The 144,179-nt window shown below is 39.6% G+C and overlaps 7 protein-coding genes across 18 annotated transcripts in view; all 7 read right to left on the bottom strand.

The window, feature by feature from the left end:
- Positions 1–2,779, bottom strand: part of LOC108279589 (interferon-induced GTP-binding protein Mx1-like) — a 9,197-nt gene extending 6,418 nt beyond the window's left edge. For 2 of the 4 annotated variants that reach the window (XM_053688526.1, XM_053688524.1), the window contains exons 1-2: positions 2,472–2,779; positions 408–545 (exon numbers count right to left, since the gene is read on the bottom strand). In XM_053688526.1, the coding sequence (XP_053544501.1) occupies positions 408–545; positions 2,472–2,661 (328 nt within the window). In that variant the 5' untranslated portion in view covers positions 2,662–2,779. Of the gene's footprint in view, positions 1–407; positions 549–2,471 lie in introns of all 4 variants that reach the window. The other 2 variants (XM_053688525.1, XM_017493907.3) reach the window with 1 other exon arrangement.
- Positions 2,780–4,416: 1,637 nt separating this feature from the next.
- On the bottom strand, positions 4,417–12,987 carry LOC108280071 (interferon-induced GTP-binding protein Mx1-like). Of its 2 annotated transcripts, none has more exons than XM_017494835.3 (12): positions 12,685–12,987; positions 10,751–10,888; positions 9,884–10,035; positions 9,609–9,747; positions 9,054–9,252; positions 8,780–8,858; positions 8,579–8,701; positions 7,258–7,399; positions 6,629–6,787; positions 6,319–6,395; positions 5,877–6,134; positions 4,417–5,004 (listed from the first exon to the last, which is right to left on the bottom strand). In XM_017494835.3, the coding sequence occupies exons 1-12, from the start codon at positions 12,872–12,874 to the stop codon at positions 4,783–4,785; spliced, it is 1,878 nt and encodes a 625-aa protein (XP_017350324.1). In that variant the 5' UTR covers positions 12,875–12,987; the 3' UTR covers positions 4,417–4,782. The 2 variants fall into 2 exon arrangements, with proteins under 2 accessions (XP_017350324.1, XP_017350323.1); XM_017494834.3 differs by having other exon boundaries at positions 10,751–10,891.
- A 16,281-nt stretch (positions 12,988–29,268) lies between these two features.
- On the bottom strand, positions 29,269–39,977 carry LOC108280092 (zinc finger protein 239). The gene is given in 3 exon segments (XM_053688527.1): positions 29,269–30,392; positions 30,394–31,299; positions 39,883–39,977. Coding segments are annotated over 3 exon segments (1,164 nt in total). The 5' UTR covers positions 39,952–39,977; the 3' UTR covers positions 29,269–30,203.
- A 17,337-nt stretch (positions 39,978–57,314) lies between these two features.
- On the bottom strand, positions 57,315–78,833 carry agbl5 (AGBL carboxypeptidase 5). Of its 2 annotated transcripts, none has more exons than XM_017494417.3 (19): positions 78,673–78,833; positions 78,079–78,154; positions 77,096–77,354; positions 76,038–76,209; positions 75,321–75,490; positions 74,862–75,039; positions 74,413–74,591; positions 73,670–74,162; positions 71,933–72,102; positions 71,349–71,484; positions 71,068–71,258; positions 70,738–70,934; positions 67,918–68,112; positions 62,410–62,537; positions 62,285–62,337; positions 61,984–62,129; positions 61,641–61,744; positions 58,354–58,392; positions 57,315–57,740 (listed from the first exon to the last, which is right to left on the bottom strand). In XM_017494417.3, the coding sequence occupies exons 3-19, from the start codon at positions 77,278–77,280 to the stop codon at positions 57,690–57,692; spliced, it is 2,787 nt and encodes a 928-aa protein (XP_017349906.1). In that variant the 5' UTR covers positions 77,281–77,354; positions 78,079–78,154; positions 78,673–78,833; the 3' UTR covers positions 57,315–57,689. The 2 variants fall into 2 exon arrangements, with proteins under 2 accessions (XP_017349906.1, XP_017349905.1); XM_017494416.3 differs by having other exon boundaries at positions 78,056–78,154.
- A 5,391-nt stretch (positions 78,834–84,224) lies between these two features.
- tmem214 (transmembrane protein 214) lies at positions 84,225–102,724 on the bottom strand. 2 transcript variants are annotated; one of them, XM_017494419.3, is made up of 16 exons: positions 102,398–102,724; positions 98,323–98,516; positions 96,293–96,443; positions 95,964–96,098; positions 94,665–94,747; positions 93,328–93,433; positions 93,104–93,185; positions 92,885–92,986; positions 92,614–92,755; positions 89,953–90,044; positions 89,685–89,733; positions 89,475–89,582; positions 88,424–88,638; positions 88,113–88,281; positions 87,614–87,765; positions 84,225–86,002 (listed from the first exon to the last, which is right to left on the bottom strand). In XM_017494419.3, exons 1-16 carry the CDS (start codon positions 102,546–102,548, stop codon positions 85,876–85,878), a joined length of 2,058 nt encoding a protein of 685 aa, XP_017349908.1. In that variant the 5' UTR covers positions 102,549–102,724; the 3' UTR covers positions 84,225–85,875. The 2 variants fall into 2 exon arrangements, with proteins under 2 accessions (XP_017349908.1, XP_053544198.1); XM_053688223.1 differs by lacking the exon at positions 102,398–102,724 and adding an exon at positions 100,710–100,888.
- A 2,645-nt stretch (positions 102,725–105,369) lies between these two features.
- Positions 105,370–117,580, bottom strand: mapre3b (microtubule-associated protein, RP/EB family, member 3b). 4 transcript variants are annotated; one of them, XM_053688034.1, is made up of 8 exons: positions 117,490–117,574; positions 114,134–114,261; positions 112,446–112,591; positions 110,942–111,120; positions 110,358–110,359; positions 108,390–108,553; positions 107,485–107,637; positions 105,370–107,233 (listed from the first exon to the last, which is right to left on the bottom strand). In XM_053688034.1, exons 2-8 carry the CDS (start codon positions 114,252–114,254, stop codon positions 107,168–107,170), a joined length of 831 nt encoding a protein of 276 aa, XP_053544009.1. In that variant the 5' UTR covers positions 114,255–114,261; positions 117,490–117,574; the 3' UTR covers positions 105,370–107,167.
- A 10,204-nt stretch (positions 117,581–127,784) lies between these two features.
- On the bottom strand, positions 127,785–142,480 carry sobpb (sine oculis binding protein homolog (Drosophila) b). Of its 3 annotated transcripts, XM_017493693.3 has the most exons (8): positions 142,159–142,480; positions 139,829–139,964; positions 138,004–138,189; positions 137,749–137,900; positions 135,435–135,536; positions 132,150–133,989; positions 131,211–131,249; positions 127,785–128,575 (listed from the first exon to the last, which is right to left on the bottom strand). In XM_017493693.3, exons 1-6 carry the CDS (start codon positions 142,249–142,251, stop codon positions 132,157–132,159), a joined length of 2,502 nt encoding a protein of 833 aa, XP_017349182.1. In that variant the 5' UTR covers positions 142,252–142,480; the 3' UTR covers positions 127,785–128,575; positions 131,211–131,249; positions 132,150–132,156. The 3 variants fall into 3 exon arrangements, with proteins under 3 accessions (XP_017349182.1, XP_017349181.1, XP_017349183.1); XM_017493692.3 differs by lacking the exon at positions 131,211–131,249 and having other exon boundaries at positions 142,159–142,478; XM_017493694.3 differs by lacking the exons at positions 131,211–131,249; positions 142,159–142,480 and adding an exon at positions 140,321–141,788.
- Positions 142,481–144,179: the final 1,699 nt, after the last annotated feature.

The raw sequence follows: 144,179 nt of genomic DNA on the forward strand, positions 1-144,179 counted from the left end.
TTTGTAAAAGAATTTTACAGACTATAGCTTTTACCTCCTCCTCTTCAGCATTAGAGAGGACTTTGTGTAGCTTCATTACAAGTCAAAAAAGTAACAAAGCTTGCTTGTATTCAACATTCGTCCACTTAGGACTTAGGTAAGTACTCATTGAAATTTGCTTGATTTTGTTGTAAGCTTAATAATAATAATAATAATAATAATAATAATAATAATAATAATAATAAATAAACAGTTAGTTCCTGTCCACTAATTTTACTGTATAAGTGTCATCCCAAGATTTGACAGCATGACATTCACTGATAGAGTGAAAACAAACCAAATATTTGGCCATACTGTGTCTAAAATGTCAGAGACTTGATAATCCTTTCTTTATAGAGCTGTATGACTATGATTCACAACATTGTTACCTTTTCTAATCGATCTCTCCACATCTGCTGGATCTGTAATGTCTCTCTCAATGTCCTTGTACTTGATTTTTCCATGCCAGAAGTCCTTCTGTCTGCTCTTCTTCATCTTGAGCTCAAGTGGACATCGTGTCACGATATCTTCTTGATTAACGGCAGAGAATATAACCGTAAAAAAGTTGAATACACCTCTCTGACATTTATTCATCTTTTTTAAACATTTGAAGCCATTCTGATACAAATGTCGTACGTAGCGATTTGCTGTATGTTCAGAAAGTTTCAGTGTAAATAATGTTAAATATAAAGACTTTACAATCATTACATATCTCTCTATGTTACTATTGACTATTAAGTTTCTATTGGTAATGAACATTACATTAGGCTAACATAACTGTGCACATAATACTTGATAGTGATATTTGCTATGAGAGTGAAAATAAAATGAAGATGAATAAATGCGTTTGAAATAGATTAAACCTGAAATTCAAATTTCACGTACGTGAACGTAACTTTATCCGTATTAAAGTTTCGGCTCCGTTAAGACTCTGTTGATGTCCCTGAAGTGGTCCGATCGGTCCTGTGAGCATGTGCACTACTGTATGTAAATTAGGTTTGATCGGGTTTGTAAATTCTTTTGAAATGGAAGTATCTTGTGGACAATTTTCAAAATTAAACGCAAATTGGATTTGCAGTTGTGTTTCCTACTTGTGGACACGTAAATTGCGACAGAATTCAAGCAAAAACGAAAATGCAAATCGCATATTACCGCGTTTTCGTATACATGAATGTACAATGTCCGGCAAATTTCAAATGCCACACAAAATCCACTTGCAGTTGCATTTCACTTGCAGTTGTGTATTACGAGTTATGAAGCTGTCAGAAATACTGTAGCAACAGCAATTACCCCGCTGGCTACGTCACTTCCTCGGCATCGTACGTAGTGTGCCAGTATTCAAACAGATTCGCAAATCCCTTTGCGTTTGTATCACGCTTCACAGAGACACCGGTCAGTTAGTGTCGGGGGTGGGAGTATAGGCCTACAATGGGGCGTGTTTGTATTTGTAAGTGACATCGATCACTACAGTCGCAGAGAACGCAGTCACCGTAGTAAAGTTGGTTTTGGATTTGACATTCACTACAATTCTTCTGAATTCTGTCACAATTTACATGTACACTAACGCAAATGTCCTTTTCCTGCAAAAAAAAAAAAAAAGATCTGCAAAGTATTTCCATCCTCTGATAACACGAGTCTACTTCCTGAATTCATTCACAGATATGTCATACATATTTCACATTCTATTAAATAATAACAATACAATTATATTAAATTAGAGTTTAAAGTCATTACAGATAAAAGTTGGATGTAATTATAATGTTATTTGACTTACAAAAAAAAAAAAAAGTTAGACGAAAAGGGAAATATCACTGTTTTTTTTTTTGTTTGTTTGTTTGTTTGTTTGTGTCATATATCAAGGAGGTAACTCTGGACTTAATTTCCCAGCAGCCACTGCACCATACTACATCATTGTCACAGGACCACCTGCACCTGTCTCACGTTTCTGTTTAACAAGCACTCATATATATAGCCAATGTTTGTACTGCTTCCTCGTCTTACCTATTGTCTATCTTGACCTTTGTCCCTGTACAATGTTTTCTTTCATAGTTTATGTTTAGCTTTAGCCACAGTATTTTGCCTAGTTGTCTCAGTGTCTTTGTTTTGTTGTTTGTTTGTTTGTTTATTAAACTGTTTGAACATCTGCGCTTGCTTCCGTATCTTCCTTTGTAACGTGACAGTTTGTTTGCTTGTTTGTTTGTTTTTGAGTTATTTTTTTTATCTTGAGATACAGTATAATGAGTGCACTCAAATGCACTTCGGATATTTCATGAAATAAATAAAACGAATAATTATAATCATAGCAAAAAATTTAAATAACAGCAACAACAATAACAATAATAACAATAATAATAATAATAATAATAATAATAATAATAATAATAATAATAATAATAAATCACTTCTTTTTTTATAAACCCATATGATTAATAAGTTGACCCATGGTGTCTCACCTCCCCCGCGGGGCAGAGGGACTCCGGACAGCGCCTCCAGCACCGAGCTCTTCCCCGAGCTCTGGTCTCCGATCACGGCGATGGCTGGAAGCGCGAGGTCCTTCTCCACACCGAGCGGGCGCAGAGACTCGATCAGGTCGATGTACGGGCGCACCTTCTCCTCATACTGCTCACTCAGGCTCGCGCTCATCTCTAACAGCTGAGAAACTCGGCAAAGTAAGTCGATCAATAACTAATTAAGTTCGTTTTTAGTCTGCGCTTTTATGCAGCTCTGTTTCCTCTGAGTTACGTGGAAAAGTGAAACTGATGCCCCAGGTCACTTCACCTGTCATGCAAAGCGCCAACGGATCACCTGAGATCCAGACCATATTTAGAGAGACTGATGCAAATACAAGTACAAATGCAAATACGGCCAGGACGAGTCGAAGCCAATACTTCGAGTACATACCGAAGACACTGCAGGGTATTTAAGTCTTTGTATTGTTGCTACTTAGTGGCTGTGTGTGTGCATATATATATATATATATATATATATATATATATATATATATATATATATATATATATATATATATATATATATATATATATATATATATATATATATATATATGGTGGGATAGGAAGGGGTAAGATATGTCTTAAAGAGATAATATGTCAGGAAATAATCATTACATTTTAAAGGGTAATTTTCCATCAATATATAATTTATCCATATAAATACCTCCCTGTTTCAGGTTTTGCTTTTAGTGGGTAGCTGTAAAGTCAGCATGGTAGCATTTAAATTTTTTATACCAGATTTCCTTTACATTAATAAACTGCTTTTGGAGCATTACCTGGATAGCCAGACTTATGATTTCAACATGATTCCGATTGAACAACAGGTCTAACGCTAAAGCTTAACGTCCTAATTTGCGATCGCAATTTACAGGGTTGATAAATAATAATTCAGCATTTTATTGGCACTAATTGTTGCTAATGGAATATTCAATTATTACATTCTTTAGCTAGAAAAATCTGCCAAAAATCAAAGTATGTACTTAGGCACAAAATTAAAACAGATATAAAATAAAGCAGAATTGTTCCCTGCTCTATGGCATTTTTCATTAAGAATGTTAGAAAAATTAAGTAGTGCCAGAGGAGGAACAAAGACGGCCTGAAGCTAGGCAATGGTTTTTGCACACTTACAGATTATATTTGGGTAATATTTGGTTAAAAGTGGTGAGAGTGTACAAAATTACTTTGTAAAGCAACAAAGTACTCACTGATAAAACATGCTACATAATGCTGGGAAAATGCCACACATGAGAAGTTTTATAGCATACAATGTGTAGGTTTTTGTTTATTTATTTATTTTTACATTGTCATTCGTATGTTAAAGGTGCAATGGACAATTTTTCCCATTAATAATATTGTGAATAAGATGGAAAATATGTAGAATGTGATGACACACACACACACACACACACACACACACACACACACACACACACACACACACAGACAATGGTTTATGCTGTGACTTTTTCATTTTCAGGCAACATTTACTTTACTGTAATGTTTGATCTCTCATCATGCTTCATTGTCACTTCTGTAGAGTTTTATTGTGACATAATATGACACCAAGTAGACCAAAGATGGGGTTGCAGGGAGCCTGGAGTATATCCCAGGGGACTTTGGGCACAAGGCAGGACACACCTTGGATGGGGTTCCAACACACATTCACATACTATGGACACATATTTTAGAGATGGCAATCAGCCTACAGTGCATGTCTTTGGACTGGAGGAGGACGTTGTAGTACTCGGAGGAAACTCTCGAAGCACGGGGAGAACATTCAAACTCCACGTACATAATCCTGACATGGTATGTTTAATATATCACCAGCATAATGTGTGTGGGATTAAGACAGAAAAACAAGTAAAACTTCCAATGACGTCCAAACTAGATTTTATGAAAGTTTATTCCTAATTAATCATTATCAATCCAAGTGAAAAAGAAATAATAAAATCATTCTCCCAGCAAGTATAAGAAGCATGAAACAGTCACAAAACAAAAAAAAAGTACATCTAGGATAATTTTGTCACAGACTCAACACAGCAAAGTAAGAAATCGCATTAGCAGATATTTCAATTACATTTCTTTAAATATTGTGCAACAAACAAAAAATGCAAAGCTTTTATGTAGCTATATGAACTAATAATCTAAAAGTAAATATATCAATTATTATTATCATTACTACCTGCACTTCCTAAAGTTTTCAAAAGTTATGCATTTTCCCGTAAACCATAATTGACTACAAATTTGAAATTTAAAACAAGACCAGTTTGACGAGGGCCTCCGCCAGACGTTTCTGGCGGCTTTTTAGGTTGTTGCGTTTGATGTTGATGTAATGATCTTCTTCCAACAGATCATTAATGTTATAATTCTGCATGAGCTGTAGCATTTCTCTCTGCAGCTGCTCTGCTGACTCCTGAAGCACCTTGTACTTGATCACCAGAGGCACCTGGTCAGCCAGATGGTTACTCGCAATCTAAACACATATTCAATTAAGAAAAATTTACCCCAAACAGAGTCAATCAAGATAAGGCGTGCATGTTGTGTTTGACATTTCATTTTTTGAACTGGAGCGATAAGGCTATGTAAGCAACAAGTAATAGAAGTCTGTCTCAAATAATATTGTAGTCAAGACCGTCCAATTCCAAGACCAGGGCCAGCCGAGGTCGAGTCATGACAGAGTTTTTTGGGGGGAGGGGATCCAGGCCAAGCCAACATCGAGTTCAAAAGAAAGGAAAGCCACACCAATTCGAGACCGAAAACAATCAAATCCTTTTCGAGGCCACGTCTTAACTTCAACTAGTGGGCATCATTTGTACATTGCGCCAGTGATTAGGCTGTTTTCTAAAATAAGGTATTACTTGGCTCAATGATTAAGGCTCTGGGGTACTGATCAGAAAGCCAAGGGTTCAAGCCCCAGCACTGCCAAGCTGCCATTGTTGGGCCCTTGAGCAAGGCCCTTAAGCCCCTATTTGCTCATATCTGGTCCTAGCTTCCTAACAACCTGGCATATGCAAAGAAAAGAATTTCATTTTGCTGCAGTGTATGTGAGAAAACCCATCTTTTAAGTCCAAGTGCAAATGCCAAGAGAACTCCAACTCCTCTCAAAAAAGTCAGTACGCAGGTATAAGTGGTGTGTTATGGCTAAAGGAATGTTCACGTTATATGTTTGTGAACTACAATAATCTGTCAAAAATCAAAGCAGGTACTACGCCTTGAAATGAGGATTTCAGAGTAGTATCCATCATGGTTATGCCCTCTTACTGTGGTTGAACATGATAACATTGCAAATAATCAGAAATATCATCAGTAACACCAGGAAATGAACGATTGACAATAACCACTTACGCTGTAGTAAGACTTGAGGTAGTGCGTCAGATCCTCCAGGGTGGCTTCAGTGTCTGAGCGATTGTACAAACTATTGCAAGGAGGGCGAGCCATGCCATGAGATTGTCTCTCATCTTCTTCCTCCATGTGCTTCAGCATGTTCAGGATGTTAGTGTAGACACTATCCTGAGTATAGATCATCAGCTCCATGTTAAACTGAGTATTCAGCATCGATTCAGCCTCGGACTCCTTCAGCTGCTTTATGTTCTCAATCTTGGTCTGGAGGAACAAAGGACCATCTCACCATGACATGCTTGAACATGATATTCCCTGACAGCATGCTTCTTGTACTAGACCTTTTGGTTCATGTTTATCATATATTGTCATTTGGTGTTCATGGTCCAGCAAATGTAGGCAGAGTTTCAAACGTGTCTGTAAAGTTCGTGTAAATATGAGGACCTACTTTTGTCAATTTGAGGAGATTCGGGAAGTCCGGAAAGTTGGATTGAGCCAGTTGGATGAACTCATTCCTAATGAAATCTAAAAGGAAAAAGAAAAAAAGAAAAACATTAATTTCTGTAATAAATCTCGATGCACACAAAAGGCAAAGCAGAATGTGGAAGAGAAATTGATGTGGAATCTGTGGAAATATGATGTAGTAGTAAATCGTGATATTTTCCCATTATTTATTACCTTACATTTAAGACAGAATACAAAGCCTGCGAAATGGCTCCGTACATTTATCTTCTAATGAGTTCATATATGCCATTTACCTGAGATGTCCTTCATTCTCCTGATGGCAGGTTTCTCCAGCTGTTTGATCTGGTCCTTCAGTATAATCTCGAAGGTCTTGTAGTTGATGAATCCTGGGAGTTCTCTGCCTCTGTATTTTTCTTCATACTCCTTCACTTCCTTCTCAATGCCCTTGTTAACTAAAAATCCCCTCCGCCACCAAAGTAAAGGTTCAGGGTAAAGGTAAACGCCATAACCTTCAGTGTTGTCCATCCTACATCCCATCCCCACTCATGTGTTTGTAAAATAAAAGTGGACACTCCTACTGTACAAGAACACTTTTAACAGATTTATAACAGAAGATATGGCTTCATTATTCTTCATCTATGACTTATAAATATGTAAATATACAATTTCCTACAACTCTGACTAGCTTCTCAGTTTAGATAAGATTTTTTCCCCCAGAAAATCCCTATTTAAAGTAAACAAAGATTATGTTGAAATATAGATGCTTGGTGAAAGGTTTTCAAATGTGCAAAGTCAAACCGTAGGTAGTACCTGCGGGAAATAAATTAGTAATTTTTTTATTGCAATATTTCAGGTACCCAACATCTGTAACGCCCTTGATATACAGACACAGAGATATATCATCACACCACATGTCACTCACATGTCTTTCCTCTTTTGTCTAGATCCGTCTTCCAGTCATTAAACTCTCTCCTCAGAGTGGAGAAGATGTTGACATGTGGCACGCTCTTCGTCTCCTCTCCAATTGTTATTTTGATGGCGTCCTGAGTGAATGCTGTTATTTTCTAATAAACAAACAAATGCCTGTAGTCAGACTGATTTTTTTTTAAAGAATAAAAACTCAGATGCACTCAGTGTAATACGGTAGTATTTTAGTGAAGTGTGGCCCCTGCTTGTTGGAATGAGAACCTGCACCCACACCGGCCATTTTCAGATAAGATTGGAGACCTGTGCTCTATACCATTCATTTGCTGTTTGGGCAGAGTTAAATATGGGATTATTTTGTAGATCGTTTATGAACGTCTCCTGATTTCAGCTCACCGTCAACATTAGCCAGAAGGTTCGTAAAACCATAATGAACTTTTTATTACTTTCACACTATCCGCTGTTACCCAGATGAAGACGGGTTGCCTTCTGAGTCTGGTTCCTCTCAAGGTTTCTTCCTCATATCATCTTAGGGAGTTTTTCCTCACCACTGTCGCTACCGACTCACTCAATAGGGATAAATTCACACTTAGAATCTCTGTCGTGTGTTTATATATTTCTGTAAAGCTGCTTTGAGCCAATGTTCAGTGTTAAAAGCGCTATACAAATAAAATTGAATTGAATTTACCGAACCCAAATATGGCATTTTTCATCTTTGTCGGTGTGTGAGCAGGAAATCAATTGGGTTTCTTTCCAGGGATGAAAGGAATAAACAGTATGTCAGAAGATCCTAAGTCAGATAATGTAAAGATAAGTTTTGTATATATATATATATATATATATATATATATATATATATATATATATATGTATGTGTGTGTGTGTGTGTGTGTGTGTGTGTGTGTGTGTGTGTGTAATCATTTATTCATGAGCCACAGAAGGGATGAAAGTAAGAACGTGAGAGAAATGAAGTGATGCCAAGTGATGAAGTCATGAGTTGATCTACAATAGCTAGGCCCTTCATGTTTTCCTTTCATTCCGGTCTCCAAACTGCTTCAACAACAACCTGCTGCCGCTCGCTCTCTTAGACTCTCACCTTTTAAGGTGCGATACATTTCAGAGCTGCTCAAATTAAACTCTGGGTATATTAGACAATATTTGCAGCAGTACATCGAGTGCATGGTGAAAAACTCTGGATATACTAGTTACCAAGGAAACAATAACCAGGAAATGACTTTCCAAGGACATGTTAAATGACATTATTCCAAATTTCAGGATCTTCGCTGTTAGTCTTTATTTCGTTTTTGTGTACAACTCACATCAGTCAGGAAGTCCATCCATTGTTCTGGATCTGTAGGAGGCCCAGAGTTGTAGCGATCCAGTTCAGTCTGAGTTTCAGCCAACATCAGCTGGATTTGCTCCTTCAGCTGCGGCAGAGATTTCTAAAACACACACACAACCACATTTTACTACCAGCAAGTATTTTACTATGAGCAGGGACATTTATGTACTAGCTTTACCTCGATATGAAGGACAAGTTCGAGTGTGAGATTCTCAGCCAGCTTGGGAATGGTGGCTTTTCCTGCTTTATACGGCATCCTGTGAAAACCGCATTTTTACATTCATCTCAGTGAGTTTTTTTTCAACAATATGATTAGGACCACTTGTACTATCTAACATGGTTAATATTCTTATATTAAAATTGAAATTCTACATACTGCGCATTTAAAGATTCCCGATGGCAAATTACGGAAAATTCTCAAGACATATCTTCCCTGAGATTAAAATGTCTACCTGAAATGTGGGTGTTCTATAAAGAAGTGCTTCTCCTTCTCGATGGCTTCGTACAGAGAGATGCGGTCCACGACCTCCTGCTGTCCTTGGCACCTGACGACCGTATAGCCTTTAGTGAGGAAAATGATGTCGTTATTGATGACGGACACCACCTCATCCTCCTTGCCTTTTTCCACCAGGTCGGGCTTTGTTAGGATGCCTGTTATGAACACACATGCAAAATGTTTATGGAAGATATCTTGTGTACGTGTTAAAACATCACTGTGGAAGCGCTGGGCGTGGTCGAGAGGAATGGAGAGCAGAGCTGCGGAAGGTGAGCGGTAAGGATGCCAGACCTGTGTGAAATTTGGCTAATGAGTGTCCTGTTCAGTAAGTAGTGGCAAGGATAAAGAGGGTCGAGACTAGAGCTACGCGAGAGCGATAGCTGAGCTGCACAGAGCTTCGTGTAAGCATGTGCATTGACCTATGCACAGGGAAATAAAACTGCTATACTTTTCCCTCCAAACCGAAGCGAAGTGTTACAGTCACAATTCACTATATATTAAAAATACAGACCAATCGTTCTTTCACCGAGTAGATCGATTTTCTGAGCCATCTTCAGCGCTTCAGTAGTGGTGATGTCCACGTTACACGGCACCACCACCAAGATGATGGTGTCTTGTTTTGTGATGAACTTTTTCATCAGGCTCTTAATCTGAAAAGGTCAGGCATGCACTGATACATTTCAAAATGCTTCATTTGATATTTTATCAGAGTTTACAATGTCATATTTAATCAGTATACCACATAACAAATACGATCCATTTAAATAATCCTTAAATGCAATTAACCTGTTCCTCAATGTCCTCCGGTTGGCCTTTGACTGGCACTCGGACAATACCAGGCAGATCGATGAACGTGAGGTCGGGAGCATTGGTCGATGTCACCTCCAGCCTGATGAGCTCGTCGCTCATGCCCAAGGCTCCAGCTATTTCATTCTGAGCTAAAAGAAGAACATGCACATGAGACAGTAATAATTAAAACAAAAATAAGTCAGCTAGGTAAAATATATAATTAAGCAAAGCTAGCTAGCTAACAAAACAGCAACCTAATTAGATAGCGAATGTTTAGGAATAAGTCCAAACAATGTTGGCTTGACAAAATTTGAGAAAAAGACGCTAATCAAATTAGACTGCTAATGTTAAAGTATGTGCCCAAACAAAGCTAGCTGGCAAACACAACATAACACGGCAATTGGACAGAATACTCATAATACAATCACATTTTCATTTCATTTTATTCAAGTTTTTATTTGTATAAGAATTTTACAGACTATAGCTTTTACCTCCTCCTCTTCAGCATTAGAGAGGACTTTGTGTAGCTTCATTACAAGTCAAAAAAGTAACAAAGCTTGCTTGTATTCAACATTCGTCCACTTAGGACTTAGGTAAGTACTCATTGAAATTTGCTTGATTTTGTTGTAAGCTTAATAATAATAATAATAATAATAATAATAATAATAATAATAATAATAAATAAACAGTTAGTTCCTGTCCACTAATTTTACTGTATAAGTGTCATCCCAAGATTTGACAGCGTGACATTCACTGATAGAGTGAAAACAAACCAAATATTTGGCCATACTGTGTCTAAAATGTCAGAGACTTGATAATCCTTTCTTTATAGAGCTGTATGACTATGATTCACAACATTGTTACCTTTTCTAATCGATCTCTCCACATCTGCTGGATCTGCAATGTTTCTCTCAATGTCCTTGTACTTGATCTTTCCATGCCAGAAGTCCTTCTGTCTGCTCTTCTTCATCTTGAGCTCAAGTGGACATCGTGTCACGATACCTTCTTGTTTAACGGCAAAGAATATAACCGTAAAAAAGTCGAATACTCCTCTCTGACATTTATTCATTTTTTTTAGTACATTTGAAGCCATTCTGATACAAATGTCGTACGTAGCGATTTGCTGTATGTTCAGAAAGTTTCAGTGTAAATAATGTTAAATATAAAGACTTTACAATCAGTACATATCTCTCTATGTTACTATTGACTATTAAGTTTCTATTGGTAATGAACATTATATTAGGCTAACATAACTGTGGACATAATACTTGATAGTGATACTTGCTATGAGAGTGAAAATAAAATGAAGATGAAGAAATGCGTTTGAAATAGATTAAACCTGAAATTAAAATTTCACGTACATGAACTGAACTTTATCCGTATTAAAGTTTCGGCTCCGTTAAGACTCTGTTGATGTCCCTGAAGTGGTCCGATCGGTCCTGTGAGCATGTGCACTACTGTATGTAAATTAGGTTTGATCGGGTTTGTAAATTCTTTTGAAATGGAAGTATCTTGTGGACAATTTTCAAAATTAAACGCAAATTGGATTTGCAGTTGTGTTTCCTACTTGTGGACACGTAAATTGCGACAGAATTCAAGCAAAAACGAAAATGCAAATCGCATATTACCGCGTTTTCGTATACGTGAATGTACAATGTCCAGAAAATTTCAAATGCCACGCAAAATCCACTTGCAGTTGCATTTCACTTGCAGTTGTGTATTACGAGTTACGACCCTGTCAGAAATACTGTAGCAACAGCAATTACCCCGCTGGCTACGTCACTTCCTCGGCATCGTACGTAGTGTGCCAGTATTCAAACAGATTCGCAAATCCCTTTGCGTTTGTATGACGCTTCACAGAGACACCGGTCAGTTAGTGTCGGGGGTGGGAGTATAGGCCTACAATGGGGCGTGTTTGTATTTGTAAGTGACATCGATCACTACAGTCGCAGAGAACGCAGTCACCATAGTAAAGTTGGTTTTGGATTTGACATTCACTACAATTCTTCTGAATTCTTTCACAATTTACACGTACGCTAATGCAAATGTCCTTTTCCTGCAAAAAAAAAAAAAAGATCTGCAAAGTATTTCCATCCTCTGATAACACGAGTCTACTTCCTGAATTCATTCACAGATATGTCATACATATTTCACATTCTATTAAATAATAACAATACAATTATATTAAATTAGAGTTTAAAGACATTACAGATAAAAGTTGGATGTAATTATAATGTTATTTGACTTTAAAAAAAAAAAAAGGACCACCTGTCACCATTGTCACAGGACCACCTGCATCTGTCTCACGTTTCTGTTTAACAAGCACTCATATATATAGCCACTGTTTGTACTGCTTCCTCGTCTTACCTATTGTCTATCTTGACCTTTGTCCCTGTACCATGTTTTCTTTCATAGTTTATGTTTAACCTTAGCCACAGTATTTTGCCTAGTTGTCTCAGTGTCTCTGTTTTGTTGTTTGTTTGTTTATTAAACTGTTTGAACATCTGCGCTTGCTTCCGTATCTTCCTTTGTAACGTGACAGTTTGTTTGCTTGTTTGTTTGTTTTTGAGTTATTTTTTATCTTGAGCTACAGTATAATGAGTGCGCTCAAATGCACTTCGGGTATTTCATGAAATAAATAAAACGAATAATTATAATCATAGCAAAAAATTTTAATAACAACAACAACAACAACAACAACAACAATAATAATAATAATAATAATAATAATAATAATAATAAATCATTTCTTTTTTTATAAACCCGTATGATTAATAAGTTGACCCATGGTGTCTCACCTCCCCCGCGGGGCAGAGGGACTCCGGACAGCGCCTCCAGCACCGAGCTCTTCCCCGAGCTCTGGTCTCCGATCACGGCGATGGCTGGAAGCGCGAGGTCCTTCTCCACACCGAGCGGGCGCAGAGAGTCGATCAGGTCGATGTACGGGCGCACCTTCTCCTCGTACTTCTCACTCAAGCTCGCGCTCATCTCTAACAGCTGAGAAACTCGGCAAAGTAAGTCGATCAATAACTAATTAAGTTCGTTTGTAGTCTGCGCTTTTACACAGCTCTGTTTCCTCTGAGTTACGTGGAAAAGTGAAACTGATGCCCCAGGTCACTTCACCTGTCATGCAAAGCGCCAACGGATCACCTGAGATCCAGACCACATTTAGTGAGACTGATGCAAATACAAGTACAAATGCAACTACGGCCAGGACGAGTCGAAGCCAATACAGAAAAACCTCATGAGATATCCCTAGTTCAAAGGTGGGTCAATAACTGTGCTGAATTTACCTCAAAATTGTGGATTCAAGAAAAAGGCATAGAACATTTTTAACCAAAGAGTACATACCGAAGACACTGCAGGGTATATGTATATATATATATATATATATATATATGTATATATATATATGTATATATATGTATATATATATATATATATATATATATATATATATATATATATATATATATATATATATATATATATATATATATATATATATATATATATATATATATATATATATATGTACATATATATATATATATATATATATATATATATATATATATATATATATATATATATATATATGGTGGGATAGGAAGGGGTAAGATATGTTTTAAAGAGCTAATATGTCAGGAAAAAATCATTACATTTTAAAGGGTAATTTTCCATCAATATATAATTTATCCATATAAATACCTCCTTGTTTCAGGTGCTGCTTTTGGAGCATTACCTGGATAGCCAGACATATGATCTCAACATTATTACAATTGAACAACAGGCCTAACGCTAAAGCTTAACGTCCTAATTTGCGATCGCAATTTACAGGTTTGCGAAATAATAATTCAGCATTTTATTGGCACTAATTGTTGCTAATGGAATGTTCAATTGATACATTCTTTATCTAGAATAATCTGCCACAAATCAAAGTATGTACTTACCCCGTTAAATTAGGGTTTCATAGCAGCGTCTGATTTAGAACGCAGTATCCATCATGCATGATTATTGTGCTAGAGCTTTGCTTCATGTTTATTATACACTAGCTATATTTTCATTTGGTGTTCGTCGTCCAGCAAACGTGGGCATATTTTTAAACATGTCTGTAAAGTGCGTGTAAATATGAGGAGGTACCTTTTGGCATTTTAGGAGATTTTGGAAGTCCAGAAAGAAATGCATTGAGCCAATTGAATGAACTTTCTCTCCAGTCATTAGGTTGATCGCGTACTGAGTGAATGCCGTGATTTTCTGATAAACAAACAAAGATCTGTTCAGATTAAAAAAAAATAAAAACCTCACACTGTATGCTTTTTAGTGTTATCATGGTTACTTTACAAATCATAGAGCCTGATTAAAATGGTAGCATTCAAATTTACCGAACAGAATTATTTAATGTTTTCCTCAGTATGATATTTTATTTAATTGTGGATGAAAATGCAAATATTTGTTGTTCTCTTAGTGTAATACATGTAGTGTTTGTGTTTTAGTGAAAGAAAACTATTAAACTATTAAACTTTCCTTCATCACTGAATGAGAGCAAATTTCGGTATTACCGATAGTAGCACTGGAACAGGTAGCAGATGTATGACTAATCATAAAGAATGACGTAAAGCAATTGGAGAAATCTTCTTGCTTTTGAAATGATACTGATCGAAACACCAAAGCAGTCACTACATACACAAGACCGAGAAGTCCTCTGTCTGCATGCACAAGAAACGATTCTGATTGGTCGTGTGTGGATGCAGCGGCCAATCGCATCAAAGAGTTAGCTTGGAGGAGACAATCACATTGTGATCTGTATAAATAGTGTGATGTACTCATGTGTCACACGAAGCGTCAATAATATAAGCATGTTATTTAATCATTCAATGTATGATCGGTCAGTTAAAATGACATTTTAATAATAGGGTAAAAATTATGTAAAAAATAATATAATGCTTATTTTTCACCATGGATAACTGAATGTGCTCTGTGTCACTCATTTGCTGTCAGGGAAGTTAAATATGGGATTACACAGATAACTCTGTTGGCCTTTTATGAATGTCTTTACGCCATAGCTCAACGTCAACATTAGTCAGAAGGCTTCAATGTTCATGTAATAACACACAGTTAAAACAGATGTAAAATAAAACAGAATTGTTCCCTGCTCTGTGGAATTTTCAATTAAGAAATTGAGAAAAATTAAGTGGTGCCAGAGGAGGAACAAAGATGGCTGAAAGCTAGGAAAAGGATGAGAGCAGGAAGAGTTATTGAGAAAAATTAAGTGGTGCCAGAGGAGGAACAAAGATGGCTGAAAGCCATGAAGAATTTTCATGTAAGAACAATTTAGCTAGACCATTTTTTGTTTCCCTTTCATCCGTGCTTCTTCAAAAACATTTCATTTTTCTCACTGCAAACTGTATTCTAGTTTAAGAAATGTTAACGGGAAATGCCAATCATTTTGGCTGTGCTGTTTAAAGGGACAGTAGGTAATATTTGCAGCAATACATCGAGTGTATGGTATAGAAACACATATTATATGGATATAAAGGTTACCAGTAAACACTAGGCTAGGTGTGCCTGTTAAATAAAGATAAATGACATTCTAAGGCCATGTTAAATAAAATTTTAAGGAACCTCACTGTTGGGATTTGCTTCATTTTTGTGTACAGCTTGTGTCAATCAGGAAGTAGAACCTTTGTTCTGGTTCTGCAGGAGGCCCGGAGCCATAGCAATCCAGTTCAGCCTGAATTTCAGCCAATATCATCTGGATGATGTCAACATTAGTCAGATGGCTTCAAATGTTATAACACACAATTAAAACAGATGTAAAATAAAACAGAATTGTTCCCTGAAGAAATTGAGAAAAATTAAGTGGTGCCAGAGGAGGAACAGAGACGGCCGAAAGCAAGGAAAGGGATGAGAGCAGGAAGAGCATTTGAATTATAAGAACAAATTAGCTAGACTGTCTTTTGTTTCCCTTTCATCCGTGTTTTGGGTGTGCTATTTAAAGGGACAGAAGGTAATATTTGCAGCAAAACATAGAGTGTACGGTATAGGTACTGCTGCAGACAAATTTTGACCCAGGAAAAACTCTGGAAATAAAGGTTACCAGGAAACACTAGGTGTCCCTGTTAAATAAAGATAAATGACATTCTATGGCCATGTTAAACCTCACTGTTGGGATTTGCTTGGTTTGGTGTAGACCTTGTGATAATCAAGAAGTAGATCCTTTGTTCTGGTTCAACGGGAGGCCCGGAGCCATAGCAATACAGTTCTGCCTGAATTTCAGCAAACTTCATCTGGATTTGCTCCTTCCATCCAGCCACGGGTAGTCATTCCTTTTCTATGGTCCTGGAGGGTCCATAGAGTCAGCCTCCGACTCTAAAGGTAGCTCTTCTGCTGGCCCTGACATCTCTCAAGTGAGTAGGAGATCTACAAGCTCTCTCTGTTGCCCCTTCCTGCCTTGACTTAACTTCTTATATCCTAGGACGGATTATATTCCTAAAATTGATATGAGTATGAATAGATTTAATCTATATATGGAATTGCAGTGTTCAGTTGGGTGTTTTACTAAGCTGTAATTAATTGTGCTTTTTATCACAGGAGAAACAACGACAAAGCTCTGTTTATGAAAATGTTTACTTGTAAAACACCCAACTGAACACTGCAATTCCATATTTGGATAAAATCTAGTTCTAAGTCTAAGGAACAAGAACGTGCAAAATATTTATGTACCTCGTATTGCGCTCTAAGGCACGGATTACAATTCTGAAATCGGTAGTAAGAAATTCCCTTACAAGAAATTGTATATGATTCTCATGTGATTATGAGTAATATATGATCACATGTGGAAAAAAGGTGCATTTGAACATGTGAACAATCATTTTACTTCAAAATATAAAGAAATAGATTAGATTAACCAACTCTTTGGAAGAAAATTTAAAGTTTTTATGAGCATGTGTTCTAGATTACAGATGTGTGTAGCAAATACTAAATGATCCTGAGTGCGATATCTATTCTTTTTCTTCTCATATGGTTATATCTTATGATATGGGACAATATCTTGGACAGTGTTAGGAAAATGATTTAAAATGTAAGTAGCTAAAAAAAACAAAGAAAATACAGTTTAACTACACTGAAGGTACCGCCATGTTTGATAACACCTTATATGATAATTGCAAATAGTAATAATAAACATAAGCTACACAATTTTTTTGTTTGTTTTAAAGAAGACCATCAAGTATATATATATATATATATATATATATATATATATATATATATATATATATATATATATATATATATATATATATAGTAGGGAAATAGCCCGTGAGGGGCGGAGCACAGACACACAGGAGGCCATTTGTCAGGTGGTCAGGGAGGTTTGCTTTTATTTTCTTTGCGGCTGGCATTACAGAGTTCTTCTGGGGGCGTGTCGGAGCTTCCCGGAAGCGTGAGGGCTTTCTCTGCCGTCAGGCAACGCCGCGTTTGTTTTCAGTGAGCAGCGGCCTCGTCTGGATCCGAGTCATCTGGAACAGAGAACAAACACACACATGCACAGAGAGAGAAAGAGAGAGAGAGAGAGAGGGCAGTTAGTAAGTGCCAAAGCCAAACAAATGACGGGTATTGGGGAGAAGCGACACTCACATGTCACAAGAGATACTTCTCTTGTGGAAGAGCCTTCACTTATAGAGCCCCACAGTTATGGAACAGTCTTCCTATTAGTGTTCGGGACTCAGACACAGTCTCAGTGTTTAAGTCTAGGCTTAAAACGTATTTGTTTACTCAAGCCTACCCTGACTAGATTCTGTTCTACTACTTCGCAGTCATAATAATCTTTTTTCTCCCTCTCTCCTTTCGCCGAGCCCCACACGAATTTATGGAGATACTAGAGATCCAGATCCTTTCTGCCTCTGGATGGAGCTCAAATCTTCTCTAATTCCAGACTGCTGAGACTACGGCTGCTCCTAAGGCCATACAAACTTCATATAAATCCATAATGAACTTTTTCACACTATCTGTTGTTACCCAGATGAGGATGGGTTCCCTTCTTAGTCGGGTTCCTCTCAAGGTTTCTTCCTCTTAAAACATCTTAGGGAGTTTTTCTTTGCCACTCTCGCCACTCAGTGGCTTGCTCAGTTGGGATAAATACACACCTTCAATATCTGTATATCATGTTGATATTTCTGTAAAGCTGCTTTGAGACAATGTCTATTGTAAAAAGCGCTATACAAATAAAACTGAATTGAATTTAATTGAATTCTCTCTGGATGAGCAGAAGCGTGGCCTCTTATTCTCTTCCCCCATCTGCTGGATGGTGAATTTTTTTTGATCGACACACCAATCACCGGCTGGAGGTGTGTCGGCGGCTCCGCCCCACCATCACGTGCTTTCTGGTCACCGTCGGTTTTGACACGGGTCTGTCCCTTCCGTGCCTGTGCGGTAATCGGGGAAGGAGCGATTTTAATACCTTGCATGCTGGCTTTCGGACCGTTTCAACTATATATATATATATATATATATATATATATATATATATATATATATATATATATATATATATATATATATATATATATATATATATATATATGTTGTTGAATTTCATCAGAGTTAATATCCCAGATATTTATCCTCAACTTGCTACTCTGTCAGACAGCTTGATAGAGCATGTAAGAAACACTTCCTCTTAAATCCTCAGAAGGCGGAGTCTTCATGCCACTGGGCTAGAGAACCAATGAAATCCTTTCCCTTTCGCTGAAGGGGTGTGTACCAAAGGAATTTTACTCACGGAGTAAAATATACGAATCGTCCTTTATATGGACTTCGGTTTATTATAGAACAAAAAATAAGATTACAATTGCCTTAACTCAGAATATAAAGAAAAATAAAATAAAGAAAAACAAGCAACTACGCAGAGTCTAAAAATAGTTTTCTTTTAAGGAGAGACATAAAATAAAGCAATCATTTAGATCACGCAGGATCAGATAGTTTTTCTTCCTTCACATGAAACTAAAATGAATTCTGTTCTTTTTATATCCAGCATGTCGAGCAGTAGCTCTCTCAGGTCTTGCTGGATGGGCATAATGTCCGGAACAGATTTTTCAGCGGCCCCTGAACCAGAAGACTTTCCAGTCCATCTTTCTCCATGTTGCTGTCTTGCCACCCCCTTCTCCTTCTTCTTTTTCTTCTCACGTGGTTCTGTTTCACCAGACCGTCATGGTTGAGGCTCTTTATATAGTTTAACCATAATACAGTTTTAATCATTTTCACATAACATCACATAATATAATACATCAGCTTGTATTTTATATTAAGCTGGAAATAACGGTAGGACTGGGGCTACATATATCTGAGATCTAAATCTCCTATAACGAGATATATATATATATATATATATATATATATATATATATATATATATATATATATATATATATATATATATATATATATAAATTATATATATATATATATATATATATCAGTGAAGTGCGGTCAGGGGAGTCATCATGAAATGTAATAAACAAATAATGATTTCTCCACTGATCTGTGATAAAAATGTAATTTGTACGATTCCAATCATTCCAATGATTTTTATAGTCAATATAGCAGAATTTGAGTATTTTCCTGTTCAAATACGGGGGGAAAGATGCGAAGGGAGGCAGTGACTAGCTGAGCCTCCTCTTGGATTGTGCAATCCCTCACAAACTGGGTTGAGCTGTTCATTTTTTATTTTGCTCAACTTGAGCGCGTGCAATTGATCTCTCTGTATGTCACCAATGTAATGTTTGTGCACACTTTTATTATATGTCCTCACATTCCATAGTCTATGTCATGTATTTCACGTATGTGTATAACTTATTATTCTTGCTGATCTGACATAATGCCGCAGTGAAAAAGCAGGAGGTGAGGCAGCCAGTACCTCTGCCTCACTGAAGGGGGCGTGTGTGAGCATACGGGCTTGTTCTGCTATTGTTCTTCTTCACGTATTACAGACAAATGGTATTGTGGGTAATATGCTAGCTAAAAAAGTCAAGTGCATCGCATCAGTCCATTTATTTTTAATTCTTTGCCCTGACTGCAAAAATGGAACATTTCTCAAAACTGGACTTTCAATCAAAACTGAAAGTGATAAATAATGGAACACCGATGACAGAGCTAAAACTATTTGCTTCAAACGACAGGAGAAAACACTGTCGGACAGAAAGACGGACAGAAGAAAACACTGTCTGTTTGGTTGTGCTTCGAGAAACCACATTTTCTACTTTCCCTGCCTTTTGTTCTCAGCGAGTGACAATGTCTGGACTACAGCGGGATTTTGTGACTTGAAAATTATACCAAGAAGCCTCAGCAGACATAAAAGTTCAACTTCTCACCTTCAAAGCCAAATTTCTTAAAAAACTTGGAGGGACGTATCAGGGGACATGAGGTTGTTAGGGCAGTTATCCCCCAGTGCTACTGTAGGGCCTCCCCTAGCCAAGGCTGTCCCAAGTTTTCAGTGTTCTCTGGTCACCGAGCTGTCACAGGGCATCGGAAATCTGATGCTATCCCTCCAATAGAATGTGGAATAGTTCATTTCACTAAAAGACCATCTGGCAGCATGGAAACTACTGCCAAATGTGTCTTCATGGGTTCTGTCTACCGTAGAAAAGGGTTGTCTGGTCCAGTTTAGAGCGCAACCCCCACGGTTCAGAGGTGTGCTCACCTCAGTAGTCAGCACAGACCAGAGCCTGATGTTAGCACAAGAAGTAAGATCCCTCTTGGACAAAGGGGCCATAGAACATGTACCCGTACTCTGAGGGAGGATTTTACAGCCATTATTTCCTGGTCCGCAAAAAAAAGAGGAGTATGCAGTCAACTTTAGATCTGCATCATCTGAACTGTACTCTTCGGAAATACAGGTTCAAAATGCTGACACCCAAACTTATTTTTCCACACATTCTGACTGGTTAAGTGGACAATAGATCTAAAAGGTGCCTATTTCCACATAGAAATATCACTAGCTTTATCCCCTCGCACCTTCACGAAGTGCATGGATGTCATTCTGGCTCCATTGTGACTCCAGGACATCCGTGTACTAAACTACCTGGATGACTGGTTAATTCTAGCACGATCCAGTGAACTGACGGTTCAACACTGAGATGTTGTTCTCACCCACATGAAGAGCTTTGGCCTCAGGTTGAACCTCAGAAAAGTATCACGATTGTGCAAGATATAAAGCTTGGCATCCCCTCCAGTCTCTATGGGAGATTATTGGAGTTTATGGGTAGCCAACATCATACTATTGAGCCTATTGCACAGGAGACCATTTCAGTGGTGGCTGAGAAGTTGGGGGTTTCATCCAAAGATGAAACCTGTGAGAGTAATCAGTGTCATGTGGTGATGCCTACGTTCTCTGAGAATTTGAGTGTCCCTGGTTTCTAGACTTGAATCACACTCTAGGTATGTCTCCTTAGCACAAGGCGGTAATGACAGACACCTCCCTCACAGGCTGGAGCGCGGTCTTAGACAGCTGTCCAGCTCATGGTCTCTGGAGTGGCCCTCATCTGGAGCAACATATAAATTGCCTAGAAATGTGGGCCATATTTCTAGCACTGAAATTCCTTCTTCCTCAATTGAGAGGTCACCATGTGTTTACAGACAACACAGCGGTGGTCTCATATATTGACCACCAGGGAGGATTATGTCCACGCCCCTGTTCAGGCAGGCACAACTAATTCTTCTCTGGGCAGAGGGAAAGTTTTGTCAGTGAGTGCAATGTACATTCTGGGCAACTGGAATGTGGGGGCAGACATCCTGTTGAGGCAGGGGCTGAGGCCCAGGGATTGGTGGCTCCATCCACAAGTGGTGGAGTCCATATGGCGGAGGTTTGGCCAAGCAGGACTGCATGTGTTCGCCTCCGAGGAGACAACACACTGTGGTTCGCCCTCACTCCTCCCGCACAATTAGGGCTGGACACCATACAGATGTGGCCGAGGTCACATCTGTACGCTTTTCCCCCGATCGCTCTGCTCCCACAAGTTCTAGTGAGAGTTCGCCAAGACAGTCTATGACTCTTGCTAGTAGCACCTTATTGGGCAGCTCGAATATGGCTCTCAGAGATAATATCCCTGCTAGATGGCACTCTTTGGGAGATTCCCATCTGCAGGGATACACTGTAGACCCAGTGAACTGCGCAGTAGCTACAGTCTTGGAGTTCTTACAAGAACGTTTCTCAGCGGGGTGGGCTCCTTCTACAATCACGGTTTACGTGGACACCATTTCGGCCAGCCACGCCCCTGTTGATGGAGCCTCTGTGGGGCAACATCCTCTAACTTCGAGGTTCATGTGTGGTGTCAGTTGGCTGAGGCCCATCTGCAGGCTGCGTATACTTTCCTGGGACCTTTCTGTGGTCCTGGAAGGTCTGTCAGGTGCCCCATTTGAGCCCTTAGAGTGGATCTACTGTCTCAAGCTGGATGGCTGATTTATCACCCTTGGCCAGAACTATGGAAACTGTGGGTCTGGCCCATGGGGGCACCAACTCATAGATTCTGGTCTAACAACTGAGATTGTAGCGACCATGTTAAATGCTAGAGCACCATTCACAAGGAAATTGTATGCACTCAAGTGGCAGCTTTTTGTCTTGTGGTGTGAGGAATGTCAGCTAGACCCACTGAACTGCGCAATAGCTACAGTCCTGGAGTTCTTACAAGAACGTTTCTCAGCGGGGTGGGCTCCTTCTACAATCACGGTTTATGTGGATGCCATTTCGGCTAGCCACGCCCCTGTTGATGGAGCCTCTGTGGGGCAACATCCTCTAACTTTGAGGTTCATGTGTGGTGTCAGGCAGCTGAGGCCCATCTGCAGGCTGCACACACTTTCCTGGGACCTTTCTATGGTCCTGGAAGGTCTGTCAGGGACCCCATTTGAACCCATAGAGTCAGTCTCTGAGAAGCTTCTGACTCTAAAGGTAGCTCTTCTGCTGGCCCTGACATCTCTCAAGTGAGTAGGAGAACTACAAACTCCCTCTGTTGTTCCCTTGACTTTGCCCCTGGATTAGCCAAGGCCTTCCTGTATCCTATGCCGGATTATATTCCTAAAGTGCCTATATCGGCTGCCCACCCTGTGGTGTTGCAGGCTTTCTGCCCTCCTCCATTCGTCATACTGGAACAAGAGAAATTGCACAGACTATGTCCAGTAAGGGCCCTCTGTACTTACGTCCACCGCTCCGGCCAGTGGCGTAAGTTGGAGCAGCTGCTGGTCTGCTTTGGTGGCGACAGTAGAGGTGATGCTGTGTCAAAGCAGCGCATCTCTAATTGGATAGTGGAAGCAATCTGTACTGCTTATGAGGCGCGCGGTCTCGCTACGCCTCTGGGCATAAGAGCTCATTCCACTAGGGCGGTTGCCTCCGCGAAGGCTTTGTGGAAAGGGGTACTCTTACAGGATGTGTGTGCTGCTGCAGGGTGGTCTACGCCACACACTAGTGTTACTTGTCTATTCATTACTACTTGTCTATTCATTATTACAGCCTGGATATTCATTCCACCCCGGGCTTGAGTGTCTTGCAGTGACCCTCAGGCTTGAGTATTTTTTAACAGGCCGTACCCTCGGTATGACAGAGTGGGTATTCTTGTTCCCATAGTGTTATGCTAAACCCAACGTCGAAGTCCCCTTTGAAAGGAAACGTCTGGGTTATGCATATAACCCTGTTCCCTGAGAAGGGAACGAGAACGTAGCTTTGTCTTACCAGGGCAGGCTTGTGAATTACATCTTCGCTTCAGATAATAGAGGCTAATGGCACGGTTCACAGGTGCTATATTTATATCACGCGACGTGCTTAATTGCCACGTCACCTGATCGTGGCAGGCCTATAAGTAGGCATGATTTTACACAAGCTTCAGATGCCGGTCACGCGTGAGAGGCACTCCCATAGTGTTATGCTAAACGCAATGTCTCATTCCCTTCTCAGGGAACAGGATTACATGCATAACCCAGACGTTTTCTGATCTGTTAATGTGTTTTCTGATCTGTTATTGTGTTTTCTGATTTCTTATTGTGATTTCTGATCTGGTAATGTGTTTTCTGATCTGTTATTGTGTTTTCTGGAAAATCCAGGCTGTAATATCTAATGAATGTGCATGGTGTAGACCACCCTGCAGCACCAAACATATCCTGTAAGGATACCCCGTTAGACAAAGCCTTCAAGGAGGCTCAAAGTGAAATGAGCCCTTATGCCCAGAGGCGTAGCGAGATCGCACGCCTCATAAGCGATAGAGATTGCTTCTACTATCCAATTAGATATGTGTTGCTTTGCCACAGCATCACCTCTATTATCGCCACCAAAGCAGACCAGCAGCTCCTCCGACTTATGACACTGGCCGGAGCAGTAGACATAAGTACAGAGAGCCCTTACTGGACACAGAGGGTGCATTCTCTCTTGTTCTGGTGTGAGGAACAGAGGAGGGCAGAAAGCCTGCAACACCACAGGCTGGGCAGCAGATGTAGGCACTTTAGGAATATAATCCGGCCTAGGATACAGGAAGGCCTTGGCTAATCCAGGGGTAAAGTTAAGGCAGGAAGGGGCAGCTGAGAGAGCTTGTAGACCTCCTACTCGCTTGAGAGATGTCAGAGCCAGCAGAAGAGCTACCTTTACAGTCAGAGGCTTCTCAGAGGCTGACTCTAAGGGCTCAAATGGGGCACTTGACAGACCTTCCAGGACCATAGAAGGTCACAGGAAGGTATGCGAGGCCTGCAGATGGGCCTCAGCTGCCTGACACCACTCATAATCCTCGAAGTTATAGAATGTTGCCCCACACAGGCTCCATCAACAGGGGGTGGCTGGCCAAAATTGCGGCCACGTAAACCCTGATTGTAGAAGGAGCCCATGCAGCTGAGAAACATCCTTGTAAGAACTCCAAGACTGTAGACATTGAGCAGTTCACTGGGTCTAGCTGGCATTCCTCACACCACAAGTCAAAAAGCCACCACTTGAGCGCATACAATTTCCTCGTGGATGGTGCTCTAGCGTTCAACATAGCCAGGGTGATAAATAAGCCCTCCGGCTTGAGACAATAGATCCCTGTGGATGGGAATCTCCCAAGGAGTGCCGTCGAGCAGGGATATTATCTCTGACAACCATATTCGAGCTGGCCAATAAGATGTTACTAGAAATTGTGGGAGCAGAGCGATCGTAGAAAAAGCGTACAGATGTGACCTCGGCCACATGTGCACCATGGCGTCCAGCCCTAAATGTGCAGAAGGAGTGAGGGCGTACCACAGCGGGCAGTGTGTTGTCTCCTCGGAGGCTAACACATCCACTCCCGCTTGGCCAAACCGCTGCCATAGGACTCCACCACTTCTGGATGGAGCCACCAATCACTGAGAATCAGCCCCTGCCTCAAAAGGATGTCTGCCCCCACATTCCAGTTGCCTGCCTGAACAGTGGGCGTGGACATAATCCTCCCTGGTGGTCAATATATGAGACCACCGCTGTGTTGTCTGTAAACACATGGTGACCTCTCAGTTGAGGAAGAAGGAATTTCAGGGCTAGAAATATGGACCACATTTCTAGGCAAATTCCAGATGAGGGCCGCTCCATAGAGCGAGAGATGGACAGCTGTCTAAGAATGCGCTCCAGCCCATGAGGGAGGTGTCTGTCATTACCATCTTGAGCTAAGGAGACACCCCTAGAGTGTGACCCAAGGCTAGAAACCGGGCACACTTCAAATTCTCAGAGCACGTAGGCATCGCTGCGTGTGTGTGTATGAGTGAGTGTTCTATAAGTTTATAATATGTACGTATAGAGTGTGGGTGTGTGCGTTGTGTGAGTGTTGTATAAGTGTATATGCACGTAGGACGTGTGTGTTTATGTGTCAGTGGTGTATACGTGTAGATGCATATATGGATTGTGTGTATGTATGTGTGTGTGTTTGTCTGAGTGTTATATAAGTGTATATACACATAGGGAGTGTGTGTGTGTGTGCCTGTGTGTGTGTCTATGTTTGAGTGTGTGTGTGTGTGTGTGTGTCTGTGTGTATGTGTGAGTGTAGAATAACTGTAGATACACATATGGAGTGTGTGTGTGTGTGTGTGTGAGTGTTGTATAAGTGTATATGCATGTATGGAGTGTGTATGTGTGCCTGTGTGTGTGTCTATGTTTGAGTGTGTGTGTGTGTGTGTCTGTGTGTATGTGTGAGTGTAGAATAACTGTAGATACACATATGGAGTGTGTGTGTGTGTGTGTGTGTGAGTGTTGTATAAGTGTATATGCACACAAGGAGTGTGTGTGTGAGTGTTGTTTAAGTGTATATGCACGTATAGAGTGTGGGTTAGTGTGTTGTGTAAGTGTATATGCACATATATAGAGTGTGTGTGTTTGTATGTGAGTGTGGAATAAGTGAATATGCACATAAGGAGTGTGTGTGTGTGCGCACGTGTGTGTGTGTGTGTTCTATAAGTGTATATGCACGTATGGAGTGTGTGTCTGCGTTGTATAAATGTATATGCACGTATGGATTATGTGTGTGTGTGTTTGTCTGAGTGTTGTATAAGTGTATATACACATATGGAGTGTGTGTGTGAGTGTGTTGTCTAAGTGTATATCCATGAATAGAGTGCGAGTGTGTATATGCACGTATGGAGTGTGTGTGAGTGTGTTGTCTAAGTGTATATGCACTTAGACAACACACTCACACACACACACACACACACACACACTCGCACTCTATTCGTGCGAGTTTGTGTGTGTGTGTTGTCTAAGTGTATATGCATGAATAGAGTGCGAGTGTGTGAGTGTTGTATAAGTGTATATGCACGTATGGAGTGTGTGTGTGCTTGTGTGCCCGTCTATGTTTGAGTGTGTGTGTGTGCTTGTCTGTGTGTATGTGTGAATGTTGTATAAGTGTATATGCATGTATGGAGTGTGTGCTTGTGTTTGTCTATGCTTGAGTGTGTGTGTGTGTGTGTGCGTGCGCGCTTGTGTGTTTATGTTTGAGTATGTGTCCATGTGTGTGTGTGTGAGTGTAGTATAAGTAGATACACATATAGTGTGTGTGTGTGTGTGTGTTATATAAATGTTTATGCACGTATGAAGTGTGTGTGTGTATATGAGTGAGTGTTTTATAAGTGTATATGCACATATAGAGTGTGGGTGTGTGTGATGTGTAAGTGTATATGCACGTAAGGAGTGTGTGTGTGTCTTGTATAAGTATATATGCACATATAGTGTGTGTGCGCGCTTGTTTGTGTGTGTGTGTGTTACATAAGTGTATGTGCATGAATTTAGTGTGTGTGAGTGATGTATAGGTGTATGTGCATGTATGGAGTGTGTGTGTGTGTGTGTGTGTCTGTTGTATAAGTGTATATGTACGCATAGAGTGTGTGTGAGTGTTGTATAAGTGTGTATGCACATATGGAGTGTGTGTGTGTGTGTTGATATTCCCACAGCCAACAGAGAATTTTATCAAAACATTCAATAATATATTAATCAGTTTTTAAAAAGGTTTAGTTTGTAAGGTTACTAAAACAAAATTCAGCAAAGTTCTGAAATAATGTAATCACAAATTCTAACATGAAAGAAGTTTTAGTTTTTGAAGCGCTGTAGGAACATTTATAAACATTTCTCTAAACACACAGAATTATGCTATCTGATCTAAAATGGGGCTCACGGTGGCTTAGTGGTTAGCACATTCGCCTCACACCTCCAGGTGTGTGCGGAGTTTGCATGTTCTCCCCATGCTGCGGGTGTTTCCTCCAGGTACTCCGGTTTCCTCCCCCAGTCCAAAGACGTGCATGATAGGCTGACTGGCGTGTCTAAAGTGTCCGTAGTGTATGAATGGGTGTGTGTATGTGATTGTGCCCTGCGATGGACTGGCATCCTGTCCAGGGTGTACCCTGCCTTGTGCCCCATGCTCCCTTGGATAGGCTCCAGGTTCCCCCACGACCCTGAAAAGGAGTAAGCGGTAGAAGATGGATGGATGGATGGATCTAAAATGGTGATCTGGATGATCCTGTTTTTTTATTAAGCAGGATTACTCTAGTGTGTTATAGGCTAATTTCAGGCAGGATGAAAATTATTAAAGGTGTAACACCATACACTTATTATTTCTAGCTGTTTCACTAGCTAACGCTTACTGAATGTGCTATACACTTATTAAATCTGTACAATTGTGCAGAACTGCTGTATTGTAATATAGTAAAACAATATTGTTAACTTTACTGTAAATAGTCCATCTATCTATCTATCTATCCATCTATCTGTCTGTGTGATTGGGAGTGTTTTACTCAGAGTGATGAGATGTAGAAATGCAGATGGGTGTGATTGTTGTTTGGTGAGTACATCACTGTCAGTCTGTGTGACACTGTGAGACACTGACTCCATCCACATCAGACATCAAGCCTGGATCCAGCAAAGAAATATCTGCTGCAGAGAGCTGGGTCTGCACTGGGTCTAAATACAAACCAGAACCTAAACATCACCTTGCAGTCAGCAGTCTCTATTACACACACACTCGTTACTTCTGCTACACTTCACACCATCACAAGTTTCTAGTTCTGATCCTGCTGGAGCTCTTTTTTACACAGAAAATCAAACTTTGGTGAAACACACTCTGCTCATGAGGGACTCATGAAAAACTGTACTAAAGTCAAACATGGGTTATATAAAAATGGAGAGAGTTCTACTCACAACCCAAAATTAACCAGCTGCCACCACCTTAATTGATCTTTACTGTAAACACGTTCCTATGAACTGATATGTGTTGGTTTGATTGTTTACCAATTTGAAATAGTTAGGTTTAGGGTTAAGGGTTAGGGTTAGGATCCAGCAAATTCTGGATCTGCTTCAATCCAGAATGACAGCATCAAATTAAGGACAAAAAATGTGACATTCCAATAAATTACTGTATTCATATACATTATTATTTGTTAGATTAATGATATATTAAAACAACATTATTATTATTATTATTATTATTATTATTATTATTAGGGGCCAGGGAGGTACAGAGACTTCCTCAGGGGCTCAAATGTGAAAATATATATTTTTTATATATATAAAAAGCCTATATCAAGAGCTAATTTTACTACTTTACTAACTTTAATTTACCTACATATTCTTATTACCCTGGCAGACACTGTAAACAGACTGTGTATGGTCAAAATATTGAATTTTTTGTAAAAACATAACTTTTGAAAACATTGTCCAAAATTAGTTGAATTTGGTGGCATTACATATGAGGACAATGCACAATGATAAACAACAAGCACTAATTCTAAAGGTCCTGGGTTTGATTCCAGTGTGGTGCAAGTTCCTAAGTTTTTATGTGAGTGTCAAAACAAAGCATCTGAAGATTCATAAATGTCTCTAACATTTCACATTTTTAAAAAAAACTATACAACTATGATAAAAACCATTTATGATTTGCATTATGGAGAATATTCATTGATTAATAAGGAAAGTATAAATGTGGTGGATTATTAAACATGTGATTTACTAAAGTGAAGGGGTCATCAATCCCAGACCCCTGGTTATGTACTCTGTCAATGCTCCATTCACTGTATATCCACGACTGTGAAAGTGATCCTGCAATAAAAATTCTAAGACTTGCAGGTGATACAAACATTTTTTTACTTCTTAAAGGAACATATATGCAGCAAAAACCCATTCATTGATCTGTGTAACTGTGTTATCCTGGTCAGGGTTGCAGTAAATCTGAAAACTATATCAGGAACACTAGGCTCAAGGGACCATGGAGCGGATGCCGATCCACCAGAGGATGTTCAAAAATATGGGTGTGGTCGACAGACATCCCATACTTTTGGCCGTAGTGTAGTTAGCTACAGTTAAATGGACGCTGCAAAGACGGAGCAACTTGGACAAGAAGTATCTCTTCAAATTGTCTAAACACAACCATCTTCTGTTAGCTTGAACAGGTGTGCAGTTCGAGTATGTATGTGAGTACGAGTATGAGTAGTATGCATAACATTTTAAAAAGCTAATTCTAACTCACATTTAAAAATCATTTCAAATGAAACGTGTTATGATAAAGGGAAAATTAGAGTTTTGTGTCTCACTCAGAGGTCTGGATTGGCCGATTAAAGTGGGCATTCCCACTAGTTAAATATGTGTATTTCATGCTTGGTATTGAAGTGTTTGGGGAAAAACAGGAAAACAACATAAAATAACTAATTTTGCTAAAATCCAGAGTGTAAACAATAAAATCCCATGCAACAGAATACTACAGTCCATAACAAATAATATAATTATAGTTTAATGCCTGAATGTCACTTTACCTCCCTTTAAAAAATGAAAATATAAAACATGTATCTAAATTTGACAAATTCACATGGCTAACTCTGATGGCTTTATGTTAGAGCACTTGTGTGTCATTAATGAACTTGAATGAGTATAGCTCCACGCGCATTGTCTGCAGAGGTACGGCTTCTGTCCTGTATGACTCTGCTGGTGGCTGTGGAAGGCCCTCTGGTAACGAAAACTTCTCCCACACTGTCCACAGTGATACGGCTTCTCAATCTGTGTGAATGCGCTCATGTTGTTGGAGATGACTCTGACGAGTAAAACTCTTCCCACACTGTCCACAGTGATACGGCTTCTCTCCTGTGTGAATGCGCTCATGTCGTTGGAGAGTACTCTGAACAGTAAAACACTTCCCACACTGTCCACAGTAATATGGCTTCTCTCCTGTGTGAACGCGCTCATGCTGCTGGAGATGACTCTGAACAGTAAAACTCTTCCCACACTGTCCACAGCGATACGGCTTCTCTCCTGTGTGGATACGCTCATGTCGTTGGAGATTACTTTGATAAGTAAAACTCTTCCCACACTGTCCACAGTGATACGGCTTCTCCCCTGTGTGGATACGCTGGTGTCGTTGGAGATCACATAGTTGGGTAAAACTCTTCCCACACTGTACACAGTGATACGGCTTCTCCCCTGTGTGGATGCGCTCATGTCGTTGGAGATCACATAGTTGGGTAAAACTCTTCCCACACTGTCCACAGTGATACGGTTTCTCCCCTGTGTGGATACGCTCATGTTGTTGGAGATTACTATGAACAGTAAAACTCTTCCCACACTGTCCACAGTGATACGGCTTCTCTCCTGTGTGAATGCGCTCATGCTGTCGGAGATTACTCTGAACAGTAAAACTCTTCCCACACTGTCCACAGTGATACGGCTTCTCTCCTGTGTGAATGCGATCATGCTGTTGGAGACTACTCTGACGAGTAAAACTCTTTCCACACTGTCCACAGTAATATGGCTTCTTCCCTGTGTGGATGCGCTCATGTTGTTGGAGAGTACTCTGAACAGTAAAACTCTTCCCACACTGGGAACAGTCAAATGGCTTCTCTCCTGTGTGGATGTGCTTGTGACGACTTTTAGCAAAACTCTTCCCACAATCTGAGCAGTGGTACATCTGGAAAACACAATAACATTATTCAAGTTGCTTAAATAATTTTAGATTTTGTCCCCATGTGTTTATGGAATTGTTATTAGAAATGTGTCCTACAATACAGTAATACAGTTTGACCACCCAATCACCCACCTTTAATAGCTGTAATTTAAGATTTGTAATTTTAGATTTGTAACGTTGCGATTTGTAACCATTTGCACATCTGGAAAGGCACCATCAATGCTGAAAGGTATATATATATAGGTTTTAGAGCAACATATGCTTCCATCCAGATGCCGTCTTTACTTCTGAGGGACTCTGCCTCAGTAAGATACCCTTTTTATACCCAATTGTAACCCAGGGGTAAAACTTAGATATAAATGAATAAATAAATAAATAAGTCCTGAGTGACTATTAGTATCATCCAATACCATCTCAGGGTGCTGTTAGGACATCAGCCTGTAAGATTGAGAGTTGCTATATTCCAGCCAATGGGATGGTTGAGCCCGCCTCTCAGCTAGCGAGGGAGATAGGAAGAGACTCAGTAGTAACTGACTACGTTTACATGGACAGCAATAATCTAATTATTGACCTTAATCTAAGTAAGGTAAGAATGTGATTAAGGTGTTTACATGAGTCGCTTTTAGAATACTCCAGTCATGTACCCGTTTTACATGTTATTGATCATAATTAGATTAAGAGCCCGCGTCATTACGTCACCGCACCCCGCCTTCCGACGTCCCTCCAGAATTTCACGTATCAACATACAGTTCGTCCTCGTTATGGTCCCATATACAGTTTTGGGTGTAATTTTTTACGAACGCTTCAAGTGCGGTTAATTATTAGTCATGCTGTACGTGCAAATAGACGACTGTTTGAAGCTGTGGGCTGCTTCTCAAATCGCATACTTACCTACTGTATAGTAGCCGAGATGCATGTATTTTTCCCCACTACCGGCCTATAGTAGGCAAGTATGCAGTTTGGAACATAGCCGAACTCTGTTGTTCGCCGCAAAGCGTAAAACTGCCGTGTGAGACCGTGTCCTGTCGCAAAATGCGGTGAATATGCTCACACGACGTTCATAATCTGATTAAGGTGTTTACATGTCTGTAATGCACGTCCATAATACAATTAAAACAGGAGTAATCCCCCTGTCTTAATTCAATTAGAGCTTAATTAGATTATGACGATAATTAGATTAAGGTTGGTGTTTACATGGTAGTTTCTTAATCAAAGTATGGTCTTAATTAGATTAAGAGTGGATTATTGTTGTCCATGTAAACGCAGTCACTGAGGCATCGTAGCGGTATGTTGATTCGGCTGTTACGGGTGTAAATTACCAACAGTGTAAAGTGCCACGAGAGAGCCTAAGTTGGAAGGCATGCTAGAGTAATGTGCCGTTCTCTTGCACTGGTGAGTTTATATCTGTCAACTTATGTGACATCCGCCATTTTAGATTATTAACCTCGGTATAAACGGCGCTAGCCGCCACGCCTCATGTATAAATTGTGCTAGCCGCCACGCCTCATGTATAAACGGTGCTAGCCGCCGCGCCTCATGTATAATCGGTGCTAGCCGCCGCGCCTCGTGTTGCTGTATGCTAGCTGTGAGCTGTAAACTAACAGCTAAGGTGCCTTATCTTTGTTTTTTAATTGTATTTTTTGTCAAATGTTAAATTGAGTGTACTAACTGTTACGACTTGAGGCCTAGTAACTGTTGAAACACTGATGTTAGTGAATATTAGCGGATAGCTAGTTTTCATGCCCTACATTCATGCAGTTAAATTATTAAGTGTATTATCAATGTGGTTACTGAGTTATTGATATTAACTCCAGTTATGCTGACCATGTTAATAGCTCACATGTAGGTCAGGTTTTAATGGTGAGTTCAGATGATGATGACCGCGGATACGGTGGAGTTCCAATTTTTTATTTATTTCATTTCCTTACTGTTATATTTGTTCCTATTGATTATTTTCTATAATATACGAAATTAACTTTATTTGTTGTCTGGCGTATTATTTCACTGTCATCATCCGACTCGTGGCTCCAGTGAGTGAGTCTATAGTCTTTTGATCTGGCCCAATACTGACCATCTAGGTATCTTGACTATTCATTACGGTCATCACATGCTGTAATACCCCAATAAATGACCCGCCTTCGACGAGCGGGTTACACAATCATGTTACTAGCCTGTTGCCAGTTACCCTAATTAGCTGTAAAATGTTCCTCCGGCTGTTTCTTTTCAGAAAAACTTTTCCAACCTTTTGTTGCCTGGTCCCAACTTTTCGGAGACGTGTTACAGCCATCAAATTCAAAAATACCTTATTTTTTCTTAAAAGGGTACATTTGCTCAGTTTAAACATTTTATATGTTTTCTATGTCCTATTGTGAATAACATATGGATTTATGAGATTTGCAAATCATTGCATTGTTTTTATTTACATTTTACAAAGCATCCCAACTTTTTTGGAGTTGGGGTTGTAATTCCATTAATTGCAGCTCAATTTTACTAATACCAAAACCACTGTGATGGATCATTTTTAAGTGTGTTTACACATAATTTCATAATTTACACATAATTTCTCATCACTAATCACACAGAAATACTTAATGTAGATCTTTATATGTTTATAAAATTCAGAGACTAGCCATACAAAGATGCCCATGCTCTGGGCGCCAATGTTTTTTCAAGCTGAAGCACTGAATGTGTTTAGACTCTGTGACATTAACATGGAACTTTCTGTGTTTCGAAATACAATGGTTTAAAGCATTAATGTAATCAATACACATTCTCTGTTTAAAAACCTTAGTATCAATCAGGTGTGAAGTGATTTGCTCATGCCACATGCATGCTTCGTAAAATTCCAGTAACGCCACATCCCTGGAGACTTGTATGGTTTGTGTGATATGATCAGTCCGTACAGGATTGCAGATTCCTGTAACTGTTGCGGCCAAAAATGCTTGTTGAAGTTTTTTTTCAAAATTTTCAACACAACCTGCAGTTTTTTTTGTGCTTCTTTTGCAGATAGCTGGATAATTGGTAATTGTTTGCACAGCCTTTCCCAGCGATGTTTGTTGGTAAATGAGACCTTTTAGCTATACTCATGTTCGATGCACGTGAATTGAAGAGAAAAATATTGCAAGCTCCTCCGAATATTGCATAGTCTGTATGACTTTGCGTTCATTTGCATTGTTTGGAAGGACTGTATGATGTTCTCATCCCTACATGATATTGTCAATTGGGTGGCTGTTAGGTCTGTATGCGTGTGTGGGCACAGAATTTTTTATTTTTTTTTTTGTCAGTGAAAGTAAAAGGTACTGGAATATGCTGTACTCTTTTCTGGCTCATCTTTTTGAAGAGAAAAGACCTGAAAACATGGATATTACACAAAAGTGGCAGAAAGTTTACAGCACTCTGGCTCTAGAGCTCTCAGGGAACAGACTACAAACTTCTGCTCAACACTGAAAATGTTGTCGTATCACCCCACTCCGTCATGGATTATTATTCAGAAACCTAAGTCTATAACACTAGAATCATATTACACTAGTTTTACTGATGTATCTGAAACAACACTGATGGAAATCTTTTGAACGATAATGTATATTTTTGTGAACTGCTACAAAACTATAAACATTAGTTTTGAACATGTGCATAAATCTTCTGTTCAACCCCAAACATGAGGTTTTCTGAATAAAACCCAAGTAAGACCCCATTTTTGCCCACATCTATTATGGAATATTTTAATCAATCAGAGAATAATTCATTCATGTATAATCAAAGTATAAGGTTTGAAAGAATATCAATGTTACAAAACGAGACTCGAACAGGAAGTAAGTGCAGGAGTAAAGTCTTTATTTACACTAAAGTCAAGGTAATATGAGGCAGGAAACAAGGTCTAAACATAAACCTAGAGCTGAAACAAGAAACATGAACTTAAACAGGGCATGAAATACTACCACTTTTAACTAACTGAAACTTCTATCATTTACCTAGAAATGAGGCATGAAACACAAAACTTAGAACAAGACTATGACATAAAACTCTCATCTAACTATGATCCTACAACTATCGTTTAACAATGACATGAAAAAGGAACTAGACAGAGCATGGAAACATTACCGCCTGGCACCATTAATCTTATGTCTTTACTCTAATACTGCCCAACGTGTGCAGCAACGCGAAGGGTTTAAATAACCAGTCACAATTACCTTAATTGCTGACAGCTGGTAACACTTCAAAGCACACCCTCGCACCTCCGCCAATAACTGAACAGGGCGGGGACAGAACAGAAACCAAAATAAGTGCACATGTCCGTTATAAACAAAGTCTTATCGTCCATGCGCACTTCAAGCATGTGCACGCGCTCTCCAGCTGACTGTGCACTTCGTCGCCGCAGCGCCATCTGCCGGCGAGATCGTGACAATCTACAAGTTCAACCACTTACTCCTTTTCAGGGTCGCGGGGGAACCTGGAGCCGATCTCAGGAAGCACAAGGTGGGGTACACCCTAGACAGTCCATCGCAGGGCACAATCACAAACACACTCACAGACCCATTCATACACTACGGACACTTTAGACACTCCAATCAGCCTACCATGCATGTCTTTGGACTGGGGGAGGAAACCAGAGGAAACCGCTCACAGCACGGGGAGAACATGCAAACTCCGCACACACGGCCCCGGCGGGAATCGAACCCCGGACCCTGGAGGTGTGAGGCAAACATGCTAACCACTAACTACAATATTAATCAGTATACTGGTACCTGTTTGAGCTGAGAACGTACAGCCATGGCCAAAAGTATTGGCAGTAAGATCAATTTTGTGCTTTGCAAAGTTTCCTGCTTCAGTTGTTGTGGTGTTGATTTACATTGTTTCTAGATTATTGTGCAGAGTGATCAGATGCATTTTAAATAATTGCAAAAAGCTTTGTTGGCCAAAAAAAGGACTTTATCACAAAAATCCAAATTTCACTGTTTTTGCAAGGACATTGCTACAAACAATATTGCAGCTGAAAGAACCATTTACCGGATCATCAAGAACTTCAAAGAGAGGGGTTCAACTGCAGTGAAGAAGGCTTCAGGACGTCCCAAAGTGTCCAGCAAGCCGAAGTGTCTCCTCCTGAGGAGTCAGCTATGGAATCGTGTCACCACCAGTGCAGAGCTTGCTCAATACTGGTAAAAGGTGGATGTGAGTGCATCTGCACGCACAGTGAGGTGAAGACTTTTGGACAATGGCCTGGTGTCAAGAAGAGCAGCAAAGAAGCCACTTCTCTCCAAGAAAAACATCAAGGACAGACTGACATTCTGCAGGAAGTTCAAAGATTGGACAGCAGAATACTGGTGCAAAGTTATTTTCTCTGATGAAGCCCCCTTCCGACTGTTTGGGACATCTGGAAGATTGAATTTCCGGAGAAGAAAAGGTGAACGCTACCACGAGTCCTGTGTCTTGCCAACAGTGAAGCATCCTTAGACCATCCATGTGTGGGGTTGCTTTTCATCCAAGGGAGTGGGCTCTCTCACAATTCTGCCCAAAAGAACCTGTGGCCAATCTTCAAATGGAGAGTGGTCAATCTGAAGCCCATAAATTGTGATCAACTCAGTAATAAGCAGTAATAAGGCAAGAAAGGATCACCATCAGGATTTGGCCCAGGAGCTGATATCCAGCATGCCACAGCAGATTGCAGAGGTTATGAAAAACAAGGGTCAACACTGCAAATATTGACTCTTTGCATATATTGAGATTTTTTTTGCCAATAAAAGCCTTTAAAAATTATGAAATCATAATCATTGTTTTCCAGTATACCATAGAAACGTGTGAAAAAATAATCTATAAATACGGAAGCAGCAAACTTTGCAAAACTTTTCTTTTGACATCAAGAACCCGAGACGCTTAGAGTACTTTTTGCTGAAGAAGATTCCACGACCCTATCTAACAAGTGGAGCAAGTGTTACACATTTCCATCTAATGAACTTTATTCAGCTTGTCTTTTGGTTTGCTAATCTGCTAATTGTTTCAGAATTTACAACATAAACGTGCAATGAAATCAGTTTCTTTATTAATAATCTAAAGGCCACATAAAGTGTGAGCCCTGACCTGATCCCAGCAAACAAATATTTGCTGCAACGACATATCAAATAATGTTCCAGCCATGTAACTTTGTGATTCTCATATTCGTCGTGGTGACAATATACAATCCCAATTCCAAAAAAGGTGGGACACTGAGTAAAATGTAAATAAAAGAAGTGCAATTATTGCAATTATTTGAAAATATCATAAATCCATGTTATTCATGTTATAGATCATAGAAAATATATCAAATGTTTCAACTGAGGAAATGTACCGTTTTAAGAAGAAAAAATATGGTCATTTTGAATTTGAGGCTACAATCCTCAAAAAAGTTGGGACGGGGGCTACCAAAGTCTGGAAAAGTAAGTGTTACTAAAAAGAAACAGCTGGAGGAATATTTGGAACTAATTAGGGTAATCGGCAACATGTCAGTAACATGATTGGGTATAAAAAGAGTATCTTAGAGAGGCAGAGTCTTTCAGAAGTAAAGATCGGATGGAAGCAGATGTTGCTCTAAAATCTGTATATACCTTTCAGCACTGATGGTGCCTTTCCAGATGTGCAAGCTGCTCATTCCATATGCACTAACTCACCACATACCATCAGAGATGCAGGCTTTTGAACTGAGAGCTGATAAAAAAAAAAAAAAATCAATTTAAAAAAAAAAAAGGATGGTTCCTCTCCTGTTTAGTTTAGAACAGTTTTCCACTTTACACTCAGTAAAGACACAAATGAAACAGCAGAGTGCCATGATGGCAAGAATAGCCAAAGCTGCCCAAGTAATTTGGAAGAAATAAAAGAATGCAAAGAAAAGGTCAGTAAGCTGAAAAGTCACATATTGGACCAGGAAGGATACAAAAGAAGATGGTGTGGAAAAGTAAGTGTTAATAAAAAGAAACAGCTGGAGGTTAATTGGCAACAGGTCAGTAATATGACTGGTATAAGAAGAGTATCTTAGAGAGGCGGAGTCTTTCAGAAGTAAAGTTGGGCAGAGGTTAAACAATATGTGAAAAACTGCATCTACAGTTTGTGGAACAATTTCAGAATAATGTTCCTCAATGTAAAATTGCGAAGACTATGAATATCTCATCATCTACAGTACATAATATCATCGAAAGATTCAGAGAATCTGGAGAAATCTCCGTGCACAAGGGAGAAAATCAACATTGCATAACCGTGATCTTTGGACCATCAGGCGACACTGCATTAAAAACAGGAATGATTCTGCGCCATCCACAAATACTGGTTAAAGCGCTATCATGCAAAGAAGAAGCCATATATGATGATCATGAACATGACCCAGAAACCCCACAGTCTTCTCTGCACCAAAGATTATTTAAAATGGACTGAGGCAAAGTGGAAAACTTTTCTGTGTTGAGACGAATCCAAATTTGACATTCTTTTTGGAAACCATGGACGCCGCACCCTCTAAACTAAAGAGGAAAGAGACCATCCGGCTTTTTATCAGTGCTCAGTTCAAAAACCTGCATCTCTGATGGTATGTGGTGCATTATTGCCTATGAAATGGGCAGCTTGCACATCTAGAAAGGCTTCATCAATGCTGAAAGGTATATACAGGTTTTAGACCAAAATATGCTCTGTTGTATATTAGAACTGGGGTTATATATTTCTTATTCCATGTCCCCCAAATTCAAAGAAGTGCACTTTAAAATTATAAATGAAATATATCCCACTAAAGAATTTCTAAGAGTTAAATTTAACATGGAAATCTCAAATGTATGTTTATTCTGTAATTCTGATGTGTGATGTGTACAACTGGTTGATACAAAAGATTCCTGTTATACCCTCTTTTACTTGGGATGCTGTTAAATTTGGAATAATATTCAATGACCAAAAAAAAATCTATTTTTTGATAAATAATGTAATAATTGTCAATTTTTTATCCATAAATGTAGATGCATAAAAACACCACCTCAACCAAACATTAAAAAAAATAAATAAATAACTATCTATATATGTGAACTCACTGAAAATAATGACTATTCCCCAAGCCAGAAACCTGTTTTCATTGTTAGACAACATTAAACTCATAACAAACCAAAAGAAATGTTCTTATTTTTATTTATTTATTTTGTTTCTGTTCTACTTTTGTTTTGAATTATGCAGATGTGATTGTGTCCTCGATCTGTTATGTAAAAGAGTTAATGAATAAGTTGTCAATTTTGTTGTAAACACTGAATCAAACAATAAAAATAACACGTCTTCACATTGTTCTTAATGAGACTAGTTAGAGGGTTTTTGAGGACGTGGCCACGACGTTTCTGGACCGTTAGACAAGATTATATATAAACACATTTATAAAAGAAACTTGACCAAGACGTGGTAAAGAAACAACGTTGTCATAAAGTAATACCATGCTGATGAAAAGAGACAAACTGGTGACGTCATCAGAACGCGCGGTGTTTGCTGGGACGTTTTCTGCTTGTTGTATATAGTGTTGTCATGGTTACTTAATTATAAACAAGTTCTCAGAGTTTAAAAATGAAAAGAGAAATCAGACACGTGACTAAACTTTACCTCTGAGCCAGTAGCAGCAGGAGTCTGTGGAGATTTTCTTAAAGAGCGGGGTCTGGACTCTGATTTCATTATAAGAGGAGTAAAGAATCAGGACACTGGAAGAAAAATAAAGAGATTCATGACTCCAGAATCTCCACTAACCTGTTAACCGAGCAGCTCAGGAGGTAAGTTTCAGATGAACTCACCTTTAGTGATGTTACACAGAGGATCAGAGATTCAAAGCCCGTGTGGAGATGGAAGCTCCGCGACTAAGCTTGTGCATGTTTCGTTCGTCTTCTTCTTCTATTGTTTTATGGCGGTTGGCAAACCAGCTTAAGGTGCATTACCGCCACCTACTGGTATGCGGTGTGAAGTTCAGCTGGAGATTAAAAAAATAAAAATAAATCAATATATATTTTTTAAAATAATAAAAATAAAAAACACTTACATCCTATTAATCAAACATGTGTCCCGCAAGTATTTAAAGAGAATGCTATATACTCTTACCTTTCTCAATATACATTGAAATATATTTTCTAAGGTTATTGTATCTATTCTGAGATCCCTTAATTTTCCCACAAACTGAATTATTTCTATGTTGTATGCCTCACACTGCAATATCACATGCTCAGTTGTTTCTGCCATTTCACAATGTATACATCGATCTGACTCACTTTTTCCTATAATGTATAGGGAATAATTTAAGATAAGTATGTCCTATAGGGAGCCTGGATATTACACTATCTTCCCTTCTGTTCCCATACTTGGTTCTTTCAATCCCCACTTTAGATCGTCTATTAAACATGTGTCTCCCTATTGAATCCTTGTTCCAATTTTCTTGCCATATATCTTTAACTGCTTTATTAATAATACTTTTGGCTTCAGTTTTACTTAGTGAAATTTTTATATCAATCTCTTCATGTCTCAATGCAGTCTTAGACAACCTATCCACCACCTCATTCCCCTTTACCCCATACATGGTCTGTTATCCATAAAAATGTGCCATGTTTACTCCTATTTTATTTATTCTATATAGGTTCTGCAATATTTCATATAATATCTCCTGTCTTGATATTGATTTCCCACTATTTAAACTGCATAATACTGAGTCTGAACATACCACTACATTTATAAGATGCGTTTCTTCCACCCACTGTAAAGCCACTAGAATTGCCATCATTTCCGTAGTGAATAACATTTATAATATAGTAAATACACTCAGTTTACTATATTTATCATTAAATAAGTATATACTATCAGTTTACTGTATTTAAGGGATGCCATCGGAATATTTCTGTCAAAAACTTTACTTTCAGTTTGTTTGTTTTTTTTTGTTTTGTTTTGTTTTTACTGTGCTAAAGAGTAAAAAATGGTGGAAACTATTTTAATAGAAAAAAAACATTAAACAGACCTACAACAAAGTGTAAAATCTAATACTGCACAAATAACACTGACGGTGATTATAACTGGACAGTGATTTAACTATTTGTGCGCTTTTCTCTCCTGCACTGCGGTTGTGAGAGTGTAGCACTGCTTGAGACTTCACATGAATAGTTTGATGAACAGTAATGCTGCAGCAATGTGCAGCTGAGGACCTGCAGGTTATAAACTGCTGCACTGTGGACCAGATGGTCTAGGTTCAGTGAGGAGGTGGGGATGTGTGTCAGCGTTCACAGGAGTCAAGAGAAAGGTTAAAAGTAATTGGCTTTACTGATATAAAAGAACAAACATCATATAATTATACAATCATGTGCATGAAGTGGCTCAAGTTTCCCTTTTCGTTTTGCTCAGGTCAATTTCAACCTTAACTTTCATTTAGTTAGACTATAATACGAATTATGAAATTGGACTTGCGCCTTTGTGCCCCATAGGTCTGCATTAGCTGACGTCACCAAACTGTGGACTCGGAGGAGGTCCACAAGGGCGGAGAGTGTCATTTGGGACAGAGCGGAAGTTGAACACAGCTGAAAGCTTCACATCATAATCGATGACATCAGATGCAGTTCCAAGGATGAGGAACAGATGTCTGAACCAAGAAAAGGCAAAGGAAAATAATATTATGGCGGACAAGTTAGCATTCATTACTTTTATTGTGGAAGTAGTGAACTGCTCGGCCTAAAGTGAGTAGAACAGAAAAAATACAAAAAATAAATCATACAAGCAGCAGATACGTATTTGAAGGCAGGTGGAATAACAGTTGATCAGATAAATTAAAAACTAAAAATGCAAGTTACTAATACCCAGACTGTACGTGGAGGCTCATAATGGTGATGATAATCTTGCGCTGGAATACAAGAAGCTTAATATCAAATAGGCAAGAATTTAAAATATATAGATAGTTTCAAAACTAAACCTCATATGTGTACAAGAATCTTGGTTAAAATCAAATTTAAACTTTGTGGTTCAAGGGTATTCTGCCATGTGCAAAGATAGGATTAAAGGCAATGGAGGGGGAGTAGTAACTTTTATTAAACAATGAGTAGCATACAGGGAGGTGGGTGTGAATGAGGATTTGAATTGGTAGTGGTTGAAGTAAGAGCTGGAAATCAGTATAAGGGTAATTAATTTTTATAATCTGTGTAAAAGATTAAATAAGGACTTAATTAAACACATTGGCGGAGAAGGAAACTTTACATTAGTGTGGTGTGCGGACTTTAATGCGCACAGTACCTTGTGGGGAAATGAATATAATGATCAAAATGTGAATGCTGTAGAAATGTTAGATTCTAATGATCTGGTGTGTCTTAATGATGGAAGTAAGCTCCGCTTCAGCACCGCAAGTGTTTTGGAAAGCACGGAAGCATGTGACTATGAGGTGGGGCAGAAGAAACACACACAGCTGGCAACCAATGAGGGGCAGCTGTGAGGACGTGCTCACCTTCCCCCTTCCTACACATACTAAAATAAAAGCATTTCCTGTTTTACCTGAACTCTGTCTGCACTGTAAGACATTTTATTGCATTTTTGTAGTAACTTACTGGCAGCAAAATGCTATTGCCAGTAATTAACTGTAACTGCCCCTTTACAGTAGCTTACCTGTAAATGTGTTTTACAGTATGAAGCCCTTACCACAATTTAATTTTACAGTATGAGGCCCTTACCGCAATTTAATTTTACAGTATGAGGCCCTTACCATGCTCTCACCAAAGCAGTTTTAAAAATGGACGTAATACAATGGATTCAATCATATGCCTAGAATCAGAAGTTAGAAAGGCAATGGTGAATAAAGAAATATTAGTAGGTGTGTTTTTTGATGTGGAAAAAGCTTATGATATGCTATGGAAAGAGGGACTAATCAAATTAGATAAGATGGGAATTAAAGGTAAACTATATAATGGATAATGGATTTTCTAATGGACAGGACCATCCAAGTAAGGGTCGGTACAATGTATTCTAAAATATATAATACTGGCAATGGTACACCACAAGGAAGTGTTTGTAGCCCAGTTCTTTTGACCTGTGTGATAAATGACATCTTTCAGGAATTGTACAAGGAATGGGTAAATCCCTTTATGTGGATGATGATGATGGTGCAAGAAATGCAGCATATGTCGAAAGTAGTATACAGAAAGCAGTTAAAGAAGTAGAAAAATGGGTGAAAAATTGGAGCTTCAGATTGTCAGTAGAAAAAACAAAAGTGATGTGTTTTTCAAAGAAAAAGAAATCACCAATAATTATGTTCAACCAAAATGGTCAAACATTGGAGCAAGTTCCAGAAATTAGGTTTCTAGGAGTATGGATGGATTCAAAACTAACCTTTGTGTCTTATTTCCTCAGTTTACAGATTTCACACGTTTTCTGTGTTCTGTCGTGAATAACATAAGGCTTTAGGAGATTAGCAAATTACTGCATTTTGTTTTTATTTACATCGCGTCCCAACCTTTTTGGAATTAGGGTTGTAGTTGTATGTTGTTGCAACGTGATGAGCATGTTCCAACGACCAAACTGGTACATTATAAAGAAGAAACATTTCCTCAGTTGAAACATTTGATATATTTTCTGTGTTCTATAGTGAATAACATAACGTGTCCCACGTTTTTTGGAATTGGGATTGTATATTGTCACCACGACGAATATGAGAATCACAAAGTTTCATGGCTGGAACATTATTTGATGCGTCGTTGCAACAAATATGGTTCGGTCCGTTTACATCTTCACAAAGTAACTGTGTTAGCTGGGATCAGGTCAGGGCTCACACTTTTTGTGGTCTTTAGATTATTAATAAAGAAACTGATTTCACTGCACGTTTCTGTTGTAAATTCTGAAACAGTTAGCAGATTAGCAAACCAAAAGACTAAATAAAGTTCATTAGATGGAAATGTGTATCACTTGCTCCACTTGTTAGACAGGGCCGTGGAATCTTCTTCAGCAAAAAGCACTTTTGGTCTTGGTGTCAAAAGAAAAGTTTTGCAAAGTTTGTTTCTTCAGTATTTGTAGATCATTTTTTCACATGTTTCTATGGCATACTGGAAAACAATGATAATCATTTCATAAGTTTTAAAGGCTTTTATTGGCAAAAAAAAAAATCAATATACGCAATGAGTCAATATTTGCAGTGTTGACCCTTGTTTTTCATAACCACTGCGATCCGCTCTGGCATGCTGGATATCAGCTCCTGGGTCAAATCCTGACTGATGGTGATCCATTCTTGCCTTATTACTGCTTATTACTGAGTTGATCACAATTTGTGGGCTTCAGCTTGTCCACTCTCCTTTTGAGGATTGAACACAGGTTCTTTTGGGCAGAATTGTGAGAGAGCCCACCCCACATCCCTTGGATGAAAAGCAACCCCACACATGGATGGTCTGTTGGCGCAACACAGGACTCATGGTAGCGCTCACCTTTTCTTCTCCTGAAATTCGATCTTCCAGATGTCCCAAACAGTCAGACGGGGGCTCATCAGAGAAAATAACTTTGCACCAGTCTTCTGCTGGCCAATCTTTGAACTTCCTGCAGAATGTCAGTCTGTCCTTGATGTTTTTTTTAACAAGTTTTTTTTTGTCCTTGATGTGGCTTCTTTGCTGCCTTTCTTGACACCAGGCCATTGTCCAAAAGTCTTCACCTCACTGTGCATGCAGATGCACTCACATCCACCTTTTACCAGTATTGAGCAAGCTCTGCACTGGTGGTGACACAATACTGTAGCTGGACACTTTGAGACGTCCTGAAGCCTTCGTCACTGCAGTTGAACCTTTCTCTTTGAAGTTCTTGATGATCTGCTTAATGGTTCTTTCAGGTGCAATATTCTTTGTGTAGTGGGGTGTGTGTCGTGGTTAAAACGTCACCCTTGTTAAATACGTGGCCAATGGGCTCTCTCCCTACCACAGTATATAAATGGTCGTTAAGGCCTCCCAGAATGCGTTATCATCGAAAACCCGCCCCTTCCTTTCGTTGCTATGGACTACAGAGTGGGACGTTGTGCTACCGAGACTGTGTGCAGGAGTGATGTGCTGCTCACTCTCAGTGCGGTGTGCCGTCAAGGCTCCCAACTGTGTAGCGTGGTAGTTTAACTTAGCCCCGGTCGGCGCGGCAGCCGTTGCCGTCACAACTATTAAAGAAGCTATCATGATTTTCGTATGTGCCATCGTAAGTATCATGTCATCGGATCACGGGTCCTCGATTTAGCATGCGTTAAGGCGGGCAGAGTGAGATGTGATCATTTCGGTATAGCGCCTCCCCCTCACTCGTGGAGCCGCGTTGCTGCTTTGGGCTGCCCGAGTCTGTTGGGTTTCGCTGCTTCAGTTTGTTTTGCTTTTATTTATGTTTGTTACTGTCACTAAGATCAGTTTGAGCTCGGGGTTATCTCTGTGTTTTTGTGACAGTAAGTTTCTCTTTGTTTTGTTTTATTCTTTTGTTTGTCTGCTTTGAGCATATTGTAATTGACTTTGTGTTTTTGTTTTCTCCTTGTAGGAGCTGAGTGCTTCCTCAGGCTGGGGGGGTTCTTTGCTGCACCTTAGGCTTTACCTAACTAAGGGTCATTATTATTGCTGTGTTTATTTGCAGTAAATTTTGTGGGTATGATTCTGATTGGTGAGGTTCTTTTCCCTTTTGTATAGCTGGTGCTGTCGTACTAGCCTGCCCTTCATACAGGAAGCCTCAGTCCTCCTATGACTATTGTTAATTTGCTCTTGTGACTGTTTTATTTGACCAATGCCTGACTGCGTTGGCTGCATTTTAAAAATAATTCCTGGCCAGTCTTTTTAACTTTAAATAAAATGTATTTTTGTATGGAAACCTATGCCTCTTGCCTGTTCTATGAGTGTGTGTGTGTCTTTACTTGGGTTATTTTCAGTTTTCTCGGGGTGGCGTAGTCATTGCAAAACAAGCCACATTGCTACATTTGCAGCAATGTCCTTGCATGTGAGGCTTTTTTGATGCAAAGTGATGATGGCTGCACGTCTTTCTTTGGAGGTAACCATTGCTAACACAAAAACACAATGTTTGGAGGCACTTCTTCCCTCCTTTTATAGCAATCAATCTGCTGTTATTATCCAATCAGAATGATAGAGATTTCACCTGAGTAGTACTCCTTGACAGTTTTCCATGTGCTGATGATATGATTAGTGAAATGAAGTTAGCCGGTCATTTTGTGCCAGGGCCAAAAAACTGAAATTTGGATTTTTGTGATAAAGTTCTTTTTTTTTTGGCCAACGAAGCTTTTTGCAGTTATTTAAAATGCAAGTGATCACTCTGCACAATAATCTAGAAACAATGTAAATCAACACCACAACAACTGAAGCAGGAAACTTTGCGAAACACAAAATTTATCTCACTGCCAATACTTTTGGCCATGGCTATATGTTCCCAGCTCGAACAGGTACCAGTATACTGATTAATATTTGGTTATACTCTTTAAATGTAGGTTTTATTGGATTGATTTATAGATTATAACTTGTTGATACTCTTTCAAACCTTTATTCTTTGATTATACATGAGTGAATTATTCTCTGATTGATTAAAATATTCCATAATAGATGTGGGCAGAAATGGGGTCTTACTTGGGTTTTATTCAGAAGACTTCATGTTTGGGGTTGAACAGAAGATTTATGCACATGTTCAAAACTAATGTTTAAAGTTTCGTAGCAGTTCACAAAAATATACATTATCGTTCAAAAGATTTCCATCAGTGTTGTTTCAGATACATCAATAAACCAAGTGTAATCTGATTCTAGTGTTATAGACTTAGGTTTCTGAATAATAATCCATGACAGAGAGGGTTGATACGACAACATTTTCAGTGTTGAGCAGAAGTTTGTAGTCTGTTCCCTGAGAGCTCTAGAGCCAGAGTGCTGTAAATTTTCTGCCACTTTTGTGTAATATCCATGTTTTCAGCTTTTCTCTTCATAGAAATGAGCCAGAAAAGTGTGCAGCTTAATGGGTCTCAATACTTTTGAGGACTGGAGGCGCAGGGCACCATTACTTTTGAGAGCTGGAGGCACAGGGCGCCAATACTTTTGAGAGCCGGCGGCATAGGGCACCAATTACAGCCATTAAAGGGTGGTCAAACTGTATTACAGAATTGTAGGACAGATTTCCAATAACAATTCCATAAACACATGGGGACAAAATCTAAAATTATTTAAGCATCTTGAATAATTTTACTGTGTTTTCCAGATGTAACACGGCTCAGATTGTGGGAAGAGTTTTGCTAAAAGTCATCATCTCAAAGATCACAAGCGCATTCACACAGGAGAGAAGCCATTTGACTGCTCCCAGTGTGGGAAGAGTTTTATTTATTCAGAGTACTCTTCAATGGCATGAGCGCATCCACACAGGAGAGAAGCCGTATCACTGTGGACAGTGTGGGAAGAGTTTTACCCAAGTACGTGACATCCAATGACACCAGCATATCCACACAGGAGAGAAGCCGTATCACTGCTTACAGTGTGGGAAGAGTTTTCGTGACCAGAGGTCCTTCCACAGCCACCAGCAGAGTCATACAGGACAGTAGCCGTACCTCTGCAGTCGAAATTAATGAATGTTGTTTTCCTGTTTTCCCCCCGAACACTTCAATACCAAGCATGGAATACACATATTTAACCAGTGGGAATGCCCACTTTAATCAACCAATCCAGACCTCTGAGTGAGACACAAATCTCTGATTCTCCCTCTAACATAAGACGTTTTATTTGAAATGATTTTTAAATGCGAGTTAGAATTTGCTTTTTAAAATGTCGCATTATGCGTTATGCACACCTGTCCAAGTCAACAGAAGATGGTTGTGTTTACAGGCAATTTGAAGAGATACTTGTCCAAGTTGCTCTGTCTTTGCAACGTCCATTTAATTATAGCTAACTACACTGTATGGCCAAAAGCATGGGGATGCCTGACCACCACACCCATATGTCTTTTGAACATCCTCTGGTGGATCGGCATCCAATCCATGGTCCCTTGAGCCTAGTGTTCCTGATATAGTTTTCAGATTTACTGCAACCCTGACCAGGATAACACAGTTACACAGTAAGATCAATGAATGGGTGTTACAGCCCAGTCTAGGTTAGGCCGCACATAGTATCCAACTCGGGATTCGATGGAGTTGACATTTAAAAATGAGGGAGCCAGGAATAACAACACAAACAGGGTTGTTCAAAAAACTTGTGGTATATTGTTACACACAATTATATACATATAACTGTACAAAAGAACCAAACCAGGCATAATTTCAGGGTGGGCCAAGGCCAAAATAATAAACAAAGGGATTTCATTGTTAGGTAGCTAGCTTACCTAAAAGGAAAATAAAGAAAATTCAAGTATTTCCCTAACTACCTAAGCCAAAATCAGAGACAAAAGGACCCTCTCCCAAAAGAAATGGCAGCCACACTACTACTGCTGTTGAACCAAGTGAACATATATACAATGGTGAAGAGTATACACATAAACAGATGCAGGGACAACCAAACTCAATATCAAAAACCAGGTAAGAGTCAAAACCAGAACAGCAGTCAGAATACAGAATTTGATAGCCACAAGAGCAAGTAACACAACCCAAACACTCTCCTAACAACAAATCGCACATAACCACCTCCAACATCCGACACCATTCTCACTCCTCTTCCTCTTTAAATATGGTCGTCAATCAGTGATGTCATCCTGGGAGGCAGGAGCAAGGCAGCCTAGGGCAGGCTGGAAACTCTCGGAGGGAATTTCAACCTGCACACAAATTATGGCACAGCACACACACAAAAAAATTCCCATCCCAAAGATAGCAGGTTGTAACAATGGGTTTTTGTTGTATATATGTTCCTTTAAGAAGTAAGAAAATGTTTGTATGACCTGCAAGTCAGTGAATGGAACATTTACAGAGTACATAACCAGGGGTCTGGGTTTGATGACCCCTTCACTTTAGTAAATCAGATGTTTAATAATCCACCAAGATTATACTTTGCTTATTAATCAGTGAATATTCTCCATAATGCAAATTATAAATGTTTTTTTTTATCAGAGTTGTGTCATTTCTTTTAAAAATGTGAAATGTTAGATACATTTATGAATCTTCAGATGCTTTGTTTTGACACTCACATAAAAACTTTTAAGAACTTGCACCAAACTGGAATCGAATCCAGGACCTTTAGAATTAGTGCTTGTTGTTTATCATTGTGCGCCTCCCATGTAATTCCATCAAAACAACTAATTTTGGACAATGTTGTCAAAAGTTTTTTTTTTTTTTTTTTTATAAAAACCCTTATGTATCTAGAACACTAGTTGGCACTGTGTTAAAAATTTTTAGGTACCTAGAGGACATACTATGAATGATCCCTATGGAATTTTGTGCCAATATATCAAGTATTTTAAAAGATATTATAATATATGACAAATGTAAAAATGGACGGTGGGTGGTTTGTCCCATCCTGGCAAAATCTGTATCCACTGATTCGTCATGACGCAATGTATCTGTAGCCAAGATCATAATTTTCTGTCAAAGTATTCAAATGTTATAAGCAAAAATATTCATTTTCAAATCTCATGAACTGTAGGTGGCACTGTTCTCAAATTTGGCACGGAAGCTCGGATCATGATTCTGATGAAGTGTACCATGTTTCGTTACGATTGATCAAAGTCTGGCTGAGATACAGCCTCTGATCCAATTTTGTGTCAAAATCGTTAAAATTTGAGACATAACTTTTGAATATGAATATCAAACTTCTGTTCATTTACTTTTATCCATCTATTGATCATCTGTGCCAATTTTAGTAGGAAGTGTACAAAATTTGAACAAGGAGTAGCGATAAAATTTAATACTGTACATTTCAAAATGGTGGAGTCCTAATGTAAGATATTGATTGTAATCAACATGTGGAGAGTAATCCAATGAACTAAATTTCTTATCTAGAACAAAGTGTTCAACAATTATAACCATTTGAAAAGTGAATTTTTTAACTAGTGGTAGCACTATAGAGTTGGTCCTAGAGATGCCATAATTGGTCTACTTATAGTCATATCTATGAGTGTGCAAATTTAAACATTTTCCTACTTACGGTTCACAGGACTGCCATAGACTCCCAGTGGGGAAGAAGCAAAATAATAAGAAGAAAACTAACAGATACAATAAATGCCACCACACCTTCAGTGCTTGGCCCCTAACAGGGAAGTGCAGAAGGGCAGGGGGCTTTGTGGGGCTTGAGTCCCTGCCCTTTTTCTAAATTATTTAAAAGTTCCCCTCTTAATATTAATTAATAACCAAGTATATTATGTAAAAAGCATTTGAATTCAAATTAACACAAGAGCATGCACAAAACATTAGCAAATTAATCACAAGAAAGTCTGATGATTTTTCTATTTATTTGTCCGACTTAAATCTGCAGTCAGATAGTCTCGTTGCAATCGCGATGCGTCTCGCTTCTACAAGCAGACAGGTTTGCTGAAACCACTAGTTCTTCTGCTAACCTTTTCGTAATATTAGCAGCATTTTATATGCTTTTCGCCGGTAGTTTTCAAATTGATTGAGAGGGAATGTGTTGGTAAGTACTAGCTATTCAGGTTCGTTAAATTTCCAGACTTGCAAGTAACCTTGTTATGTTAGGCCTATATGTATTTTATATAAGTCACAGCACAGAATAATAATGAACCCACGTATCAAGATCGTGATTATAGTTATATACGTATAGTAACTTGCCCCTTGTTAACTAATTTATTAACTATGATTAACTATAGTTTTACTGACTATACAGTAAGTGACATACAGTGGGTGTGTCACTACATTTGTGGACGGTAATACTGTAGTTTTTGTATTTATTGTTTTATTTCATTATGTTTAAATTTTCTTTTAAAGATTCTTTGGATTCATATCTCCAATAAAAGTTGCTGTTTTGTTGTTATTATTTCTATGAATATAAAAATAAAATGCCATTCACTTGTATTAGTAGTGTCATTCTCATTCATTATTGTGACCACACACAGTCTGTTTACAGTGTCTGCTAGGGTAATAAGAATATGTGGTAAATTAAAGTTAGTAAAGTAGTAAAATTAGCCGTTTGGTGATATAGGCTTTTTATTATTATTTTTAAAATTATTTTTACATTTGAGCCCCTGTCCCTGAGGAAGTCTCTGCATGTCCCTGGCCCATAATAATAATAATAATAATAATAATAATAATAATAATAATAATAATAATAATAATCTTTTAATAAATCATTAATATAACAAAAAAATAATATATATTAATATAGTAATTATTGGAAAGACGCATTTTTAGTCCTTAATTTGATGCTGTCATTCTGGATTGAAGCAACTCCTCCTTTAAGATTTCTGAGGTATTTTTTCAGTAAAAAATTGTCAAAGCTAGACTAATGAATAGGTTTTCATTTACATCCATTTTGATTGTTAATTAAGATCAGCTCACCCACCTAACTAAAATAATAATAAAAAATTTAAAGAATTAAGTGTTATTAAAGTACCATATATTTTCCTTATAATTGTGGATGCAATGTGTTTGATCAGATTCCTTTCCCAGACCTCCCCGGATAATTAAAGCTCTTCCTGAAAGCATGGTTAATCTAGCCGCACATAAAACGAGTGTCCGCGAGCTCCTACACAACAAAAGCACATTAAAAATGATCATTTTATATAAATAAGTAACAAAAGCAAACATTGACAGTATTTCTGAGTTTACAATCTAAAAGTTTTTATAATTCTTTACCTTATAAAATGGCAAAGTCGATCATGTTTAAATACATGTTGTAAAATATTAAGCTGAATAAAAATACATTTACTAAAACATCTTTTAAGAAACTATATGGTTGTTGTTATTATAAATCTGACCATGCATAATTTTTATAAACGTGTAGATGGTTCATTTCACAGAAGAAGTCTGACATCAAAATATTAAAATTTTACTTCATCTTAAGGCTGAAGTAAAATGGATATTTCCAATTGGTAGACAATCAAACCAACTCTGATCAGTTCATAGGGACGCACTCACAGGAAAGATCAATTAAGGTGGTGGCAGCTGGTTAATTTTGGGTTTTGAGTAGCGCTGCAATAACTGCATGCGGCACGGGATGCATTTACTCACTACATTACTTCTGTTCCGAAAACACACATCAGAGAGTAAATAAAGTTGTGTCCCAAATGACGTACTATACACCTACACTATGCACTACCGTCTAGTGTGTGAATATTAAAAAGGTAATATCATATCAAATGGAACACTACACTTATTTTAGTAACCGGAAGTATAAGCTGTTTCCCGGATGTCATATATCAAGGAGGTAACTCTGGACTTCAGTTCCAATCAGTCACTGCACTGTACTATATGTCACATAGCCACTTGCACCTGAATCACGTTTCTGTTAAATGAGCATACTTATATATTGCCATTGTTTGCACTGCTTCTCTGTCTTTCGTTTGTCTTAGACTAACGTGTTCCATGTTCCCGTGTTTTGTTTCTTGCCACAGTATTTTGCCAAGTTGTCTTAGTGTCTTTGTTTTGTTGTTTATTTGTTTAAATAAAACGTTCTATATCTGCGATTGCCTCTGAACCCTACCTTGAAACGTGATAGAACAAAAGACTTTCAACGGAAGCAGCAGATCGCCAGGATGAAGTACTGGGGCGTCATGAAGCCACCGATGTTCGCGGAGTACTTCGTTACGCTACGCCAACAAGTGGAGGATTACCAAACTGCGCTACGTAAGCAGCAGGTCACCAGGAATTACCTGGGCTTCAACTTACCTAACATTTTCACGGAGGACTACGCTACGCCACGCCACGCCAACAGGAGGAGGAGTCCGGGTACAAGTGGGAGTCTGTGGTTGGGGCTAGTACCATCTACGACCCTCCCGCCCCTATAATGGATCTAGTTCAGCAGACGGAGACAGCGGAGAACGAAAGTCAGCCTCCCTGCTCATCTGAGGACGCCGCTCAGCTTTTCGGGTAAGTTGAGGACGCCGCTCAGTCACCCAGGTTGGCTGAAGACGTTGCTCCGTGTCCTGACATGCCCAAGTACTCCCCTCTGTTCACCAACCCCACACACAACATCGCTCTGTCTTCCTGCTCAGCTGAGGACGTAGCTCGGCTTTCCTGCTCAGCTGAGGACGTCGCTCCGTTTTCCTGCTCAGCTGAGGACGTAGCTCAGCTTTCCTGCTCAGCTGAGTACGCCGCTCTGTTTCTCTACGCCGTTCTGTTTCCCTGCTCCGCTGAGGATGCCACTCCGCCTTCCTGCTTGGCTGAGGAAGTCGCTCTGTCATCCTGCTTGGCGGAGGTGCTCGCTCCACTTTCCTGCTTGGCTTAGGATGTCACTCTGCCTTTCTGCTCGGCTAAGGTCGTCGCTGTGCCTTCCGGCTTCGGTGAGGACGTCACTCTGCCTCCATGTTCCGCTGAAGACGTCGTTCCTCTTCTTTGCTGCGTGCCATATGTCACTCCCCCTTCCAGCTCCACGAAGGACGTCATTCCCCTCCTCATGCTCCGCGGAGAGCATCGTTCCTCCCTTTGGACTCACAGAGAACCTCGCTCCCCTCTATGGCCTCACGGAAATCTAGGAGCTTCCCTCAGGCCTTGTGGAGAACATCGCTCCCCTCTCCTGTCCTGTGGAGGAAGTTGTCCTGCCATGCAGAAGTCGCTCTGAGCTCCAGCCACGCTGAGGATGTCGCTCTGCTTACCTGTTCCGCTAAGAACATCGCTCTACTTACCTGCTACGCTGAAGACGTTGCGTTGCTTTCCTGCTCCGCTGAGGACACCGCTCAGCCTCCTAGTTCTGCTGGGGACATTTTGCCCAAGGGGCCAGGACCACCAGATGGAGGGAGTGCATTTTTGGGCACTCCGGGAGAAGCGCCCTTGGGGGTGGGTTCTGTCATATATCAAGGAGGTAACTCTGGACTTCATTTCCCATCGGTCACTGCACTGTACTACATGTCACATGACCACTTGCACCTGAATCACGTTTCTGTTAAATGAGCACACTTTATATAGCCATTGTCTGCACTGCTTCTGTCTTTCGGTTGTCTTAGACTACCGTGTTCCATGTTCCCATGTTTTGTTTCTTGACACAGTATTTTGCCAAGTTGTCTTAGTGTCTTTGTTTTGTTGTTTATTTGTTTAAATAAAACTTTCTATATCTGCGATTGCTTCCGAACCCTACCTTGAAACGTGACACTGTCAGTGGCGCATGACGTCATATGCATGTAATGCGATGCCACAAGCTTTAGCAGATACCCAGTCACCGACAATGACTTTCTTCAGTTTACTGTTTGTCAACGTTACCTTTTATTCCCAACATGACCTCAGTCACCATCAGACGTAGGCATAATTGTCAACTGACTGAGGAAGAAAGTCTTCTAAGACAGAGGGGCATTTTATAATACACACCACGGAGAAGGTCAAACTTTACATAGTGGAGCTTGTGTAGCGGGGAAACATGACAGTGCTGCATGAGCACAAACATATTTAGATCCAAAATGCTCCACTGTGTGCAAGGGGCAAGGGAAACTGGTCTGAGTTGCTTAAAAGATTTAGTTTAATTTAGGGCTGCAACTAACGATAATTTTCATAATCTATTAGTTGGCCAATTATTTATTCCTTCTTCTTTTGATTAATCGATGAATCGGATGGGGCGGGGCAAACTTTCAGTACCCCCCTTTTTTTGTTTATTTAAAATAAAATCCACAAACTGAGTGTTACAAATATAAACTTCAGACTAAAACTAAACTGTTTGTCCAATTATATAAGAATTAAATGAACCCAATACAGACATACACCAGAATGTATATTATTAATTTAGGACTGTAGTTTAATTCTGTGCTTTTTGTGCATCCATAAAAAATAAATACTTCTACATAATAAAGAAAAACAAATAAATAAAATAAAGTTAAATCTACATATACATATATATACATATATATATACATACACACACACACACACACACACACACATATATATATATATATATATATATATATATATATATATATATATATATATATATATATATATATATTATATATATATATATATATATATATATATATATATATATAAATAATGTGTGTGTGTGTGTGTGTGTGTGTGTGTGTTCTCACAAAAGTGAATGTACCCCTCACATTTTTGTAAATATTTGATTATATCTTTTCATGTGACAACACTGAAGAAATGACACTTTGCTACAATGTAAAGTAGTGAGTGTACAGCTTGTGTAACAGTGTAAATTTGCTGTCCCCTCAAAATAATTAAACACACAGCCATTAATGTCTAAACCGCTGGCAACAAAAGTGAGTACACCCCTAAGTGAAAATGTCCAAATTGGGCCAAAAGTGTCAATATTTTTCAATTCAATTCAATTCAATTGTATTTGTATAGCGCTTTTTACAATAGACATTGTCTCAAAGCAGCTTTACAGAAATATCAACATGGTATACAGATATTAAAGGTGCGAATTTATCCCAACTGAGCAAGCCACTGAGTGGCGACGGTGGCGAGGAAAAACTCCCTAAGATGTTTTAAGAGGAAAAAACCTTGAGAGGAACCCGACTCAGAAGGGAGACCTTGTGCTCATCCACCTTCCGTTTGAGGATGCCCCACAGATGCTCAATAGGGTTTAAGTCTGGAGACATGCTTGGCCATCACCTTTAACCTCAGCTCCTTTAGCAAGGCAGTGGTCGTTGTGGAGGTGGAGGAGCACAAGGTCTCTAACATCCACCAGCTCTGTGATGTCGTCATGGAGGAGTGGAAGAGGACTCCAGTGGCAACCTGTGAAGCTCTGGTGAACTCCATGCCCAAGAGGGTTAAGGCAGTGCTGGAAAATAATGGTGGCCACACAAAATATTGACACTTCCGGCCCAATTTGGACATTTTCACTTAGGGGTGTACTCACTTTTGTTGCCAGCGGTTTAGACATTAATGGCTGTGTGTTGAGTTATTTTGAGGGGACAGCAAATGTACACAAGCTTGTGTTACACAAGCTGTACACTCACTACTTTACATTGTAGCAAAGTGTCATTTCTTCAGTGTTGTCACATGAAAAGATATAATCAAATATTTATAAAAATGTGAGGGGTGTACTCACTTTGGTGAGATACTATATGTATATGTATATGTATTTGCTCATACTGGTTCATGAATTTTCTGGCACAAAGTTCATATTCATTGAGGTTAATGGATGTAGTGCAGTTGGTCAGTTCATGAAAACACCCAGTCTGGTCTTTTACAGTTACTTTTACAGAAACTTTGACAAACTCAAAATAAGCCATGATTTCAGTGAGGATGATCACTGCAGGAAATAAGAACCTGATCAACAGCTCATTGACACACTATATGATCAAAAGTACAGTTTGTGGACACCTGCCCATCACACTCATATGTGCTTCTTCTCCAAACTTTTGCCACAAAGTTGGAAGAGCACAATTGTATACCATGTCTGTGTATGTTGAAGCATTACAGTTTCCCTTCACTGGAACTAAGAGGCACAAATCTTTTCCAGCATGACAGTGTCCCTGTGCACAAAGCGAGCTCTATGAAAACATGGTGTGTGAAGGTTGGAGTGGAAGAACTTGAGTGTCTTGCACAGAGCCCTGACCTCAACCCTACTGAACCCCTTTGGGATGAACTGGAACGCTGACTGCACCCCAGACCTCCTCAGTACCTGATCCCACTAATATTCTTGTAACTGAATGGACAAATGGTGGAAAGCCTTCCCAGAAGAGTCGCGCTTATTATAACAGGAAAGAGGGAATAAATCTAGAATGGGATGTTTAACAAGCACATATGAGTGTAGTGGTCAGGTGTCCACAAACCTTTGGTCGTATAGTGTACTGCATGCCAATTCACAATCATAAGCATATTACTTACAGAAAATAAATCCTACTTTCTCGTACATATCACGCTCATGGATTTGACCGTGTCCAATTCTGATGAATAAAGGACATTTGTTCTTTAAACACTATTACACCACAGCGCTGTTGAATAACCCATTGAGATTGGTCAGATGGTGTTGATTAATTTTCTACAACAGCAGCTCTGACCGTAGTTCTGGCTGCAAAGGAGCTCGTTTTAATACCCATTCAACTTACACATGCATTTGTATGGCTCACACGCCACATAAACAAATTACAAATGTATGCAATTGATCAATGTTGAAATTAAATACATACACATCAATACAGGGGTTTAATACATCACACCTTGTTCTGTGCTGTTATGTTTGTGTGATACTGGACCATTGAACATTTCACATTCTCACTGGATATTTTGTATTTTTATATCCTGTGAAAATCAATAAACAAATGTTTAATGTATGTTAATATGCATGCAATTGTTGATATGGTGAAGCGTTCTATTAGGACATGTTGATTTAACATGTTTGGAAGGACTCTCCACTGTCAGCACTGCGTATATTCTTTTAGGTTTTCTGCCACAGGAGAGTCTTCAGGACGGCGGGTTCATTTTTCATCTTTGAGAAATAGAGGGAAAAGAAAGAGGTTGGTAAGGGAGCGACTGCTTTCTAGCTGTTATAATGTAAGTAAGAAACCGGAATGAACTTGTACAACGGATGTTCCACGATTATTAAGTGTAACTATAAATCAATTAAAACATGTTGTTCTTTAATAAATGAAAACTGTAATTGTTAGCTAATTCATGTGGCATAGGAGGAATAAATCACTTTGCGTTGTGTTGTTATGTGTTGGTCAACAGACCTTTTCATGACGTTACTGGACTGCATCATGCTACGTCATTCATGCTACAGCTGGACAGTCACATAAGATATGAACACATTTATCTGATATGTGAGTCTGATTAATAATTTATGTAGTTCCTGAGTCCGAATGAGATTGGTCCAGCCTTCATGAAGCTTTGTGAAGCGGTCATCTCAAGATCGGATCTTGTACAGGTATTAGTTACGGACACTATCAGGTTATGATTATACACATGTATAAAAGTTGCAGCTGTGTATTTATTCTCGCTGTACCATAGACCTGCCTAGTGATACGAGTGAGTGAGGGAATGAAATGGATATTGAGAGGAGCAGTTCAGGTCTCTGTGCTCTGGGAAACACTGCCACTCACAAGCCAAAGCTCCGACTGCGCTGGTTCTGAAGTGTCGTCCTGCCAAAAACAATGCACACGGTGTTGTTTTGATTCATATATAAAAGTACGTTATACAGTATTTACTTATAAGAAAAAACAGACATGCACTAAAAGTATGTAGACCATGCCATATGTGAGAAGGGTGAGGAGGGGGAAAAATTGAATTGATGCTGATCTTCATTTCAAATTTAACATAACATTTTTTATTTCTTTTTATTTTTGAGTTACAAAAAATATAAATTGAAATTAAATGTAGAGAATATAAGAATTTGAATTATATTTAATATACATGCGTACTTCAAGGCCAACATGCTTTGTGCCAGTCAACAAACAGGTAATAATGGAGAGATCCAGGCAGTGGCACACAGACAAGAGGAAATTTAAAAAGCTTTGGAAGGATGATTTTTTATTTACTGAAATCAATTCAAAGGTAGTGTGTCCTGTTTGCAAACAGTCAGTTGCTGTTCTGATAGAGTACAATATCCGTCGTCATTATGAAACAAAACATTCTTCAGCTTTCTCAAAGTACAGCGGCGAGGCACGAAAACAGAAGGCTAACGAGCTGCTTGCTAAACTTCGATCTGAGCAGAACGCGCTGCAACGTCCTTCATCAGCTCAAGAAAGTGCCACACGGGCTAGCTATCAGATTTCCTGTATTTTACATCAAGAACAGCTATGTGTCAAATGTGATGCGTGACGTCACCAAAATTGTGAATGATATACGCTCCAAGGCGCTCTCTCACCAGCAGTTCAAGGTACGGTTAGATGAGATGGAGGCGCAATATGGTGATGTGTTGTACCACCAGGAGGTTAGATGGTTGAGCCAATTAAAAGTTCTCAGGAGATTTTTTGATCTGCATGATCAGAGCTTTACAGGAAACCAAAATTGGCAGTATTCAAGTGCCCACGAATGAGAAATGGCTTTCTGACCTGGCCTTCCTTGTGGACGTTACAGAGTTGCTCAATGTTTTAAATGTTCAGCTCCAGGGTAAAGATCAGATTATCACCCAGCTTTTTGATCATGTCCGAGCCTTCAAACAAAAACTTCTACTGCTCAGAAGACATCTCTCAGCAGGTAACATTCACAATTATAATATTCACAATAGTTTTATGAGGAGTCATTATTATTATTATTAATACTTATATTTAGTTTGCATTTATATCCAGTGGAGTCAGCTTTGGTATTTTGTGTTAATCAAGCTGATAAAATTTGTGTCAAAATTCTCTGAAATTATCATGGATTAATTTCCTTGTTTTGTCAGTTATTTATTCTATTTGCCTCCCTCTGTTTTTACATGCCTGTTTTTCTCTTCTTTCACACCCAGTCTCACTGTTCCTCTCTCTCATCCCCACATCCCAAAAATTTAGCCCATTTTCCCTGTTTTAGAGAGGCAGACATGATGAAAGAGAAGGTACCCGAGTATGATGCTGTTCTCAGCAACCTTATCCAGGAGTTTGATAGTCGCTTTGAGGACTTCAGACACAATGCTACTGACTTTGAATTGTTTGCTCAACCCTTCACCATCAGTGTGGACACAGTCAGTGATGATCTTCAGATGGAACTAATTGAGGTTCAGTGTGATTAAGAACTCAAACACAAGTTCAGGTGCCTTCCCTTGACAGACTTCTACAAATGTGTCCCAGCAAAAAGGTTCCCAAAGATGTGCAAACAGGCACAAGTGATGCTGTCTCTGTTTGGCAGTACCTACCTCTGTGAGCAGACTTTCAGTCTGATAAACTTGAACAAGTGTAAACTGAGAAGCAAACTAACTGACTCTCACCTACATAATATCCTGACTTTGTCAGTAAGTCAGCTGCAGCCCAATTTGGAAAAACTTTTGAAAAATAAGGACCAGCGTCATGTCTCTCTATAGAGGTCACTGATATTGCAGGAATGTGGTTGTATTGCTTATAGCTTGAATATAGCTGTATTAGGCATTGAACATGTTGTACTATAAATGGGATTGTTTCTATGTTTTCATTATACTATAAGTTTCATTGAACTATAAAACTCTGAAAATAAAACTGCATTAGTTAAGCAGATTACAGACTAATGTTTTCTATTTATTTATTTGTAAATATTATGAAATCATAAATGAGGAGAACCATGGCAACTTTAATTTTAATATAATACAGTTTGGTATAATGCAACGTTTACTTTCGGCCCACGGCCCTCAATCAAGTTTGATTTTTGGCCCTTCATAGGAAAAAGTTTGGGCACCTCTGTTCTAGACAATTCCACTCTTCCTTCAATGAATTCAGAGCAACGAGGTCAAAGGCACGTAGAATTTCATCCATTTTTCTTACGGCTCTGCTCATAATTACACCAGAGAGCCAGCATGATCACAGTCAAAATTTAATATCATTATGATTATAGAATTTCTGATATTTCAAGCACCCAATAGTTGAGAGAGAATTTGATCTAGGCGATGTTACATCTACGTTAAGTCTCTGAAAGTTAACTAGATGCAGCCTGTCAAACGTCCTTGCTTAAAATCCCTAATGACTGTACTGCGGAGCACACCTACTTTCCTTTGAGTGTAATGGAACTGCAATGTATGTTAGAGTGTTTGCTTTATAATATGAAATGTATTATAATCCAGGAATTTTAAACAAGTGTTCCATCTCATTGTGGCGACAGGCCCGCGGCTGGTGCACAAAAAGTAAAGAGCACCGCTTCAGCACCACCAATGTTTTGGACAGCCGAAGGGCGCATGGCTGTGGGTCGGGATCGCCGACACGGCTGGTGGCCGATGATTAGAGCGGCCGCTCTCCACTATCCAGCAGCCAACAGGAGAGTATAAAAGAGCGATCTTCCACTAGCAAAGTGAGAGAGGGCTCCCAAGGTGTGCATGCTAATTTGTTGTGTGTTTTTTACAGAGGATTTCGACATGACCGAAGACTCCGCCCCCTGACTGCACCCGCGGCATTGCCTGACTGCAGAATGGGATCCCAGCTGCTCGGGAAACCCCCAGCACGGCCCCGGCAGCCCCACGGATGACCCCACCTGAGCACTTCACCTCACGGCATCACTTTTGCATACACGCACCCTCACTTTAAATAAACTCTCCACATGTGACACTTAAACAGCCTCCTGTGTGTCTGTGCTCTGCCCACCGCTGGCTAGATTCCCTACATCATAAAGCAAGAACTGAGCATACACTGGAGCTGAAAATTAAGTAGCCACAATTCCAAGTAGTATCTTGTTGCACTATACAGTACATTCAGCACTCCATTACTCTAAGAAGCATGTGTGTGTGTGTTACCTGTTTAGTTGTGCCTTCCATATTGTCCCCAGAGCACTTATAGCTTTGGGAAGAGTTCCGCAGCAGAGCTTTTGTCGTCAAACGCAGCGCAGAGTGATCTATCCCTAATACACAATGTAATGAAGTCACTCATCATGTAAAGACCAAGACCTAATCACAGCTAATCAAATGAATAAACACATAATTTTAAAGTCTGTATTTATTGAATTCCTTTCAAAATAACTGTGTTTGAATCAGAATGTAAACAAAAGCAGCTCAAATACCTCACCCCTCTAAGAAAGAAAGCCTCAGGGTTTCATGCAGCACATTTACATCAGTGATGTTGAGATAATGAAGTACAGACCTGTTAGTTGTTTTTTGAGACCGGGTTTGACCAGCTTCCCTGTTCTCACAGTGGAACTGTCACAGCACGTAAACTGAGGTAGAGGATGAGACGAAAACTCCGCCTTAAGTACTGGGATTCGACTCGGTCGGAAATGCAGCTCACACCTGAAAACATGGAGATCGACAGAAGAATGGGTTAGTAAAGAACCTACTTGATTAATAATAAATAAATAAATAAATAAATAAATAACAGGAAAAGAGCATAGAAATATCTATTCAAGGTTTTTAAACAGCTGCAACATGAAAGTGAACTGCATTGCCTTCTGCACTGAATGGATGAGATAACATCCATGGAGTGCTCCTCTAGGGATATCTGAAAAGAGAAGGAAACAAGTAAGTTCAATTCCATAGATGTATGCAGGTACATGCAGTGATAGTGCTCTACCTGTGACAACCTCTGCTGTACTGCAAATGACTGAGTGGAGTCTGGACTTCCATTAATGACGCCCATCCGAATCCGTGAAAGAGGATCTTTGCTCTGTAATGTTGGCTGAGATTGAGGATCACCGTTTGCTATGTAGTCACAATAAAGGAAAAGAAGAAAGTCATGAAAACCAGGATTGCTGTGAATCAAATGAATCACATCCAACACTGAAACTGTGACGTGTTTTAGTCATTCAAAAATGAAAGTGTAGTCCATTAGTCTTGTACCAAATTTATTTTTACTTTATCTTCTTAAACTATGTTACTATTAGGAACACCTGTGTACCTGCCCATTCATGCAAGTATCAGTTCAGCCAATCATGTGACAGCAGTGCAATACATACAATCGTGCAGATACAGCTCAATAGCTAATAGTTAATGTTCACATCAAACATCAGAATGAGGAAAAAATGTGGTCTCAGTGATTTTAACCATGGCATGGTTGTTGGTATCAAATGGGCTGGTTTGAGCATTTCATAAACTGCTGACCTCCTGGGATGTTCATGCATAACAGTCTTTAGAGTTTACTCAGAATGATGCAAAAAAACAAAAAACATCACCTTGTTAATGAGAGAGGTCCAGAGGAGAACGGCCTGACAGGTTTGTGTGAACAGGGAAGGTAAGGTAACTTAAATAACCACGCGCTGCAACCATGGTGAGCAGAAAAGCATCTCAGAACCCACAACACTTTGAAACTTGAGGTGAATGGGCGACAACAGCAAAAGCTCACAGCGGGATCCACTTCTGTCAGCCAAGAACAAGAATCTGAGGCTGAAGTGGGCACAGGCTCGCCCAAACTGGACTGTTAAAGACTGGAAAAAACGTATCCTGCTCTGATGGATCCGTTTCTGCTGCAACAAGTAAGTCGTAGGGTCAGAATTTGGCATGAATCCATGGACCTACTGTAACCTGCATTGGGCCTACACTTGTCGGTTGTGGTGTAAAGGTGTGGGGAATGTTTTCTTGGTTCCATGAACACAACAGTGAGTTCAATGTATTTCAGTGACCTTCCTAGTCTGAACCGAATCTGAATCCATCAGAGAAAATTTGGGATGTGAAGCATGTATGTGCTGCTCAAATATCTGTAACAATCATGTCAAGTGATCATGTCAAAGCAATATTTCATATACTTTGTGGAATCCATGCCATGAAAAACTGAGAGACGCTTCCTCCCATTATTAGTACACCGTCACTAATGAAGTGGCTCTTAAGTGTACATGATGCTTTATATTAGGAATAAATACAACAAAATAATGTAAGAGTGCGAGTTCAAATACTAACATGTCAGAGCAAGACAAATGGGGGGGGGGGGGGGGGACACAAACAAGAATGAAATTTTTTGCATGGCTTTTCGGAGCTGGATTTATTGTAAAGTGCTTTAAAATGAATACCGAGCTCTCTTTGTTTCTGCTTGAGGTTTTTTTTTTTTAATCAACCAGACTTTCTGAATAATGATACATCATGATAGCACAGCACTATGCATGTGGTGGAAATTAGCAAGATTATCAGCATGGTTTTAAGCAACAACTGAATACAATGAAACTGATATAATAGTCTGCTATGATCTAGAATAATAGAAAATGCATGTAGTCAGCCACTGTTGTGTAATTAGCAATGATAAATTAGGAGAAACACTTGGCTTGAACAGAAACACAGTGCTCACTATGCTAATGCTGTGTGAATAGTTTGCTAGCAGGTAAACAGTGAGGATGGACCATGTAAGTGTATAGATAGTAATGTGACTCAAGCCATTTCTTTGTGAAGACAGCAAAACAGGGAGATGATATTTATAAATGCAGGTATAAAATTAAACATGAATACATGGACAATAATAAATTGAATACGACTGTATATAGTTCAAAGGGAAATTATTATTCTTGTTGTCAAGAACAAGTGCTTCCTGACGCTCCTTATTATACCCTCATGGACCTGTACTGCAAGTGTCCACTTATGTGATGTAGGTGATTCATGTGGAGAGAAACAGTAATGCAATGTAGGGTTTAAAAGTTGACAGCTGCTACAGTTCCTTACTTTTTTGCCAGGAACTTAGCTGCTGGAAACTTTGCTCCAAAAGATTGTCAGTTTGGCCATGATAATAATAATAATAATAATAATAATAATAATAATAATAATAATAATATCTGATATAATTTAATAACAAATATTACAACACTGATTTAAAAATTAATCATAAGTCAAGAATGAGCTTAAGATTTAATTACCGATTCATGAGATTTTCTATGACTCATAATGCGAGGTAAACATACTACCTTATAATAGTGTGAAAAGCAATATGAAAGATGAGAAAGATTAAAGCAAAAGTTGTGACTTCAGGAAATCAGTCAGAGCAGAACACTTTAAAGGTGCAGTGTGTAATTTTAGTGTATCTAGTCGTATTTTATTGCAGTTGCAAAACTGACAAACTGGCCCTTTAAAAAATAAAGTGAAAGTGCAGGAAAACACAAAAAGGTCAGAATTCTTCGTTTCCATTCAACCAGCAGTCACGTTTATTTAAGAATGAAAAATTTGGACCTCCATCTCTTCCAACAGCCCAAAAAGTGTGCGTAATATACGGTACAGTATAATAAATTATGTAAATAAAAGTGTATACATACAGTATAATGGTGTACACGGTCATCCACACTGCAGATTGAATGTGAAGCACATTTAGTGGTATTGTAGAGTTAAAGGCTAAACATGATTTTGAAATTTGCTTTAGACACAAACATCAGCAACTACATGATTATGGACAACTCATTTTTTACACTCTTAGGGGGGGAAAAAAAAAAAGAAAAAAAAAGGGTTAAACAGTTAAATAGGGTAGTCTGAACAGTTCGGTTTGCTCCTATGGAGGAACACCCTTAAAGGATATGAGCAGAACCGTGTAACAGATCGTTTTAAAACAGGCTGAAAGTGGTTCTAGCTGGAACCAACAACTGATCCATTAACCTTTGAGAGACCCTTTCTTTTAATTTTTTTTTTTTTTTTTTTTAAAGAGTGTAGATACTCGTTCACAAAAAAGCTACATCCCATAGTGGAACTGTATTTAGGTTATAGATATAAAAGATGGAAGAAGAAAAAGAAGGAGAGGACTTATTTTACTGACTGTTATGAGGTGACACCACAACAGAGACAAGTAAAGCATAGCTTACAAAAACAAGGTCGATCATAATCTATCCAAACGTCATCTGTTAGTTACAAGTGGCGTCATCCAATAAGGAAAAATCACAGACACAAACAAATCTCATTTCCATCACAGTGGTTCAAATCAAGACTACGTAAAACACAGGAAAAAAGTGTGACAAGTGCTGATGTAGTATGGGTCAGCGAGTTGAATAAAGTACCCATGGATTACACTTATTCTGCATTTGACGGTTTTTTTAAATAAAAAAAAGGACTTCCGACCAGGAAATAAAAAAATAAAAACAAACAAAACACCCCCTCGACTCAGGTACAACCCCCCCCACCAGGTTCAGCAAGTGACGTCGAATCATTATGGCTGCTCACAGCATGAACTGTAAACAAAGTAGCACTTCTTACCTTTGAATGAGTTATATTGTATATACAAGTATCATCTTTAAAGCAATCGGACATGTTCCATTGTTGAATCTATAACACTGACTATATGGTTCACTGCTTTGAGGACGAAAACATACATCACTCATGTTTGCACAACTACCCTCCCTCCCCCCTTCTGCAGGTCGAAAATGACGTAATCCCAGTTTCCGAGTTCCCGCTCCCGAGGCAAGTTAAATGCGGCTACCTAAATTCGTTTATATCTGTCTGGTTAATTTAACTGACCACATTTTGAGAAGGTTCCACAAAGCTACGTACGTACAGAGTGATAAAGTAAAGAAAGTTTCCAGAAACATTTATACATCTATATAAAAAGGAGCCACCGACCAGCAATCTGAAGAAACATTTCTAAACATTAGAACCTTTCGTAAAACATGTACAGAATAAAATTTATATACATCATAAAACTGACAAATGGTGAAATGGCTATAAATTTTACTGAGTGTGATAAATGGTTGGATTTGTTACTATACCACAGATGACCGTAAGAAGAGGACTCTTTTTTTATTATTATTGTTTTTTAATCTAACAAGAAATCTTGAAAAATAATAATAATAATAATAATAATAATAATAATAATAATAATAATAATAATAATAATAATATATTTTTGAGTGTGTGAGTGGACTGGCTGATGTTTTGGTGAACACAGACCACCATAAGAACAGAATCGTTTTTGCTATGGCACTGCTTGCCAATGTGAACCAGAGGCTGTACTCTTATTCATCATGTCCCATTGTTCCGTTAACACGTTGGTAACATTACACTATTCAAAAGCATAATCGCAAACAAATCTGTTCGCAAACGTTTCCCACTGATTCATGAACAGTGCGGAAAAAGAATCCACGATGGGGCAGACTTATTTCGGTTCTGAGTAACTATTACTTTTACTGATATTATATAATGAGAAATTCTTCCTTGAGAAATATTACTGCGCAAAAACATCCTTAAAGCAAATATCCATCATTGTAGTCCTCTGTGAATGGAACCTCTGTACTGACATACAAAGCGTTTCAGTTCATAACGACTTGACTGAATAGCGATACATTTGACATTATGCTACAGTATTGATATTTTGAGATCATAAATACCGTCTGACAGCAACATCACCTATTTTAACCCCAGAAAGATAGATAGACTGAAGAAGTGGTGGTACAGTACTGGCATTTTCTATATATTGCAATCTGAATTGCAAAGAAAATAGAAAAAAAGAAAGAAAAAAAAGACAGTTAATAAAATTCAGAAATGAATGACAAGAGAAGAAAAGTGCAAGCATGCATACTGCAGAAATAATTCATCACTGCTCAGGAAACAAATGTTTCCGAAGAGAGTAACTAACACACACACATACACACACACACACACACACACACACACACACACACACAGTTGCTATGCACCATTTTGTGATCCTATTACATTCAGTCATTGGCATTGAGTATGTGTTTCATATTAATATGATCAAAGTGCAATGCTACAAAAACAAAACCAAGACCAATTACTTCCATGATTTAAAAAAAAAAAAAAAAAAAAAAAAGTTTTAAATGCCAGCAAGCAGATTCACAATTTTGTAAATCACAGCCACTTCTGTGAAATTAAAACCATTAAAATACTCAGGGCCTTCTATTTAAAGATAAGCACCACAGCAGAGACTCATTTACGCTCTCAATCTCACACATATGCAGACAAACACGCGCGCGCACGCGCGCACACACACACACACACACACACACACACACACACACACACACACACACACACACACACACACACACACACACACACACGGCAGCCAGTTAGTCTTGCTGTGCTGGCTGTGCTTTCTGAGTGTCTCTGAGGCAGGTGTGGTGCAGAGAGCTTAGTTTGGTGAGCAGGCCGGTGTGGGAGTACAGACCTGCCGTATTGATGGAGCAGGAGGCTGCCCCTGCCCCCAAGGAGGAGGAGGAGGGAGAGGAGGAAGTGGAGGAGGAGGTTGAGGATGAAGGGGAGAGCGGGGGACGTGCTGGGACGGCTTGGCTGTTGCTAGGACAGTCGAGTGACAGGCGGTGACCGAGGTGGTGCGGGCGCCTCTTCTCCTGAGCTTTCGACTCTACAGAGGACACAGATATACAAGACGCACTTGACACGCAGCAACATTTACAATTGATAGTTATGCAAACATTACAGTGGATACAGTGGATATAAAAAGTCTACACACCCCTGTTAAAATGGCAGGTTTTTGTGATGGATAAAAAAAATTAAACCAAGATAAATCATGTCAGAACCTTTTCTACCTTTATTGTGAAATTTTCTAAATTGTATTGTGAAATTAACCTATGCATTAAAGTGAAAATCATTTTAGGGAGAAAACAAAATAAGTGTGCACACCTCTAAGCTTATACTTAGTTGAAGTACCTTTAGATTTTATCACAGCATTCAGTCTTTTTGTTTAAGAGCCAAGCAGTTTGGCACGTCTTGACTTAGCAATATTTTGCCATTCTTCCTTGCATTCTAACTCTGTTAGATTGGACCTGTCAGATCTGGGCATCTCCTGTGCACAGCTGTCTTCAGGTCACCACACAGATCTTTGATTAGATTTAGGTCAGGACTTCCAAAACCTTGAACTTGTCTTGTTGAAGCCATTCCTTTGTTGATCTGGAGGTTTGCTTTGGGTTGTTGTCATGCTGAGAGGTGAAATTCCTCTTCATCATAAGTGTTTTAGCAGAAGCCTTATGGTTTTGTGCCAAAATTGACTGGTATTTGGAGCTATTTATTATTCCATCCACACTGATTAAAGCCCCAGTTCCAGCTGAAGGAAAATAGCCCCAAAGTATGATGCTGCCACCACCATGCTTCACCATGGGTATGGTGTTATTTTGGTGATGTGCTGTGTTTTGTTTTTGTGCCAAACAAATCATTTGGTATTATGGCCAAAATGTTCTTTGGTCTCATCAGAGTGTTACAACCGGCTATCTTTGGGATGGGAAGTTGTTTGTGTGCTGTGCCATATTTGTGTGTGCAGATCCGACTCCCTCCCAGAGTTTCCAGCCTGCCCTAGCCTGCCTTGCTCCCGCCTCCCAGGATGAGATCACTAAATGACGACGCTATTTAAAGAGGAAGAGGAGTGAGAATGGAGTGGGATGTTGGAGGTGTTTACGCGTGCTTGGGTGTTCAGAGATTGTGTTTGTATTCTGCATTTGGACTTCTGTTCTCGTTTTTGACTCTTGCCTGGTTTTTGATTGAGTTTGGTTGTCCCTGTACCTGTTGTATATTCTATTCACCATTGTATATATTTTGCACTCGGCAGTAGGGGTGTGGCTGCCATTTCTTTTGGGAGAGGGGTTCTTTTTGTCTCCGTTTCCTTTCAGGTAAACTAGCTACCAAACAAAGAATCCTTTTCTTTATTATGTTGGCCTTGGCCCACCCTGAAGGTATGCCTGGTGTTGGTTCTTTGTACAGTTATATGTATATATGTGTGTGTTTTACAATATAACACAACTTTTTGAACAAACCTGTTGGTGTTTGTTATTCCTGGCTTCCCTTATTTAAAAGGTCAATTCCACTGAATCGCAAGCTGGTTACTCTAACGTAGACTGGGCCGTAACAAGACCATATCACATTATTCCACATGGTTTTGGGGGATTGTTGTCACATGTAGGGAGCAACCAATACTTGCCAGAAATTGCTACTATTCTTTTATTGATGCTGTAGACCTCTTGGCAGTCTCCCTGACCAGTTTTCTCCTGATCTTCTTGTCAATTTTAGCTGGACGTCAAGTTATTGGTGTTAGTGTTGTGCCATATTTTCTCCACTTGTTGATTAATGTTTTTACAGGTGTTCCATGGTATATCCAATGCCTAGGAAATTGTGTGTGTCCCTCTCCTGATTGATATTTTTCAACAATGAGATCCTGCTCCTGCTTTGTAAGCTCTGTGCAGCCCGTGGCTTTTCCAGTTGGATGTTACCAAGATGTCAGGAAAATCCTATAGGAACAGCTGTACATTATTTGGGGTTAATCAGTCACGCTCATTGATGGCAGGTGTATACTAATTAGTATTAAATGTTTGAATGTGATTGGTTGATTCTGAGACACTGCAACATTCCCAATTATAGAAGGGTGTGCAAACTTGTGCAGGCTGTGTATTGGAAGTTTTTTTTAAATTAATTTATTAATAATTAATGGTCTGCTATGAAACCAGACATATCCTTTACTACAGTGTTTTGCAATCCTGGGCTTGGAGTACCACCCCCCTGCATACTTCAACTTACTACTTATTATTTCAGATTTGTTAATTAGCTGAGGAGTTCGATCGGGTGAGTTGAGAGCAAGGAGAACATCAGCATGTACATGGCTGTCTTACTCCTGGAATTTAGAAACACTGCTCTATTGCAGGGGTTCTCAACCATTTTTTGCAGCCAGGTAGATCTTTAACTATACAAACAAACTCCATGATTTATATTTCTAAACTTTCTACCGCAAGGACACGTCAAATCCAAATTGCAAACAAACTTGTTTTTTGAGTTACTGAGGTTTGGATTAAACCCATTTCAAGTAAGCAGTCAAACAAGCTAATAACAGCTATAAGAAGTCACTAAGAAACATAGTGGGTTATGATTTCTGACAGCATACAGACAAAGTGTGGGAAAAGGCATTAAGAGTGGCAATGCTAAATCCTGATCTATAAGACCACACAAGTGCATGTATTTCTATATTAGAGACAGAGAGCTCGCTCACCTCTGACCGGTCCTAGTGTTTTATGGGCGGGCCTGTGTGAGCTGGGGGCGTTTCCCGAGTTGCTCCAGCCAAAAGTAAAACTAGGGGAACTCTTCAGCTGTGAAGGGGTCTGCTTGTTCCCAGCGATGCTACCATTCCGGGTGCTGTGGCTGCGACTCCGGCTTAGGGAATTCTCTGAAATAGAGCTGCTCAGGCCTCTGACGCATACAATGAGAGTTCAGTGAAAAATAGAAGAGTTGTTTCTTTTAACAAAGGGGTTGAAAAGACGTTGTATAACATGCAGCATATACAGCATAGGAGGATATACAATTTGGCTCAGATTGCCCTTACACGCATTTTGGAGGGCTGGGAGCCTTGTTTGCATTCTTGCGACCGCTGGAGCACAGGTCCTTGCTGTTGCGCACGTGTTTAAGCAGCGTTGCTCGTAGGTTCCCCAGGTTGCTGTGCTCGGAAAGTACAAGCCGTGGCCATGGGTTACAATCAGCCATGTCCAGCGCTGCTATAGCGACTGCACGGCCAACCTGAAAACAGACAGGAATGTATACTTGAGGAACCTCGCTCCAAGATGAGACATAGTATAATACACACAGGTTATGAATGGTTTGTTTTACCTGTTCGTATACCTCGGGGGTGTATTTGGGAGGGAAGGCAGGAGGGGGAGGGGGAGTGGCTCGGCCGTTGTCATGGCAGGCAGGTGGAATGGCGTTGACTGAGCGGCCTGTGTTATAGTTACACTCCAGGGTGTAACTGCATGCAGAATAAAGCAGATCAGCAGATAAAGTAATCCCATACTGAGCTTTTGGATTAATCTCAGAGTAACAATGTTAAACATGAAATCCAGAGAACAAATAACTATACTGTATATTTCTTATTTATACTTTACTATATTTATAGTCATATATTAATACAAATATACAGATTGGTGAGGAATTAAAGAAAAAACTGTGGGAAACATTTTCCCAGCACTGATTTGGCTCTGCTTTGCTTTCCCTTAAAGGAAAAAAAAATCAATATTCTAATTGATCATCTTTATCCTATGAAGTAATATTTCCATCCTGATGAGAGTGGTCTCTTCCAAGATGACAATGTCACCATCCACTGAATGGTTTAATAAGTATTTAAGGCTCTTTATGCTGCCCCCCCCCCCCCCCCCACTTTAATTGGTCACTTGTCTCTACATGCATTGGTGTCTTACCTGTGAACTAATCCAATAGCTTTGTGCATGGCCACTCTGCCGCTGCCCTCTTTAGACTGACCATCACGCTTGTCCCGTGTGTACATGTTCTTCTCCGAGAAATTACAGCCAAGGAAGTCGAAATGGGCGCAGTTCAACGAGATCAACTTTGGATACATCAGGTTCTCCACCTACGATGAAAACAGATGATGAACAGAAGAAAAACGCATTTGTGCTCATTTAGGATCAGGATTTGATTTCCTTGAGCAACAAGAAAAACGAATAGAGGACAGGAAGCTGTGAAATATACACAGACACATGCTATTCACCTAAAAGTAGCACCGACAATGTACACCATCCACTTTAATAGGAACACCTGCTCATTGATGCATTTATCTCATCAGCCAATCATGTGGCAGCAGCACGATGTATAAAATCATGCGGATACAGGTCACGAGCTTCAGTTAATGTTCACATCAAAAATCTGAATTATGAAAAAGTGTGATCTTTGTGACTTTAACTGTGACATAGTTGCTGGTACCAGTTGGGCTGGTTTAAGTATTTCATAAACTTGTTGATAAGAGAGATCAGAAGAGAATGACCAGACTGGTTTCAACTGACAGGAAGTTTATAGTAATTTAAATAAGCACTTTTTACAACTGTGGTGAGCAGAAACGCAACTCGAAATGCACAACACATCAAATCTTGAGGTGGATGAGCTACAACAGCAAAAGCTATCATGGGTGCAGACTCACCCAAACTGGACAGGTGAAGACTGGAAAAAGACAAGGTGATATTTTTTTTCTCTAACCTTCAACTGCATGATGTTATGCATTGTGCTGCTGCCACATGACTGGCTGATTGGATAACTGCATAAATGTGCAGAAGACCATACCGCTGTATGGTCTTGGCCACCATGCTGCAGCTCAGTGTCAAGGTCTTGGAAATCTTCTTATACCCTAGGCCATCTTTATGTAGAGTAACAATTCTTTTTTTCAGATCCTCAGAGAGTTCTTTGCCATGAGGTGCCATGATGAACTTCCAGTGACCAGTATTATGGAGTGTGAGAGCGATGACACCAAATTTAACACACCTGCTCCCCGTTCACACCTGAGACCTTGTAACACTAACAAGTCACATGACACCAGGGAGGGAAAATGGCTAATTGGGCCCAATTTGGACATTTTCACTTAGGGGTGTCCTAACTGACTACGTTTACATGGACAGCAGTAATCTAATTATTGACCTTACTCTGAGTAAGATAATAATGTGATTAAGGTGTTTACATGAGTTGCTTTTAGAATACTCCTTTCATGTACCCGTTTTATATGTTATAGACAATAACTTTTGTTGCCAGCGGTTTAGACATTAATGTCTGCGTGTTGAGTTATTTTGAGGGGACAGCAAATTTACACTGTTACACAAGCTGTACACTCACTACTTTACATTGTAGCAAAGTGTCATTTCTTCAGTGTTGTCACATGAAAAGATATAATCAAATATTTACAAAAATCTGAGGGGTGTACTCATATATATATATATATATATATAATATGTGTGTGTGTGTGTGTGTATGTGACTTCGGATTGTAGTTTTGGAGACTTTCTGAGCCCAAGACGCAACTAATTTCTGCAATTCTCCAGCTGTGATCCATGAGAATATACACACACATACACAAAATATTATATTATATTATATTATATTATATTATATTATATTATATTATATTATTTTATTTATTCACACACACACACTTACTTGCTTATTTTCATCAGGTAGGTTGTTCCCATACATAAAGCATCCTCTTTTGGAGGCGTGCCCATGCAGGTCTATGTAATAGGCCACTCCGCTTTCATGGGGCGGGATCTGCTCTGTCGGGCCAAGGTATGAGACGCAAGCTTCACTCCGACTCGGTGTGGATTCGTTCTCATTGTCTTGTCCAAGCTTTCCCTTTACTCGACCTTTACTCTCCCAGCTCTCCTCCATCTGCATGGGAATCTGCGGGAAGTCGAGGGTCGGGCCCTCCAATCGCTCCACCTCGTTGCGGCAGTTGAGGTAGTGTTCGATTTCGAGGGGTGTGGTGGTGGTGTTGGACTGGTTGGAGAGTTTAAGTGCTGAAGGAGAGCTGGGTTTAACACGGTTGTGCCGGTGATGGTAGAGGAGAAGGGTTTTGGCTCCATAGATAGAGGGGTGCAGCTCAGCGCTCGGGTTCATGTACTGTCGGTTAAGATTCACACCACGCGAGTCCGTCCTTAAAACCCACCCGTACACACAAACACAGCACAGTGTTACTACAACTCAAATTAAGGTCACGGATGAAGCAGCTTCTGCAAAACAGATTTAGTCATTTGGAAATGTTGCTAAACTGAAAGTGAAACACCACTGCTATTCGCACAGCACATATTAGTACATATTTATTTAGTCCATATATTTCAGCATTTGATTAAAATTAGGATGACAATAGCCATCAAACAGCTTTTTTGGTCCTCGGTGTTACCAACCTATAGTGACCTCTGACAACCCCATCGGGATTGAGCATGGGGATCAGCTTAAAGACAAACATCCGGCGCAACATCTGCGCCCGCGGGTCCTCCTGATTCAGAATGAAGGTCAGGAAGCCATTGAACACAAAGCTGGAGGGTGTCTCACCAGGGTGCACCCTGCTGCTGATGAAAAACACCTACACAGATATACAGACACCTCAGCCTTCCACATGTAAGGAACAAAAACACAATCTGGCATTCGGTTATAGGAAACTAATCAGCAGAGGGGTGGTGTGATGTAAAGAGATGTGAAGTGGAGTTACTGTTACCACTCAAAAGTGTTTTTTAAAAAAGATATTTTACACCAGCTGATGGATCACAGTAAAGTCGTACAAGCATTTTAGTCAAGCGTAGCTATTTATTTGTGCGTGTAGTTATAGCTGTAGTAGAAGAAATAGAATTAATACCCGTTTGCCAGCAAAGCGGTGTGGTCGCGGCGTGCTGTGGTCAGGAAAGAGTTTCTCCAGTCTGGGCTCTCTCTCCTCCAGCATGCCATGGCAGGAGGTCACAGTCAGCAGGTCGACTCTGTGTCCATCCAGAGAGTAACACAGCAACTCCCGCTGATAATACAGACCGTCTGCCGGACTAGAAAAAGAAAGAAAGAAAATCAGGTGCTGAACTGCAGCTAAATCCTCATATAATCCAATGTTTGGCGTTTAAATTCAAATTTGAGATGTCAGAAACATACAACCAGGCACTGATTCTGACCATTTTTGCTGCAATCAGTGAATTATGGCAAACAAATTCAATTAATGACATCTAACAAAGCATTTAGAGAAAAAAAGTGAAAAATGTTTTTTATCCAATGATAAATAAATAAGAAAAGGTGCAAGGGTGTGGGTGTGGGTGTGTGTGTGTGTGTATACCTGCATGGTCCCAATGTGTGAGAATGGCTGAGCAGTCTCTGATCTAGCTGCAGAAGCATGTCCTGGCACTCGGTATACGAGAATGGATAGCAGAAAGCGAAGTATGTGATGATTCCTCTCCCTTCCAGCACACGATGCACAAACGACAACGTGAATTGATTCTCTGACATCTAGAGAAAAAAGAAAAAAGAAAAAAAAAAGAGGGGAAAAAAAAAAAACACATACATATGCAAGGTACTCAAATTTGTTTACAGACAGCCAGATTTTTTTTTTAACTGCCTTAAAGCATCAAAGTAGGATAAGCACAGGGTTCTGCAAGAAAACATAATTTTCCTGCTTTTCTGCACTGTTCAACTCCTGACCCGCCAGTGAATGTTACTAGATCTCAAAGGAAAAAACATTTTAATGATGAAGCAAATACGAGAATTTTATTTCGACAGCACTGTGAGAGACAGTAAATATCTGATTGCAGGTATTAGGGCTAAAAGTAACCAGAAACGTCCAAAAGATACAATTATCACCCAAAGCACACATCATTACAAAATTTTTGGTTAAACCCGGGCCCATGATTGTGTGTGGTGGGCTGAGAAATGTACGCAAGAATGCAGAAAATCAGAAGAGGGATAACGTTCTCACCCCACATCATCAGGCAAGCCAAGCATCACTGTAGTGTTAAAGAGTAAAGAGAGGGAGGACGAGAACAGTCACGAGTACTACCTCGAACGTCGGTCGGTCTCGGACTCTCTCCCAGCGCATTCTCACAGGAAAACTGCGCACGAATGGAGCCATGCCTTGAGAGTACAGCTTGCTCTGCTTATTCATGTTCATCACGTTAATCTTCAGCAGTTTACCTGGCAGCACACCGCGCACGCTGAAGTAGAACCATGACCTGCACTCGTACGAACACACAGACAACACCACATTTAAGGAAAAAGTGAAACTTTGTTCCATTTACATGTTTTTGAAAATGCAGCTGCTAGAATTAAATATAAATCAGCATGGCCTTTGGGAGAAGGTTGTTTGGAATGAATGTTATTTCTAATTCCTTCTCAAACCTCACTTTTAATCTCACTGCTTCATTCCGAATGATCATTTCCCCTTAACTTGTTAGCTGCCTTTATCCATGCATGTCCTGTATTTATTCATTTGTTATTATCAAGCATTTCTTGCAGTCTTCAGGAACTGTGCATCATATGTTATATTTTATCGTACACTATATGACCAAAAGTATGTGGTCTCCTGAGCATCATACCCAAAAACATCCCATTTCAGATTTAGTCCCGCTGTATTTGCTGTAATAATAACCTACACTCTTCTGGGAAGGCTTTCCAGTAGATTTTGAAGCGTGGCTGTGGGGATTTGTGATCATTCAGCTGCAAGAGCATTAGTGAGATCAAGTACTGATGTTAGGTGAGGAGGTCTGGCACGCAGTCGGTGTTCCAGTTCATCCCAAAGGTTTTCAGTGGGGGTGACGTGCAGGACACTCAAGTTCTTCCACTCTAACCTTAGCAAACCATGTCTTCATAGAGCTCTCTTTGTACATGGGGGAACAGAGTTGTGTCTCTTAGTTCCAGTGAAGGGAAACTGTAATGTCACAGCATTGAAAGACATTCTATACAGGTGTGTGCTTCCAACTTTGAGGAAACTGTTTGGAGAAGGTGTCCACATACATTTGGCCATATAATGTAGTTCAAGATTAGAACAACTCCAATTGCGTTGAACATGCAGTACTAAAAATTCGACTCGACTAGGGTGAGCGAATAAAGTATTCTTACCGGTTCCCATTCTCGAACTCAGTGTCTGCGCAGTCAGGTTTGGTCCAGACGTTGAACTCGCAGTCGACATGCGAGAACGAGCTTCTCTCGGCATCATGTTCGGGCGCCTCCACCTTCTCCACTCGGCCCAGGTTCCCGGAGTCGAAGCGCGAACTGAACACCACATTCCCAAAGCGGGCCTCCATGACCAGGGCTCTGGGCTCAGATCACCGTTTAAACATGCTGTGCCTTGACAGTCTCTCACAGACACACCTCACATCTGGTGGATATAGACAGGACACTCGAATTTAAAATGAAGTGAAGGCGGAAAAAACACAGCATTCACTCGAGTCTCTAGAATGTGTTAAAAAAAAAAAAATAAAAAAAAAAGTCATGGATTGCACTGCCTGGAAAAGAGTGTCTTAAGATAAGGTAAGGTAAGGGAAAGGACAGGTAAAGGTCAGGGAGAGGTGAGGGAAAAGTAAGGGTGAGGGAAAGGACAGGTAAAGGAAAGGGAAAGGTGAGGGAAAGGAATGGAAGAGAAAGGAAAGGAAATTTAATGGAAAGGTAAGGGAAAGGAAAGGTAAGGTAAGGCGACATGTAAGGGACATCTAAGGCACATGAAAGGTAAGGGAAAGGAAAGGGAAAGGAAAGGGAAAGGAAATGTAAGGAAAAGAAGGGTAAAGGAAAGGTAAGGAAAGGAAGGGTAAAGGAAAGGTAAAGATCAGGGTAAGGAAAGGTAACGGAAAGGAAAGGTAAAGGAAAGGTAAAGATCAGGGTACGGAAAGGTAAAGGAAAGGAAAGGTAAAGATCAGGGTACGGAAAGGAAAGGGAAGGGAAAGGAAAGGGAAGGGAAAGGAAAGGACGGCAAAGGTAAAGAAGGGCAAAGGAAAGAAGGGTAAAGGACAGGTAAGGGAAAGGAAAGTCGATTTACAGTATAAACTTATACAGATGAACATCCTCAGTGTGTCAGACACTCACCGGGTTCTTTCTTATTCGTTTACCTTTCAATTCCCACTTGTTCTTTGCCAAAAGATATAAAGAGAAAGGACGCCAGGCACCTCAGCACTAGAGTCGAACCTAAACAAAACAAAACAAAAAAAGGATATGGAAAGATCAACTTTTATTAATCCCTTATGTGGAAATGAACGTGTTTCTGATGAATGCTGGCTGAGCACACTGAAATCGAACAGTAAATATAGAACAATGTCATAATATGAGAAGTATACAGCCTGAAAGGCAGCAGCATGATGTGTGCATGCATGATGATGATGATAGTAGACTTTGTTCACCATGATAGTGATGACAGATAAACCTACTTTTATAGCTCAGTAAGCAGCTGCAGCTAGCTTGTCTCTACCTTATTGATATTCCGAGGCACAAACAAAACACAATGACAACGCCACTTATCATTACGGACTCCTTGACTAATCACACAGCTGTTTTAAATGCAGCATAATGCACAAAATAAATAAATAAATAAATGAATAAATAAAATAACTGAAATACCGTCAGGCACCTGGCCCAGATACCTATTCTAGCGCCGAGAGTTTTCGCAGGCCAGTGCAATGACAACACGGCTATCTTCATCTACTTACCGTTTCATCCATGCACAGCAGAGGATAAAGTACAAGTATTCAGAAAGGCATTGTACAGCGCTGCGTTTTCGTTACGAAATCCGACTGATTTCTGACCGCCCGCTGTGTTGACTGTAAAACCCAAACAAACCCACTTAGCCGTCTCTGTGTTACAAAAAAAAAACCGGCCGCTGATTGGTCCGCTGGTCTTACAGCGCGCACATCGGATCACGGTGAGCGCTCATTGGCTGGTTTCCCGGAAGCGTTACGTCGCTATTTTTGAATGACTAAATACTATATCACAAAACGAAACGAAAATAAAATAAAATAAATAAATATCACATTAAGACAGCAGTGCAAATAACGTGGGTCATAAACTAAGTAATAAGTAATAAACTAGACAGATAGATATTTATTAATTTCTTTATGAAATAGAGCTCAACTTTATCGATTTATTTGTTTGTTTGCTTTTTCTTATTGACATGTTTGTGAGATCGATAGATAGTAGTTAGTTTGTTTATCTAATTATTGACTCAGTGCAAATAACATGGCTAATAAACAACATGCATAAGTAATAAAAAAATTAATCAAGTGAGCTCACAAAGTCAAAAATAAAGTAATTAGGGAACAGCTTCAATATCAGAACTTAAATATCTACTTGATAAATAAAAATGCAGCAACAAATGTGAACATCAACTTCAACTGGAAAAAGCCATATATATTCCTGTAATTTTTTAATCCAACCAACTTTAAGGTGAGTGAAAGAGAATTTAAAAAGTAACACTGCATATAATCCACCTGCTTCTGTCATACATAAAACAAACTTTTACAGAAGTATTATTTTTTTCCCAAATTAAACCAATAGTTTATTAATGTTCAACCAGGACACCACCAAGGACTAGAGCTTGGACTTGCTTACATAACACCCACACCACCTATATTCCTTTAATACATCTTCTATTCCTTCATCTTCAGTAACCACATTATCCTGCATTACCCTTTTTATAAATATTTATTACATATGTGGGCAATAAGAGAAGATGCACTTTAATTGATCCTCCATGGGTGAAATTCAAGTTGACACAGCATCACAGGTAGGTGGAGTAACATCAAAGGAAATTAAATGATTCCCATAAATACTTATACACGTACATGAAATACGTGTCAAGGGATCTGAGACCATTCCTCCATACAGAATCTCTTCAGATCCTTCACATTTCGAGGTCCATGCTGGTGGACTCTCCTCTTCAGTTCACCCCACAGGTTTTGTATGGGTTACAAGTCAGGGGACTGAGATGGCCATGGCAGGACCTTGATTTTGATATATGTTTTATCCTGTATGTCCTGCTGGAAGATCCAATCACGGCCCATTTGAATCTTTCTGGCAGAGGCAGTCAGGTTTTCATTTAATATCTGTTGATATTTGATATAGACCACGAAGCCATGTATCCTAACAAAATGTCCAGGTCCTCTGGCAGAAAAACAGCCCCAAAACATTAAAGATCCACCTCCATATTTAACCGTGGGCATGAGGTTCCATATGGTTACCTCTCTGTGTGCGCCAAAACCACCTCTGCTGTTTATTGCCAAAAAGCTCTATTTTGGTTTCATCTGACCATAGAACCTGATCCCATTTGAAGTTCCAGTAGTGTCTGGCAAACTGAAGATGCTCGAGTTTGTTTTTGGATGAGAATAGAAGCTTTTTTCTTAAAACCCTTCCAAACAACTTGTGGTGATGTAGGTGACTTCGGATAGTAGTTTTGGAGACTTTCTGACCCCAAGACACAACTAACTTCTGCAATTCTCCAGCTGTGATCCTTGGAGATTTTTTGGCCACTCGAAGCATCTTCTTCACAGTGTGTTGAGACAATATAGACTAGTCCAATTCCAGATTGATTTATAACATTTCCAGTTGACTGGAACTTCTTAATTATTGGCCATTTTCAATGCTTGTGCTATCTTCTTATAGCCACTTACTTGTGAAGCTCAACAACCTTTTGCCGCACATAACAACTATATTTCTTGGTCTTACCCATTGTTATGAACGACTAAGGAAATCTGGCCTGTGTTACAGCTCATATTTATACCCATGTGAAACAGGAAGTCATGGTTGAACAATTTCCTGTTCCTAGTCACCCAGGTGTACTACAAAAAACATAAAATATCAATGGGAATATACTTCAAATATATTTTTCCCACATGAATTCATAGGAGTGCCAATAATTGTTGCACACCTATATTTAACAGTTTTTTGGGATAAACCTGTGTTTTGTTTGCAATTGTTTGATATCAATGAGAGAATATTTGTGATTTTTTAAACAAAAGATTAAAAGGTTAAACAATAAAGACAATATTTCACAGCCGGCTTTGCTCATATCGGGGCACATCAGGGAGGCTGTGGCTCAGTGGACAACCCGCTCTACCATCTAATCGTAGGGTTGGCGGTTCGATTCCCATTCGATTCCCATGACTCCACATGCCTACATGTCCTTGGGCAAGACCCTGAACCCCCAAGTTGCTCCCGATGGCAAGCTTGTGCCTTGCATGGCAGCTCTGCTACCATTGGTGTGTGAGTGTGTGTATGTGTGTGAATGAGAACCAGGGTAAAACGCTTTCTAGAACCCCTACGGTTAAAAAAAAGCGCTATCTAAGAACAGACCATTTAACATTTATCATATTTAACAAGGGTGCCAATATTAGTGGAGGGCACTGTATTTTGTGTCTTGAAATGAGGTGTGTGCGCCTGTTGCAAATTTTAGACATGCAGCAGTGTTTGCTGGAGAGCAATGGTTTCCTTTGTGAAGTCATTCCATTAACAATATTATTGTTCAGTGTTTTTTCTTAAAGTAGAACAGAGACTTTCTTGTAGAGATTTGTGCGGGTCTTTTGCTGGTCGCCTTTGGTTTCTGTTTCACCTCCTTCAGCATCATATGCTGTGCTCGTGGTGAACACCTCAATCTTAGGCAAAGAAGTAACAGCATTGACTTTCCTCTGGTTCTAGACAGTTTGTCTTATTGTGGAGACAGTGCGTTGGCATTCTGGGAAGTATAGTTGTGGCAGCCATGGTTGTATCAGTGTCGTATTTCCACTTGGCTGGGGAGAGTGTTTTGGAGAAGAAGGTGACGGGATGGAGTTTGGGTTTGTCCCCAAAATGCTGTCGCCCATTTCGGATGCATCTACTACCACTACGGTGGTGAAAGCAGATTTAAGTTGGATCAAGGCCTGTTCTGCAGCAGAGTTCCATATCAGGAGTTTAGGGCTCCCTCGGGACATGAGAGGATGAGCAATAGAACTGAAGCCCCAAACGAAGGTCCTTGATAGTTTGGGGAGTGGGCCAGTCTATGACTGGTGCTACCTTGGACGGGTCCATGGACACACCATCGGGACTGATGATGTAGCCCAGGAATAAAATGGTATGCTGGTGGAACTTCTCATTTTATGTACAGCTGGTATTGTAGGAGATGCTGTAGGACCTGGCGGACATAGTTAACATAGGTATTGAAGGAGGGAGAATACACCAGAATGTCATCACTCTAGGTCATCACAAATTTCCCCAGCATGTCGCTCAGGACGTCATTTATCAGGCACTGGAAAACCTAGGGGGCCCATATGGCATTACCTGGCATTCATAGTGGCCAGTGATGGTGTTAAAGGCAGTTTTCTACTTGTCCCCTTCCCAGATGTGCACCAAGTTTTAGGCACTGCTGAGATCCAGTTTGCTGAAGAATTGAGCTGAGTGAAGCTGTTCTAGGGTGGAAGTCACAAGAGGCAAAGGGTATCGGAGTCCCCCCCCCTTTATTTTCCACAAACAAGAATCCAGCAGACGTGGTGGAAGTGAAAGGTTGTATGCACCCTTATTGGAGTGCCTCCTGGATATATTCCTCCATCACTTTCCGTTCAGCCACTAACAAGGGGTAGATTTGGCTGCGAGAGGGAGTGGTGCCCGGAAGCAACAAAATGGCGCAGTCATAGTTACAATGTGGAGGGAGTCCGCTGGCCTTGGTCTTACTGAAGACCTCAGTCAGGTCCTGGTATTCGGCAAGAATCTTAGAGGGATTGCGACATTCTGGGCTTTCTATGGCCGTGGAAGTTATGGTGAGCTGGGGTGTTTGGAAACATTGACTCTGGAAGAGTGACCAGTGTGTGAGTTGCTTTTCAGACCAGGAGATTTGGGGGTTATGTAGTTCCAGACAGGGGAGGCCCAAGATCACAGGATGTGTAGGTGAGGTTGTTATCAGTAGTATGATGTAAGGTGAAGGGCCTCAAGCTGAAGGAGGAGGGGCAGTGTCTGATTGGTTTCAAGGACACAGAAGAGATTGAACTGGTTCATTGTCTCTTGGTCTATGAAATTTCCTGCTGCCCCTGAGTCGATCAGTGCTGTAAATACAAAAGGCAGGCCTGAGAGGTGACAGGTAAAGTATGCTTGGCATGAAAGTGACTGAAGGACTCACCGGGTGTGAGCAAGGATTGGAGTGCCCCCTCATGGCTGCACTGATCCCTTCACACAGTGGGCACTGCCCAATGATGTGGTCAGGCTGGCCACAGTATAACCAGCGACACTCTCTGTGCCATCTCTCCCTCTCTGCTTTGCTGAGTCACACGCGCACCAGTTGCATGGCCTCTGTGGGGACTTGGAAAAGTGCTCTCGGAGCATGGTGGAGGACAGTTAAGTATCAGGTGGTCGAGACAAATGGCCAAGTCTATGAGTGAGTTGACATGTTTGTAGGCCGTGAAACATGTTGGGAGATTGAGTCTGTGGAGTGTGCTGACCTGACACCCTGCGTCACAGTTCAGATGAGGTTTTGGTGTGTAATGCCTTTTTTTCCTCCAAATAATAGTGTTGTAAATTTTTGCTAAAAAGTTAAAAGCTTGTTTCATCCATTCACAGAAATCTTTCCAAGGAGCATTGTGGAACATCCAGATGGCTTTGGGCAAACTTGAGACGTGCCTCACTGTTTTTATTTATTTATTTTTTTAACAACAGTGGTTTCCTTCGTGGTGTGCTTCCATTAACACCATACTTGTTCAGTGTTTTTTCTGATAGTATACACATGATCACTTTCACATGAAGATTTTCAAACACATTCAAGATTCAGCTACAAGAGTATTAGTGAGGTCAGGTACTGATGTTAGATGAGGTCGTCTGGGGTTCAGTCTGTGTACTAGTTCATCCCAAAGGTGTTCACTGGGGTTGGAGGTCAAGGATCTGTGCAGGAAACTCACATTCTTCCACTCCAACCTTCACAAACGATGTTTTCATGGAGCTGGCTTTGTGCACAGGGTCATTGTGATGCTGAAACAGGTTTGGGTCTCTTAGTTCCAGTGAAGGGAAATTGTAATGTTACAGCATACAAAGCGCTTCTATACAATTGTGTGCTTCCAACTTTGTGGTAACAGGTTGGGGAAGAACCACATATGGGTGTGAGAGTCAGGTGTACACATAGCGTACCATTAACATTTACAGTATCACTAGGCAATCATGTTGAAAGTCAATATGTACTAAGCACAATACAGATTACTCCAAGCCAAATGCAACAGAAACTCCAAAAATTAAAGTACAGACAAGTGCCATGAACAGGGCTGCACAGATTTTATTAATTAATTTATAAACAATTTATACAAAGCAACAAATTAATCACATTTATATTATTTCTCTTTTCCCACTTCCAATAATCTGTAATCTGTACTTCCAACCCTGTTAAGGGGTGCAGCTTTAGTCTAATCCAGAATCTGTCTTGAACCAGAAACAGCTGACTGATTACTAATACAGATACAGTGCTAAAAATCTTTAATTGTACCTTTTGACACTTGAACGTTATGGTGGACTGCACAGATGTAGCCTCTAGAGCAGAGGTGTCCAATCTTATCCGGAAAGCGCCGGTATGGGTGCAAGTTTTCATTCCAACCAAGCAGAAGCCATAAGATTGGACACCCCTGCTCTAGAGGTAAACTTCACATGAAATGTAGCATTCAATTCTAGAAGGAGCTCCAAGTCCTGTGGTTTTATATATATATTATGTGAATCTTTACTGCAGAGAGGGAGGGGTAGAAAATATACAACTTGGTGTCTATCTTCAATAAAGCTTCCCAGATCACATTAAGAGGTAATCAAGTAGAACAAGTCAACACAAAATCTCTCCGATACTGCGAAAACAGAGTGGGAGAGGTCGCAGATGAGAGGCGCACAGTAAATCGTTTATATATTTAAAAACAAAACAAAAAAAAACCCCCATAAGTCTTGACCACCAAATCAAATCAACCACTAAGCATTCCGTTTATTAAAAAAAAGTATGCATGAATGTCTTTCTATATTAAATCATGGCATGCTCAGAAAGTTTTACCAATGGCAATGTTGCCACAAAAAAATATTCACCAAATTCATTTTTTTTTTCCACAGACAAAAAATTGCTGTGAATGGAATGAGTTCACTTGCTTGAGCTAGCTAATTACAGAAATCCAACAGGTGACCACTAGCAAAAAGCCACAAAAATCCACACTACCATCTGAGAGGAAAATTTGGTCGCATAGCCATGGAATGCCTCATCGCTACAACCTCAGTGTGCTGCTGTATTTGAAATACAACAAGCTGCTGGAATTAAACAAGATTAAACTGAATGCGCAAATAGAGAACATAAGCACTAGAAAAGCTTGCTTATTTGTAAATTGGCACAAAAAAAAAAGGTGAAAATCTTCGATAAACGTTGCCAAGAATGTGTAAATCTTTAGAATTTTCCAGATTCACAGTACAACAGCTATATGCTTAAGATTCTTGGGTTCAAATACATATTTCATGAGAAAATTGGCTACACATCAAGTTTAATGTCAACTTATGGTGTTCAGATTAATCTAAAATGTGTGTCCTGCGTCATTCAGCACTTTTCATATCCAATTATACCAGAAGATTATTTTGTAACCCCCCCCCCGAATACAAACATACAATAAATATCGTATCTGCAATCATCTAGGTAAAACACGAGATGAAAAGAAAAACCCACAAAACATTTTGGGTATTGATCATATAAAAAGTCCTGAAATTAAGGGGTGGGGTCCCAAATAATGTTGTGGGGGGGACAAAAAGACAAAACAGGTAAGTGTTCCACCTCCTGTCGAGTCCTCTGAATTAGAGAAATATTAGATGGCAAAGTATCCTACAGTCTTTACAGCCCAACGTGAGAAGGTAGACACAAATAAAGACAAGTCTCTGTCCCATATTCTGGGCGTGTATCATGCCTTGGACAGCAGCTCTTGGGCCCAGCTCCCGATGGCTGTTGTTTTATCCTGCAAGTAAATCCATGTGCTGTTGGTGAAAGCTACCACATGGTTCTGCATGCAGAGAAGCGATACTTCACCACTACAAGGGGAAAAAGCAGACATTACAATATAATTAGTCCAGCATGTACATTTTCTTTACAATATTAACCATCTGTTCATTGATTTATTTAGTTTTACAGTGCTGTGAAAATGTTTGTGTATCTCATACTAAATAGTTTTAGATCTTCAACAAAATGCAACATAAAACAATGGCAACATGAGTAAAACACACAAAAGCAAAAAAAGTTCCAAAAACACCAATCACCCACGTGAAAAACGAACTGCCCCTTAAACTTAAAATCTGGTTGTGCCACCTTTAGCAGCAATAACTGCAACCAAACGCTTCCGATAACTGGAGATCAGTCTTTGACAGCACTGTGTTAATTCTGGCCCACTCCTCTTTGCAGAATTGCTTTAGTTCAGCCACGTTGGAGGGTTTTCTTGTGTGAACTGCCCATTTAAGATCCTGCCACAGCATCTCAATTGGTTCAAGTCAGGACTTTGACTAGACCACTGCAAAACTTTAATTTGACTTTTTTGAGCCATTCAGTGGACTCAAATATTCTTTTGGGTTAGCAGTGGTGTTCGCCTCACCACTCTTCCATGGACGCCATTTTTGCCCAGTGTCTTTCTGATAGTGGAGTCATGAACAGTGACCTTTATTGATACAAGAGAGGCCTGTAGTTCCTTTGATGTTGTCCTTGGCTCTTTTGTCACTTCCTGGATGAGTAGTAGTTGTGCTCTTGGAGGAATTTTGGAAGGTCGGCCACTTCTGGGAAGATTCACTACTGTGCCAAGTTTTTTTTCCATTTGGAGATAACGGCTCTTTCTTTGGTTCTTTCAAGTCCCAGAGCCTTTGAAATAGCTTTGTAACCCTTCCCAGACTGATATGTTTCAATCACCTTCTCCCTCATCATTTCTGGACTCACATTCAACTTTGGCATAGTGCATTACTGGGTAAGATCTTTTAACCAACTTCATGTTGAAAAAGTTCTATGTAAGTGTTGATGTGATTGAACAGGGTTTGCAGTAATCAGGTCTGGTTGTGTCTAGTCCAGCTGAACCCCATTATGAATGCAGTTTCATAGATTTGGGGAATTCGTAACTACGGGGCAAATACATTTTCACACAGGCCCAGTTGGTACTGGATTACTTTTTTGCTTCAATAAATAACATTATCATTCAAAAACTGTATTTTGTGTTTATGCAGTTTGCCGTTTTATCTTTGTTTCAGAAATTAAAACAAAATCTATTTAGTATGAGATACACAAAAACAGAAGAAATCAGGATGGGGCAAATACTTTTTCCCCAGCACTGCATTCAAAAGACGTACGGGGGAGTGGGTCCTACGTTTATCATTCAAATTCCGTTAAATATTCTAAGAGTCAAATTGAATCAATCATGGAGCCAGTATCATGTATTGAATCGCATCGTGACTGGAGTCTATAGATACACTCCTAATTTACAGTAATACACAGCACACCAATTTTTTAAATAGCAAGCCAACTAATCAGATATAGGAATTATTGGGCTTGGAGAGGTTTCAAATTAAATTTTCCATCCCTTAAAATAGAGTCACTGGCCAAAAATGAATAAGCTATTAAAAATTAAAGCATCTAAAAAAAATAAATGTGCAGTGACTGGTACTGACTTGCAGGAGTCCTGCAGTGACTGCCAAAGGTGCTGGAGAGCTGTTACGATGTACTGCAGGCCGGGTAGGATGTAATTCTTATGCACAAACAGCAATAGCTCCTTTACAAACTCCAAAAACTGGAAAACACTCTCTGGGGTGTTGGCATTGATCTGAATGCAGGCAAGCAAACAAAACAAAAACTTCAGACTCATTTCTTCAATGGGAAAGGCAAACCTAGTGACGAGAAGGGCAACATGCACACATCCGGACTTGCACATGAACGCAAGTGAGTCTTTAAAAAAAGTTAGTTAAATCAAATATTGCACTATTTACATTACCTGTTAAGTAAAACCAAACAAACCTCTCACTTTACAATCGGCAGTCTTTAAAATTTCACCTGTGGTTACGTTTAAGGCACAATTGAATAAATCTCATTACTTATATGAATAATAGCCATCGTAAAACCTGCAAAAACTGTTCACGTTGGTTTTATTGCGAGAGACGGACTGTATCTCACCCATTCTACGAGTAATGGTGTGCTCTCCTGCAGCCACAGCATCAATTCAGAACTCTTCTGTGCGATAAAGACTGCAACCACCTTCAGCTTCTCCAAAATGGCTTCCAAAAATGGACCCACTGCCTCCACAGCCAGAGAGTAATAATACGGCGTAGTCTCAGCTAAGTAGCTACACACACACACACACACAAAAACACAGTATACATAGTAAGTTCAGTGCAGCACACAAAGCCGCTATTTCAGAATGAGATTTATTTTTTTAATACTGTGCAGTTATTTGGGTTTTGTGAGTATATTTTGTGGATTTTTACTTGATGCCCTGCTGGCTGTAATGAGACACTTTTCTCCAGCCCTGCTGGGATACTGCAGTGACTCCGCTCTTCTGCAGGTACAGCGCTGTGGTGGAGTTGGCGAACGCTCCGCGAGATCTCACATCGTGAACTATAAAACCGGCGACAAACACCAACAGCACCACCAGCACCCGCTTCCACGGGAACCCCTGAGAGCGAATTTTCATCTGCAGAGACTACGTAAAAGGAGCAGAGGGGGAAATACGAGTGAGCATTAGTGACACTACAATGTCATTCGTTTTGATATTTTGTTGTGGACAAAAATAACCAGTGTTAGACAGGGACCATTTCTAGTCACGTTACGACCTCAGCTTCATGATGCCTGGCATATTACATAAGAAATAAATGTATTCTTACATTAACAGAACGTCCCGAAGTGTTTTATTCCTCTTAAACCACAGCATTTTGCTACTGAATATGACTTATTTATTACAGAACAAGACATTGTGCATTTTACTTGTTTATAGTCATGTTTAATGGTTGGAACATCCGACAAACAGGATAGTTTCTGTTATCACTTATCAGCAACTCTAAACAGTCATTCCCTCATCAGACTCCCCAACCCCAAAGGTAATAAACTTGTGTTACCAAGAAACCACAAATCCCTCCATTCTGAAGACCCTTTAAACAGCTTTACTGTTACAAAACTCTGGCGACTCATTCCAAAAAAATGTCAAACATCCCCTCACAGAAAGCATCACCATATGAACAATTACACGTTTCTAATCCATTTATGTGACGCTTCCACCATACAAGTCCTTACTTAAATTGTTACCACAGACATATTAGAGCTGGTATTAGAACAGACTCGTTTAGAAGAACTGTTGGCGCTAATACATTTATGGAAAATTCAATCAACACCTTCTGATCAATCAGAAGAGAGTACTCGACAGTGCTGTGGTATAAAACTACTTAAATTTCATCGTTCCGAACTTGTGATTTGGTAGGACGGTCTAGTGTTTACCACATTCAATTGAATTTTTGGCCAGAATAATGCATCCCACATCCTTACACTGCAGACGGCATTGCATTCCTGTACGTCATCCACGTTAGCTGTGGACCTAATCTCTTCATTCGTCACTCTGAAAGACTGAATTGTTTCTTGAAGGTTGTTTCGCAACTACAAAAAACACACAAAAAAAAAAACAACCAAATGATTAGTACACACAAAGCAAAAATGAAAAGACAATATATATATACACACACACATCTGCCACTGTACCTTTGGTGGGAGTGTGCGCCATAAACTGAGCAGATGATTCAACAAGAGGCTGTTAAGGAAGATGCACAGAACTTTACAAAGGTTTACAAGTAACCTCATTTACAACATGGCACATGATTATAAAATTGCAGATGTTGTATTAGAGGAGCAGTCCTGTGAGTCTATAAAGATGTGTCCAAAAAAAGGCTAATTATATAATAATTCTAAAAATGTACTCATTACATTGAACACATAGGTTTTGTTATTAATAGTAAGGTTAAATGTTTACCTGGACTGGGTGAGGTGTTTAGTGTAAAGTTGTCTCCATACACCGATACTCTGTGCGTCTACACAAAGGCACTCGGTCAGGCTGCTCAGCAACTACAGATGAAAAACATAAAATCAGGCAAGGGCTACAAATGTAATCTCTCCATTGGATTCAAAGCAAGATGAGGTACATTTTGCACTTGGCTGTGTTTGTATGTTCCTATTTTATAGGCAGGCAAAGCAGCAAATTCAATTGTTGATAATCTGGCGTGCGGTTTATTGTGCTGGCACACAAGCTGCTGAGCTGTACTTCTGGTTCTACTGCGACTGAACAACATTTTCTCAGCCATCACTCCCACCATCTATCAATGTTGCTGCTCGACTTCACAAGCTGTCTGCAGGTCTCTTTGATGCTGATTATGGTAAAGTACGAACGTGGCTCAAATATATAGTCTTGTTGATGGTATAAGGCTAACCACTTATGATTCCTGTGGCTCAGGATGAGCACACAGCGTTGGTCTCCGTCCATTATGGAAGCAGGAAATGTCTGCAATAGCCGGATAGATCTGGATCACACTTTTCTGAAGCTTCCAAATAACACCATCTCTGCGCCTTTGTGAACCACAGTGACCGAGAAAGAGGCCATCAAAGTCGGGCATTTTAGCCGACTTTGGAGCTTTGTATTCGGATCAAATGACACCTCAGGCACTGCCCAGAGATTATTAAGTTTCAGTGTAGGATTCTGAAAATCCCTGGTGCATAGACTTTGTTCAATCAATCCAATTAATGAAGAATCTGACCTTGGAAACCCAGCAGCTGTGGCCTGCTTCGGTGCACTCTGCTGGGCTTGCCCGCTCACCTCAACCTCATTGTAAATAAATGCTCATGGACCTGTACTCAGCACTATCTACCAACGAGTAGTGGGTACTACAACTCCGATTCTGAAAAAGTTGGGACAGTATGGAAAAAGCTAATAAAAACAAAAGGAGTGATTTGTAAATATACTTTGATTCGTATTGAAACAAAAGACGTATAAAGACAAGATATTTGATGTTTTACCTAATCAACTGCATAATTTTTTGAAGATAAATGTTTATTTTCAAATTGATGCATGCAACATGTTCCAAAAAAGTTGGGACATGGGGCAATTTAGGACTAATAGCGATGTAACAAGTTGAAATAGGAAGATGATGTGAAACAGGTGAGGTAACTGTCTAATCATAGTATATAAGGAGCCTCCAAAAAAGGCCTAGTACTTCAAGAGCAATGATGGGTCGAGGCTCACCAATCTGCCAACAGATGCATCAGTGAATAATCCAACACTTTGAAAACAACATTCCCCAAAGACAAATCGGTAGGATTTTGGGCATTTCACCTTCTACAGTGCACAACAAAATTAAAAAAGAGTCAAGGAATCCGGTCAAATCTCAGTGCGTAAAGGGCAAGTCTGAAAACCAGTTCTGAATGCGCGTGATCTCCGATCCCTCAGACATCACTGTCTTAAAAACCATCATGAGTCTGTAATGGAGATCCTGACATGGGTTCGGGAATACTGTGGTAAACCTTTGTCCGTCAACACCATTCGCCGCTGCATCCACAGATGCAAGTTAAGGCTTTACTATCCACAGCAGATGCTTCTCTGGGCTCGGTCTCATCTGAGATGGACAGTAGCACAGTGGAATCATGTTTTGTGGTCCGACGAGTCAACATTCCAAATAGTTTATGGACAAAACAGCCACTGTGTTCTCGGGCCAAAGAGGAAAAGGACTGTTGTCAAGCGGTTATCAATGTCAGGTCAGTGCCCATGGCATGGGTAACTTGCACTTCTTTGAGGGCATCATTAATGCAGAAAGATATTTTGGAGCAACATATGCTGCCATACAGAGCAGGACAACGCTAAACCATATTCTGCCCGGATTACAAGCGCATGGTTGCGTAAGCAGAGAGTACGGGTGCTAGCATGGCCTGCCTGCAGTCCCGACCTGTCTCCTATTGAGAACGTGTCGCGCATTACGAAACGCAAAATAAGGCAACGAAGGCCCCGTACAGTAGCGAAATGCATAATGGACGAATGGGGGAAAATTCCGCTCGCTAAACTTACCCAACTAGTGTCTTCACTCAGTGCCCAAACGCTTAAGAAGTGTTATTAAAAGAAAAGGAGATGTTACACAGCAGTAAACAGTCGACTGTCCTAACTTTTTTGGAGTGTGTTGCAGTCATCAGATTTGAAATGAGTGTATATTTTCAAAAATAGATAAAATTCACAAAGTAAAACATCAAATAATGTATTAATAATGTGTTTACAATATAGTATTTGAAATTGAATTTTCAAATGTCTCTTTTTGTTTTTTTTTTTTCCCATTTTCCATACTGTTCTTTGTCTCCATATATATATATATATATATATATATTTTTTTTCTTCCACTCCTTTAGTTAAGCCATATAGAAAATTTGAGGACGGGTCTTCTTTGGCCTTTCTTCAATCAGGTACTATCCAAGTTCATGTATAATGTGTATTTGAAAATTCCCACCAAGTTGAGCCCAACAGGTCTGACTGTAAAATATTGAGACAGGATTTCCAGTGTGACTCACAGCAGCTCAGGCGCACTGTTTTTGGAGCATTTTATCTCACAGAGCTAAATAAAAATGAAAAGAGTAACGTTTCTGTGTGAAAACTTCTTACCTCTTTCTTCATGCTATCGGGACAACTGGGCGTGGCTCTGGAGAGAAAGGAAGGGAAGTACGTATGCAATGTAGATTCCGGTTTCGCCCCAAACGCTAGAACCTTCAGCCGGGGGTAGAGCCTCCTCAACTGCTCCTGCAGGCTGAAAACACAACAGCTTTTAGCAGAGCAAATCTATAGCCCTGTTGTTCAATAGACTAATAATGAATCACTAGACAACGGTAATAAAAAAAACAAACTCTCTCTGGTATTCACAGTTTGCAATAATTACCTTGCTGACAAGGCATTTCTGGGCATGTAAGCAAAATCCAGCAGAGGGAAGAATTCTTTCGGGCCCATTACCCCAAACCCTTTAGATAGATTGGCATGGAGCCTATAAGAGAGATGGAACAAGTTATATATTGTGCATTAACATAAGATTAAAGGCCTAAGAAGTCTAGTATTGTGCAAGAGCTAAAGCTGTCCAAGACCTAAAGAAGCAGTAACTCACGTGAGCAGTCTCTCTAGGTATGCAATGGCGTAGGCAGACAGAGATTTCACTCCTAGAACAGGGAGCATGATGCCCAGCCAAACTAAAGGCCAACAAAACCACACAGAAGGCAAAACACACACAACATTGAATTATGTAATGAACAATCAGGACATCCCAGTCTATTCCAAACCAGGTAACCTATCCCATTGGCTTTAGGCCACATACAATTTAAGAATGCTCACCTTTTATGCCTTGGGTAAGGTCATAGAAGCCGGCTTGTCCGAGAGCCCACATAATGGTCAGACACTTGGTTGGACGGTTCTGGTGGGAGCGCAGAAGCTCCAGGTGCTAAGACGGGCACACAACGTCAATGAGTTGGCAAAAAGGATTAACGCAATAATTGCTTAAACCGAACCACAAACTTTACAAGGACCACTTGGTAATCTCCTTAAACAATTGTTAATAGCTGAACGATTTTGTGCAATACTGTCCGAGACTCAAGGCAGACATGCAAAAAGTACAAGGCTTCCCCAAAATAGGGGCCAGAATTAGGTAATATTTTCAAATGTTACCGGGAGTCGCATTTAAATTCAACACATGCTATTTTAGTCTTTTCTCTTTCCTGACACGCTACATTAAGTGAAGCTAAAGAAACAAAAAACATTTCCCCTGCCCATCGTCTACCTCCACAAAACAAACTAGCGTTGCATCTCAAACCACATTCCTGTCTACTATTCTAGATCGTTATTGAGAACACTAACCAGTTTTCTGATTACATTTAGCGTATGATTTTTTTTTTTGTCATCTTAAAACCTACCAAAAGATCTGTTTTGGGTACCAGCCTTCTGGATTTCCTAGATTAGACAAAACCTTTGGATATAGGGCCAAAGTTTCTGATTCTGACACACGGCTCGTGACGACAATCACAACAATGGTGAAAAGTCTTAGGAGAGACAGGGCTGGTCAGTGCGCTTAAGGAAACCGCTAAACATTTTACCAGTTCGATTTGGAAACCGGATGGACAGGGATGATTGGGCTCTGATATATGGGCTTGTAATTTTCCACGTGTACACAAGATAGACACGCTCAAGTCATGGTTGCTTCTGTAAGAGCACACAAAGTCATGCATCGAGTATAAACCAACGGTTCCTCTGCTCGTGGTGCAACACACCACCCTGATGTGGATTATTTTCCTATAACAGCACAACTAGACTGGTAAGTCTGTGCTGGGAATATCCTTTTAGGTTTTTAAATCACTTGTGTTACACATACATTTTACCAGCCTCCTAAAATGTCCAAATTTTATAGTAATCCTAAATTAAGATATTTATTTATTAATTTATTTTAAATGTAGGCCGGCCAAGGCTTAGGGGTCACAGAAAATACATACTGTCCATTTGCCCCCAAAAGGTTTGTGAACCTCTGCATTCCCAAATTTCCACTTTAAGTTATAGTACAGACTACAGCATTTCTGCAGACCCTATAAATCCAAGCGAATGTAGCAAGACACAAAGCGACCAAAGCTTTTACAAGTTCCAACCAAACCGCTGGAGAGCAAAGGGGCATAAATTTCACTTACCTCAGTCAGGCTGAGCGTTGCTGTTTTGGGTTTGTTCATCAAGATGGCCTGAATGCACATTCTGTAGCCATGCAGTGGTTCAGCTATTAAAAATAAATAAATAAATAAAAAAGATACACAAGGTGACTCCTCACTTCGATGGAAGCCCTCAGTGGCCATTAGTTGTTGTTTTTTTTTCTGTTGTTTTCTCGTGATCTCGACTTAACTTTCCTGTGTACTGGACATCCATCGTACCGAAGTCGATGGGGTTTTGAATGTTTTTTTTTGGTTAAATGCCTAAAATAAGGTCTGTGGTCAACACAAGCTCAATACATATTCACGTTTTATACTATGCCATAAAATACCTCACTCAGGATTTTTCAAAAAGCTTTTACGTGTCTTGAAATAGGCGGTTGCTAACAAGTGGCTAAATGGCACTACAGAGGTTGTCTGGGACATTAAACGTCATCACGCCGAACATGAAAACTCTTCTAGTACAGCCTCGTCGTGTTTATACTCGCACTCTTGCATCTCAAACTTCCCAACTTGCAGATTTATCAATTTATAGTATTTTCCAATTGTATTGTTTGTTTTAAATAAAGATTGAAAGAGTTTTCAGAAGCATAGCAGTGGTGAAGTCATGCGACCGTGGTGCAGTTCGTTTATAACCTAACGTTAGCTTTTTACTTCTGGTTAGTGTATACGCTTCAAAATCTTATCTTAATGAACAAAACATGTACGGATCATAAACTTTTGTTGGTCACGGAGTTCATTTTCTGCAATAAGCCAAAAGCCAATGGAAAAATCCTATTGGCTTTTTGTCGAGGGAAAACGGGATGATGCAAACATCCAAGCTGGGCTACAAAAATACTTCAGGACTGACGACTTCCGCATTAGTGTCCGACTCTTGAGAAGGGGACACATCCCTCGCTCTTAATACGGAGACAAAGTCCATCTTTACAGTGGGACATTATTACATTTATGATGGCGAAGATGCCAACGTGCATGTAACACCAGTCCCATTCACAAAGCGCAAGATTTTCTCAGGATAAAATTGCATCGTGAGAAAACAGCTTTTGTTATGTCAAGATCACGAGAAAACAGCAGAAAAAAAATGAATAATGCACGGCCCCTTAGGGCATCCGTACACTACCACTGAGGCTTAAACAAACCAACACAGATCCTACATTAACCCAAATGGCTGAAATGATAGCTAGTTTTCAAAAAGTGCTAAAAAAAAAAAAATACAGGTTGAGCAGGATGGTATAGGTATAGCAAACTGTATATTTTATCGACACGACTAGTAGTACGATTTATTACCTGTTGGTCTATCCAACTCCCGGAGCATGGTATACACACAGTGATCGAAGAATTCTTGTAGTGTGTCACCGCTTTTCCCCAACAGATTCTTAATTATGCTGCGCAGGTCCTTTCCAGCAAGGCAGTAGGGGTAATCTGCATAGAGATGTATTTGTTAAAACCCACAAATTCATACTTTATGCTCCTGTGTGGTAACAGATTAGACCTCTTGCTTTATATCTGCTGTTTGTACGATAAACAAAACATTCCTCAAACTGAAAAAAGTTCCTCTCAAAGGAGCCAGTAATCTCCATATTCAGCGTGACAGTGAACACATTTCAGACACGCACCATGAGCGTAGCTGCTGAGCGTGGGATCGGTGTCAGGTGCGAGCAGCTTGCTGTTCAGATACCCGGCCAGATCCTTCACCCAGACGCACGGATTCTCAGGGAACATAGCTTGACTTTTGTCCAGCTGTTGCCGCAACTCCACCACATCCAGCTAGGACAGTAAGGGGGAGAAATATAGCCAACCACACAGACAGTCAAAGTCAAGTCACATTTATTTATATAGCGCATTTAAAACACCACGAGTGTTGACCAAAATGCTACACGTCATGCATGGTAAGAAACGCATTAAAAAAAGAGCATAAAAATAAACAAACAAACAAATAATTACTAGGGATGCACCGAAATGAAAATTCTTGGGCGAAGTAGAAACCGAATATAATGAAAAACTTGACCGAGGCCGAATACCGTACACGTTTTTTTTTTCACCATTGCATAAATGAAATAGTCAAAATGTGCTTTTTACTATTTTGTCTTGCTTTCAAAGAAAAAAATCAATTACAAAAACTACAATTTCAAAATATTTATTTTTTTCCATTCCAGCAGGCATAGGCTACCAGGCATAATATCCATCCATCCATCACAATATAACTTTAAATAAATAAATGAGTAAAATAAAAATATTCTGATGTGGTCATCTTTGAGCCCCCTCGAATAGCCTATGTTAGGCCTGTAACTGACTGCTGAAAGAATGGAACACTCTGTAGCCTACAACAAAAAAGTGCATTGACAAGAGTGCACAAAATGGTTCTATTCGGTTATACACGGCTGATTATACTAGGGATATATACCGCTCGCGTCCCTGTACACCTCGCAGAGTATTATAGTAGATATAGTATAGTTAGATACGTTATTAATGTTATGTTCCCTTAAATAAATACGTCTTTACCTGCTTCCATACTCTACTCCCTTACGTCTCGCGACGTGACAGAATACCCCGGAACAGAAACAATTAAACACACGTGTCCACAGTAAACAATGTCACGGTTCTCAACATCCGAAGAGCACGCCCTCGTGCACGAAGCACGTGCATGCGTGTGCCCCTTCATCGCTCCGAGCGCGCTGCCGGAAGTGGAGGTCGTGAAATTCGCGCGTCTCACTCTGGTTGCTAGGCTATTGGTCGCGTCATCAAACACGTCATTGTTCGCTCAAATTTCTTCGGCCGAACACTGAAAGTGCTTTTTTTTTTGCTATCTTCAGCCGAATAATTTCAGTTGCCGAACATTCGGTGCATCTCTAATAATTACTATTGAGAAAACAAGCCAGATATAACCAAGACCAGCTAGACAGGGAAGATTATAGATTGGAATGAGAAAAGAAGTAAGTAAATTTTATTTATATAGCACGTTTAACACAGCAAAGCTGACCAAAGTGCTGAACAGGGTAAGAAAAAGTCAAATTGAAAACAGAATAAAACCAAATAGAGACCGACAATAAACAATAGTAAAAATTAGATTAAAGCGCCTGGGAGAAGAGATACGCGTTCAGCCTCTTTTTAAAAATGATAAAAGAAGGTGCGAGGCAGATGTCCAGTGCCGGCGACTAAAAAAGCTCCATCCCCCTTAGTTTTTAAACGGGATTGAGGGACATGCAGAAAAAACTTATCTTAGAAAGATATTATCGCAGAAGATCTTAGAAATCTTCTAGAAGAACGTGATGTAAGAAGATCTTTGCGATAAGAAGGAACTTGACCATTAAGAGTTTTAAAGACAAACAACAGAATCTTAAACTGGATCCTAAAATGGACCGGGGGCCAATGGAGCGATGCTAAAATTGGGGTGACATGACCATATTTCTTTGCCCTGGTCAACAGCCTTGCAGCTGCAAGAGAAATGAGAGAGGAAGAGAGAATGAAAAGATTGAGTAGACACTAGGTATGATGCTACATATACACACAAATATAAACCCCGCCGCAACCACCACCACAGCGGTGCTACTGGGGAAACTGGGAAACTGTAAAACCAGTACATATACAGGATACAAAAATAAACCACGCCGGTATTGGTATGGATCATAACATATCCAGTACTCACAGCTTTGACGGCTTCCTCCAACGTTTTGTAGTGGGTCACTTTAGAGCTGCTGTTGGACTGGGATTTCTTGGACTGTTTTGCTGTGTTAGGTTTCTTCTGTTGAGTCTCAGCTGGTGGAGGAACCTGTTCCTTGTTCTGCTTCTTTCCAATCTTCTCAAAACCGTCATATATCGTCTCGGCCATCTTTACAGGTGCTGCGAACAACAATTTTATTCAACACACGTCAAAAGGAGTCGACGGGTCCGAGAGAGAATTTTTCGCAGCAAGACGACACATTACTCATTACAGCCTCTCGCATCCATGCCCGGTCCAAAAAAATAAAAACTGTGCAACGACAGACCGACCGAAGCGGAAGTATGGCAGGGTGCACATGTTTTGAAACTGAACTTCGGCACATATTTTCCCCTAACTGGGAGGCTATCAATCACATCCATGACTATACTGTCTCTACATTGTGCACCATATACAGCAAGTACAGGCTGCCACACGTACAAAAAATACAAATGTATAAAAACCAAAACCTCAGTATGCCCACACGCCAAATTACAGCGATGCTTGGAAGAGGACTCAGAGGTCGATTGAACCGAAGTCCTGAACTCATCTACTTTAACCTTTTAAAGATCGAGATCAATTACACTGATGTGCTGACTCAGTCATGTTCTTTACTCCACTGTGATGCTGAACAATAAATCTGAAAGAGGAGCGGGACGCTATTTATTTGTACCGATACGCAAAAGTTGTTCGTATAAAACTGATACATTTTTTTTTACAAAGCGTAGTCTGTTCAAAATCTTATACATAGTAACTTGTGACAAAAAACACTTCCTTCTTAAGGTAGTGCCTGTAATAAAATCTCTCTGATGGGGAAAAAAACGTCTTTCAATCAGATTTCGATAAATGAATGGATAGAACGTGTATCTATCAGATTCTTTCTACGCATTTTATGTCACAGCGCCTTAAAGACAAAGCGGGCGATTTTTAGCAACCAGATCAAAAAAAATTCAAATTCAAAACACATTGATCATTTCCTGACATAGATAAGACGTCATTTTTTGTTTGTTGTTGTTGGGCCACTCATTAAAACAAAAATACAAGATTTCAAGAATAAAGCTGAAATCTTTTGAGGAGGGGGGGGGGGGGGGGGGGGGGGAGTCTTGATGTACGATATTACAATAAAATGTCACAGCAACATTAGCCATAACACATTGTGGGCTCAAAGCCAAACTCGCTGGAGTTCCACTTCTTCGGGATTGATCGTTTTGACCGTCGATCATGCACACACCCTCCGGGACCGGCATGCAGACGTAACCATCGATAGCCTTAACGGTGAACGCCGGCTGCGATTTCTTCTTCAGCGAAAGAGGCAAGAACTTCACCAAACCCTCCTTTGAACACATGAATGTTATGTACCATTGTGTCATAGTATTGGGACTAAAGATGCACCGAGGCTCTTTTTCCACGCTATTGGACATCAGCCGATAGTTTAAAAACATCTGGTGATCAGGGACGATTATATCCTGTCAATCAAAAGAGGGCGGGAAAACGCATGGATTTCGGTGCTGTGTGTAAAGATGATGTCTCATGTGTGGAAGGACGACAAAACTGCAGTTCGTAATCTCTGCAGTGTTAAATTTTTTACACTGGAAGTTGAGTCTTTTTTTTTTTTTTTAACCAAGCTGCTCGTGTTGAATTAAAGGGCCAGTACACCATTGAAAGATTATTATATTATATTATATTATATTACATATATATATATATATATATATATATATATATATATATAGAGAGAGAGAGAGAGAGAGAGAGAGAGAGAGAGAGAGAGAGAGAGAGAGAGAGAGAGCGTATATTTCACATCCAGTTAATGTTAATATATAAAAAAAGTTGATATATATTACCAGTTTGATGTTCAGTGATGAGGTAGAAATGCTTGTTTGTGGTGAGTGAATGTGAAGACTAACAGGAGGTTTTTTTTAGAATTCAGTCAATGTTGTGAGGGAAATTATTCATTTTTACTTTGTAATAATTTTGTTTCTGTTCATGTTCATCTGAGGATAATACCCAAGAGTGCCATGTAATGTGACTGAGATCAGTACAGAATGTTTATCTGCTATACAGAGACAAAAACATGTTCTTCTGTTCAAGGCTCATCTAAACATCTAAGATCCTAAAATAAAGCCTATTTGAACTGCCTCAAACTGCTTCTTATCGGTACACAGAGAATTATGTCATGCTCTGCGTTTCTCTCATATATATATATATATATATATATATATATATTATATGAGTAGTGGTTCAGCACAAGCACTTCAGAGCGCTCTCATTATTCTATCCTGCTATATTCTATGCTGTATTAACCATCTTTCTGTAATAAACCTTTTTTTTTTTACCTTCAGAGGACGAGTCTGCAAGTGTTGTCTAATTTCCACGACAATTTGGCGTCTCCTGGCTGGGCTGCGTGAGTCTTTCAGCTTTTCTGGACAACAAACAAACTGGTGGACGCTCGTGAAAAATTTTCACCCTCAAGTCTGTGTTAATACGCAGGCGGGTTGTCCTTTGTTGTGTAGAGTGAAAGACCGATGCAGCCTTACCACTGACTGGTAGGAATCATCAAGAATTTAGAATTAGAATTTTATGAAGTCATAGTGTATTGCTGTCTCTGTGGAAGGGAGTCAATTATATAAAAAATGTGTGTATTACATTGAGAGAAGTATTACATGGAGGCGATTTCTTATAAGAAGTTCCCAGAACTTGGTGTTTAATAATATGGGTGTTTCTTAGATCATAGCTTCAAAACCAAGATATATACTGACGGGTATGTGTGTGTGTGTGTGTGTGTGTGTGTGTGTGTGTGTGTGTGTGTATATATATATATATATATATATGTATATGAATGAGAGAGAGAGAGAGAGAGAGAGAGAGAGAGAGAGAGAGAGAGAGAGAGAGAGAGAGAGAGAGAGATAACGGTAAAAATATTTGCTAACAGAAAGAGTCCGGTTCGAGCAATTAAAAAGTAAACAGAGTACTTATTAAGAAGAGCAAGAGGTGCTTTCATAAGAAACTTTACAGTCCATACAGGACTTTTTGTGATTTTTGCAGCCAAAAATGTTTGATTTAGATGCAGATATAGGAAAAATTTGTGGACTTGTGAAAATTGAGTTTTGTGTGCTTTTTTCCCCCCCTCTCTTCTGAAAACTACATGAATTGGCAAAATAATTTTGCACAGTCTTCTGCAGTGACGTTTGTTGGTAAACGAGAGCTTTCAGCTGTACTCACGTTCGACACACGTGAATCGAAGAGGGCTTTGGATTGGGACGAGGTCACGTCTCGGCCCCAAACCTGCATAAAATTGTAAAAACGGAGCGTGCCCGATTCCGCGTTAATTTCCCACCATGGCAACAAAAAAAAACCACAACCTGTTATGCCTTCGATTTATAACGTCACAACTTCACACACTTAAAATAGTGTGATTTTGAATATTCCCGCCCATGTTCACGAGGCTCCGCCCCCAGAACCTAGAGTAGCGGTTCTTAAAAAAAAAAATCTAACAAAAACATGACTGACAGGTGGCGCGTCCAATCACAAAAAAGTATTCCGGACCGGAAGTCAGTTTTCCAAACGAGTTTTCTCAACCACTCAGTACAGTTGTGCCAAGGCCACGGCTTCATCCTTAATGTGTTTGTATCACAGTCTAGACATCTTCCAGGTTATCTGTACATAGTCATGAATAAACAGATCGACTACTGCACCTTTAAATGTGAATGTGCTGGTGCGGCTGAAACGGATTTGTGTAACTAGCTAGCTGTTCACCTCTGGCTTAGCTAGTGAATTATGTTCGCTAGCTAAACATGTCGGATAACACTTCCTGGGCTAAGCAGTTTGTTAGTTTGTTTGTTTGTTTGCAGCTTTATAACTCGTTCTGTTATTAAATTAACGAATGCGTTAGACTCAGAAGGACGGAACAGCAAGCTAACGCACAACCAGTTAGCTAGCTCCGTTTTGTCGCTACTACAGATGGACGTATCGCTTATTTAACATTGAGAACACAATGCGAGTAATCACAGGACATTTCACTTACGATTCAGCTCGAGTTTTGGAGAGTTAGACTCGATCAGAGCTTTTCTGGACTTCTTGTCGGCTTGACTCTTAGCACCGCTGTTCGGTTTCTTGCTTCTTCTCACCACCTCCCATTTACCAGCAGAACCGTTATTATTCGCAGACGAAGCCATCGTTTATTAAGCGTTTTTTTTTTTAAAAAAAATGCAAACACTTCGACTGCTGCTTTGTTGTTTGTTTGTTTAAACACCTTTAATTGCCCTAGAGCTAATGTACAGAATAATGATCGCAGGTCAGCTCCGGCTACAGCTGCGACTTTAAACCGTCTCTATGCCACGTCGGCTCTGGGGGCGTGACGTCATCACGTAACCGCACGTGCTCCGCTTCTTACGCTCCGTCATGGAGAGATTTAAAAATAAACATTAACTTGAGGACAGGTTGGTGGGACAGTTTAAAGGTGCGATCGTATATATATTTTTTTCATTCCTTACTTGTACAAATAACCTGGAACACTATGGAAGGTGATACAAACAAACAATGGATCAACACCGTGTGTGTATTAAAAGTGTATTAAGTTGCTGAGAAAACAAGTTTGTAAAACTGCTTTCCGGTCCGGAAAACGTTTGTGTATGGATGCGCCTCCTGTCAGTCATTTTATAGACGCTGACTACATTTACATGGGCCGCAATAATCTAATTATTGACCTTATTCTGAATAAGACAATATTCTGATTATGGTGTTTACATGAGTTGCTTTAGAATACTCCTTTCATGTTCTCGTTTTACGTTATAGAACATAGAATTTCACATATCAATACACAGTTTGTCTGCGATTTTGGTACCATATACAGTTTTGGTGTTTCAATTTTAATTTTTGGAAATTTTCAAGTGCAGTTATTTATTTATCATGCTATATGTGCTAATAGACGACTGCTTGAAGCCGTGGACTGCGTCCGATGCATGTACATACATGTTTTTCGCTTACTATATAGTAGGAAAGTACGTGGTTTGGGACACAGCTGTGCTCTCTTGTTTACTGTGAAACGGTTGAGCGCTGCCGTGTGTGTACGTGTCCTGTCGCAAAATGCGATGAAAACTCCCACACGATGTTAATAGTGTGATTAAAGTGTGTACATGTCTGTAATACACGCCGATAATGTGACTAAAACAGGAATACTCCACACGTCTTAATTCGATTTGTTTACTTCGAGTACAACTTTAGGCGGTATTTATTAAGGTAATAAATAATCACTGTTTACATGGTAGTTTCTTAATCAGAGGATTGTCTTAATCGGGTTAATATCGATTATCGTTGTACATGTAAATGTACCGATTGTACTCGACTGGCCATGGCTGCGTTCACGCCATGACGTAATGACCGTAATTATGAAATTCCGACTTGTAAAAAGCGTTCACGTCCTGGTAGAACTTGTAATCACAACTTGTAAACTAGGAATTTTCGGAGAGCTCCGACTTGTCCCACATGACCGCTGCAAGTTCACGCAGAAACACTCAAAATGACGGCAGCTTCAGCGGTAAAATGTAGTTATCTCGTAATATTTCTGTATAATCACTCGTATAATTGACTACGATTAATGTCTTAATAATGCAAGATAAATCTGAAAATAAATGAAAGGCATAACCTTCTAATGTCTAACGTCTCATAACGTATAATGTCGAACAGCTCCAAGTTGAAAGTCCGGCTTGTCATCTAGTAATTAAGGTAATTCCGACATGGCGTGAACGCAGCCGTAGATCCTTGGGGGCGGAGGTTCTTGTATATGGATGGGACTAATTGAAATGTCTCACCCACCGGTTAGAGATTAATCTTACCTAATGCACCTTTAATGTGTGAGGAATATAATTAACGTGATGAACATCGAAAAGTTGATTATGTACAGTAAAGAATAACACATGACAGTTATACAAAAATAGTGCACGCCCAGGGTGTGTGTGACGCGACACAATGCAGAAGCCGCTACCCTCCAAAGTGCATTTATTGTATACCATACCCTATCTACATAGAGTATATCCACTTACACCACAGCAAATTGCCAACAACATTTAATTTAATGTATGAAACGTCACACATTTTAACCGTTTATTGCTATATTTGTTATTGAACATCCAAGAGACGTTAGTTCCTGTTCTCACACATCAAAGCTGCGATAAACAGTCTTTCCCTCACCTCTCTCTCTCTCACTCATACACACAAAGTGCAGCAGAGACACTATTTTACCTAGGAAACTGAAGAAACGGAAACGAGAGTGAGAGCTCTTCCAACCGAGACTCCTTCCATGAAAGTTTGTTAAAATTTTTCCGAACAAAAAACTTTCACAAATCCTATTTTTATCATCAGACTTAAATTATGTGGAGCATCCCCCATACAAGTCCATGTGTATGAGCTGTTATTATAGAAACAGTAACACATTAGAACCAGCGCATTAATATTAACGTTTATGTCACAGCCGTATAACAACCTGTGCTGTTATAGGAAAATAATGCACAACTTCTGACCAATCAGATTCCAGCATTCAACCGGGCTGCCGTATAAGTTCCAGCACATCCTGACATGTTTTACTTCACTTATACCACAGCAATTTGTTAATGATAATTTATTATTCATTAAAGAACGACACATAAAACTTTCCCGTTTGTAGATCCATTAACGTTGAACATCCACAAAGCTAGTCAGGTTTTGATATCTATTACAGCAGCGACGTGAACGGTCTTTCTCTCACTCTGTGAAGTTAATATGAGAAAAATGTTACAGATAAACCACAAAGGGCTACATCTTCTCTCCTGAAGACTTTCCTGTGGAGGAAGAGCTTACCTGTGACTGTTAGAAAGCACTTACACTACACTGGAGACTCCTTAAAGAAAGATTCACAATCAACGATTGGACTTAAACAACGTGTTTATTACAACCCTTTCTGAATTCAATGTTACTATAGAAACAGAAACTTATTACAATGAGCACATTAATATAAAGCTGTGATTTTGAAAGTGGGACTTTATTCGGTACACAGGTAAACGTACACATGTGGCAAGTGACAAACTAAAGGAAAAAATCAACAAAAGTCTTTGTAAGGGTTTTGGGCCACCCCTAACCACCAGAACAGCTTCAGTGTGCTTTGGCATCAAGTATACAAGTCTTTGGAAATGTACTGGACGGCCCATTCTTCCAAAAAGATATTTGCTCAATCGGCGTTTTGATGATGGTGGTGGAAAGGGCTTTCTAACACGTCAGTCAAAAATCTATCCTAGGTGGCCAGAGATCATACAAAGTTCACAATTAAGCTGATTGTTTGTGTTCAGTTTCAAAATCAACTATATTGAGCTGAAAACATAGTATAGGATATGTCGGCGAGACATAAACCGTGCTTAAATGCAAAGAAAAACACTTTCGTTGCCAGAATACACTTTATTTTACATAGTAAAACTCAAATAAATGAAGGACAAAACTAACAAGTTACAGACAGATCCTGTCAATCAAAATCAACCTTTATGGCATTAATGCATGTGAAACATGAAGAATAAAAAAAAAAAATAAACAAACACTGACATAGTAGCTAAAAAGTCAGTTTTATAATTTAGTCACTAAAGTCAGCAACAAATATCCACCACCAATGTTGTCATGTTTTTACTCCAATGTTCATTTTGTTTTTAAAATGAAACCCAGGTTGTTGCTACGAACTGGTTTTAGCGTCTCATTGTATCTTTAATAAATAAATATACATATATATCTCAAAATTCAGCTTCGAGCTCAAATTACAGCTCCAAAGTGCACACACTAAGCTCGAGCTCAATAATCAGAGAGAACATAGCTTTAATTTTTCCAGATTACCAAAATACATTTACGTGGACTTGAATTTTCAGCGTCCTGTTTTTAATTCTACATGCACTCATCTCAGTTTAGTAGTGTCATTGCTCACATGCCGCGATGCTGAACTCGTTTCGTTCGAGAAGGTATGGGATGAAATGCAGCTGGAATCCAGGCTTGTTCACACAGCTGTAAAATTCACAGGGTCTCTCTGATCACTCGTTATTCTTTTTTTTTTTTTTCCCCAAACATATAAATTAGTTTCTCTATAGTAGAAACATCCTCTCAAAACCCCAAAAGAATTTAAAATCATGAATGCAAAATGCAAACCATTTGGACATTTTGCTATCAGGTGAAGCAACCTTTAAAAAAAAAAAAAAAAAAAATCTCAGCATATATTTATGAAATGCTTTAAAACAGCCAGGTACAGTAGAAAGTGCAGAGGAAGGTTATGTTGTGTGTGCATGTGGTTGCACGTGTGGTATACATCTATTTCATAGTTTCATGAAGCGGTGACCTGCTGTCTATTAAACTGTTTGCATTGGTACAGTTTGTAAAATTTTCTCCTAGCATTCTGATTGAAAGGTTTCAGACATGCTATTAATAAATGTTTAAGATGTACGTGTTAGTAAGTCATGGCATTATGAGTAGCAATTCTCTATACTCCAGTTTCGAGTAGCAATGCTCTAGAATACTCTATATACTATAAAACGAATACCATTTTAGACTCAAAAGAAAAATCCATGGACAATGGTATAGCAAGGATTAAAACTGAACTCTACCATTAAGTACAAATGGTATTTAAAACCAATTAACATCAGCAAAAACTATGTTAGCTACCCAATCAATACTCTGCACTCACGTGTTAAAGGCTGTGATGTAAATGAGTAAATGAAAGGAAAGAAATCGAGATCATGAGAAGTGGAATGGGAGATGTAGGGATGTGGGAATGCATACGTTTTTAAAGAGTTTAGTACTCGTCTGGGTCTTGTGGCTGTTCAGCAATTTCATCATCCTCTGGAGGAGCAAAACCAGCCTGAAAAAAAGGCAAACACAGCAGTCAGGAATTCAGAAAGATCTCTCCTCCTGAGTGTTTTTGACACGGCTTCCCGTGCTCGTGTGAGAGCGAGTGTGTTTGTTACAATCCTGAGCACTGGCTCCAGCTGCTCTCTTTAGTCGTGGCACGCTTCATTACTTCTACATCTGTCTTACGCTAGGTTCTTACCAACTGATGGATGCTTAAGAGTATGGCACTTGTATGACTTGTAAAATCGAGGACTCGTGTACCTCAGTAGCATAGAGGACGTCGAAAACCTTCGCGAGGACTGGGTTGTTTTCACTCTCATGCTCCTGGCAGATGAGCTCGATATCACGCAGTTTGCCAAAGTAAAAGTCTCTCTCCTTCTCCAGGCCATCCACGGTCACCTTCAGGTCCATCAGCTACACGTGGAGGAAAATTCAATCAGGAAAACCGCATTTCCGAGTCAGATTGTGATTTTAAGATGCTTAAAAAAAATGACAATACTGGATAATTAAGGCAGAAATAATTTGATAATCAGAAATGAATGTGATTTAGTTACTCTAATACTCTCAGATTACTGCAACACTATTAACCCTCAAGCACGTGGTTTACAGTCAGTGACATGGCAGAATCAGACTAAATAACTAAAACAAACAACAAAAAATAAAACCCAACAATAATAAGTAAACTAAAGCGAATAAATCATGAAGAAATGCTTTTTGCACATTTTTCTCCATTATGCTGAAAATGGATAATTCAATAACGTGGTTCCGTGGACATTTTCCGATTGACATTTTGCTTCTTGTATTTGTATGTAGTTCTGTGCTTATAACTGTCTGAAACGGCAAACTCATGAAGCAAGTGCTCCCTAGCATCATACTGTGTGTTTGGCATCATATTCAAGAATGTAGTGTTCAAGCTTTATCCAAATGATCTTGTGGAATGTTAATATGCTTAGGACCCTGATTTCTAAATATTAGGAAATTTAACAGAAAGTACTGTTTTTGTTACTGGGTGCCGTGCTGCTGTTGGAGTTTGTGTGTTTGTGAGTGAAAAGTAAGGCAGCTCCTGTTCATCAGCAGTAACAGCTTATTATGCGTCACTCAGACTAATCTATAATAAAGCATCTTTGTATTGGGAAAGTGCGGGTGCAGGCGAGTTGTATGTGCACCTGCTGGTTGAGTTCCATAAGCTCTGCCTCACTTCCTCCGTTCCGTAACACAGGTATGCTCCGTTTAATATTTGTCGGGACAGAGCTGATTGGCCGCTGAGGAGTTGGCACGGTTTTGGGCACTGTTGGTGAAGTCCTCTGTGGTCCTACACCAATCAAGCACTCTAAGTCAATAAACAGTCCATAAAGAATCAACAATCGTGTGTGAAAATATAAAAATACATAAAACTATGGTTCAATGAACACTGGATTGCACCACAGGTGGAGAGAATCTCTCATATACCTTTTCATGCCCAGTCCTTTAACAAACACATGCCCAGTCCTTCAACAAAGTCATGTCAGTGAATACCGCCGAAATACCACCGTCCTTCTCTGGAATCTTCTCACTGGGTCAGTGCTGATTCCAAATAACAAGGGTTCGTAGAACCACAGCTATACAACCCCAATTCCGAAAAAAAGTCGGGACGCTGGGTAAAATGCCAATAAAAACAGAATGCGATGATTTGCAAATCTCATAAACCCATATTTTATTCACAACAAAAAATTGAAAACATATGTTTAAACTGAGGAAATGTACCATTTAAAGGAAAGAAATAAGATCATTTTGAATTTGATGGCTGCAACACGGACGGGGTTGGGACAAGGGCAATAAAAGGCTGGGAAAGTAAGTGTTACTAAAAAGAAACAGCTGGAGGAACATTTTGCAACTAATTAGGTTAATTGGTAACAGGTCAGTAACATGATTGGGTATAAAAAAGAGTATCTTAGAGAGGTAGAGTCTCTCAAAAGTAAAGATGGGATGGAATCTGATTGGAAGCATATGTTGATCTAAAACCTGTATATACCTTTCAGCATTGATGGTGCCTTTCCAGATGTGCAAGCTGCTCATTCCATAAGCACTAATGCATCCCCATACCATCAGAGATGCAGGCTTTTGAACTGAGCGCTGATAAAAAGCCAGATGGTCTCTTTCCTCTTTAGTTTAGAGGACGCGGCGTCCATGGTTTTCATGAAGAATTTCAAATTTTGATTCGTCTGACCACAGAACAGTTTTCCACGTAGCCTCAGTCCATTTTAAATGAGCTTTGGCCCAGAGAAGATGGCGGCATTTCTGGATCATGTTCACATGTGGCTTCTTCTTTGCATGACAGAGCTTTAACCAGCATTTGTGGATGGCACGACGTACTGTGTTCACAGACAATGAGTTCTGTAGGTGTTTCTGAACCCATGCAGTGATTTCCATTACAGAATCACGCCTGTTTTTATTGCAGTGCCGCCTGAGGACCCAAAGAGTACCGGCATGCAGTATTGATTTTCACCCTTGTCCCTTCAGCATGGAGATTTCTCCAGATTATCTGAATCTTTTGATGATATTATGTACTGTAGAAGATGAGATATTCATAGTCTTCGCAATTTTAGGTTGAGGAACATTATTCTGAAATTGTTCCACAAACTGTAGACAAAATTTTCGCAGATTGGTGAACCTCTGCTCATCTTTACTCCTGAAAGACTCGGCCTCTCTAAGATACTCTTTTTATACCCAATCATGTCACTGACCTGTTGCCAATTAACCTCCAGCTGTTTCTTTTCAGCAACACTTACTTTTCCAGGCTTTTGTTGCTCCCGTCCCAACTTTTATGAAACATGCTGCGGCCATTAAATTTGGACTGAATCATTAAAAAGGTACATTCCCTCAGTTTAAACATCTGATATGTTTTCTATGTTCTATTGTAAATAACATATGGGTTTATGAGATTTGCAAATCATTGCATTCTGTTTTTATTTATATTTTACATAGCTACCCAACTTTTTTGGAATTGTGGTTATAGTATGCATAACTAGTGCTGTATTTCACCCCTCCATATCCACCAGGGGTGGTGAAAATCACCTGGATAATTCGTGCCACAATGTCATGACGAACCGACACATCTTAGGACTAACAGGATCTGTTTGGAGATGACTGCTGACTGCTACTGAGCATTAATACAGAGCAAGTTTGTAGAAATACCTATGGACCAGTATGGCGAAAAAAGGATAATAAGGCTAGGGAAAGATCATTTAAAAACCAGTGGGCACCACAAAGTTACATAATGTTCACTAGAAGTGCACTTGCAATGTATAAAAAATAAAAAATTTTTAAAAATACACTCACTGCAGCAGCAGAGATGATAGGATGATAAAAGGCTATAGCTCAGACCAGACACAAGCTGCTAAATGGATAGATCTATATGAACAATTATGTACTTGCTGTCTGACATGTAGAAGGTGAAAAGAAGAAAGTTGTGTGGCAGAGTTTTTTTTTTTATATATATATTTAAATTAAAAAAAAAAAAAAAAAAAAAAAAAAAACACATCATACTGTATATCACTTCATGACTTTGATGTGTGCTGAGTGAAGTGGTTCTTACCACCTCTGCCGATTAGGAGGGTAAAACTGAACCACCTTTACAAGCAACCCTCTCAAGTATAAATCTATGAAACATTTTTGAACTTGCTTGAAATATTTTCAATGCCAGGTTAACTGTAAGCATATGCAAGAAGCCCCACGTTACTTCTGCGTGTGAATGATTTTACCTGGTTTGGGTGTAGGCGAGACTTCATGGCCTTGTCGTGCTGCGTGAGGGTCGTACTCTTTCCCGTCGTAGTTTGCGTCAAAGAATTTCTTAAACCACTGAAGAAACTCAAAGTTATCCTGGAACTTACCTTTCACCAGCTTTTCAACCGGGATGATCTTCAACAAGACGTAAATAAATACCATTATGGCAGGCCATCATGAAACTGAAAAATTCACAACAGTCAATAAACAGACAAAATATTTTCAAGCTAAATCTACCGCCACTAGTAGGTTCACTCGCTGCCCGACTTTTACATTTAGTTGGCATACAACATCCCATATTTAAACAATGCTCGTCAAACAATTAAAGCCTCATATGACAACTAGTACCTTTGTCTTATTTCAACGGATAACCAGGGCATCATGTAGGAGCACGTAAAAATGCGTGCAAATCATTTTGCATTTCATCTCGTCAATGTCCGAGCAATTCAAACTAGAGAGTGTTGGAGAGAATTCCTTTCCCCTTTTTATACATCGAATCCAAATGGCTGTAATGTTCACAGACCCCACAAGAACAGAATGGAAACAAATACAATTACTGCAGGTGATGGCGCATCATATAAGCTAACCATTTTTGCACTGGACAGGATTACACGTAATTGAAAACAACATCAGTTGATGTTCTGTTCATATCTCAGAAACAGAAGTAGGCTATAATTTCAAAATTCTGCTGATAAACATGCTTTGACATCCTGGCAGAGGCAACCATGTTCTGGGACAAAGTAGAATCGATCTTCCCAAGAACCAACTACTGGCATTTTACAGTCTGGTATCTAGTACTTTTGGTTTTATGCAGTTCCCTTTTTGGCAATCAAAAGTTACACATTTCTAGTAGCCGCAGTGAAGTTAGGTAAGATGTTCTCAACCTTTTGCAACTAAAGCTTCCCTATCATGTGGCAAGCCCATATATATATATATATATATATATATATATATATATATATATATATATATATAATCTATTTTTGATACTTTTTTCTTTTGTGTTTTTGTACTTTTTTTAAATTACTTTTCATAATTTGTGATTTTTTAAATAACTTTTATAAAACTATATAACAGACAAGTATGGACCATGAATTATTAAAAATGTTTTTGAACACTATAACTACTTTGAACAAGAGAACTAGGCTGTAACAACGTGGACTATTTTACATGTAAAACGTTGCATTACATTCTTTGTGCGTTCTAAAAACTTTCGCATGTGAATGATGTAAATTGGGACGAAGGGCGCGTCTCGTTATCCATGACATTGTTAAATCTCCGGCTCTCGGCCCCTCACACAACAGGGCGGACGCTGAGAGAGGTGAGAGTGCAGCAGGAAAGCAAGACCTCGCGCTTGCAGGACAGTACTGGTGATATTTGGAAAGTTATTAAGGTTTGTCCAAAACCACTGAGTTATGTGAAGTTCAGTTGCTGCATGGATTGTTGTGGAGGGTGCTCACCTTGTCTACTTTCATTCTCTTGAAGGCCCCTTGTAGCACCTTGAAATTATTGATGTACTCATGCTCCAGTTTGGCCTGAAACTTCACTTTCTTCAGAGGAATACAGCCTGGGAACAGCATGTCCATAAAATGGCAATATGCTGCACCTGAGAAACACAAGCAATTTCCATATGGGCCAAAAGGTCATCAGTCCAGCACAGACATAATGAAAGGCAACAAAATAGTTGGGCTTGTCTTTTTGTAATGGAAACTTTCCTTCATAGAGTGGATATAAAATGGCAGGTTCTTGTGATTTAAAAAATGAAACTAAGTTAAATCACGTCAGAACCTTTTGCACCTTTATTGTGAAATGGCAACATATTAATATGAAGAGACAAACACCCAGATATGTTTTGTGGGGGAAAAAAGAAAAAAAAAAAAACTTCCAATACCCAGCTTACATAAGTTTGTACACCCTTTTTATAATTGGGAATATGGCAGTGTTCAGAATCAACCAATCAAATCAATTACAAAGCAGGAGCAGGATCTCATTGTTGAAAAATATCAATCAGGAGAGGGTCACAAAAAAATTCCAAGGCATTGGATATACCATGGCACACCTGTAAAGACATTAATCAACAAGTGGAGAAAATATGGCACGACACTGACACTAATAACTTGACGTCCTGCTAAAATTGATGAGAAGATCAGGAGAAAACTGGTCAGGGAGACTGCAAAGAGGTCTACAGCATCATTAAAAGATTGTAGCAATTTCTGGCAAGTACTGGTTGCTCCCTACATGTGACAACAATCCCCCAAATTCTTCATATCTCTCAGCTATGGGGTAGGGTGGCAAGAAAGATGGCTTTTTTTTTTAACCAAACAATAAATAAAAAATACATCCAATCTCCCAAAACCATGTGGAATAATGTGTTATGATCAGATGAGACCAAAGTTTAACTTTTTGTCCATAATACCAAAGATACCTTTGGCACAAAAACAAAACACAGCACATCACCAAAATAACACCATACCCATGGTGAAGCATGGTGGTAGCAGCAACATACTTTGGGGCTGTTTTTCTTCAGCTGGAACTGGGGCTTTAATCAGTGTGGATGGAATAATAAATAGCTCCAAATACCAGTCAATTTTGGCACAAAACCTTAAGGCTTTTGCTAAATCACTTAAGATGAAGAGGAATTTCAGCTTTCAGCATGACAATGACCCAAAGCAAACCTCCAGATCAACAAAGGAATGGCTTCACCAAGAGAAGATCAAGGTTTTGGAAGTCCAGACCTAAATCCAATCAAAGATCTGTGTGGTGACCTGAAGACAGCTGTGCACAGGAGATGCCCAGCCAATCTGACAGAGTTGGAATGCTTTTACAAGGAAGAATGGCAAAATATTGCTAAGTCATATTTATTTACAATAAATATAGAAAAGGTTCTGACATGATTTATCTTGGTTTAATTTGTTTCCCCATCACAAAACCCTGCCATTTTAACAGGGAGGTGTAGACGTTTTAATAGATCCACTGTATACTGAATTGTGTTTTCTCTTGTTTAAATGTACCATCTTAAAAAGCAAAAAATGTAACATATCTTACATAAAATCTAGTTATTCAGCTTAACATGTGGCTTGAAGAAATAAAGCGCTGGAAGCTTTTAAGGGTATAAAAACATTTTACTATGACTGTGAGTTTCTCCTACCTGAACCGAGCTGCTCTATTTTAGTGTAGTTGAGCTGCAGAGAATCGTTGACCCAAGCGAGCATGTCATGTCTACTCATGTTCTCTATGGTCATAGAAGTGGAGTGCACATTCACCGCCATTCCTCAGCTGGAGAGAGCAGACATGGCAGGATTTATCAGCAGAACAAAGAGATGAATATCCAGAATACCGGGCACAGAGAAAAAATTTTTAAAAAATAAAATCCTAATCAAAGTATTCGAAGTACAATAATTTTGGACACACAACCTGCTCTTTATTGTCATCGCACAATACAGGTACTCAGTCACAAATGCAGTTTAGCATCTACTGGAGATGCAAATGGTAGCATTTTGCAAAATAACAAGTGCGGGTTCAGAATGTAAATATATATATATATATATATATATATATATATATATATATATATATATATATATATATATATATATATATACAGTAAATAAATAAAAGGCTATGGGAAGTAAATATGTGCAGTAGCTACTGAATAGTTAACAATATGAATGGTAATTACACTATATTATAATAGAAAAACTCTTAATAGGTATTAAATAAATAAATAGATGCAAGTGAAGCGGCAACACTACCCGCTGTTCCAGTGTGCCACCGTCAAACCTGTTATAATGCTTTACACTACTGACTATGGTGAATTAGTTAGGTATGACAATGATACAAATAGAAGAAGGAATGTTGTTGCGAGAATAACAGTTCTCTTTCACAAGGCAACATTTCAAAGCATACCAAAACGTGTTTATGCAAGTCACATGTAAGTAAACTGTCCTCTCATTGGTCACAGTGCACCTGTTTATGTTCTGGGGTATGTTGCGTTTTTGCAAGTTGTTCAGAAATATGTTCGTCAGACTAAATTTCAATGAGGCATTTTACCTCGTCTTTGGTCCAAGTTAAACCGCAATTTATGTTATGAGCTATTAGCGAAACAAAAACGCATTTTACATAACACAGTTCATATCATGCACTGCTATACAGGTTTGTTCGTTGGTCCGTTAGGTCGGATTGCTGTCTAACCACAAGCGAACCGCTCCAGAGTGTGGTTCAGGTGGTCTCGGCCCGATTGTTTTGGTGCGGGTCAGAGCATGATTACCGTGTTCATATATATGTCTAAACGAACTGAACCAAGGGAGAAAATACACGAGGTTCCAAAACAAATGCTTCAGGTGTGAAGACTCAATAGGAGGCGTTCACACTGGCAATTTGTTTAGGGGTGTGCACACTTATGCAACCAGGTTATTGTATTATTCAAATTTCAAATGGAAACGCAAAGTCCATTTACAGTTGCAATTTCCCGAAATTGCTTTTGAAAATTGTCCGCAAAATACTTCCGTACTTTGAAATGTTGCCTTGTGAAAGCGAACTGAGCCAAGGAGAAAATTCAACATTGTAACAATTTAAGCCCCAGTTTCAGAACAAAGCACAGATCTACAGGTCTGAAGAAAATCTTAAGCATTCTTTAGTCATTTATTCAAAATTAAGCATCTTTCACAAGCTTTATGATGCTTGGGTCATGCTGACAGAAAACAAACTCTGACTAGCAAGATTTGCAACCGGTTCTGTTATTTATCTAAAAACACTGAGCGTGAGATCATCCACAGACTGTTTTCTGTTGACATGTGAATATAAACTTCAGTATACTGTATTTATCTTAAACAAGATTTCCTAGATTTAAAAAAAATCTATAAATTATAAGTATGGAAAGATAAAGTAAGCCTATATCAAGATAAGCCTATATCAAAGCATAAAACAAATAACAATAACAAATTAAAGCTGCAAGCAGCATTTAAAGGGACCAAACACAAAAGGTACAACAAGCGTAATGCGGAGCCTGAAGAAAACGAAGTGGAGAAATAGCATGTAAAAGAATCAATAATGCAAATATAAATGTAAATGCATAAAAGATAGCACAGCTGAGATTAAGATGGAACAGGAAATGAACAAAACAAAGGCATTTATCTGCATGCAAATAGATTGAAAGGTTACTGCAATGCTGAGCCACAAAAGAAAGGAACCGAATGACACAAGATTACAGACACTTTTAAGAATTTGCACCACATGCGAATCGAACCCAGGCCCTTCATAACTGAGGTTTGACATTTATCAAAGTGTGCCACACAAAGAATACACATTTAACTGAATGCTGAGGAGAGCTTCCAAGGTAAGAATGAGCACACAACAGCATTAATTAGAATGTTAACAGTTACTGGATCATAACTTCTGACCAAATATGAATATCAAAGTTATGTTCAGTCATTTAAGTGCGGCTCTGTCCCCTGATCATCTGAGCCAATTTTGGTAAGAACTGAAGAGAAAATTTGAACGAGTACCACCGAAAAAAAAAACTGAACACTGTACATTTCAAAAATGGTGACTACTGTAATGGGTGGAGTCTTAATGTAGGATATCAGTTTTGATCACCATGAGGAGAGTAATCTGATGAACACTTTGTCCGAGAGAAAAGAAATTTAGTTCAACAATTATAACCATTTGAAAAGTGAATATTTTTTAACTATTGGTGGCGCTATAGAGTTGGTCTTAGAGACTCCGTAATTGGTCCAGATTCTATTCATGGTCATATCTATGAGTGTGCCAAATTTCATCATTTTCTTACTTCCGGTTCATAGGGCTGCTATAGACTCCCTTTGGGGAATAATAATAAGAGGAAGAAAACTAATGGATACAATAGGTGCCTACGCAGCTTCGGTGCGTGACCAGTAAAACAGCATATCAGTCTCTAACAGTTAGGTGGGTTCGATATTTGAATAATTTGAATAATCCCCGCCCAGTGCTCACGATGCCCCGCCCCCAAGACATATGGTGGCATAGCGCAGTGTCTGTAAAATAACTGACGGGCGGTGCATGCAAAATCAAACATAATTCGGAACATAAAGCGGAAATCAGTTTCGCAAACGGGTTTTCTGAGCGACTTAATACACCTTTTGCTAAAGGCCACATCTTAATCCACTTAATGTTATTTCTAATCATGTTCTACATATCTTCCAAGTTCTCTGTACAAGGGGAAAAAATCGTCGATTGAACCTTTAACATAACGTTGTAAGTTTAATATTAGTCAACAATAATTCAGAGAGGTTTGCACCGTGGAGTCGCATTCATTTGGATTAAAACACTGGACACTATAAGACTCGTGACGTGACTGCTGACTGATGCACGAATCCGTAGCGTTAGTAACCTAGCCATAGCGTTAGCACCTGTAATACCCCAGCGAACTATGAGAATATCACAACTTTAGCAAGTACTACAACAATCGCACGATTTTCACATTTATCGACGTAATGAAAACGCTTAATCAAGATCTATTTTACTCACAATCCTCAAAAGAGTTAGTTTGCTGCGTAGTACCCTGGGTGCGTTGTTGCTGTTCTGTCCGCGCATGCGCTGTTGCTAGATGGGCGTCTGTAGCAACATGACTCGAAAATCATAGCAGCTAAAGAGCCCAGCGTTCACTTCCGCGTTCGTCATAGGGGGCGGGACCTGAAGCGGGGTAACGGCAAAGTAGACTAACGTTACCTGTTTCCATACATCCATCCATCTTCTTTTTTTTTCAGTTTCATTTTTATTGAACATTTCTGCTGAACATATCTGTTGAACATTTCTGCTGAACTAAACATTACTTCTGAACTAAACATTTCTGCTGAACATTTCTGCTGGACATTTCTGCTGAACATTTCTGCTGAACTAAACATTTCTGCTGAACATTTCTGCTGAACACGTCTACCAAACATGTCTGCTGAACATCACCTTTTTTTCTTCTCTCCTGCCCTCCCTTTCCCAAATATTCCACTGAGAAGAAAAAAACAAAAACAAATTGAGCAACACACAGAGTAAAACGATTTAAAAGTAGCATTAATTTCTATGGGATCTGTAGTGACAGTATTATAAGTGTTTTTTATACTAGGTATGAGACAGGAAGTGGCCTGTCGCGGTAGTTGATGTGCCAGTAAACGACTCGGCTTGTCGCCATGTTCATAATATGAACCACGAGTACGTAACAACAAGCGTTCCGCCTCTTTAGTCGAAATAAGATTAAATTCTGCCTGTAAGTTGAGACGTTCTTTAAGAAGTTCTGGAGAGGGGTTCAATGCACATCTTTGATCGAGGTTACTGATCACAGATGTAAGTTCATTAAGCCTAGCAGTGCATTTTTTATTACAGCAAGCAGAATAAGAAATAATCTGCCCTCTGATATAGGATTTAAGTGTCTCCCATAACAATGAATAAGAGGTGGAGTCATTCTAATTGAAGAAAAGAAAGTCATCAATAGAAGTGCAAATGAACTCACAGAATTCACTGTCTGCCAAAAGAAGAGAATTAAATCTCCAAGGCGGTGGGCTACGTTTATAATAGAAAGATGAATATCTAATTGTAGAGGCGCATGGTCAGAAATTACAATACCCAAATAGTCAGAAGAAACTACACAAGAATCAAGAGTGCTGTCTATAAAAAAATAATCAATCCTCGAATAGGAATGATGCACCTGGGAGAAGAAAGAAAACTTTTTAAGAAAGGGGTTACGCGATCTCCAGGGATCAATGAGATCATTCTGACACATAAAATCGGAAACTGTTTTAGACATTGCAGATTGATTCAGAGTACGGGGATTAGACCGATCCAAGTTTGGGTCAATTACACAGTTTAAATCTCCACCGAAAATTAACAGGTGAGTATTTAAGAAAGGGAGATTGCTCGACAATCTATTAGCAAATTCCATCAAAGTTTGGAGCGTATACATTTACCAACAACACCTGTCTTTGCATCAGAGTACCAGCAACTATAATATATCTACCATTCGCATCAGCGATAACGTTAGTGGACGAAAACTGTAACCTTTTGTCAATTAAAATAGCGACCCCTCTTGCTTTTGAATTAAAGTTCGAGTGGAAGACTTGACTCACCCAAGGGCAGTGTAACCTTTGATGATCTTTAATACGTAGGTGCGTCTCCTGTAAAAATACTATATTGGAGTTTAAACGTTTCAAATGTATAAAGACCTTAGATCTCGTGACAGGATTACCCATACCTCTGACGTTCCAACTAATAAATCTTAAAGGTGTGCCTGTCCCAGCTAAGCTGGGATCCATATTACTACTAACCATTTAAATAAAGTAAACCATAGGAATATAAATAGCCAATTAGAGCCGAAGTGGGACCTCCCCCCCACCCCCCCACCCCCATCCCCCCGCCCGCCCCGCCCCCAAAACACACACCCAAAGTATCCAGAAAACAAGGGAGACAGCAGTGTTTCCCACCAAGAGTTGTCCACAATGTGAAAACTACTCAAAGAGTAAGCTGAACTAACAAACAAATTTACCTAAACAAACAAAAAAAAATCCAGTAAGAGAAAAGTCCCCTACTGACTTCAAGTCTGATAAACAGTCTGCGCACATTAACAAATATAATGTCCTTACCTTTTAAAGACTTGTAACAAATAATATAACAGTGTAGCACGTAAAGTTGAGGAAATAGCACTAATAAAATTAAATAAACAGAAACTCTAACTCGGTCAGAGCAACAAAACAGAGAAGCACATTAATACAGAAGTCGATTTAAGAGGAGTAAGTCCACAAAATCTAGACGAAGTAATGCATCGACAATCTTCAATAAGAATCCGAATTCTGTAGAGCTGGAAGGCCGAGTGCAAAAAAAAATGATAAAAGAAAAGTAAAGAAATACTCCACTATATAGGTGATGCAATTCACCCCGATATCAAGAGTTTAACATAGTCTCCTGCTTCCTCTGCTGAAATAAAGTCCTTCTGGACACCGTTATATGTAATACGAAGCCGAGCTGGGTGAAGTGTTCCATAGCGAGCGCCCTCAATACCACGAAGGTGACGCCGAACCTCGTTAAATGTGGCCCGGGCTATCTTGGCTGTGTAGTCAGGGAAAACGGAGATGGTCAAATCCCTCACTTTAATCCGCTGGATCTCTCTCGCACGGCGTAAAATGTCAACACAGTCACTGTGATAGTGGAATCTACACACAATAGCTCGTGGTCGTTGACCAGGCTTGGGCTTCGGCTGAAGGGTCCGGTGGGACCGGTCCATCCATACATCTTCTATACCGCTTATCCTTCCTTCACAAGGGGGGCACAAGGCGGGGTACACCCTGGACAGGGTGCCAGTCCATTGCAGGGCACAATCACATACACACTCACACACCCATTCATACACTACGGACACTTTGGACACGCCAATCAGCCTACCATGCATGTGTTTGGACTGGGGGAGGAAACCGTAGTACCCGGAGGAAACCCGTGCAGCACGGGGAGAACATGCAAACTCCGCACACACAGGGCCACGGTGGGACTGTTACCTGTTTCCTCCGAGTTAATATATTTACCAGGCTTTCATAATTTTCTAGTAAGGGAGGGGGGGAAGGAAAAAGTAATAAAGCGGGAAAAAAACTACCAAAGAAGAAGAAATGTAAACAAAACATAATAATAATAATAATAATAATAATAATAATAATAATAATAAAAACTTTGTTTTTATATATAGCGCTTGTAAAGCAGCTTCTCAAGGCACTTTACACAATAAGAAAATAAAAAAATACACAGATAAATCTGGAATCGGATGTTCAACAAGCACAAATGTTTGGCCATATAGTGAGTGTTTTTACCAGGCTTTCATCATTTTATAAAACACAAATACGTACTTGTAGGAAAAAAGAGAATCAATGAATCATTTACACATTAAAGAAAATCAGGTGCAGCTGGCCATACAAGGAAAAAAACTAACACAGAATGAAAAACATAAACAAAGAAACAAAAGATGCAAGTTACAGTTCAGTCGAATAATGGTATATTGAGCTTTATTTGGTCTGTTTTTAACAACAAAATCCCACTTTTGATCAGTTCTCCATACTTTATAAAACAGTAGGCCAAGTCTAGGCATAATGGAATTTGGCAGATGATTCGAACACACATTATTAATTATTTATAAGTATTATTTAAAACATTGTTACTAATAATACAAAACATCTATCACAAAAAAAACAAACACTTGTGATGGAAATCTGGCAGTTGCATTGAACATAAATCTGTGCTATAGTAAATAAAACAGCAGATACCTAAAAGGTGAAGTCAAACCAAGCTAATTATGGGTCTATGTATCTTTCTTTTTACTAACATCACATAAACAACCTACTACTTTTTAATAAACATCCTACAGTCCCCTCCCAAAATACTGGAACGGATAAGGCCAATTAATTTGTTTGTGCTATACACCACAGACCACAGGGTTTGAGATCAAAAGATGGATATGAGATGAGAGGTTAGGATTTCAGCTTTTATTTCCTGCTATTTAAATCTGGACATAGAACGTTTTGTATTTTTTTGTATCAGCTCTTTCCATATCCCATGCTTCTACTCAGACTGAGGTTAATATTACTCTTACCTTTCCCGTTGAAGGCCCATTTTTTTCTGTCAGCTGATGAAGATTCACCGTCTATGCCTGCGCACAGTCCTATCTAATAATCAATAAACTATGCATGTATTCCTTATTCTGGACTCGTGAGTTCATTTGTCTACAAATTAATTCCCACACCACCCAATTTTTAGGTGATCAAAAATATAGGACAGATAAGTCTTAAACTAAAGTAAAGTAAATAACACTTAATATTTTGTTGCATATCCCATGTTTGCAATAACTACATCAATCCTGTGACTCATTCACATGGTTTCTTTTTTTGGGATGATTTCCAGGCTTATACCATAGCCTCTTTCAGTTGGTGTTTGTTTTGTTTCAGGGGGTTTCTCCCTTCAGTCTACTCTTCAGGAGGTGAAATGCTGCTCAGTTGGGTTAAGGTCTGGTGAATGACTTGGCCAGTCTAAAGCCTTCCACCCCCTTTATAAAGTCCTTTGTTGAGTTGGCAGTGTGTTTTGGATCATTGTTTTGCTACATGATGACGTTCCTCACAATTAATTTGGATGCATTTCTCTGTAAATTGGAAGACAAAATGTTCCTGTAAACTACTGAATTCATTCTGCCGCTACCATCATGAGTTACATCATCAATAAAGATGCGTGAGCCTGTTCCAGAAACAGCCATGTAAGCCCAAGCCATGACACTCCCTCCATCATGATTCACAGATGAGCTTATGTGTTTTGGATCATGAGCCAACCGATCCTTTCTCCAAACTTTGGCCTTTCCATCACTTTTATAGAGATTTATCTTGGCTTCAGAACTTTTGTGACTCGTCTCTGTATTTCTTTGCCTATTCCAATCTGGCTTTCCAAATCTTACTGCTGATGAGTGGTTTGCATCTTGTTTCATATTTCTGTACTTAAAGTCTTCTTTGAAGGGTGGATTGTGATACCCTCACCCCTGCCCTGTCAAGGTTGTTGGTGATGTCACTAACTGTTGTTTTGGGGTTTTTCATCACAGCTCTCTTGATGTTTCTGTCATCAACTGTTGTTTTCCTTGGCCGATCTGTTCCGTATCTGGTTGTTAGTACACCAGTGGTTTCTTTCTTTTCCATGACATTCCAAATTGTTGTACTCGCTATTGGGCATGCCTATGCAATGGGACTGAGAGATTTTCCCTCTTTTCTCAGCTTCAAAATGGCTTGCTTTTCTCCCATAGACAGCTCTCTGATCTTCATATTGGTTAATCCTATTTAACATGCAGTCAAATACAGTCTTCACAGGTGAAACTCAAGGTTCAAACCAAGAGTAGACATTCAGAGGTGCTAATTCTTTAAACAATCAATTTAACAGAGCTCACCTGGGCAACAAGAAACACCTACCAGTCACGTGTTCCAGCATTTTTGATCACTTGAAAAAATGGGTGGGCTCAAACAAAAGGTGCTGTGTTCTAAGTTGTTTAACTCATCTAGATATAGAGGAAAGCTGAAATTCTGATCTGTCGTCTCATATTCATCTTTTGATATCAAACCCAAATGTCTTCAATGTATAGCAAAAACAATTGAATTTCCTTGCTGTACCAATACTTTCAGAGGGGACTATATGTTTACAGTGCATCAAAATAAAAAAGCAGTTATGAATGAGCACAAAGTTTGTCATGTGGCCAAGCTAGCAAATAGCACTCCAAGGATTGCCTCTAGCCAGGAAATGAGCATGTGGTTTGTAAACTAAGCTTTTTGAACCGATTAATATCCTCCTGCTTCCAAGGTAGTGCTGCTCTCAGAACAATTCACAAGACAAGTGATTATGAGGATAACGAAAAGAAAGAGGGTCAACGGTTTAATGCTGATGGTCTGTGGAGTCTGTGGTGGCTACTTCAGGAAACAGAAAGATCAGCATGCAAGACCAGAGCCAGGAGTGATGTGAAAACCTTCCTGGGACAAAATGTGCCCAAAGTTTTAGGATGACTGATGACCATTGTTAGTGGCTACTGCTGGATGCCTTTGCGTCCTTTTCCAGTTTCTCAGTAACATGACAAGCTGTGATTTTTTAAAATTTGTCTTATAAACATGAAGCCAGAGAAAAAAATAATCGCTCGTGAGGGAACTACTGTTTATAGCTGTTATAATGTATTGGTATAAGGGGAATAAAACACTTTGGGTATTCTGTTACTGGAAAATAATCCACTTCTGGGTGGTGATGCCATCACCTGGCCAAGTGTAATGTTCTTATAACAGCACTCGCTGTTGTGTTTCTTACGTAAAATATGATCCAATGAGGAATCTTCACTTTGGTAACTAGCTAATATTTGTCTGAGAATTGAGACTTATTCAAAGATTCTTTGATAAAATGTTCACCCATTGCAACTTATGTAAACATGTGGAGAAAATGCTAGCAATCAAGTTGACATTTCAGTGAGAACAGTGGACATGTCAAAGTGGAATTCAACGTCGTTGCACCACCATGGATTCAATGTAAAACATTTTTTATTTGGACCATACAAGTTAGAGTTTGAATGTAATTTCCTAACATTTATACTGTAGATCACAAGATTCAGTCGTATCTACTGTACAGTAAAATGGGAGAACCCTGCTGTATTTGACTCACCACAAGGTAATGTCTGCAGTTCAGTTTTACTTAGCATGATTATAAATCCTTTCTCAGATGGACGTTTGTATAGAAAGGCCATTGTTTGCTGATGATGTAGGAGTGTGGTAGAGGTGACTTCAATTATGTTGTGTCTGAAAAAAAAAAACCCTCTGAATGTTACACCATGCTAAAATAATAAGAGCAATGTTGATATTATTATTATTATTATTATTATTATTATTATTATTATTATTATTATTCATAGTCGTAGGAGGAAGATGAGGATGAGAAGAATATTAGTAGTAGTAATAGTAGTACTAAATCATGGTACATTTTATCTGCCACCTTTACAATTTCACCCACATTTGTACAAATCCAAGTGTATTGTGTACAGAGTTTGTAATTTGTTATTATTATTAATAAATAATTATTATTATTACATTTTTACACATTTTTTGGATAGAGACAAGCTCTCTCTCCTCTCCTTTTTTTGGCCTGTGCTTCTTAACATTATTTCTATTTTATTGTATTTGCTATTTGTAAAAAGTTTTTTTTGTTGTTGTTGTTTTTATTATTTATTTATTTATTTATTTATTTATTTACCACAATTGTATTGCTCAGAATCAATAATCTACCTACCTACCTACCTACCTAAAAGGGTGTGATTAGGGAACAGACACTAAAGACTGAACATTTTCTAGAATAATGAACAGACTCGCCTGTTTAGTGTCCATTATATTTAAATATCGGTTTTTCATATCAGAAACATCCTAAATGGCTGAACCAGGAATTCTAGGATTTTTCGGTGTTTTCTTCAATACTCCCTGTAAGAACAAGAGGTAAATGTGTGAGTATAAACAAAAACAAAGACAAACTAGCTCAAAACTTGAACTAAGTTCAAGTGCATGTCCTTGTGTAAGGTGATAAATGATTAAAATGCTTCAAAATGTATGCTGCTCTACATACACTACCAGTTAAAAGTTTAGACAGACTCATTCTTTATTTTCCCCCCACATTTTAGAATAATAATAAAGTCAATAAAGTGGAGTAACACAAGTGGAACTATGGGAATTATGTTGCAAAAATAAATAAATCAAAATAATTTAGTACTTCAGAATCTTCAAAGTAGACACCCTTTTTGCCTAGAATTTCCAGGGAAATTCTTGAGGAATTTCCCTCAGATGCTTTTTAAACAGTATTAAAGGAGTTCCCACCTACGCTGGACTCTTACTGACTGCTTTTTGGAATATTTTGCTCCGAGTCATCCATTTAAAAAAATATTTTTTTGTAAATAAAATGTTAGTTTTCTAATGAAGGAAATGAATACGTTGTCACGATTATATTTTTGTCTACAACATCGATTTCAAACATTTAATCACACACCTTCAGATCAAAAGATTTTTAAGATCAAGAGAAACATTTCAGTCGAGTGTCTCCACACTTTTGACTGGTAGTGTATATAGATCAAATAATACATTGATTAACTCAATCTTGGTGGCTCTACATCAGCGTTCCCTGTGCAATTCTTCTTGCTCTAGGTGGCAGTGCAGGTTTACTTATCTAGCAGACACTGGTCTGTCCTTTTCTCTCCTCAGCGCTGGAGTCTGACACCACTATTGTAGCTGTTTAGTCATTAAACAGATGCATTACACCTGTTGTTTTCCCCCTGGCAGATCAACCACAGTATGAACTTAAATGATCTACGCTATTTTGAATATAATCATTTTCATCATGCAGGTGTGGTCTGCAGATATCACTTGAGTGATACACACTTGGTAGATTGTTTAACCTTTAGGAAGTTTGTGATGTTGATGCAGTTTGGGGTTTTTTTTGTAGCTGATGCAGAGACAATCATAGACATTACATAAATTATACAGATTGAGTAATTAGCCTTCTCTCCCCAAAATATGTTGCACTATTTTGTTAGTTGGGGAAAAGGATTTACGCAACAAATGCATTTACACCAAAAACATGCCAAATATCATTAACTGATTAATGTCAAGTGAACACACACACATACACACGCAAGTGCACGCGCACACACACACACAAAGACGTCTGACACATGAATTAAAGTAGAAGTATGACAATACGTTTAGAGATTTTGTATCTACAGAGGTTTTCATGCTCACATATTAACCATAGGTCCTCAAAGTAGAAACGTCTCCTCCCTGTTGCTGAACTCTACAGTAATTTAAGTACTCAAATACAACATAAAAATTCTTAGGACTGCTCAGATTTCACTCTAAGAGAGCATTTGGGACCAAGATTGGGAGTCAGATTACTCAGAAGGCTCCCTCAAAAGGCTCTTAGAGACCATAAAACTCATACTCACAACTACAAAGAGTAAAACCGGGAGCAGAGCAAACTCATTTTGGCCCAGTTTCTTCTTTGTAGGAAGGCACGTGTTTGTAAATCACCCTCCCAGGTTGGTAGTTAATGTGATAGGGGAGAGATGTATGACCACCATCAGGAGAAAATTCTGAAGAAAAAAGTGATCTAATTTGCTCTGAGGTAATTTTCCTTGTTCATATCATATTACTTGGGGGGAATATATATATGTATATATGTATACATACATACATACATATATATATATATATATATATATATATATATATATATATATATATATATATATATATATATATATATATGTGTGTGTGTGTGTGTGTGTGTGTGTGTGTGTGTGTGTGTGTGTGTATGTGTGTGTACGGTAAACTGCAGTGAAAAAAGAGTTTAATTGCCAACTCTGTAGGAGTTTAATTGCCAACTCTGTGTGTTGCCAAGAACTATCTTTTATTTATAAATTTTTTTTAAATGTATTTTACCAACTGCTTATATTACAATCCATTTTTGAGCACTAGTGGAGTAAAAGGCATTTTTAATAATGAAACTTAAATAGAGTTAAATACGCTATTATTATTATTATTATTATTATTATAATTATTATTATTGTTATATTTCTTGTACTTACAGGGTCCAGTATTATGTCTTTGAAAATCTAAAACAATGATATGCCGTGACTAACGTAATGTTATTTATGTCAAACTCCAATTAAACAATTGTATGGTTCAAATGACATGCTTTTTCCCCACTGAATTATTTGATCCACATCCATATGTTTCTTCCTGAATGGCAGAATTTCCATCCATCCATCCAATTTCCGTATCACTTATCCTACATAGTCACAAGGGAGCCTGGAGCCTATCCTAGGGAACTCGGGGTATGAGGTTGGGGACACCCTGGACAGGGTGCCAACCCATAGCAGGGCACAATCACACACACATGCATTCACACACTACGGACAATTTGGGAATGCCAATCAGCCTACAACGCATGTCTTTGGACCGGGGAGGGAGGAAATCGGAGTACCCGGAGGAAACCCCTGAAGCACGGGGTGAAAATGCGAGCTCCACGAACACAGGGCAGAAGTGGGATTCGAACCCCCAACCCCGGAGGTGCGAGGCAAACGTACATATTACTAAGCACTGTGCAAACGTGCTAACCACTAAACAGCTGCATATAGTGAACAAGTATTCTTTTGACTTTCTGGCAACATAAGAAGACATTATTTAAATTTTTGCATTGTCAAAATGCTAAAATTAAAAAAGAAAAAAAAAGAAAGACAAAAATGACCCAAAAGAGTATGCTTAGTACAATGTACAAGTAAACATTTTATTCAAATAAAACAAATTCTATACTCAAAATGAACATGGCAGATTAATGAAAGTGGCACGTGTCCATTAATAGAGTGCAGTCTGTAAATGCTTGAACTTTTTTTTTTTTTTTGGCTCTGTACTGCAGCACATTGGCTATAAAATGAAACAATGATTATGATGTAAAAGTGTAGAATGTCAGCTTTACATGTCAGACAGGGAAGATATCCAGCACCCGGTGATGTCTATAGGGTCATAGGCAAAGGGCTGTGGTTGCTTTATGATTGATCTAATGTAGGTGTAAATAATCTTAAATTAAAGCCGACCTTCTACATAATAAACTTAGAATCATTGTGCAATTACGTGTGGACTCCATACACTGTATATAAATGCGCATGTATGTGAAGGCAGGTTGAACATAAACGTTACACATTGGTAAATAGGAACAGCTTCTGTAGACAATAGGCCAAAAACAAACATACAGCTGAAATGTCTATATGGAACACACACACCACTGATCCTCTCTTCTGTATACACCACCACTGGAGGGGAAATGGCTGTCAGCAAGCCTGTGCTGAGAATTCATACCTTAGGCCGCAGGTATGAAGATATCCCATAGCAGTGGTCGGCACAAACATCTGGATGCATCAGTAATTTATCAGTCAGTAAAGTTCTCATTCAACTCGTCTCAGTTTCCCTGTTCAGTTCCAGCACCAAGGGAAAGGCCTGCATTCTGTATCTGACTTCTGATACACAAAAAGGAAGTTCATTCCACGAATGATCTGAAACAGTGCAGAGAGAAACAGAGATCAGTATTATCTTGGGTATCTAGTCCATACAGGATTTTGACAACTTTGCAAGGCCAAAAATGCTTGCTTTTACTGCTGCTTTTTTGTTGTTGTTGTTTTTTTAATGGAAAACGGCTTAAATTAGCGAAATTGCAGTTGCGCGAAATTGTTTCGCGCGGTCTTTCACAGTGATATTTCTTGGTAAATGAGAGCTTTTTGCTGTACTCATGTCCAACGCACTTGAATCGAAGAGTGCTTTTTTCTGAATGTGATGACATCACATGACGCGCCTTGGCCCAAATCTGTGGAAAATCAACGTTAATTTTTTTCAAAATTGTCAGCTCCTGCGAATATTGTGGTGTTTACTTGATTTTGTGGTACAGTAATTTCTGCAATCGCAAAATCGCACAATCTTAGTCGACAGGATCGTGTCTGAATTTGGGGTTAAGCAGAATGAACATTCTCTGTATATCCCAGTATGTCAGGTTAATGACAGGACTTGGTGCAAAACAGCTCTCAGAAGCATGGGATCAGAAAGACAAATTCTTAGTACATTGAAATATATATAATTCTCCTGGTTTTAATTGCAAGTTCGGGGACTGCAAAGTGGAACGTTACGTTATGGCAACATGGAAAAATAATACGCCACTATCAATTCCAGTTGACATTATTCCCAGTATATTGGTCAGGCCTACTGCAGAGGTTATTAAAGTATAAAGTAGCAGTGTTGGAAGCATATGCTCTAAGAATGATTTTGAAGGGTAATGTTGCAAACACACAGGCCTTATGGTTTGCTAAAAAAAACAGGATAACAACACCACACCAATGACTGAGGAATGGAACATAAACACAGGCATAAATCATAAATATATTACATTCATATACTTTATGCATGTTAATTAACATATAGTGCAAAAGCTGAACGTAACATTAATAGTCTCTCTCTCTCTCACACACGTTTCTTCTATCTTTGTGAGGACCTTCCATAATTAGCGTAATTGTCTGTTTTTTTTTTTCTCTCGTTTTTTAAGCTGTAAATACACAGTATTTGACACAGTCCTATCATTGTGAGGACTTTCTGGGTCTTACATAGGGCTACATATATGTACACAAACACTTCAGAAATCAGAACTGGGAAAGTTTATTGCCTTTATAAGGTCATTATATCAAAAGACTTATACCCACCTACTGACCCAAACACACACACACACACACACACACACACACACACACACACACACACACACACACACATACACACACACACACACCGTGAGGAATGATTACTGTAGCAAATTAATGCTACACCTAACTCTAAGCTTGATCTTAATCTTACTTAACAGATGGAAATATTTGTACTCTTATTTGAGCAAAAATACAAGTTTTGTGAGGACCTGGTGATTGTGAGAACATCTGACACGATCCTATCATTGTGGGGACTTCTGGTCCTTTTTGGTCCCCACAAAGGGCTAAATACATGTACACACACTATACCACACACTATACAACCTCCTTATTTCTGCAGTAACCTAAGAGCACTTTTCACAGGAAAACCCTCCAACAGCAACATCTGGAGCCACACACACACACACACACACACACACACACACACACACACACACACACACACACAGACACACACACTTTCACTAACTCTCTTTTTTGTCTTTTTTTCACTCACACATACACTTTAGTAGACAAGCTTGTGTCAGGGATTTTCAGTTGTGCCTTTCATTTCACTTGTTTTTTTCTCTTCTGCTGAAACTTTAGAGCTATTAAAAGGACTGTTTAACTGTTCTGCGTCATTATGTGGGACAAGCACATGCACTATGTAGTTTTACTTAGTAGTGTGTGTGCGTGTGTGTGTGTGTGTGTGTGTGTGTGTGTGTGTGTGTGTGTGTGTGTGAGAGAGAGAGAGAGAGAGAGAGAGAGAGAGAGAGAATAAGAGAGCATGACTAACAGGGATAGATTAAATATAAATCATGAAATCATTGTGGACACTTCCATGAGCTCGACTTCACAGAAACTTTCTTAACCATTACCAGTCTTGCCAAATTCTACAATACTGCAGAAAGACAGCACATTCCTTTAATTGATTTTCATTTATTCCAACCCCTTTCTTCAGCAGTAAATCTCAAGTCAAAGGGTCTCAAGTCAAAACCTGTGCTGCAATGGCATCTTCAATTCAACTAAATTCAATTTGATTTGTATGGCACTTTTAACAATCGACATTGTCTCAAAGCAGATTTACAGATATATATAAACATGGTATACAGATTTTAAAAGTGCGAATTTATCCCAATTGAACAAGCTGGTGGCGACGGTGTTGAGGGAAAAACTCCCTAAGATGTTAAGAGGAAGAAACCTTGAGAGGAACCAGACTCAGAAGGAAACCCGTCCTCATCTGGGTACCTCCTCTTGATTTCATTTCAGAGTTCATTCCTGTGTAGTCATTAATTAGTCAGGTGTATTAGCCCTGAAACATTGGCACATGTAGGCTACATTAAGTCAATATTGGATTTGAATAATATATTTTGAAATGTCTATTCTCAGTCTCTGTACTAAGAGAGCAAACATCTTTTGCATATGTCTGTGTATGCAATGTTCATGCCGAATGTAAAATATTTACCGTCACTGTTCTCTCCATCTACACAAGGCTTGCCTTCGACTATAAATGGAACAAAACAAAATCACAATCCTCGATCACAATCTCACGTTACAATGTATATATCCGTAATGTCTTCCTTCTATAAAGAAATGTGTCCATAATTTTACTTCAGCAATTACAAAAGAATGAAATCTTTGGAAACACAGGCAAAAATAATGCAGGGCAACAACTGCGTATTATCCTGTAGTGTTAGCATCCTTGTGTTTACGTCCTTGAGTTAGCTTTTTTCTGTTTACAGTCGCTCAACGTTTAGTATTATTAGAACTATTAGAACGCTTATTAGAACTAATATTGGCGCTAATATTGATACAGACAAGTAACATAATTCCTATGGTTTTAGCTTATCCATTAAAGCTTTTATTACCTTTTTAGGTAATGCATATGTGGTTTACTAGGCACTTAGCAGTTAGAGTGGGGATGTAAGGTGTAATTACCTCACTAACATAATGTATTAATTGCAAGTAGTTAACAGTGTAGCATTCAGGAGCACATGCTGATATTTCATGAGATGTGGTAGACGGTAATGTTTTGCGTCTTAGTGCTGAAAGTCATAGACATGCTTCCGTCATTTTTCTCCACATTGGAAAACTTATGAGAAAATTTACCCTTAGAACCATTATGAACCAAGATTAAAAGGTTAGTTAGATTTCTTACTGTAATGCCTCGTGATTCTGTAATGTTACATTCCCAAGCCCTATCGGCCATTGTGGTTGGTGTAAAAAATTATTTATAATAAACGAGTTGGTGAACACATATTTGTCCCCTCAAAAACACACCTACATACCTGATTTTCCTTACAGTAGACCTGACTGCAGAGTTAACACCACATTGAGCTTGAGCCTTAACAGTGTGTCTGTATATAGTGTGTGTATTTGTGCAGTTGTGCATGTGTGTGAATACCTGTGCTTCATTTGTTCTGGTCTCTGATCCTCAGGCATCTCCGCTTCAAAGCCGGCTCTATTTCAGTATGCACGCCACTTTGCTCGAAAGCGGGCGAATGCATGTGTGAGCTCTTGTCCCAGCTATGTGTAACCATGTGAGAAAGTGTGTGCGCAGTTGTCAGAGTGATGGTGTGTGCATTTTTTTCTCGTAATTTCGGCGGGATGGATCGTGCATAAGCGTGCTCGTCAGCTGCGGGAGCATCACTGTCTACAACTCCCCCCCTGCTCTCCTCTGATTGGTCTGTTTGGCAGTCTGTTTGCTCTGCTGGACGGGAACAGTTTAAGCCAGGTTCATGCCCTCCTGAGACATTCTCTTTCACATCCTCAGATTCAGGAAGTGGGGATGAATTTTGGCCAGAGCTTGTTCTTTGTTCTGGGTCGGACTGAACTGTAGCTACACATGTTGAGGAGTAAACGGAGTGAACTGAGTTGGAAGTGGCAACCGTACTGTTCAATATGATAGATGCTGTGGGAGTAACTACGGATGTTGTGTTGAGTGCTTGCTGTAGAATGATTGAAGCACGTGCATTTGGCAAGTCCACTGGGGAAGATGCATTTTCAGGGGCTAAACTCGATGTGTGCTTTAAAGTGCCTGTGTGAGATTTAGCGGACATGTGTTGTGCAATCGGATCATCTTCATCTCCATTCCTGCCCCATCTACACTCTCCTTCAACCTCCGCCTGTTTATTGAGGTCGAACTCTGTTTCACCTTCCTGCTTCACTCTGCACATTGCTCTCTGTATCACCTGTCGCTCCCTAACTTCTTGTCTATGATCTTCTGGCAAGGGAGGAGTAGGACTGACTTGTGGATGAGCAGATAAGATTGGGAAAGTGTGTGACGAGAAAGCAGGAGAATACGGGTCTGGAGATGGGGACTGCTCTGTCTTTACTTTGTGCTCAACTAAGACGCCAACGGGAATCCCCTGATCTTCTGACATCCACTCTTTAGGTACATCTTCAGGGGTGACTGAAGCTGCACCTCGTCCTGTCTTGTCTTTCTCCTTGTGGTTACGAATAACCCCAGCATGTCCCAAAGCCCCAGAGTTCATTGGTATTGGTATGGGAATTGGCACAGGAACAGGGAGAGGAATTATAATTGGATATGGCACCAGGACAGTCGGTTGTGGACATGGCAGACCCAGAGTTGGCATGAGTGATGGAAAGGGGTGAGGGTAGGTGGGTGCACAGGGCATCATCGATGCCAGATAAGGGTGTAAGAGCTGTGGTGGAGGAACTGGGCGAATCGAGGGTGTGTGCACCTGCGGAGATGTGTGTGAGGGTCTCTGGTGTGGGCTGGAGCCTGGGTTTCTGGGCTGTGCATGGATAGGTGCCCGGTTAAAGGATGGGGGCTTCTGTATCACCCATGGTTGCTCTACAACCACATGCGGTGGAGGAGTAGACGGCATTGGAATGCCAGTCTGGAGCTGAGAAGAAGCAGAGCTCTCTCTTTCCTTCTGCTGAGCCAAGACAGATGCTCTAACTGAGGATGATGATGAAGAGGAAGATGACACAGGTGTCGAAACTTTGGGGGACACTGTTTCTTTTCTGTCTCCCTCCAGAGAAGGGTTGTTCCATGATTCTGGTGTCAGCAGAGTCTCACTCTCTCCGGCTGGACGATTCTCGTTTTCTGATTGGCTCGGACTAGAGCCAGATGTCGTAAGTGCAGCCCGGGCCTCTCGGTAGAAAATGTCCATTTTATACTGGTTAAGGCACTTGGTACTGCAGAACTGCAGTCTGTCATCACCTGCACCTAAGTCTAGGTACTTGGTGTGACGCACGTGTTTGCACCAATCACATACCTGAAGAGTTCAGAAGAGAAGTGTTAACACTTTTATTTTTTTATAATTTCATTGTGTAAATGAAAAATACTTAAAATACATCTATATAATAAAAAAAAACAGTAGAAAATGAACAAACTTTAATTCAATGTTATAGTTGTGGTGTTTCATGCCAAGAAAATTTGTCTCCTAGCTTTAAGGGTGCTTAAATCATCACATTATAATGATAATTGCATAACATTTTATGACACTTTTTAATCACATTATACTATCCAAATATTGTATTTAAAAAAAAACAACAACAACCAACAAGTAAAACTCAATTCCAATAGTGTGGACGAGGATGTCTCCGCTGACAACAAGTATAGACCTTCTTGAATTGAATGGCTCAAATACCCTTAAAATATATATTTCAAACAGGAAGAAAGCTATTGGAGAAAAACTATTTCAGACATTTGACCTTGTTGTGACCTTGACCCTGTCAATTCCAAAATGTATTCAGTTCATCTGCTGGTCACATAATGACAATTATTACAATGATAAATCTTGGACAGATGGTTGGACAGACAACCTAAAAATGCCTCTACCATCTAGTGGCAGAGGTATATAAACATAAACACTTCACTTATGCTAGTTTTGCATTTACAATTTCGCAATTTTTCAAACTGACAGAGATTCTGTATGGCATACATCCATCCATCCATCTTCCATACCGCTTATTGTACACAGGGTCACAGGGAGCCTGGAGCCTATACCAGGGAACTCGGGGCACAAGGCGGGGGACACCCTGGATAGCGTGACAACCCATCACAGGGCACAACTGCACACACACTCAAACACTATGGACAATTTAGAGACACGAATCAGAATGCAATGCAAATCTTTAGACTGGGGAAGGAAACAAGAGTTGTAAGATTTACAGAATTAAGCGATTTATTTACTTAAGCTTTATGCCCACCTCTTTTGAACAGACTAGTGTTTAAGTCAGGAATGCCAATGCTTCCCAAAATGACAGCAATTACAAGGCAGTGCCAACATTTTGCAATGTTGATGATGCATGTTAAAAATGACAGTCCATCCATCCATCCATCTTCTATACCACTTATCCTTTTCAGGGTCACAGGGAACCTGGAGCCTATCCCAGGGAGTATCGGGCACAAGGCAGGGTGCCAATCCATCACAGGGCACAATCACACACACACTCACACACACACTATGGACACTTTAGACATGCCAGTCAGCCTACCATGCATGTATTTGGACTTGGGGAGGAAACCGGAGTACCCGGAGGAAACCCCCGCAGCACGGGGAGAACATGCAAACTCCGCACACACACGGTGGGAATCAAGCCCCCGACCCTGGAGGTGTGAGGCGAACGTGCTAACCATTAAGCCACTGTGCGCCCTAAAAATGACTGTATAATTGGTATATTATAACAAGGAACCACAATGCTTATGAGCACTTACTCGTGTGTTGCTGTTCATCTTAAGCATGAGCTGAGGAGTTGTTTCCTCCGTTTGACCAGGAGGAGGAGAAGACTGATCACCATGCCGATTTTCATTTTGAGCCTTAAAAAAAAGAAAAAAAGAAAAAAAGTAAAGCATCAACTCATGCGCTGCATTTAAATAACGGTTATGATTAAAGTTGGAATAGGTGATGGTGTGTGGATGCAGAGCTCTTGAATTTTAATATTCTTGGTGAAAACCAGCTCTCTGGGTAGATGTGTGGATGGTGACTACCCACTGTGTGTTACTGTTACTGTGAGTGTGTGTAGTGACTGCTCCAGATTGCAGTAAGCTGATCCTGTGTTGACTGTACCCGGTGCTCTCCCCGTCTCGCTGGTGTATGGAGTGTGAAACCTGATGCTGTTGCGGTAAAGTATGTGCTGCAAGAGGACACCACTCTCCCCATGGCAGCCCTTACTCCTTCCTCTCAAACAGGCTCTGACTTGATTTTCCATCTCTCTCTCTCTCGCTCTCTCTCTCTCTCTCTCTCTCTCTCTCACTCACTCTCTCTAGCTTAGTGCTACTATTCTTTTCTGACTTCTTTTTGCAGCTTGCTTTGTTGTGGAAATTTATCTTATAGAATAAACAGGCGAGAAGTGATATCTATCCGGAACATACTGAATCATGAGTCCTGTTTTTAAATTTTTTTTTTATCACTGACATTGCATGTATGCCAAAGTGAGTGTCATATTTAAGACAGCTCTGCAGCTTATTAGGCATTGTCTTTTTATACAAGTCAGTAGATTTGGATTAAATGCGAATTTGCGTGTATACGCCCATCATATGTGTGTGTCTGAGCATTTGTCAGGTTGGGTTCAACCATTCTAGACTACTGCAACAAGATAAACTGATGTCCCTGTATTAAATGACTCACCGAAGGTGACCTTATATTCAGAAAGGATTAAGAAGCTGCCCTAGACAGCATGCATGTTTGTGCTGGATGACCATGACCGTCATCGAGTAGTCCTGGCAGTCTCATCCACGAATGTTAAGCAGCTGTTAACGGCACTGAAGACTGTCTGTCAGCAGACTCGGAATACACATGGGTCGCATCTTGTTTTCATTTTTCCACTCATAAAAAAATGTTGCACTGAAAGCATTCGGATTTATAACCCTAGTGTGAAAAGGTTTAAAAATGTTTTTTTGTTGTTGTTGTTGACAACAGTCATATTATTATTTATTAAACCAAACCATTTTGGACAATGTATTCAGTTTCATGAATAATCATGCCGTATGTGGCCGTGGGGTGCTGTTTGAACTGCCTCTAATCCAGGTCTATATCACAAGTCCAGATAACATTCGGGATTTACACCACCTCAGAACCAGATTTAACAATAGTCTTTTTTGAATCTGTTTTGGCGCAGCTCTCCAGGGCTGATCAGTTCCAGTATTGGACTGTTATACAAAAAGACACAGGGCCAGTTCTGCTTTGTGAATCCAAAGCAGATGCAGCACTCCATTTGTTGTCTGGTGCTTGATCAGATTACTCAAATCTATTCTGGTAAAAATGTTTATATGAGCCTTGCTCATTCTTACCACATCATTATGCTGATAATTAACAGAAAGCGGTTGTAAAAATATAAGCAGGTCAACGTTTGTAATGTGTGTGGAATTTTTTCAGTGCTCTGATGCAGTCATTAAAGTGTAACAAGCCACGTTTTTGAATTTTAGGCTCACATCTAAACACACACACACACACACGCACACTTTCTTTAAGATTGTTGCTTCTCTGAGATCATGACACGAATGACTTTCAATGTGCACACCATACACACCTTTGGATGTTTGCCGATCAAGGTTTTTGCAGACTTTCTTTAAAAGTGCTGTGTAATGAGGATTTTATTGTGTGTGTGTGTGTATGTGTGTATCCCATGGTTGTTTGGGATGTGATGTCACACCACATATAAAAAGGAGGGTCACGTGTATGCTCCGGCTCTCTCTTGGTGTCATGCTCAAGTTCAAGTGCTAGGACAAAACATAAAGCATCCAAACCTTTTTGGATTATATGGTAAGAGCCCATCTTTAAATTTTGCTCTGTCTGTGTACCAAAACACAGAGAATTTATTATTTTTTTTTTTAAAAAAGCTGCAGATTGAATCAAGGGCTAAAAAACAGAAACAGTTTTTTATTTTTTCCCCTGTCCAGTACTATTAAGTGTCAGCATAAATGATAATGCCTCATGGATAAATTTCCTCATCAAGATTATGTCAGGTGGCTACTGATCCAGCTTCAAAATGCTCTTGCTGATTCAAACCCTTGACAGACAGATACTTACCTTATTGCGTTTAAAGTAGGCTCGCCGGCACATGGCAAAACATTTCTCGCTGCAGAAGCTCTTGAGTTCAGAGCCCATGACAAGAGAGTAGCGTTTAAGCCCCTCCTTCTGACACCATACACACACAATCTGAACATTCTGCTGCTCATCCACTGAGAGAGATAGAGAGAGAGAGATCGGTGGATTACAAATCCATGCATGTGGCAGTATACATATTTACATCGTGATGCATTTTTGTGTAACATGTGACCACACCTGCAGATGGTTTGATCAGCGGCACCACGACATGGGTGCCGTGCAGCTCCTTCACGTGTGGGGAGAATGAGGATGATGAAGGAGAGAGGGGAAAGCCAGTAGATTCTTTCACTCCGTTTTTAGCCGACGCAGAGGAGCCAGATGTCAGCTTACTCTCCATTACAGTAGGCTTTGGTTCTGAATTCTCTAGGGGTACATAAAATAATAATCATTTCCATGTGATTTTTTTTTTTAAATTGTGAGCTGACAACCCAGCTAGTTAATTTAGCGTGTTTAATTGTACTTATATAGACAAAATTAGGTCTCACTCAATGTTTGGAAAGAAGACCTTAAGAATACTGCAGGAAGTAGCAATGGCATTGGATAAATGATATTAATCGGTTTTGTTAATCTAGTAGATGTACTCGTGACTCTATATTATCCCTAGGTGTGAGTGTGGGTGTGAATGTGTGAATGTGTGTGTGTGTGTGTGTGTGTGTGTGTGTGTGTGTGTGTGTGTGTGTGTGTGTGTGTGTGTGTGTGTGTGTGTGTGTGTGTGTGTGTGTGTGTGTGTGTGTGTGTGTGTGTGTGTGTGTGTGTGTGTGTGTGTGTGTGTGTGTGTGTGTGTGGTGTTCTGCGATGGAATGGTGTCCCTTCTAGATGTATTCCTGCCCCTTACTCAGTGTTCTTGGCATAGGCTACGGATCCACCGGGACCCTGACCAGGATCAGTTGGTTACTGAAGATGAACTAATGAATTAAATGTTTTGGTTTTGAATGAAACTTATTTTGAAAAAAGACAACGTAAAGGGGGGAAAAATTTAGTTTATTAAGTATCATAAAATGCTAATCCAGCACTGGAAAATCTAAAGTTTTATGACGGTGAACATCAAAACACTGCAAAAAATAAAGATAAAAGTTACTAAAACTATTTCTAGAAATTTCAACAAAGTTTCCTTATTCTGAACTCCCAAGTGGTGCAACAGAAAAGTGTTCGCCCTATTGTCTGACGATGCCACAGCGATTCGTGGCCAGGAGCCCAAAAGTCTGACCATGGCATACACTCTCAGAAGCACTAGCCAATCATCGCCATCTATAAGCTCATGCATGCAGAAGTGGGTGGACAGCGCTTTCCTTTCAAATGTCTTACGCCACTCCATGACACGACATGAGCAGCAGTTCAAAAAGATGTACTTCTTCCAAGATACGTGAAGCCACATCTTTTTGAACTGCTGCTCATGTTGTGTCATGGAGTGGTCCAACACAGCCTCCTCCCTCCTGGGTTAGTAGGTGTTGTACGATAGCGGAGTCGGACCATGAATGAGGGGTGGGAAAAATTGGGGGGTTTTCTTAGCTACAGTCAATACAATGGACCAATTTGAAAAAAGTGTCCATCTTTATATACAGTATATAGATTACAGATTCGCCAATACATACATATAAAATATTGTGTGTTCTTAATGAAGAACAGTTTTCATCCTGTATACCAGTATCTGCACCAATACAGTATTTGGGACATTTAAATAACTCCAATACTATACCATTCCAATATACTATACTATACTATACTTAACATAACTCCAATATACAATAGTTTTGATGCAAAGTGATACAAAATACTAAATGGCTTCTTTAAATGTCCACCGTTTGTAAAGAATTTAACTGAAACCTTCGTTGGTAGTCTTTGTAGCCAATGGGAATATTCTTGTATACCGAGTAAAGACATGTACTTTTCAGCCTTGATTTTGGCTTTAGAAATGCTCAGAGCAAATGCCAGACCATCACAGTGCTCATTTCAGAGGGTTTAAAGTCTCGATATACTTACAGAGATGTGTGTGAGCTCTCACCTTTAAGCACAGATACTTGGTGGCGTCTTGCTCTGCCGTTGTGACTCCTGATGTCAGCGGCCTCCGAGTCTTGCAGGTCAACTTTATCATATCCGTACCAGCCCAGCAATTCATTCATCGTGCTCTCAGCAAAGCTCTGTCTCACACACACACATACACACACACAATTGGTAATTGGTCATCTCTGACCATTGTATGGAGATTTAGTGAAACGTATACGCGATATCATGCTCCATTTGTGGCTCACAAAATTTGACTGAAAAACGATGCAGCCGCAAGGAAAAAAAAAAAAGTTCTGAATCGGTCTTTGTTATTTTATTCTAAATGGTCTGACATAAAATCTGGCTAAACACTCAAGAGACCTCTCGCTCCCTCACTCGCTCTCTCTGTTTGAGATTACAGAGGTGGGTAATTTGATTCATAGTTAGTTGAAATCCGAGGAGGACACAGAACACCACAGCTGGGTTTGTGGGCTTCCCAGAAATCCCCCACCTTCTTTGCCTCATGTCCCCTACTCCTCCAGTTCTCCTTCTCATCTTCTCCATTTTCCCTTAAGGATCCAATTCCATCCCTTTTCCCCCTCTTCCTTCCTTTCCACTCCTCTGGTTGCTTTTAAAGCTCTCACTTCACTCATCTCTCCCTGAGCGCTCACAACCAAAACAAACAGTCGCAGGAGAACACTGGTTCACTCTCTGCTCGCTCGCTCTCTTTCTTCTCTCTCGCTCTCTGTGTTACCTGACTCTTCAGCCCTTCTCGTGTTTCACTCTTTCTCTCAAAAACAGCCCGTATGCATGAGAACAGGGGGATTCTTGCAGAATGGCATATCCGTTACGTCCACTACTCCGTCACTCAATCCGCAAACAGGCCTGCCCATAAAACTGCAACTGTATGTTTGTGTGTGTGTCTGTGTGTGTTTATAGAAGCTGGGCAGGGATCTTATTTTTCACCATTTTCTTGAGCTTAAACTGATAAATCGCGTGCACTGGGTGTGCAATCGGAACATTTTGGAGCCTGATTACATCAAAAAACCACATCAGTTTCTATTCCCCCTGAGATCACACCAAATCCATGCGTATTGTTTGACTGTTTTCTCATTACTATGAGGTCTTTTTTCCCCTCCAGTTCTTGCAGTGTTGCTCTTATTTCTTCTGTGCAGCTCAGACAAACATCTGCTTAGTGAGAATGAGCGAGAGAGCGGGCAAGCCCCGTCCCAAAATCCAAAGCAGTTGTGGCCAAAGGCAACAAAACCTACAGTGACCCCCGCTTGAGCCCCGGCTGCGCTTACATCAGGATCGTGTATGGTTTCACGTGTTTGGATTAAAATTAGTTAACTCGCAACCCTACACCCGCCGGCTCCATGGATATCATGTGCGGTGATCCAAAATCACTCACACAAAGAGACCTGCGCCCGGTTTCCTCCCACACAGACATGAAAACCGCTCAAGTCTCTCACGCAGATATTTCTCTGTACAATTTGCAACCAGGGGAAGTCACACACACACACATTAGTCCCTTGGGAAGCTTAAACAACGATACACAGCAAAATCCTCAAGACATACAGAAGTGCATCTGTGCAGGACTTACAAAATGACAAATAACATCACGGGGATTGTAGTGCAAAACATTATTCAATGCCTAATAATGCACCACTTCAATATAGCACCGATTTCCAGCTTGAAAATACATATAAGGTGTTACACCTGAATATAACACAGCAGATACTGACAGTATCAAATCACCTCTTACAGCATTTACTTGTATCCAGATTATTCAGCAGGTGCTTATTACTGTTGTTGTTTTCTTTTAAACGTGTGCCTGAATGTGCATTATTTACAGAGTATAGAATAACGGTGAGCTTTTGCAGCACACAAACACTATATATAATTTATATTTAAATAAAATTTAATTAAAAAGTTACACAGTAAAATCACAGTATAAAAAAAAAAAAAAAAAAAAAAAGAATTAGACACCTAGTAGTGTTAAAGGAACCTGCTTTTTCATATCATACATGGTAAGCCAGGCGAACATTCATGTACATGATATACAACGTGTCACTTCATTCTCTACTCTGTCTAGGCGAATGCCAACCGCTGGCGCACATCTGGCAAACTGCTGCGCATCACTCCACATATAGGCTGCACATTACTGCAGAGTGATTAACACTGTCCTCATACTGAATCTCCTGAATGACACACCTCAACACAAACTTTAGCTAACTCGACGTTAGGAGACTGTGTGGGAGAAGAAAATGCTGCCCCAGGCACCAATCTGGAAACCGCGCGTCATGAAGGCGTCCCAGAACCCTAAAGGAGACGCAGACACACTCGTACCTTCATCTCTTGGCTGACCTCTCTCTTGACGGGATGAGCGGGCTTCCTGCTGCGCTTGCTTTCCGGAGGTCTTCCTTTTTCCATCTTTGGCATCGTTTATGAAGGCGAGAAAGAAGGCGAAAAAGACGCGGCTGCTCGAGAGCAATAACAGTGTGGCAGAGTTATGCGCGCTCACGCGGCACAGAACGCGCAACACGGAAAAATGCGCGCACGCGACATGGGAGGCGGGGCTTACGTTATGTAACCCAACACCTGGAACTCATTCAGCTCCTGCACCCTTCCTCTCTCCAGTTCCCGTAGATGAATTTCGATCCGACTCCAAGGCCGAGTGATTTATTTGTGCCTGAGTGACTCTTCAAACTAAGTGTATTTTTGTGACCACCTGCTCTCATTTGCTTACCTGAAACATACACTACATGGCCAAAAGTTTGTGGACACCTGACCTTCTCACTCATGTGTGTTCCTTCGCCAAACTGTTCCTCACAAATTTGGAAGCACAGAACTTTCTAGAATCTCTTCGTAGGTTGTAGCGTTACAGTTTCCCTTTACGGGAACTAAGAGGCCCAAACACTGTTCCCGCATGACAACGAACCTGTGCACAAAGTGAGCTCCATGAAGACATGGTGTGTGAAGGTTAGTCTGGAAGAACTCGACTGTCCTGCACAGAGTCCTCACCTCAACCCCACTGAACATCTTTGGGATGAACTGGAACACCGACTGCACCCCAGACCTCCTCAGTACCTGATCTCACTAATACTCTTGTAGCTGAATGATCACAAATCCCCACAGTCACGCTCCAAAATCTAGTGGAAAGCCTTCCCAGAAGAGTGGAGCTTATTATAACAGCAAATGAGTAATAAATCTTGAATGAGATGTTCAACAAGGACATATGGGTGTGATGGTCAAGTATCCACATACTTTTGTCCATATCGTGTGTCATACTGCAGTGCATGCACATGATGTAGGCTAGTAGTGTAAAGATACATAAGTCAGGAAATTTACAGTCCAGGAAGCTCACTTACACGCTTTCTCTCGGCGTGCAAACCTTGGTGTTTTGAACAATCCACAGACAGAGCAGCATGTCCTGTTTCAAAGGTGCAGTAGCTCAAATTTCAGACCCCTCTGTAGCTCTGAGGATGATATCCGATCTCAGATGGCTTCGAATCAATGCATGGGAGAAAGTGAATAAAAGTAGGCTGTTAATTAGGATGTGTAAATTCTGTGAAATTTGAATATGTCATTTGTGCAGGGTTTGAGGGTTTGAATTTTCAGGTTAACACAAATTTAAATCCATTAAAAAAAAAAAAAAAAAAAAAAAAAACGGTGTTGGTGGGGGGTTGGGGGGGGTCCATGATGGCTATTTGGTAGACTGCAAATTGTGTGTAAAAGGGTGACTGGGGCATTCATGATATCATGATATGTGCTGCTCAGATATAACATAATGTGAAAGAGGGATAATTATGATATTGTAAGTAAGATTATGCCAAACTTGAATAATTTCTAAACTATGGATATCACTCAACTTGTAAAGCACGGTGAATTACTGCCCCCCCAAAAATTTTACAATCAGGCCAGGGAACATAAATGAGTAGTTTGGGTGCGGACCTTCCTGACATTAAAACATGGTGTCGTTAGATTTTCAGTAACATCCTCATACTATGCCACCTTTTGTGTAACTGCACAAGGACAATGACCACAGGTCAGATTGAATCTTAAAGTAAAAGTAAAATAATATTTCAATTGAAATGTTCCTTAATTGTTCATTTGATAATCAATGGTTGCTAATTTCTAAAAAAAACAAAAACAAAAACAACAACAACAAAAAAAGAAATGGTTCGGGTTCTAGATAAAAACTTCCCTCAGAGGCACAACTGAGGGAGCTTGAAGATATACAGAAGATATAAAGCTGAAATTGCAGCTTCTCATGGCATTTCAGTGATATTAAAAAATCAGCAAGCATTCAGCATGGTGGCCCAGCGGGTAGTGTTGCCACCTCAGGGTCCTCGGTTTGATCATGAGCT

Source organism: Ictalurus punctatus, chromosome 19 (assembly GCF_001660625.3).
Source record: "Ictalurus punctatus breed USDA103 chromosome 19, Coco_2.0, whole genome shotgun sequence".
Classification (NCBI taxonomy): Eukaryota; Metazoa; Chordata; class Actinopteri; order Siluriformes; family Ictaluridae; genus Ictalurus; species Ictalurus punctatus.

What these genes read in the sequence shown, in the direction of transcription:
- LOC108280071 (XM_017494834.3), bottom strand. Translation starts at nt 12,874, where the DNA reads ATGAGCGCGAGCTTGAGTGAGAAGTACGAGGAGAAGGTGCGCCCGTAC. An exon ending in GGAGAGATCGATTAGAAAAG is followed by an intron (nt 10,036 to 10,750) that starts GTAACAATGTTG and finishes TTCTTCTTTTAG; the next exon opens with CTCAGAATGAAATAGCTGGA. An exon ending in AACTTGTCCTTCATATCGAG is followed by an intron (nt 8,702 to 8,779) that starts GTAAAGCTAGTA and finishes TGTGTGTTTTAG; the next exon opens with AAATCTCTGCCGCAGCTGAA.
- agbl5 (XM_017494417.3), bottom strand. Translation starts at nt 77,280, where the DNA reads ATGGAGGCCCGCTTTGGGAATGTGGTGTTCAGTTCGCGCTTCGACTCC. An exon ending in TACAGCAGAGGTTGTCACAG is followed by an intron (nt 62,338 to 62,409) that starts GTAGAGCACTAT and finishes TTCTCTTTTCAG; the next exon opens with ATATCCCTAGAGGAGCACTC. An exon ending in TCTCAAAAAACAACTAACAG is followed by an intron (nt 61,745 to 61,983) that starts GTCTGTACTTCA and finishes ATTGTGTATTAG; the next exon opens with GGATAGATCACTCTGCGCTG.
- tmem214 (XM_017494419.3), bottom strand. Translation starts at nt 102,548, where the DNA reads ATGGCTTCGTCTGCGAATAATAACGGTTCTGCTGGTAAATGGGAGGTG. An exon ending in GCTCAGCAGCTACGCTCATG is followed by an intron (nt 96,099 to 96,292) that starts GTGCGTGTCTGA and finishes ATCTCTATGCAG; the next exon opens with ATTACCCCTACTGCCTTGCT. An exon ending in GGCGCACACTCCCACCAAAG is followed by an intron (nt 89,583 to 89,684) that starts GTACAGTGGCAG and finishes TGTTTTTTGTAG; the next exon opens with TTGCGAAACAACCTTCAAGA.
- mapre3b (XM_053688034.1), bottom strand. Translation starts at nt 114,254, where the DNA reads ATGGCGGTGAATGTGCACTCCACTTCTATGACCATAGAGAACATGAGT. An exon ending in AGAGAATGAAAGTAGACAAG is followed by an intron (nt 111,121 to 112,445) that starts GTGAGCACCCTC and finishes GTCTTGTTGAAG; the next exon opens with ATCATCCCGGTTGAAAAGCT. An exon ending in TTATGGAACTCAACCAGCAG is followed by an intron (nt 107,638 to 108,389) that starts GTGCACATACAA and finishes CTCCACGTGTAG; the next exon opens with CTGATGGACCTGAAGGTGAC.
- sobpb (XM_017493693.3), bottom strand. Translation starts at nt 142,251, where the DNA reads ATGCCAAAGATGGAAAAAGGAAGACCTCCGGAAAGCAAGCGCAGCAGG. An exon ending in AGGTCAGCCAAGAGATGAAG is followed by an intron (nt 139,965 to 142,158) that starts GTACGAGTGTGT and finishes TGTGTGAGACAG; the next exon opens with AGCTTTGCTGAGAGCACGAT. An exon ending in CCAAGTATCTGTGCTTAAAG is followed by an intron (nt 138,190 to 139,828) that starts GTGAGAGCTCAC and finishes ATGTACCCCTAG; the next exon opens with AGAATTCAGAACCAAAGCCT.